Source organism: Leptonychotes weddellii, chromosome 5, assembly GCF_054177405.1.
Source record: "Leptonychotes weddellii isolate Sample4059 chromosome 5, ASM5417740v2, whole genome shotgun sequence".
In the NCBI taxonomy this organism is placed as follows: Eukaryota; Metazoa; Chordata; class Mammalia; order Carnivora; family Phocidae; genus Leptonychotes; species Leptonychotes weddellii.
Genome location: NC_138373.1, coordinates 142,256,212 through 142,378,532, shown reverse-complemented (window position 1 = coordinate 142,378,532; position 122,321 = coordinate 142,256,212). Strand labels below are relative to the sequence as shown.

Genomic DNA, 122,321 nt, shown 5'->3' with positions numbered 1-122,321 from the left:
CATTATATGTTAAAAAAAGAAGGTAGTAGGAAGGGAAAAATGAAGGGGGGAAATCGGAGGGGGAGACAAACCATGAGAGACTATGGACTCTGAGAAACAAACTGAGGGTTCTATAGGGGAGGGGGGTGGGGGGATGGGCTAGCCTGGTGATGGGTATTAAAGAGGGCACATATTGAATGGAGCACTGGGTGTTATACACAAACAATGAATCATGGAACACTACATCAAAAACTAATGATGTAATGTATGGTGATTAACATAACATAATAAAATTTTTTAAAAAGCAAAAAAAATGTATATTACTATAATACTAAAATAATAGCATACCTTGACATTGAAAATTTCTATCTTATAATTTATTACATTTACCTCAAATTGTTTTTCTGAGAGCTTTGAAAATGATTGAAGATGAAAGTTATGTGATACAAAAAGACTTGGGTGGTATTGTAAAAGTAATTGATCTAAAGACCCACATACTTTAGGGTCACGTACTCTTTAAAATAAGAAACAAAACAGTGCAATTAAACACACAAAGTCAGTATAAGTGTGATTCAGAACTTTCTAAATAGCCATTTTCTGTTTCACTCCTATTAAGACAAAATAAGGAATGTCCAGTACTCACTGTGGTCCAATCACTGATTTTTGATCAATCAAATTAATAACCCTCTCTTTACTGGGAATGTAGCACTACAAGAGTAGTCAGAATTGAGTCACTTGTGGAGAAAAGAGCTTAAAATTTCCATCCCCTGTAGTAAAACTCTTGTTATTTGTAAATATGCATGTAATTGACTAGCTGCCCCTGTTTGCATGGCATATTAAAACCTTAAATATTTTAATTTTACCTGACTTGAAGAACAAGGAAATTGAAGGAGGGTTATTTATCATTGATATCTTTCAGGTGCTCAAATGCATGGTACATCATTATCCCAAAGTTCATAATTTCCATTAAGGTTCACTCTCGGTGTTGTACATTCTGTGTGTTTGACAAATGTGTAATTAACTCACCCCTCAACTTTACTGCCCACAAATATTTTACAGTTATTCAAATTTTTCAGATTTATGCTAATTCTATTTAAAAAATTGAAATTTCTCCAGGATTCCTGGTTATAATTTTTAATTCTTATATTTTGTACCTATGTACCTTGAATTTGTACCTATCAAATTCAAGCTTGCTCATTGGCCTTTTGTTATGTCTCTTGCACTCCTTTCTTTCCTAATTTAACACCCTGTTCATAGTTTTTATCAATAACCACCTATATTGTTGCAAGAGACTTTTTGTTGTTACTGATATTGTTCATAAAAATTGTACACCAGTATTAACTAAATTCCAAAATTTATTCAGAAAAAAAAGAAATAACTGAGTAGTTACATTGAAGGTATTTTTTTTCTTTTTGTAAAAGATTATATATGAGTTTTCTCTTCCCTGCCCTGTACAAAAATCATTTTTTATCAGTTATGACTTATTAATTCCAATTATACACACATAGAATACTAAAGAGATTACTAAGATGGCTCCTATAATTACAAAGACATTCCACTTATAAAATCTGCTGTTGACACACAGCTGGAAGAAATAATAAATTGGATAGCAGACTCAAGATTGAAAAGATGTCAGAAAGCTAGAACCATAAGTAGAAAACAATAAGATGCAAATGAGTGAGGGTAAACAAAGTCCCGTATTTAAGTTCAAAATATCAGTTACAGATGAGGGTGAGGAAAACCTGACTTAAAAGCAACATATGAAAAAGACCTAGAGATTTTCATTGATCATGAACCTGACTGCAGCCAACAATGTGATATCTGGCTAAAAAGATCAGCACAAAAAGACAATGATGTGATGGAAAAGGCAGCAGATTTGCAGTTAAAAGACCTGCGTTCTAATACTGGCCTTATCACTTATAAACTAAATGATTTTGGGTAAACCTCTGAACCTCTCTCACTTATCCACACATAAATGGGAATAATATTTATCTCACAGAACTGTTAGAATTAAATAAAGTTAAAAATTTGAAAGGGCTATATATGTTCTAGAGATCCATGTAGATACCATGCAATTAATTAATGTAATAATATCTCTGAAAACAGTTTTTCTGTAGAGTAAGAAATCTGTTAAATTAGATTCCTCAGGACCAGGCCAGCTCTAAAATTATTCTAGGAATGCAACTCAAAAACTGAACTTATAATCAGCATCTTCATTTTAGTTATTAAAACAATACAAGCTACACTGGCTTTTATTTATAACTTAACAGAGATTGCTTTTCCTTTGTTCATAAAAGTTGAATTTTTCGCACAGGATTAGTGGCTACATAGAACCGAGATTACTTCCTGTTGCAAATCTTCCAAATCTCTCTGTGTATTTGATTTGGAATCACAAACAAGCAAAACAATTCCCTCTTGAAAGTGCTTTTGAAGTACTAAACAACTAAGAATAATGTCCAGATTCATACATGACTCTTAAAATCATTTTACGTTCAAGTCACATGAGAGAAAAGGATTGAACATTTTCCTTTGTAGAGTGATTTCCCCCCTTTGGAAAGATTTCTATCCACAGTAAAACTGCAATGAACTTCAAACTTGCCAAGAATTGGAAAAGTCCTTTTGCCACAAGCTCTTTTTAAATTGGAATTATTAGTAGGTTCCCAGTTTGAGGAAAATAGTACTTCACATAGGAAAGCCTGACTCCAGTTAAATTAAAACAAATGAGTCAAAATACTGTAAAGTCACAGTCTTTCCTGGAGTTAGCTACATTAATAAGATAATGAAAGTGCTAAGCCCCATTAGGCTGATAAATATATCAAGTTTGAAAAAGGAGATTATTCTCAACATACTTATTAAATATGGAACTGAAAATAAATATTCTAAATTTATCTTTTCATTCTTACATTATTATCTTTTCAAAAGAACAGATTTGCTACCCTTCATAGTATATGGATTGTAAATACATCAAATAATCCATTTCTTCATCAGTGAAATTTCATTTATTTTGTTAAATAGCAGAAAGATAATTTTTTCAACCTAAATGTAGCATTACTCTTTTTATGACTCTTCACTATAATTACTATGCCTTTATTTACTCTTTGTAAACAGCATAAAGTCTTTGAAGTCTTATACCTGAATACAAATCCTTGCTCTTTTACTTACTAACTATAAGATCTAGAAAATGATGCCTTCTAGAATTGAACAAGGATTAATTGGGATGAAGGATATAAAATGTCTAATATAACACTTGACACTTAGTAGGTACTCAATAAATACCAACTTCATTATTTCAGCCCAATGAATTCAACTTTAGTTCAGTCTAATAAAAACATCCCATATCCACTATAATGAAAAAAGCTGCTCACTCTCTTAAAGTCTTTGCTAAATGTCACCTTCTCAGAGACCTCTACTGAGCATCCTATCTAAAACCAAAACACACACACACAGGAACATACTGTCCTAACTCCCTTCCCCAGCTTTATTTCACTCCACAGCACCTTCTAATGTTCCACATAATTCACTTGTTCATTTTGTTCATTATTTGCCTCTCCCAACTAAAATGTAAGCTCCACGAGCAAAACCCTTAGTTTGGCAACTGGTGGTGACCTGCTCCAGCCTTCCTGTGGCCCTCCCCTCCTTACTGGACTTGCACTGGCCTCTTCCTCTAGGCTCAAGGGCTGACTATTTATGGCGAGGGTTATGGGGAATAGAGTGTGCACACCTCTTGGTGGAGTATCCCTAAGGGTGTGGAACAGAACAAGGGTTGAAAGGGGGTGTAGGGATGGGCCAAGGACTTCTGTTTAAATTCTTGTACCCCAGCCCCACAAATACCTGGGGAAGACTTGTCCAAGAGGGCAGGCGTTTTTGCCTGTTTTGTTCACTGATGTATCTCCAGTGCCTAGGACATAGCCCAGGAGGCATTTGATACATATTTGCTGAATGAATGAATTAAGTAAAATTTTAAGACTATAACAGATATATGCAAGAGGAAGGTATGAGGGAACACAGACATGAGTAAGCAAAGGCTTGGAGGAAGAAAAAGATTTACAGAATGGATTCTACTCTTTAATAGAGAGAAAGAAAACCATATGATACAGAAATGAGAGAAGTAGACTGGCAAAGAACAGCTAAATCACCCCGAGGACAAAAGCTTTGAGACAGAAAAACATGTACAAAGTAAACTCTACTCTGTTCAACAGAGTGGTGAAACCATTTGGTAAAGAACAAGAGAGATGCATATACACAGAGAAAACCTAAATCACATTTACGTACTGAGAATCATGCAGCTGAATCCTTAAGCCCCATTATATCTACTGGCCCTTTAAAGTTCTTAAATAGTCCATCTTTCTCAGGTTCTCATACATATATCCTTACAATAAGCCCTACAAAAAATAAGTGTTCCTTAAAACCACAAAAGCCATATTTTCCTTAAACTTGACCCACACTATTTATTCACTTATTTTGTACAACTACCCAATATATAGTCTATACGAGTGATATAATCTAATACTTTCATCAGGTTATTTGCTCCGCCTGGAAGTCTCTCTTCCATTCTCTCTGCCTATTTAAATCTTATTCTCATCTCACACAGAGCACCATTTCCTCTACTCATTGGTCTCCCATTATTCCTTTTGTAGGTATCTCTAATCTACCAGAACTGCAACTGTTTTAATATGCTAGCCACATGTCGTTCATCAATTAAAATTAAATAAAATTAAAAATCCACTGCCTCAGTTGCAATGGCCACATTTCAAATGCTTGTGTGTTAGCACACAGAACATTTCCATAGAAAGTTCTACTGGAGAGCACTATTCTAGAACAAAGCTTTATCATCTATACCCTGTGGCACTTTTTTTTTTAAAGATTTTATTTATTTGAGATAAAGCAAGAGCACACACACGAGCCGGGGGGTGGGGGGTGTGCAGAGGGAGAGGGAGAAGCAGACTTGCCGCTGAGCAGGGAGCCTGATGTGGGGCTCAATCCCAGGACCCTGGGATCATGACCTGAGTCGAAGGCAGATGCTTAACCAACCGAGCCACCCAGGTGCCCCACACTGTGGCACTTTTATGTGCTGCAAATGGATTCTCAAAGGACTCTGGGACATTTTTTGTTTGCTGGGTCTGTAATATTGGAACGCATATGCAACTTTATATTAGTAAAAAAGACCTCACATCTGTTCCCCATGTCTTCTACCACCTGATGTAAAAGAACCAATTAAGCTTTGGAAAAAAATTACAATCATTATATCCTCTAGAGATACCATTTCTTTCCTATTTTCTCCTCTCATTCTGGGACTCTAATTAGGCACATGTTAGACTTTTTCTAATTTTTCTAATGACCCATCTTCAAGTCCAGGTTTGCCACCTAATGCTCTGTCCAGTTTACTATTAAGCTCATGTAATGAGTTCTTAATTTCAGATAAGTTTTTACAGTTCTGGAATATCTATACAGTTTTACAGATTTTAATTCTCTGCTGGAATTCCCCAATTTTTCATCCATTTTGCCTGTCTTCTCCTATAATTACTTTTACATGTTGAAAAATTTTTAATTCCTCATCAGCTAATTCAAATACCTGGATTTTTGTAAGTCTGCCACTATTATTGGTTTTCTATCTTAATTAAAAGACAAATCTTCCTATCTCTTTTCATGTCCAGTATATTTTATTTCATGCTGGACACTGTGTATAAAGAAACTGTAGAGGCTCCAGATGAAGAACCCTCTTCTATCTAGAAGGGTTTCCTTTGTTTCTATTAAGCAGACAGCAAAGGGCTGATAACCTCAATGCAGTCAGGGACTGAGCTGACTAAGAGCTAGGTTGCACTTGTCATCAATTACATTTTGACTTCTGGTTTTTATCTCTTCCTTGGGAATGACCCTCCCAGGCTTTCAGTCAAGAACTTTGTGGATTTCTATCGTCTCGGACCTAAAAGTCTGGAGGATTCAGTCTGCCCTTCAGAGGTTTTTACATTATGCTCTTTGGCCTCCCATCTTACTTCATTTCCGAATATGACAAATATGTGAAAGGAGACAGCCATGTGTTGAAGGCAGATCCCACTCCTCAAGCAGAGCCTTGTATTCTAGCTATCTCAAGAGCATAGGTGATTTTAGTTTACCAAATTGAAGCTTCTTAGCCTCCCACTCAGTTTCAAAATCCAGCATATGTGCAATAGGTAAAAATAACTGTGAATTCAGGGCTCCTAAAGTTTCCAAATTGTTGCCAGCACCTCAAGATACCCACAATATTTGTTGGTTCCTCTTTCCCTCAGTTAGAGGACTTTCACGTGGGCCAGCATCAATCCTTGGCTCATACCTAAAACTGGTAAATAATCCCAGAGAAGAAAGCAGCCGATAATAAGCTGCTCACCTCAGGACTTTACCCCCCTCCGATTTTTAGTTTACTTAAACTGCTTTGCTTACACAGCTTTCTTATGTCTTTAAAATATATTCTCACCTATTTATCTGCTTTTTATTTTGTTATTATAGCAGAAATGGTATTCTGCCATGACCTACTATATCCTAGTTCAACACAGAAGCCTCCACGTCTGTGAGTGATTTCTTGATTCTGTTCCCTCCTTATCTGAGAGCATTTTATTTTCTCCTCAGTTACATTTTGAAGGCTGCATACTTTCTGTTAGTCCTCATTTTTCAGTAGCCTGAGGAGTGGTGGAGGCAGAAGTAGCGTTCAGCCAAGGAAAGAGTTTGAAAATATTTCTGGGTTCTACACTCTCTCCTAAGAGTTTATTATACATTATATGTACTATAAGAAGGTTTACTCCCGGGGCGCCTGGGTGGCTCAGTTGGTTAAGCGACTGCCTTCGGCTCAGGTCATGATCCTGGAGTCCCTGGATGGAGTCCCGCATCGGGCTCCCTGCTTGGCAAGGAGTCTGCTTCTCCCTCTGACCCTCCCCCCTCTCATGTGCTCTCTCTCATTCTCTCTCTCTCAAATAAATAAATAAAATCTTTAAAAAAAAAAAAAAAGAAGGTTTACTCCCTCTACTTAGCCACTATATCTCATTCAAATGGAAGGGGATCATTTGGATAACTTCCCCATTTCATTATGTGACATTGGAGGCTTCATTTGTGTAAGTGTATAAGTTCCAGGGTTCATTTTTCACATTTAAGCCACATTACTATCTAATTGCCAATTCTACTATTTCTCTGACAAGGGGAAAAAAAAAAAGAATACACACACTTAGGTGGCTCCTCAGTTTGGGAAGTATTAGTGATAATTCTCAGGATTTGTCAACTCACTAGTACAGTATCCAGGGACTGGGGCTATATTAAGTCACTAAGTCATGCTGTGCCTCTTCCCTCCGAAATCTTTTCTTTCCTTGGCCATCATTTTTGAAGTTATTGTATCTAATTGCATTATTCTTCATTGTTTGTTTTTGGTGAATGTTTTTGCTAGTTGTTACTATTTTATAGACATTTTAAGGGGAGAGAAATTCTATGAGTTAAGCTCAATCTACCACTTTAATTTGGATATACTCAGAGTTTTCTAAGACTCTAAACATTAAACTTGGATATCTAATTAAGAATTTTCTAACACCATAAGCATTGGATTGCCTGACTGCTTACAAAGGTACCAGAGTTATAGCCAGTCCATTTTTCACACTACCTGAGCCCTAATTTTCACTGTCCCAGCTACACCATGTTTTAAAGATCCAGTATTTTCCTGATCAGTTCACTTAAGTTACTTAATTAGTTAATCCTGATTATTCTATGTATAATTGTATGTATATGGGCAAAAACATTAGACTCAGAATAAAGAAAAGACCTGTACATGTGACTTTCCAGTTGTGCCCAATGTGCAAACTGAAAGGAATAAACCTAATTAATTTATAGGGATATAAGGAGGTATCTTCTTGAAAATCTTTTAAGAAAGAGGTATGAGACAATAGCCAAACTATGGAAACAGCCTAGATGTCCATCAACAGATGAATGGATAAAGAAGATGTATATATATATATATATATATATATATACACACACACACACACACACACACACACACACACATACAATGGAATATTATGCAGCCATCAAAAAATGAAATCTTGACATTTGCAACGATGTGATGGAGCTAGAGAGTATTATGCTAAGCGAAATAAGTCTATCAGAGAAAGACAAGTATCATATGACCTCACTGATATGAGGAATTTGAGAAACAAGACAGAGGATCATAGGGGAAGGGAGAGAAAAATGAAACAAGATGAACCAGAGAGGGAAACAAACCATAAGAGACTCTTAATCTCAGGAAACAAACTGAGGGTTGCTCAAGTGGAGGGGGGTAGGAGGGATGGGGTGGCTGGGTGATGGACATTGCGGAGGGTATGTGCTATGGTGAGTGCTGTGAATTGTGTAAGCCTGATGAATCACAGACCTGTACCCCTGAAACAAATAATACATTATATGTTAATTTAAAAAAATTAAAAAAAGAAAGAGGTATGAGGATACTTGTATAAACTGCTTGGAATGGGGGGTGTGGGGAATGGGATGTAAACATTCTCTAAAGGTTCCTATCAAAACCATGAAGGTTCCGGAAGAACCTTCTGATTTCTATCACAAGGGAGTTTATTTGACCATCATGGACAAATTTCCTAATAATCAATAGTAGGAAATAAAACTCGAGGACTTAAAATGAATATGGTTTTACAAGATTTTGTGATCAGAGGGGTATCTGTTTTTATTTATAAATGAGAAACTAAAATCTAAGAAAAGTTAATTTGCCCCATATAATAATGACATGGATACTTCACAATTACCATCTACAACATCAAAATTCTAAGTTCCCTAATATTTTCTTTTTTTTTTTTTAAAGATTTTATTTATTTTTTGACAGAGAGAGAGCAAGAGAGGGAACACAAGCAAGGGGAGTGGGAGAGGGAGAAGCAGGCTTCCCGCTGAGCAGGGAGCCCGACGCGGGGCTCGATCCCAGGACCCTGGGATCATGACCTGAGCTGAAGGCAGTCGCTTAACGACTGAGCCACCCAGGTGCCCCTCCCTAATATTTTCTATTTTTGAAGTGCTCTTTCCAAGACACTATTTCAAGTGTAGATCATATAATCTTTCCATGACTAAAAAAAGAACTATATGCAAAAAGAGCAAAAGTAACCAGATAATAAGACAAAAAGCTGTTAAACTACTTTTCCATAGTTATTTAGTAGTAAGTATTAGTAACATTCTTTGTTATTCCAACAAAATACTTTAGCTGACTATGGTTCAGCTGTATACCTGGCTAAACCAATTATTTTCACACTTTGCTTTTATAAAGACCACTATACAGTAAAATACAATCATAAACACAAATTCCTTCCTCTCTCTATTGCCATTTTAGTGTCAGAGCCAAGTAGACTAAGCCAGCTCCACTATTAGGTAACGGAAGCAATGTAATTATAATCTCATTAGTATTTAACCATGGCTTTGCACACTGGCATAAAACATTTCATCGTAGTTATGAGATCTTGGATAAGGTGTTTTCTCAGGATTTTGGTCTCCACATCTATAAATGAGACTGTATTAGACAATCTCTCCTCTACTTCCCAAAACTTTCTAAATTAGTCTATACATTTTACAGTAATTAGCTGACTCTTAGTAGTTTCTAAAAAAAAAAAAACAACCTTCTTATTCTTCAAATAGACTTTTTCATTTTGATTTACTTAATTCTAACAAAATACCCCAATGATCTTTTTAAATTTAAATTCAATTAATTAACATATAATGTATTATTAGTTTCAGAAGGTAGAGTTCAGTGATCCATCAGTTGCATATAACACCCAGTGCTCATTACATCATGTGCCCTCCTTAATGCCCATCACCCCATTACCCTATTCTCCCATCCCCCTCGCCTCCAGCAACCCTCAGTTTATTTCCTATGGTTAAGAGTCTCTTATGTTTGTCTCCCTCTCTGATTACGTCTTGTTTTACTTTTCTCTCCCTTCCTCTATGCTCCTCTGTTTTGTTTCTTAAATTCCACACATGAGTGAAATAATATGATAATTGTCTTTCTCTCATTGATTTATTTCACTTAGCATAAGACCCTCTAGTTCAAACTATGAAAAGATCCCAGATGTCCATCAACAGATGAATGGATAAAGAAGATGTGGTATATATATACGATGGAATATTACTCAGCCATCAAGAAAAAAATGAAATCTTGCCATTTGCAATGACATGGATGGAACTAGAGGGTATTATCCCAATGATCTTTAAATGAAAATATTAAAGTTTGTCAGTATCCATAGCAGGGAAAAAAATTAAAGAATTTACACATTACATTTCTGGTTATAATAAAGTCCAAAGAATGGATTTTTTTTAAAAAGATCTTATGCCTTGACTATAAGTACTTATGTAATATAACAAAGGATTAACAAATTTTACTCATAGAAAAATTGTATAAAACACTTTGATGTATTCCACAGGTATTAAGTACTGACAACTAAAAATAACCAAAAGAAAGACAAGACTTATTAATATAAACTAAATGGGTTTTAGATATAAAACAGATGATAACTAAGAGTTCTGCTAATTGGGACTAACTTTCCAAATGGGAATATAAAGAGCATACAAAATAGAGTTCTCAAAGTTGTATCAAGATGAATAACTGTTTGATAATTTAAGGTAATTGTAAATTTTACATGAAAATTTTGTTGAACAAATGAATGAATTTCCAACCATAGAAGAGTATCTACATCTAGCACATAGTAGATGCTCAATAAATGTATGCCGAATGAGTTAAGACCAAGTTTCTTTTTGAAAAATAAGACCAAGAAAATTTTAAACACTTAAAAAACATATTATTGGCTCCTTACAGGCACAAATGTTTGAAATGAGGACAGGAAAACTTAGTTCAAATCAAGTAAAGATATAAAAATATAAAGAATAGCTCTAGTCAATAAACAATGTGAAATGTTCTTCTTGTCTTAATCTACAATTAATGATATTCTGCCATAATGTTTTCAGACAGGAACAAAATGGAATTTATATAGTCTCTCAAGATTCACTTTAAAATGTGAGAAATGTAAATGTGAAAATCATGTCTTATTTTCCCCTTCATTCACTGAATAGATATTTATTGAACACTTACAATAGCAAGTGCTTATTCCTTTCCTTATTTTAGGTCCAGCAAATGGAATAAGCCAAAGACTAATTAGCCAAGATTGTATAAAAGGAAAGTTTCTATATGTCAGTGTCATAACTCATTTTCCATTTAATTCCTATTGTTCCATGTACAATGTATATTTATAATATCCAGTTCAGGTTTCTATATTTCTTCTATAAATAAAACCATTTTTATCATTTTTATGACAGTACTTTAAACTATACCTTATTTTTTTTCTCTTGCATTGACTTATGGATGCGTTCTCTTAGGGGTTTCACTGATGAATTATTCACTTGTGTGGGAGATCTAAGTCCAAAAAAAGCAAAAATGTATAAACAAGAGTAGCTTCTTAACTTGTTTTTGCCCCTCCCTTACCCAAAAGCAGTAATAAAATAAAAAGACAACTAAATCTAGGTGTTTATAATACTGCATAAAAGTGTCAGAGTTACTACTGAGAGTTCTAAATATTAATAATTTGCTAAGTTAATTAATTCAGTCACTACATATTTGAGTTTCTAATATATGTAAGGCACTGTGCAAGATATTATGAAGGATAGAAAGTAGATTCATTCACTGCCCTGAATTCAGGCATCCTGAAGCCTAAGGAAATAAGATATCCACACAACTAAAATTTAAAATAAAAAAGGACAAGTGCTGTAGCAGGGGAATTCAATACAGTTTAGAAATAGGACGGTCAAAGAAGGTACAATGGAGAAAGACACTGGAGCTTTGGAGCCAGACAAACCTGGATTCCTCAATAAATTCCTTTCTGGTTTAACAGAGCCAGAGTCATAACCTCTTTAACTCAAAAGACTGTTATATAAGAATAAAGGAGAGTCTATTCTAAGAACCACTAGTTTATAACCTTACATTGACTCATATTCATACACTACATTGTCCTTAATTTTATCATTTTAATGCAGACCACGAAAAAAATTCACTTTATCATGAATTGGCACTTGTGTGCACAATGACAATTGCAAATGCTAAGGTAACTGTAAACAATTGAAATATCTTTGGCCACAGGTTGAGAAAAATACTTCTTTAAAATGGATGTAGGGATTGATTTTGTTTAATAAAATTCTATAAACACAAAATAACTTTCTCTTTAAAAAATGGTAGAATTGAATCTGAGAGAAAATTTAACCATTTATGTTTTACCTAAAAAGCAAACTTTGTTAAACAGAAGGTAAAAGAAGAAAAAACAAAGATTCATTTTCTTTCCACTTTTTTCATAAATCATTGATAAAATAAATTTTTGTTGTTAGGAAAATATTTGAACACTTTTGAAGTAGAACATGGGTGAATTACATCATGCCCAAATATAAAAGCATAATCATTGAAAGCTGGTGAAGAGATTTAAATAAATTGGAGGACAACACTGTATGACAAACCATTGCAAAGTTTCGCTTCAAAGAGAAAAATAGAAGAGAGCAACAAGTAGGATGACTTTGTAAAGTTTCTCCACAATGTACTAAATAAGATTTAAAATTGTTGTTCTAAAACTTTACATGTTTCTATAAATGAATGTTTATTAATGCAAAATATCACCAACCTACTCAATGTTTGACCTAGTTGTTGTTAAAACTGGAACGTATCAGTATCTTGCACAGAATACCAAAACTACTTTGGTAAGTATTTTTCTTCATAAAAGGAAGAATCAACAGATGTCAATTCCAATGTAAGTCTGGTGTATATGCTCTCTCCTGTTCTCATGAAGAGCAGCACAATACTTGGAGGACAGACCTGAAGTTTTGGAGCACAACACTTTTGCTACTTGCTAACTGTACTCTCTTAGGCAAATTACTTAATCTCTGTCTCTCAAGTGTCTAATTTTTTACTTATGAAGTGGGGCTATTACTGAAAGATGTTATGAGGGCTGAGATAATATAAGTGAAAGCAGTCACCAAAGTTTTTGACATACACAGCAAAGGAAATAAATATTTCCAAAGCAAAAAACAAGCACAAAAAAAGAAAAACAAAAATACTGGTCATATTCTCACAAAATACTGTTTTTATAAAAAACTTTCCCATATCCAAATGTTCAATCTCCCTTTAACTTTTGTTTTCTCTCTTCACACTTTCTGTAGTCTCCAAGTTTCTTACCATAATGTATTTCTTTTTAATCAATGAGGTGGTTTTTTTTTAATTCCCTTTATAGACTAGAGTTAACATTCACATACATATCACTTCCACATTACTTACCTAAAAAGTGTAAGAATAGAAGTTCCATTATGATGAATTGTGTTTTCATCGTCATATAAAAGCTCTGCTTTGTTTTTGGTAGGCATACTGGCTGCTTCTTCATCCAAAAGAACTAGTAAAGTTTTCACAGCATCTCTGCCACAGTATGCAGTGCCATGGTTTATGGCATAAGATTTTGGCTAGAACAAAAAATACTACTAAGTAAATGTAACAATCACCAAAGTTGGGGCAATCAGCCATTCTTTTCCATTTCTTGTGCTGCTGTTCTCCTCCTCCTGTTTTGTTTAAGTTATAAAAAATCAACCATGCGAAATGGCTTTAAGGCATGAAATATTTCTCCCTCAAGTCATACTAAAATCAATCTTATCACTTTCCCAAAGCACAAAAAAATACATAAAATAGTATCATCACAAAAAGATATTGATTCTGGTCAAGATAACATCTAGCTTTAAGTCAGAAAATTTAGTAACTATTTAACTATGTGACCCTAGCTAGCCTCATGACTTAGCCTCCCTGTGTATTTTTTCTTTCTTATATACCAAAGAGAGATGGGGTTCTGTTGATGTGAATACCAACCCCATAGATGGTTGTAAAAATCTACTCAAATGCAGGCACCTGGGTAGCTGTCGGTTAGGCATCTGCCTTTGGCTCGGGTAATGATCCCAGGGTCCTAGGATTGAGCCCCACATCAGGGTCCCTGCTCGGTGGGGAGTCTGCCTCTCCCTCTCCATCTGCCTCTCCCCCAGCTCATGCTCTCTCTCACTCTCTCTCTAGTAAATAAATAAAATCTTAAAAAAAAAAAGATCTATTCAAATGCAATAATTAAAAATGAGTTGACATTCATTCATTCAGTAATCCATTGATAAGTACACACCAAGTCCTAAGCACAGTGTTTGAAGCTAAGGTTACAAAGGTAAAAACCACTGCCTCAAGGAACCCATAGTCCCCTTGATAAAATAAGTAAGTAACCAACAACTGCATTACAAAGTACTAAGTGTTATTTCTAACAGAATGTATACATGGTACAAGAGGAGCACACAAAGGTAGTGATCAATTTACTCTAGAATCAAGGATGGCTTCATGGAGGAGACACACAGGGGTGGGAGGGAACATGGCACTTTTAAGGACCAGGCTAACATGATATAGCTGAAGAACAGGGTAACAGAGAGGGAGTTATGTGAGATGAACCTGGGAAAGCTCTATAAATCCAGCAAAGAAATTATAAATCAGTCTGTAACGGAGTTAAAGTCTTTTGCTTTATTAATCAAGAACATAAATGATCCTATTTAGATTATTAAAAAATGATGGCAATGCATAAAAATACATTCCAGGGTAAGAATGTTATTAAGTCTGGAGACAGGACCACAAATTAAGAGACTGTAATAGTCCAGCTTGGAAATGAAGAAGGTAGTCGCAGTGAACTAAAATAGTAACTGCAGATAAAGAAAAAGCAGGTTAAAAGAGGAGAGCTAGAAAAACTTAGTGACTAGACAGAATAAGGGAAAATAGATGATAATATAATATTATATGCAGACACATGTAAGCACAAACTCTGAAGATATCTCTAGCTGGGTTTGATACCAACTTACCAGTAGTATGTACTGTATAATTCTGGGAAAGTTCCTTAACCTCACTGTGCTTCAGTTAAGTCACTGGTAAAATAGGGGTAATGATAGAATGATAGTGCCCAACCCATACAGTATGTTAGACATTGCACCTAAATATCGAAGTTTCTGGGACATCTGTTGTAGCTGTGCCACTTTCCTCAGCTTTCATCTGAGGTCTTTCACATGGTCTTAGCCTCCCTTCTCTACTGGACTGACCAAACTACTGTAGCGCTACACCAGAATTTTAACAAACTGCTTATCACAATAATGATTGCTATCACATTATATGCACTTATCACAATAGTAACGGCTTATCACAATATATGTGCTTAACATATACCCTTCATCAGTACCAGAGAAAAAGCCCATATTTTTTAATATTAACTTACTGAGAATTATTGGATAGTATTTTTCAAAGATTTCTGATTTGGTTGATACGTAAAATTAAGAACCAGGTTGCACCTTTATTTCTTGTGACAGGAAATGGCAGAGACTGGGGCTCTTAATTACCTGAGGTATGACAGTTTCTGATTTAGACTTATAGTAACAACCTGGTTGTCATTTGAGCCAAGCTAGTCACAGGAAGCGTTAACACACATGAACACATGGGGCAACAACCCAGAATCTCCCCTATGTCCCACCTTCCAATTAATCTGAAAACATGCATTGTTACAGAAAAATAACTAAAAATCGTTCCCAAGGACCGTGAAAATAGATGAATAATAGATGTATAATGATAAATAAAATAGATGTATAATAATAATAGATGAATAATAAAACATAAGCAAAAGTCTTTCTTCATACACTGATTATCACAATCACACCTAAGGAAAAGGGGCTTTTGTTTGCTTGAATTAAACTGCAACAAATGGATTATATAATACATACTGCCAAATTCTTTTTTAGAGATGAAAAGGTGGTAGATAATTTCTCCTATAATACTATAGTTATTGTACTGTATACAATGTTTGTACAAAAAAAAAAAAAGAAAGAGGTAAACATTCTAGGAATATATAGTTAAAAGATTTCTAAGTATAGGAGAAATTCCTAATGTTTGCAGTAGGCTGGTAATAGAGGTAGAAAACAACAGATTATAAAGATGAAAAAATTCTATTAAAGAAAAATAGGGCGCCTGGGTGGCTCAGTTGGTTAAGCGACTGCCTTCGGCTCAGGTCATGATCCTGGAGTACCAGGATCGAGTCCCGCATCGGGCTCCCTGCTCAGCGGGGAGTCCGCTTCTCCCTCTGACCCTCCCCCCTCTTGTGCTCTCTTTCATTCTCTCTCTCAAATAAATAAATAAAATCTTTAAAAAAAAAAAAAAGAAAAAGAAACTGAATAGAAACCATTTCTGTGGCTGTTCTACAGAGTACCTAGTACTGGGGCCAGAACCAGAGAAACCTTGCTCTTATTTCATATTTGAATAAGTGGCAAAAAATAATGGTTTCATAGGAATAATTATTGAAAAATATTTTAAGACACTTTAATAACCATCAAGAATTATAAATTTCGAGTGCTACAAGGGATGCTGCAGATTATCCAACACGCTACTTTAACAAATACAGACAATTTGGCCCAAAGATGTTATGATTTATTTCAAGTCAAACATAATCCTATATAATCCTATTGAGAAACTTAAATTTTCAATATCTCATAACACAGGAAAAACATTCTTCTGACTTAAGTAGCAATAGTAAAACATTTCTATAACAAGTAGAAGCGATAATGTTTTGTATAGAAGTATAATGAAAAATAAAAAGCTCATTACCCGTGCAGGACTGATGTCAGTGGTACTAACAGCTACTTCTCCTTGTTGAGAATTGATAATATTTTTAATCCTCAAATCCAAATCCTGAGTGACTTCCTCTACTGCTTTACAAAAAGGATCTCTGCTGTTCTGGCCTTTAATCAGTTGCATCTTTATCACTGAGAGTATCCGACCCCCTGCAGTGCTGAAAATAGAAATAAGATCACCTTTATAATAGCATTAGAAATGACAATATGCTTATAAGCTTGAAAATAAACTTCTCAAAGTTAATCAACACTTTTCAAAAAATATGACTTTGATCTTATAAATCAAACTAACACATTTAAGAAAAGAATGAGAACCATGAGCAACAAAATTAAAAAGTTTTTCTTAAAGCAAGTCATTTCAACAAAGTTACTTCTTCCCTGATTTGAAAGCTGAAGGGAAATATTTTAGTTATAGATGATACATAGTAAGTTTCAGGTGCAGTTATACACACATAATATACTTAAAATATGTACCTTTAGATACAAGGTAACAGAAACGCTACCTCTCATTGAATACCTAGAATCCTACATTACTTTAATCTTAAAATCATTTCAATAAGTATTATTATCCTTAAATCACAGATGAGAAAATTTTGTCTCAAAAAGGTTAAATAGCTTGTCCAAGAACACGAGCGTTCTGGGCTAGGAAGGAGGTGGTGAGGACTGACCTGAAACATAACACTGCATTCTAATATGAGAACTGTTATTAGGTGGAAGGGGAGATTAAGCTAGTTAATATTGATCTAAAGCAAACCAAAGACTGGACCAACTATGTCCAACAGACAAGTGTTCTAAAAAATCTGAGATCAATTATTTCTTTATACTAAGCCTGAACCTGAATGAATTTAGGTTGAAGTTCCTGCTCTAGAAGGCTGACCTAAAAAAATGTGAGAAATATATAGGAAGAAGGATTTTGATCTATTGCAAGGAAGAAATTAGAGGTATCCAACAATAGAAGAGGGCTCTTTTTTAAGGTCAGAAGATCTCCATCCCTAGAGGTATCCCTGGAAAGGCTGTGCAGTGCTGAATGAGAAGGTGGTATGGCCTGGCTATAAGGTCAGACTGCCTGAGCACAAAATAACAATTCCCCATCCCTCGCCTCCCCCACCGTCTACCTTGAGTATGCTATTTAACTTTTCTGTGACTTTTATAGTGGCATAAAGGAAATTATGAATTAGAGTTTTTATCCACATTGCCTTATTACCAGGTTTTATGTTTTGGGGAAGAAGCCAGGTTTCCTAACAAACACTGGAAATATGATTGTTCACATTCAAATAGTTGTTCCAAATAGAGAAGGAAAGTTAGAAGAATTGCAGAAACACTTAATGTATGATTAGACCAGTGTCTCCCAAATTTACCTGATTATCAGAATCATATTCAGCATCTGTTTAAAATATCAACTCCAGATCCCACCCTGTTGAATCACAAACGGCAGAGAAGGGTACTGAACAACTGCACTGTTTTAAAAATACCACAGGTGATTCTGACAACTACACAAGCTTGAGAAACATTTCATTAAAAGGAAGGAAGGAAGGAAGGAAGGAAGGAAGGAAGGAAGGAAGGAAGGGAGGGAGGGAGAGAGAGAGAGAGAGAGAGAGAGAAAGAAAGAAAGAAAGAAAGAAAGAAAGAAAGAAAGAAAGAAAGAAAGAAAGAAAGAAAGAAAGAAGAAAGAAAGAAAAAGAAACTTAAGGAGACTCCCATATGTTATCAACTCTAAATACAGCTGCTTTAGCCTTTCCTAACTCTTATTAAATTCTCAACTGACCAACCTTGACCCATAGGTAGGGACATCTCTACGTCCCTATTCAGCAGGAAAAAGCTACAGAAGATGAGACCTTCTGCCTCCAACAACCTTAAAGATTTAAGGGTCAAAGTTGTTCAGGGGGGAAATGATGAGGGAAACAGAGTCAGGAGAAATGTAGCTTAAATTAAATCTCCTTACAGCTTGCAGCCCACTGATACCTGACACATACAGAGTGTGACCTTCCTCAAGGAACTCATGGACACCTTAGTGCCATAATGTTTTATTAAAGACTAAAAGTAACCTTATCTTAACAGCAGCTAGCCCCTCAAAGTCCTAAAAGGCTTGCTTCCAAATTCCTTAGAGATTTGCACTATCCCTAACCACCACTAATTAAAAAATATATAATCAGTCACTCCTCACAATCCCAGGGCAGTTCTTTCTGCCCACGGGTCCTGTCCCCATGCTATAACAAAATCACCTTTTTGCACCAAAACAAAAAAAAAGAGAAGAAAGAAAAAGAAAGAAAGAAAGAAAGAAAGAAAGAAAGAAAGAAAGAAAGAAAGAAAGAAAGAAAGAAAGAAAGAAAGAGCTCCTTGAGAAAGGAACAATATATTTACTAATCTTTATACTACCAGTTTATACTTGGCACACAGAAGAAAGCATTGCTACGTTTGTTGAATAAATGACTACTATCACAGGCAACCATCTAAAGTTTTTAATAGTAAGACAAAAGATATATATTTTACTATGACTATATTCTTATTTGTAATACAAAAGTACTTAGGGGTTTTCCACTTACACTATGGCAGACTAAATAAATACTCTGGGGGAATATCTCACCAAGTTTGGCAGCAATAGGGGGAAATCTCTAATCTCTCCCCAAAAAAGGAAAAAACAAGAGCTGGAGTGGAAAGTTGGGAGCTGTTAAGTGGGAGGCAAGCAGAATGTATGGGTTTTCCTGAAGACAAAAATCTCTGATAGCACTTTGACCAGGACACAAAGCCCCGCGTGGGCGAGGGCAAGCAGAGAATTTCACCTTGAGTCTGAACCTTCTGACGGGGAAGGAACTACTATGGCTTTTATTAGATTTATTTTATGTATTTTATATTCTTGAAGCTTTTTTTTTTTAATTTCTATTTGGTGATGGCATAAAAATACAATTGCTTGTTGTTTATTGACCTTGTGTCCAGCAACACTATTAAACACTACTATTACTATTAAAAATTTGCCTTTACATTCCCGGAGTTTTCTACACATACAATCATATATCATCAAACAGAATTTTATTTTTTCCTTTTCAATTGTTATATCTCCTATTCTTTTTCTTGCCTTACTACACTGAATAGAACATCTGATATTGCACTGAAAAGAAATGATAAGAGCAGGAACTCTTATCTTGTTTTATCTTAAGTAGAATGCTAAAACATTTTACCATTAAGTACAGAAACCCTTTATCAGGTTAAAGCCTTTATTCTTAGTTCATTTTACACAGAGTGGACAGCCCTGTAGAGTGGGAATGTTCCAATAGACTCTTCACCTTAGACAGTCCTTGGGCTTTGTCCTTGCACTCAGACTTAGTGGCCCTAAGAACAGACCTTCCAAATCACCAAATACTCTCAAAATAAAAACTCATTTCCCTTCTTGACTTCCCTCTCTGGCTTTCTTCCCTCCCCTAGTTTTTGGCCTGTATTTTCACTACATATGCCTACTCATCAATGCATTCAAGAAGTATTTTAAAAATATGCTATCCAGCATTATTAACTATTCTCAGTGGAAGGGTCAACCAGGGGACCTAATCTGCCATATATGTGTAATCAGAAGTCTGAGTAAACTCTAAGAATTCTTTTATATATATATAGGCACTTTCTTTTTCAATGTTTTTTTTTCCTTGATTTTCAATCAAAAGCACAGAAAGTAATTGGATGAAATGAAGCCAAAATGAAAACACAACACTGTGTGCTTTTTCTGCAATCTAATGGAAGAGTTTTGGAAAAGATTCAAAAGGATAATAAAATATGAAAGAGTGTTATAATGTCAATTACAAGAACAAAAAAAAATGCTTTCAATGATATTAGGTAAAAGTCACCTTTGCCTCCTTTTCTCATTCCTTCTATAAGAACAAATACACTAAATATTAAAGATGATATGATTCCCTGACTGAATTATATTAGGAAGAAATTTAAAAGATTTGTGTTTCAGATACTTGCCAAGCTCAACATTTTGACCCTTGGCAAAATACCTCAAACACCAGTGCTACGACTAGTCTATTGCTATACATTCTCTACTAGGGGCAAATACTAGCTCTTCAAATATCTGCTCAGCAACATGGTGGCATAATCCAGACTCTTGCTTCTAGAGCCTGGAATCTCTGAAGTTTTAACTCAAATGACACCAGGACATTTGTGCTAGACCCTGGCATACAATGAATAAAATATTTTTAAGAGGTCACAACTGATCATGTGAGAAACTGAGATACTGAAGGTATAGAGGGAGTTTGAGTGGGTGGGTAAGGGAAAAAGAGTTATTCAGGAAGGCATCCCAGAAGATACATTATGAGTACCCTGGATAAACATTTATAGAAGAATTTAAGCGAAAAAGAGGTAAACTGCAGCTCCTGACTACCAAATGTATCACATTAGATCTCTGGGGCAGAAAGAGAAAAATAAAGCTAGTGAGGAAAACATAATTAAATCCCCAAGCCTGGGGGCACCTGGGTGGCTCAGTTAGTTAAGCGTCTGCCTTCAGCTCAGGTCATGATCCCGGGGTCCTGGGATTGAGCCCCCCATCAGGCTCCCACTCAGTGGGGAGTCTGATTATCCCTCTCCCTCTGCATCTCCCCCTGCTTGTGCTCTCTCTCTTTTTTCTCTCTCTCTCTCTGCCAAATAAATAAATAAATCTTTTTTTAAAAAATCCCCAAGCTTGTATTAAAGCATAGTGACTGAAAAAGAGCAATAAGCAATAATACAAATGATTGGTAATACTCTAGTGTAATTATTGAATATCTTTACTATATGGATTGGCTTTCCCCTACCATCTTCAAGAATTAGATAACTATTTGCTAAAACATATCTTTAAAAAATTAAGTATGATTAAAAGTGCTCCATAAGATATATCAAAAATGCTTCTAGAATATTTAAGATTTATTTATTTATTTGAGAGGGAGAGAGAGAGAGCACACATGGAGGAAGAAGGAGAAGCAAACTCCCCGCTGAGCAAGGAGCCTGATGCAGGACTCGATCCCAGGACACTGGGATCATGACCTGAGGCAAAGGCAGACACTTAACCTACTGAGCCACCCAGGCACCCCTGGAATATTTTTAAATGAGAAAAATGTAACAGTAAGATTTTGGACTGGATAATTTCAACTCGATTTAACATTCTATAAATATATAATATTTAGTCCAATAAATATAATTCAAGTGTACATTAAAAAGTTGTTTTCATAAACTTGAAATACATAATTTTAAGCATTTGAACAACAGAGAACTAACTAATTTATGTAACCTGAAACCCCTAATTTAAGATATTTTTCAGGAAACTATAGTATGCATTTTATGGTGGCACCTACTGGCAAAATGTAGAAATACAACCAAATTACAGGTAGGATGGCTTGATGAAAGTTGGCAGTGGGGAGGGAAGTGTGAGAATCAGTTCTTCTTTCATTTCTTCCCTATCTATTCCCCATCTTCCTTTTGATTCAAAGATTATTGTGATTCCCTACCACTTCCACTCTATTATAGTCAGTTTTAAGAGTTAAACACATTTTTATCTCTAAGTTTTAAGGTTGAGAGACAGAGGCCAGAGCAAGATAAAGGCAGGAATTAGAGCACATAGGATTTCTATATCATACTGAGGCTTCTGGAGTCTTATCCTGTACCTAATATGAAATCACTGAAGGATTTTAATCATGGGAGTAACATCTGCTGTTTTAGAAAGACCACCGGCAGCAGTAAGGACAACAGGATGGGGCAACTCAAGATTGGAGGCAGAAAGAACAACTCAAAGAGAAGTGAAGTTCAAGCAAGAAAGGATAAAAGTCTGAAAACAGGCTTTCCATTAAAAAATGGAAACAAGATTGTAGCTATAGGAATAGAGATGAGAACAAAGAACATCAAAAATGTTAAGAAGAATTCATGGATCTTGGTAACTGAAGGGACAGAGAAAGGAGAAAAAGGAGTTTAGGATATGTTCCAAATTTCTGGTTAGGTAGCTGGAGGAAGAGAGGCTTCATCAAGCTGGACACTTCAGGAGGAGAAGCAGATTTACAGGGAAAGATGAAGATTTGGTTTGGAACATATTAAGTTTTAGTTGCTTTGAGATCACAACATATAGTTAAATATGTTTTTGAAACTCAGGAAAGAGGTTTGAATCCCACTGAAATATAGATTTAGAATCTGCATATATGCAGTCCCAGAAGTAGGTGGAAAATAAGAGAACGAAATCTCAGAAGTAGAGGGAAAAGAGTTCTAAGAAAGAAAATGATCAAAATTAAGGACTCAAAAGAGACCAAAAATTCTACACCAACTAGATCACAAGTGATCTTTGGCAGAATAGCTTCAATAGAGTGGAAAAGTGAATTACTGTGAGTCAGTTAAGTACAGACAAGTAAATAAATATTGAGTGTCTACTCTGTGCCAGAAACTGTGCTAGGACTAGGGAATATTAGTGCAGAAAACCAATAAAACCCTCATAGACTTTACAGCCTGGGGAGAAATATATATTAAATAATTAGAAATTCAGAAATGGAATAAAGGATAGCATTTTTTTTTCAAGAATCCTAGCTATAAAAGGAAGAAGGTATTGACAAAAACAGGGAAATTGGTTTTTTGGTTTTTTCTTACAATCTTTATACACTGTGGCAAAAGTACTAATAGAAGTTGAAATTCTAAGACAAAATGAATAACCAATAAAACAATGTCCCAATAGGTTAGCCATATTATCCCCACTGTAGGAAATATCCTCCCTTCCCCCCATCTAGATTTCATTTCACACCCATTCTCCATGTCTGCCTAACTCCTGCAAGTTCATACTTCAAGATTAAGCTGAACTGTAACGCCTCCCCGGTAAGCATTCCTCACATTTTTATCCCTGGCTCCCACAAACTAAGTCAACTGTCCTTTTCTCTGTACATCCTTCTATTGTTGTATAAGTAGCATATATTTTTTTAGCTTTTAATAACTTTTTTAAAATTATGAAATGAATATATACTTAATATATACAGAAATCACCATAAAGATGAAATAAAGAGAAAAAGAAAGAAAGAAAGATTCCTCGGGTGGACTATTCAGACACCCACATGAACATACCCACTATTTAGACACCTACTTCTTTAGTGGTCTTCCCTAAAACATGGTAGCCTTCCCTCGAACATAGAGTAATTACTCATTGTGACAAGATAGGATATCGAAGATAACTCATTGATAAGTTAAAGAATTTAAGTCCATTCTCTCTTCCTAGATGCCTCTAAAATGTACTTCTATCCTGTAGATAATTTATCCCAACCAGAAATTCCTCCATAATTATAACAAACTACATTGGACTGAATATATGCATTTTTATCAGCTCCCTCCTAAAACTGCACTAAAAATGACAAAAAGGCAAGTGTTTTAAAATCCACAAAGAAAGAGAATGTTAGAGGAGACAATAACAGATGACAGCAGAGACATATAATGAAAGCATGGGAAAATGAAAAGCATATGCACATGTGGTAGCTGACTACTCAGAACAGAGAAAGCTAAAACATAAGTAACTGCTAAAAGGGACACCAATACGAAGCAACCCCAGAAATTCTCAGAAATCGAATTCAATACTGAAGGCTACAATAAAGACGGGGTTGCAAATGAGAAAGCTGGTTGACAGTCTACATCAGAAATACTTAGACACAAATCTCCTCTCCTTCTGCGCAGTCAGGCCAGTGCATTTCTCTCCCCTCAGCATGGAAAGCAAGAATACTCTGAAGAAACTAAGCCAGATCGGCTCTGGACCCCGAGGCAACAGGGACTGAAAACAGAGTGATAAAGTAAAAGTCTACATACTGGAACTGGGAGACTCAGCATCAACCCCTACCCTACCTCAAATTCCAGAATATTACTAGCTAGACTTACAGCTTTCTGAAAGGGACTAAAGGATGCCACTCTGGAAATTTTGGGGTAAGTCCCAAAGAAAAGACCTATAGTTACTGACATTTGGAGAATCCCCAACAAAAGAGCCAAATGGCTACCGTGCTATAATGAAATCCACTGTATAGAGCTACTAATCAGCTTTCTATGGTCTCATTCTTAAATATGATAAAAGGACTGTTCAGAATCACCACACATTTTAGAAATACCTCTAACATGAAAGAGGGCAAAACAAACAAAAACATTCAACTTAGATAAAACAAAGACCATCCAGGAAGCAGATAAAAATAATCTTAAATAATTTTAAATAAATGAAACATGATATAAGATCATATACAACCAAATGTGAGAATATGATAAAGATATTTGCCTCCTATTTTTCTCAGAAAGCCATGTGAGTAAAATAAGGGGTTTACCAATTAAAAATAAAGTCACAAGATCCAAAAAACAAGGCAGAGGCAAAGAAAATTCACCATTACCACTGTGAAACAGGCCTAACAAGCAAAAGTACATACTCAATGAAGAAGATAGAGGACTCTCCAGAAGGAATGTCTTCAAGGGCAAAAACCAGAACTGACAGATGATCTAATAATAAGAATATGTATGGTTTTATTGGAAAGCTCAAAAAAGAACCGATGATAAATATATAGGAAGTAAAGGAAAAGAGAAAAGTAGATAATTATTAAATCTAGGGAAAAAACAAAAATTTGTATAAGAAAGGAAGTACAATCACAGCATATCACATAGCTTAGGTGTAGGCAGTATTTACAGAGTCATAATAATATAAATTCTAAAATATAACTTAACCTGAAATTGTGGTATAACCATATTAGAAGGATGAAAGAAGAGAAGTTCCGTGTGTGTAACAAGAGAGGGAAGACAGACAAGGGGGGCTGGGAGGTTGGTGTGTGAGTAGCAAATCACCATCTTCCAGAGTAGGAAGTTAATAATGTCTCAAATGGAAAAAAATCAACAAATATCTGCATTAAAATTTCATTTAAATGAGGTAAATATAAAAACAAACACACAAAAAAATTTAAAGACCATCTGTAGAGGACTTCTTTACTATTTGACTTCAACAAAATATACCTATATTTGCTTTGCTATTAAGGAGGGCGTGTGTTGTGATGTGCCCTGGGTGTTATACGTAACTAATAAATCATTGAACACTACATCAAAAACTAATGATGTACTATACAGTGGCTAACTGAACATAATAAAAATAAATAAAAATAAATAAATAAAAATATTTTTAAAAATTATCTGCTATCTCAGAATAGCCAGCCAATACATTATTTGAAAGTTCAGAAGATGTCACTGATATTGGCTGTAAGACATATTCAAAACCCTCTTCCAAATTTACTTTCTTGTAATGGATATCCATAAAGACAGAGGATGCAATTCAGAATAAAATCCTGAGAAACAAATTCTTCTTGGAATCTTAAAATGAAAAGAGGTTTCATGAAATAAGATATAGTGATTAAGAGAATGGGTTCCAGGGTCAGAACTGAGTTCAGATTCCAGCTCTGCTACTTAAATAACAATGTGACTGGGGCGCCTGGGTGGCTCAGTCGGTTAAGCGACTGCCTTAGGCTCAGGTCATGATCCTGGAGTCCCGGGATCGAGTCCCACATCGGGCTCCCTGCTCGGCAGGGAGTCTGCTTCTCCCTCTGACCCTCCTCCCTCTCATGCTCTCTGTCTCTCATTCTCTCTCTCAAATAAATAAATAAAACCTTTAAAAAAAAAAAGAAAAAAAAAAAATAACAATGTGACTGAGGTAAATCACTTAGTCCCAGAACTTCAGTTTCTTACTCTCTAAATTGTGTATTTATACAGTACCTATAATGTAAGGTTGTTGTAAAAATCAAATGATAATCCCCATAAAGAGCCTGACCCATAAAAAGTGTTCAGTAAATACCAGCTGTTTGGTATGCCCAAACTGACAGTGATCTACCGTGATTGCTAACATATACAGCTCACTTCTGTACCAAAATTAATCACAAAATTACTAATCATCCAATATGCATATATTATAAATGGGAGTCTATCAGATAAGAAAGAATCTCTTACTTCCAATATCATATAAAAACAAATTCCAGATGAACCAAAGATTTACACCCAAGAAAATGGAAAAAAAATAGCAGGAAGTAGAATATAGATTTTATCATATCTTTGTCAATTCCTCATACCTTGGTATAGGTTTCCTGTAGTGCTAAATACAAATTTTAAAGAAATTATCTATTCAGTCATGCCCAGTCCTCCAAAATCTATTTCTTCCAGATAAAGACAAATAGCCCTCTTCTCTAGTCAAATTTCATGTGAACATGCCATTTGACTTTGGCAAAAATTTTAGAATCAAAGATAGGCAGAAATTTAGGGGAAAAAGTCATGAGATTATAATATAGTCATCTAGATATTTTGTTTCTTTTCCCTACTGTTGATGCTTAGTCATTTCAATAGCTCATATATTCACATCTACATTTGATTCTGTAAAGTTTTAAAGACAGGTTAATAACACATATTTGTAATTTATGAAAAGTCATTACCTTGGATTTGGTATTTCTCCAAGAATCTCATCTAATTTGTCAACAAAGTTAATAAAATTAGACAGTCCTTTTACATGTGCCCTTAAAGGATCAGATGGTGATGGTGCATATCCCTTCCCTCCAAGCTCTAGTGTTCTAATAAATGATGTGGCCACCTATGAATTAAAATAAATGACTTAGTTATGTTTAATGATTTAATAAGTTAAAAATAAAACGAAGCTGGGTACGTTTATATTATTTCTGGGTATACAGGTAAAGTAAGCACTTTTTATGATTCATGTCACTTTGATTCAAAAGCAAATAATTAAAGAAAGAAGATGCCATGTAAAATTCATGCCAACAAGGGTGATGGCAATGCAAGTGGAAACTGAGGAGCCAAGTGAGGTGACAAACTAAGGGCATAAGATTATATTCATAAGAGTACATCACTGACTATAAAATATTAGTGTATGGATATATTCTCATATCGATTGAACTGGAATTTTTAATATGAAACAAAGGGGTTTTTCAGTGTCACTGTGTTGATTTATTCAAGGGTGGGCAATAATTCAACTCTTCCAAGGTTTATCGTCTTTATTTATAAGCTCAACATTTAGACTAAATAAGCACAAAGCCCTATCTGGCTTTCACATTTTAGGATTATTTGATCATGTGTAGTTCAAAAGGCCTTGCCTTACAATGATAAAAATACATATAGGATAGCTACACTTAAGAGCATCTCCATCAAAGATGAAATGTTCTGAAGTGTATCCTAAGACAAATTCTATGAAATTTCAGTAATTTGGAAGAAACTTCCAAGATTAAATAACTTAGGAAACAACAGATTAAGTAACAACGTTAATTTAAGCAGATTTCTTAAATTTCTTAAATGGTAGGACTTCTCAGAGCTTTTGATATACAAATATTCATTACCTATATCCAATAAAGGTAGACACTATTTCCAAACTGTTTGCCCTTGGAAACATTTATTCAAGGAGCATTAACAGGGTCTTTTGCCTTTGGAAATATTTATTCAAGGAGAATTTAACAGAGATAGCACTCTATAGAACACATGTGGGAAAACACTGCTTTAGAGAAATTTTCCCTTGTCAAATTTGAAGAATATGGTAATAAATAAAAATACCATAGATTTTCAAATACAAAGGAAGAACATGTATTCATGTTGTTTTATCATAATTACAAGAATTCTATATTAAGGTACATGTATCCACTGTTCATAAGTCTTTAAAACATATTGAAAATGTAACATGTTCATACCAAAAAGATAGACATCTTTTTCTCTTGAGCGGCATGTTTCAAATCAGTGAAGGCTTCTCTTCCAAGTCCTCTATCAGGAATATTGAGAACATGAGCCAGAGCCAGGTCATTCTTTGAATTCACTAGCAGGCTTAAATATGAGTAGATAATTTTTCTTGCTAGTAACTGCACCTGTACAATAAAATATTATTTTCTTTATTGAAGTTGTTCTAAATCAATAATCTTTTCTTCATACACAGTAAAAATACTTATGACCATTCAATAACAATATCTCACTCAAATATATGGGAAAAGAGAGAACTGCCATACAACAAAAGATTGAGTTGGACAATTAACATATCCCTGCTCGTGAAACAAATGTGCCACTAGTAAGTATCTATGAGCAAATAACAACTACCATAATTGTTGAAAAATACCTCTTAGAAAATGATATAAAAGATAAAGTCCAAAGTCTGCATTTCTAATAAGGCTGGATCTCATTCCCTTGCACACATTTGTCACTAAATAACAAGGAGTAATGCAGCCCCCTAAAACTTAGGGAATGGGCCAACTGGCACTATTTGGTCCTATAACTATACAGGGCTGGAGATAAGGGCTAAAGTTAAATAGTTAAATTTGGGGGTAATTATTAGATACTGACTTTGACAATATCAAATAACCAAGTAAGTATTACAATGAAGATATTCAAGCAAATGTTAAGAAAATAATAACAAGTAATTGATGTTGACATTAACTGGACTAAAACAGAGTTATAGACTGTTCAAGCACAAGATAAATAATATTTGTGAGAATTTAATATGGGCATCTGTTCTTTCATATATACCGTACTTGTCTTTTATAGTCAAGGGCATTTTATAAACCAGGGCATTAATGATCTTATTCTTAAAATTACCTACTTACAGCTATTTAAGGTCTTGCAACTTCTAGTACTGGGGAAGTGATAGTGTGAACTCCCACAGGTAACTATAAAATATTAGTAAAATTTCAAAAACGTAACTACACTGGAAAGCATACACAAAGCAGACCCAAGGGGCGCCTGGGTGGCTCAGTTGGTTAAGCGACTGCCTTCGGCTCAGGTCATGATCCCAGAGTCCCGGGATTGAGTCCCACATCGGGCTCCCTGCTCAGTGGGGAGTCTGCTTCTCCCTCTGATCCTACACCCTCCTGTGCCCTCTCTCTCACTCTCTCTCTCAAATAAATAAAATAAAATCTTAAAAAAAAAAAAGCAGGGGCGCCTGGGTGGCTCAGTCAGTTAAGCGGCTGCGTTCGGCTCGGGTCATGATCCCAGGCTCCTGGGATCGAGTCCCACATCAGGCTCCCTGCTCTGCGGGGAGCCTACCTCTCCCTCTCCCTCTGCCTGCTTCTCTGCCTACTTGTGCTCTCTCTCTATCTCTCTGTCAAATAAATAAATAAATTCTTTAAAAAAAAAAAGCAGACCCAAGCTAGAGAAGAATTTAATTTTAAAAGAACTGCAACAAGAAGGGTTAAGAATAGCAAGTTTGTGGTTATTCAAGGTCCTAAACTTCCTGTAACAGTGGAGAAGTGATCATGTGAACCTCACGGATAACAAACATAAAATAGTAAGTAAGAAATTTTAAATACTATTTAAAGACACTCGAAAGTATCCAGAAGGTAGACAGGAGCTGGAGGAATATTTAACTTTAGCAGAACTGCAATAAGAAGGGAATGAATTAGGGGCGCATGGGTGGTTCAGTCAATTGAGCATCCAACTTTTGATTGCAGCTCAGGTCGTGATCTCAGGGTCATGAGTTCAAGCCCCACTTTGGGCTCCATGCTGGGCATGGAGGCTACTTTAAAAAAAAAAAAAAAAAGTATGAATTAAGTTTGTGGTTTACTGACCCAACTTTCATGACTATGAAATAGAAGTGACTATAATGGTGCCCTCAGAATCCAGCGCTGGGAAAGCAGCTAGAAATTTAAAGGGGAAAATCTTGGAAATAATTGAGAACACAAAGAGCCATAATCCATAGCTGACAGTGAAACTACCCAAGCATGGGAGAGACTCCAGGGAGGCCCATAAAAAAACAGGCAGAAATCAGAAAAAAATATATTCAAGAAAGATTGAGCTACGAGGAACCAGAGCTATGAGTTGGAAAGTTTGCTAAAATGAGTGCATTCCATAAATGTGTGTAGCTTAAGTCGCAGAAAGCTGAAGCTGGACAGGCTTGAAGTCTTAAGTGTATAGAGCCAAAACTTGTCAGAACAACTGGAAAATACAGGAAAATCCCTAGGAAAAAAGAATCCACAGAAAGAATGAGCTCCATACTTTCCCAAATCCTTGGCTTACTGCCACATTTGGCAGGCAGAAGAAAGATCTACAAAAGCCAACCTAAAAAAAAACAGCAAAGGGAAACCATAAGAATAGATATTCAAAAAGCTGCATACCAAGGAGACAAAATATGAAGTTGAAATCCAGGCAAGAAAACTGCCTACTAGAAAATTCAACTGTCTTCAGAAGAACATGACAAAACCCAGAATCACTAGAAAATATTATCTTTAATGTCCAGTTTTCGTCTAAAAATTACCAGACAGTTCAAAAAAAAAAAAACAAAAAGAAAATGTGTGACCCCTTTCTCAGGATAAAAAGCAGTGAATAAAAATTAACACCAAGTGGACCTAGATGTTAGATTTAGCAGACAAAACACTGAGGTCGCTGCTATAAATATATTCAAAGAACTCAAACAAAAAATATTCAATGAATTAAAAAAGTGTTATCAATGAATTAACAGGGAAAATGACAACAGAAAAGTAGACACTACAAAGTAAATTCTAAAAATGAAAGTACAATGACCAAAACAAAATTTGCTAGGTGGGCTCAACAACAACTTGGAGAAAGTGGAAGAAAGTATAAGTGAATTTGCACATATATAAATAGAAACTACCAAACCAGAAAAACAAAAGAAGAAAAAAAGAAAGAAAAATAAAACCGAAGAGCTCTATGGGACATGTACTTAGAATCCCTGCAGAAGAGTGAAAGAAGCAGAAAAAAGTATTTCATGAAATTATGGCCAAAAACATCCCAAATTTTGTGGAAGACATTAATTTATAGATCTAAGAAGCTACTCAAATAGGAAAAACACAAAGAATATCATTCCTGTATTATAATTAAACTCTGACAGCCAAAGACGAGAAAAAATCTTGAGAGTAACCAGAACAAAATGACATATTACATACTAAGGAAAAATGATAAAATTAATAATAGATCATCAAAAAATAAGCTAGAAGATCCTGGAACAACATATTAAATATGCTGGAAAATGACCTTAAATATTACTGTACAATCAAAATAATATAGTATTTATAAAGGGACACTCATATCAATGAAACAGAACAGAGACCACAAATATGGCCATTTGATTTTTGACATAGGTGCAAAAGAAACAATGGAGAAAGGACAATCTTTTCAATAGTTGGTATGGGAGCAATTGGTCAGCCATATCGGAAACAAATTAAACTCACCAAAACCTCACACTTTTTTCTTTTTTGAAAGATTTTACTTACTTATTTGAGAGAGAGAGAGAGAGAAAGAGAGCGAGTACGAGTGGGGGTAGGGGCAGAGGGACAAGCAGACTCCCTGCTGAGTGGGGAGCCCAATGTGGGGCTCAATCCCAGAACCCTGAGATTGTGACCCAAGCTAAAGGCAGTCACTTAACTGACTGAGCCACCCAGGTGCCCCAACCTCACACTTTTTATAAAAATTAACTCAAAGCGGATCATAGGTCTAAATGTACAATATATAAAACTGTAAAACTTTAAGAAGAAAACATAAGAAAAAATCTTTATGACTTGGAATTAGGCAGAGTTATTACATGTGACACCAAAAGCACAATCTATAATAGGAAAAAAGTGATAAATTGGATTTCATCAAAATTAAATTATTTTTATGGAATTCTCACCTTCTCAACTACTTCCACCCCATCTTCTTGGTCTGGAATCTTGTTTGTATCTAACTCTTAAATGTCGCTCCCATGCTATTTACCTGAAATCCTCTCCTTGCCTATTCCCTTAGAAAAATGAACACTACACCAAAAACTAATATATGCTGGCTAATTGAATATAATAATAAAAAAAATTAAATTTTAAAAAATTTAAAGGAAAAAAAAGAAAAATGGACTCCACAAATTCTAAACTGAATTCACTCTCAAAACATGAAATTCATTGAGTCCTTCAGTGACTGACAACTTAGCTAAAGACCACATAATTTATCATCTATAAACTCTAAGAAAATATTTTCCTAATTAAAATTAAAATGCTTTCATATTCTGTGTAATCACATTTTAAATAAAAAGCACAAAAGAGAGCTTTAAAAGGTAGCAAGAAAATTATAAATTATTAGGAAGTCTCTGAGACAATTAAGGAAGTCTCAAGTTCATAGACAAAAGTACTTTTAAAGGTAACATGCTTTTGGATTATTTAAATTTCTTATGAAAAACAATTCTTGAAACATGGGAGGCAGTCAGGGTCAATTTAAAAAAATTTTATTGGACAGGAAAAGGTTACCTTAAATACAGACTTGAAATTTAAGCAAAATTGATTTAAAAAAAAAAAAGCTTAAATATTAACCCTCTAAAATTTTTCTTAAATATTAAAAATATGAGACAGATGTTACCTTTGCAGAGAGGCTCCCTGATTTCCCAGTATAGAACAGTAACTCATGTACTCCTTTTCTTATCACCCTGATATACCTATGCATATCAGTCAATTATAATACCCTGCATAGGTCTTAACAGTTTCTAAATGATGTATCCTTAGGGCCTAAAAGACTGACTGGCATTATAGTAGGTAATCAATCCATTTTTGTTAATAGGTTCTCAATTAGTTTTTGTTCAATGATAAATGAAAAAAACTTAATACATGTATTTGGCCCTTTTAGAAATTTCAAAATGAAAACTATTGATAAAAACTTATTGAGATCAAATAAGCATTCACATATTTGTATTACATTGCCTTAAAAAGAAAATTACTTTAAGGTACAACTAAATTAAAATCATCTTTAAGATCCACCCTAAAATTTTATAACATAAGGCATAATATAGTTTTCTGCTTAGATTTCAAGTGTCCTTTTATCTTTACTTTGACTGTAAATCATAACACTTCATGTGAATCTATAATACAAAAGTTTCCATTTTAACTTCACAGTACAATAGTCTAAAACATATGAATCTCCTCTTTATCTTATCCCTTCACATTTCAAAAGAGTAAAACATTTTGTGAAAAATCAAAGGAGAGGAAAAAAAATGACATTCACATTGCAATCAGAAACTTTTTTACTCTTTCTGCATTTAATTTCATTCAATCCCTGTTTCACTGTGCTTCTGCTGTCCAAAAATAATGAGAATTTACCAAATGTATATATCTGATCCTTACTGGGTACAAACCAGGGCTTAAACCCCCACATCTACAACTTGCTCTTTAAGGCTAGCAAATTCTGCCCTTCTGATCTGTGATGCTAGACAAACATCAGGGAAAAACATCTTGGAGTCCTCACAGTTAGAGTGTTTCTTTTAACTCATGGCTGCAATTGGAAATCTATCTCTATCATTATGGTCATATAACATGGCAGTTATGGTTTCCCTGCTCTTGTATTTGCAAGTGTGTTTTAAAGAGGCTCTATGGAAAAGCATTCCACATAAATACAGTTATGATGTCCAGAAGCAAGGACCTAAATTGAAAAAATCCACAAGATTGAAGCTTTTACCAAGATACCAAAAATAAAGATAATGTTCTGTTTATTTATTTAATAAACTGATTCAATCCATACCACAAAGTATTTGCAATGTTTGTTTAGAAGTTGAACAATTTTATTTAAGCTTTCTGGCAATTCCAAGTTCCTTTTCCTATCCCTTAATTATTACTGAAATGCAGATATTCAATCTCAATTTGAAGAAAGTCAGTTTTTCTAGATTGAGATTAAGAATTTATACAGGTATTTTTTTTACTTTATTTGCCAAACACATAAATTCTTACATATAATGACCAAAAAAAAAAAAAAAGTTGGACTAGAACTAATATACCAGTAGAATTTTTTATTTAACTGATGATTTTTTTTTTTAAAGATTTTATTTAGTCATTTGACAGAGAGAGACACAGCGAGAGAGGGAACACAAGCAGGGGGAGTGGGAGAGGGAGAAGCAGGCTTCCCGAGGAGCAGGGAGCCCAACCTGGGGCTTGATCCCAGGACCCCGGGATCATGACCTGAGCCACCCAGGTGCCCCTTAACTGATGATTTTCTTTTAGGGCTTTTATTCCAATTTTCCCTTTTTTACTTCAGAATTTCTAAAGCAGTTTAGTACCTTAGGAAAAATAAAATAAGGAAACAAAAATATTGTTTCTCAAATTCATGCCATTTATCTAATTCATCTACTTGATGACTCTGGTGTGGCATTAGTAAGGTACATTTTGTGATCAAATATATATCTATGCACGACTTCAGCCCAAAAAGTCACTTTGGAATTTTAATAGAAATATATTTCCTTCCAAAAATACTTTGCAAAAAGAAAAATTAGAAGTCTGCAACTAACAGAAAAATAGTTGAGAGGATGGCTGCACTTTAATAGTCCTCATAAAATCTAATCTATTGGCTAACTAATAGGTAGAATACTCTTAGAAAAAGGAGGCAAGAGATAAAAGTAAAGGATTAACACAATGAAACTATCACTTTTTTTTAAATGAAAGAACTATATGCTTGCAATGAAGACCCATTAGTTTCTATATGTTATACTCTTTCTTCATGGATATCCATTTAAGATAACATTTTATATCTGTAAGCCAAAATTATAAACACCTAGGTATTTTACACATACAAATTAGTTCATTTCTCTTAATTAAAAGAAACAGTAACAATTATTGTTTCTTCCCTATAGAGCCTGTAAGATAAATCAGAGAGAAGAGATTTGTAAGTGATCTACTGTCTTGATATATGAATGCACCCCTTAAGTACCAATGAGAAAGACCAGGCATTTGGTAAACATTTTATCAATATTTGGGACAGGAGGGAAAAACAATGCAAGTGAAAAATTAACTTCAAGCAAGAGAAAAATAGTTACAAATCAATGAAAGGAATCATATCTGGGCAGAAAACATTCAAAGATGGACTTGGAATATTTTATTACACCAGAAAAAAGGGAAGTGCTCAGAAGTCTAGTAGGGCATGTAAAAAAGACACAGAAGCCAGCCTGAAGGGAATCTCTCCATTTTAGCATCAAAGATTAATGACGGTAATTAATTTTAAAACTGAACAAATAAAAATTCATGAGTCCATAGCAATAAATACATGCATAAAATAGGAAAGAAATAGAAAAAAAATCTAATTTGCATCCTATCTTATAAATAACTACCATCCTGACTCCTAAACTAGTAATGAAAGGGAAAGAATTAAGTCGTGACTGCCATTCTTAGGGAGCTACTTCCCTAAATAGCTTTATCTTATCAAGCTCCGCTTTACTGAGAAATGGCAGCTAATTAATGTAAAGACATGACAGAGTTAGAAACTCACCATTTTGTAAACACTAAAGAAATAACTGATTCAGACAAGGATCATGAACGTATGTGTAAAACCACTGGGTGAAAGGTTGCTGGGAAACAGGATATTTACACAGTGTCACCCCACAGATTTCTGCTCATAGCAAAGGGAAAACTACATCTTTATCCTAGAGAGATCTGGCAATTTGGGACAACTTGAGTTTGTGTCTCCTAATGTGATATTCACCATCAGTTATGAAGTATTTGTTATGAAACGTTAAATTTCAATCTAAGCAAGGTTTGCATAAAACTTCCAGTTTATTGGAAATAGAGGAACAAGATAAATAATACCAGGAGAAATTAAACAGATAAATAAGAAGAGAAAAAGACTGAGGAGAGTTCTTCTAAGAGATATAAAACCATTTGGGGGACAACTGGAGAAATCTGAATAGGGAAGACAGTAAGTGATATTAGGGAATACTTATATTGATATATATGACATATGTTTTCTTATATATGATAATGATATTATGATCATGCCTCTATTTTCAGGAAATGATATGCTGAAGAACTGTAGGGATTAAATGTCATGATGTCAGAAACTTAACTTTCAAATACAGGAGAAAAAATATTAGATGCAGATGTTCAAGCACGTTAGTAAGTCTAGGAAGTAGATGCACAGGTATTTAATTGAAGGCAGCGACAAATATATTTCTTAAAGTGCAATCTGTATGGCATGAGACTTATGGGAGAATCTGCCTTAGCAGTTTCCTTAAAAATGAAGAAGGTGATTCATCAAACTGAATGAAGAAGATGGATTTAGATATGTTGAATGTAATTTTACTGCTGTTTCTAATACTCCTAAATTTTTATCTTGTCAATAGTGATTTTATTTACCATAGAAACTTCCATAAACATTACCCCTATGGTTAGTAAGGGGTTACTATATTTAATTAGGTACCTAATAGCATAGCATTTAACCAAAGGTAAATTGTATTAGACCAAACCTGTGGTTTGTTTTCTGTGCTTTGTTTGCACAACGAACTCTATTAACACAATTTGTGATGCATCAGTTATCTACTGCAAAGGGTACAGAACAGAATTTTCAATGTACATATCTCCCCAAGAATCATTCATTTAAAACCGTAAGCAAATTCACCAAATACAAAGATTCAAAGAACTCTGGCAACCTAGACCTTCCAACTACTTTTCAGAGACTTAAGAGTGATACCTATTTTTGCACAGTGCCTGTTACCTTGGCCCAAAACCAGGAAGAAACTATCAGGCTCTCAGCAGTCTCTAATGTATTACTCTTTGCAAATATAGCTTTATTTAAACAAATTTAAAACTTCTAAAAATTAAAAAAAATAACTGTAATGTACAAATTAATGGTGATTTGAAGAGAATCATATCCTGCTTTAATTTACTCACAATTTTTCAGTACCTTTTCATTACCCTGGTTGTGTTTACTCATTGGTGATGTCGGTACATAAAGATCAGTTTCATCAGCTGCTACATACTCTCTCCCAGACAGAAAATCCCGTAGTTGACTCTGTAGAAAACATAGGAGGTTACTAATAATTAGGTGCTATGACAACTATAAAAAATATTTCACACCAAGCTGTATATAATGCCACTGATATTCCAGTATACAGTATTATTACCTGATCTTTGTTGGCAGTAAGTGTACATGGAATTAAATTTTCTAACAAAATGCTTGTTTCCAATGGCTGTACTCAAAGAGTTTACAAGTTTAGAGTTAAAAGATAAGCTTGGAAATTTAATCCGAGCCTTTTGTTTTTATAGAAAAAAACGAATGGCAAAGAAAAGGCTTACCTAAGGCATACAATAAATGCTTATCTTGGAATTATATATAAGTAAACTTAGTGTCCTAACAGCATAGTATTTCAAACACATTATTTGTTCTAAGGGATCTAAGGTTATATAGGTATTCACACACCCCATTCCGAATGAGTCAACCTGGAGGGAAGGTACAAATTGAATTAACAAAGCGTAATGAGAATGCAAACCACTTGTCCTCTCAGCCATTGCAAAATTATAACTAAAACAACTCACCAATATATACTTTTTTCTTTTTCTTTTCTTATTTTTTTTAATTTAAATTCAATTAGCCAACACCAATATATACTTCTTAAAAAGCAATAGCGTTTGCCACTATTCTACTAATATGATGAGCTGGAACTCAGAGCTAACAGTAAGAAAGAAAAAAACTAGAAAGACTAGGATTTTGTTGTTCATAACTTGAATATCAAAATTCAAGTTCACTAAAAAAAAGAATTTCCTTTTTTCTTAACAAGTTTTGGCTTTTACTCCTTTATTACAAAGGACAACTTAGATACCTATTTTCTAAATACTAGCCAGAAACATTTAATGACCACCGACTATATTACAGTGCAAATTTTCAATATTTAAAAAATTAATGTTATGAAATAATTCAGGGTCATTATCTTTAAATAGAAAAATCATTTTGGGAGAATTTGTGTTTGACAATCACTGTTTTTTTTTAATTTATTTTAAGTCCAGTAGAGTTAACATATAGTATTATATTAGTTTCAGGTATACTATATAGTGATTCAACACTTCTATACATTACCCTGTGCTCATCACAAGAAATGCACTCAATCCCCATCACCTATTTCACTCATTCCCCCACCTACCTCCCCTTTGGTAACCATCAGTTTGTCCTCCATATTTAAGAGTCTGTTTCTCGGTGTGTCTCTTTTTTAAAAAAATAATTCACTATTTAATTTTGAATAGAGGTAGTCCTCACACTTGTGGTTCTTATGTTTTCAGAAGAGATGTTAAAAGCAAAGATTTATTCTTTCATAAACACGGTGTTATTTTTTTTAATGGGATAATATTACCCTCTGGTTTAAAACTATTTTCAGTCTAATGACATGTAAAGTACAATATTCTGGATCAGTTCAGTGAGTATGGTCCAAGGACTCCTGAGTCCCCAAGGCCCATTCAGGGGACCCAGGAGGTTCTCCCTTTTCCAACGATGTACCAATGTGAATCTAAATTTTCTTGATATACTTCATTCAAAACACATATCAAACAGAATCCAGTTATTTTCTATCACACATGACATCAAGGATATTTCTAAAAATGTAAAACAGTGTCACTATTCTCACAATTTTTTTATTCTTGGAAAATTTATTCATAAAATACTATTCACATTAACATATAATAGGTTTGTTATCAATATTTTAATAACCGATACTTTAAACATATCTCAATTTTAATCTTCAATATAAATATCAACAGATATAACTCATATAAACAAAATCTCCTTGTAGTCCTAAATAATTTTTAAGAGTGCAAAGGGGTTCCTAGAACTAAAAATTTGACAAGGATTCTAGATGATATAGCATAAAGCTTTCTGAAGTAAGCACAAAAATCACAATGGATTTTCTGTGATACACTATTAATTTTACTGACATATCTTTCCTGATTTGGTAAGTTATTCATTCTATTTTTATCCTCTTTTTAACTATATTTTTCCATTCAATTAACGGTTACCTTCACTTTCCTGTACTCACATCAGACCCATTTCTCTATTATTATTTAAAAGTGATAATGCCTGCTACTTACTCCAACAAACTCCAATATTTAGCCATTTTAATTTTGAACTAATATCAGAATCTCCCTTAGTATAAGCCTTCCATTTTAGCACACATATTCCCAGTCCATCCTTATCATTTTAACTAGGCACACATACAGTCCAAGTTTCATTGCTCACTACCATCTTCCCCTGGATAGCCATCTGCTCTCTAGTTCATCTGTTTAATTATTACGGTCTTTGAAAGGCAAATTCTTCACTTGAAGTATGAAGATGACATTCTTCAAATTTTTGCATATCCTCACAAATCCTTCCTTTAACTTAGCTGGTAAGTGATACCTTGTTGAGGATGAGATTCTTAGGTCACTGTCCTCTTTCAGGACATGTTATTTCATTGTTGTACCTTTTAAATAACTTGTTCTTTCCACCAGGAAACTTATAATATTTATCTTTATCCTTAAGAGTTCAGAAGTTTTACCAGGATATGCCTAGGTATGTGTCTTTTGTCTTCAATACAGCCTGGAACTTCATAAACACTCTTAACTAACAGACTCAGGGAAATTTTATTATAACAAATGTGGTTAGAATATTTTTTTAATCATGGCCTCTTCTGTGTCTGTTCCTTTTTCTCCTCTGGAATTCCTATCATTTGTTATGTTAAACCCTCTAGATCCAACCTCCAAGTTTCTTAACTTTTCCTTCATGATTTCTTCATCTTCATATTTTTCTCTGTGCTTTAAATATTTATTTTTAAAAGATTGTTTTTTAAAAGATTTTATTTATTTGAGAGAGAGAAAGAGAGCAAGAGAGATCACAAGCAGTGGGGAGAGGGAGAAGCAGGCTCTCCACTGAGTAGGGAGCCCGAGATGGGGCTCGATCCCAGAACCCTAGGATCTTGACCTGAGCCAAAGGCAGACGCTGAACCGACTAAGCCACCCAGGTGCCTCTGTTTTTTAAATATTTATTGTATTTGACTTTCAGAACTCTAATTTGTGTCTGAATTCATCTGTTGCATTGGGAAGACTTCTCTTTTTTCTTCTTTTTTTTAAATCTAGAAAGTCTTACATTTAGGTGAGTCCTTGAATTTCCTTGAGTACTTACTATTTTTATGGATTCAAGTTGTCATTCACCACTAAGAGCTCTATTCTGTTGGTCACATGTGATCTGAGTTAACTCATCTTTCTGTGGCTGCTGGGACTCCTTAAGTGGCTGTTGCTTTTCTTGGCTCTTTGAAGGCTCAGCCTTGAGACTGTTGAGGTACCTTAAGTGATGACAATTTTACAAGTAATAGAAGTTGAAATAGTCTCTACTCTTTATGAAGCATCAGTGGAAAAATAAACAAGATGCCAGTCACCTGCTTAAGCCAAGGGAGAGTCTTCTTGTGGTCTCTCAAGGATCACCTACAGTATGCCCATCCATTCAGCTACTTCTTGGCTTCCTGAGTCAGAGAGTCCTGGCACACTCACAGAGGGTATTTGTTGACCTTCCCCAGAAAGTACCCAGATTTCTGAGGGCTGCTAAGCTCTTCTTGGAATCTACAATTTCTTCTCCTCAGTCCAGGTCTCCAATATCCTTCAGATAATTGTTAAATTCATGAAAAAGCAAACTCTGTACCAATTGTCTCTATTTGGACTCCATTTAGAATTCAAGGCCTTATATGCTCCCAGATGTCCACAGGCCCTGCGTCCATGTTCCTCAGGAGAGGAATTACAATGTATGAAATACATTTATATGTATTTATACATTTATAATTGTATGAAATACAATTATAATGTATGAAATAACTTGTTCAAGTTACCATGTTCCCAGAACATCCCTGTCTTACCTTTATCTTAATTCCTTGTAACTTCTGCCTTATTTAGGCTACAATAAATAAGAAACAAAGATACATAAGTATATGTATCTTTAAAGACACTTTTAGGGACACCTGGGTGGCTTAGTCGGTTAAGCAGCCCACTCTTGGTTTCAGCTCAGGTTATGATCTCATGGGTTGTGGGATCAAACTCCTCATTGGACTCAGTACTCAGTGGGGGGTCTGCTTGAAGATTCTCTCCCTCCCCTCCCCTCTCTCTCTCTCTCAAATAATCTTTTTTAAAAACACTTTTAGCATAAATTAGGGTTATTTTAGTGCATTTTTGAGGAAATCAATCTAGGGATCTGTTATCCTGCTCACTTTTTCTTCATTGGAAATTTCCCTAGAGCAAACAAGTATCGAAGTTCAAATCTTCCATTTTAAGTGCAGAAAAATTTCAACTTCACATGCTATCATCTCAGCAGCTTCCACCCTACTCCTGATGTTCTGCAGAAGAACATGTTGATATTTGGAGACACAGAACTCCCTCCAATGTAGATCTATATATCTCATACTATAGTTGATGCACTTAAATGAAGAGGCTTATTAGAAGACTTAGACAGGAACAAAGGATAAGATGAAAACAATGTGCCCAAAAACCTCAGGCAGATTATACTCTCATTGGTTTATCAGAAGATTCTCTTTGTTGTTCCTACAATCTAATACTTACGTTTGATTAGCCTCTCTAAATTAACTATATGAAAAGAAGTCAAAAATCATCTCTACAAGCAAATAAAATATAGGTAGGGAGGAATGAAAAAAACTATCTTGCCTCACAAGTATCTTTACCATAGTGTGGGTATGCATGTGTGTCTCAGAAAGTTACAACAGGGGGGCACCTGGGTAGCTCAGTCAGTTAAGCATCTGCCTTTGGCTCAGATCATGATCCCAGGGTCCTGGGACTGAGCCCCAAGTAGAGCCCACATTGAGCCCTGTGTTGGGCTATATGCTCAGCGGGGAGCCTGCTTCTCCCTCTCCCTTTGCCCCTCCCCCCATACTCATGCTCTTTCTCTCTCTCAAATAAATAAATAAAATCTTAAAAAAAAAAAGTTACAACAGGGGAAAAGGTTCCATTATAGCCCAGTGAGGCCAAGACAGCAAACTGCCTGCCAATATCCACTCTCCTCTTCCTCAGTAACAGAGATTTTGTTTTTATTCTGGCATGTTACCCAGGAAAAAAAAAAAAAAGACTATATTCTCCATCTTCCCTAACATCTTGGTGTGGCCATGTGACTAAGCTTTGGGCAAGGACATGGAAGCAAAGGAGTCATGTCTCTTTAAAAGGAAAGGAGAGTGCTGTTCTCCCTTACTACTTCCTGATGCAAGGAATGCTGATATGGAATCTGGAGCTTCAACAGCTACCTTGGACCACAAATGATCTTGAGGGCAGAGGTCAAGAACTAAGATGGGAGAGCAGAATGACAGAAAAATCCTAGGTATCTGATAACCAAAGAGCTATCACATCAGTCCCAGATGCTTACATTAAGACTCCTTTTATAAAAGAGTGAACTAAACTTCCATTTTCTTAAACCACTGTTACTCTGGAGGTTTCTATTACAAGCAGCCAAAACATGATTCCCAAGTATCAGATAGAAATATTTATAAAATATTTTAATATCTTAGAAAATAGACATTTTCTTCTAATTATATCTACAATTACTGTTATTACCACTATTTAATTGCTACTTTAAGTAAATGTTAAGATAAAGAAATATATTTCAACACTTTAAAATAAACTAGATACATCCAAATATATTCTAAAACAGTTTATTAATTCTAATAAAACCAAATTGCAAAGGATGGCATCTCATTAGTTTTAAAATTTATATTCAATAAAAAAATAAAGCAGTGAATATGTGTATGTAAAAAAAAAGGAACAGTATATTACCTCATGTTTATTGCATCATACTATCGTCACAAAATGATACCCCATCTCAGGAAAATAATATTATTAATCCATAGAAAGAGTCATAACAATCATTTATACAACATATGCCAAATGAACAGATGCACATTAAAACAAGAAAGTAAAATAAAAAGCAATCCTTGGCACAAATTCAAAAAGAAATCAAGCATTTGGGACTGATCTCTTTGTTAAAATTTTTTGATCTAGTAAGAAGCTGTTCTTATATTTCAACCAAATAACAGAATTCCACCAAAATTTACCACTGAAATATTTCTTTCCAGTAATAACTAACTTTCAGGTAGATAAATTTTCCATTTCTAACATGATCTGAACAGCAAAAGCATTATCAAGTTACTATAAATGCTGATACCATAGTTTAAAATAAAAATAAATCTAGCCAATTTTCATTTAAGATAGAATTATTTTAAAAAATACTTACAGGGGATATGTTGGCATTATTTTCACAACTTGAAATCAAAACACCACATTTTTTATAAACATCAATCAGATCTAACATATTACTATTCTTTAAGAAATCATCGTAAATCCTCCTAATGTCCTCATAATGGTCAATCACTTCCATATTTTCAACTGGTAAGTTCAACTTCTCATGTAGGAAGTATTTCCAGGTCAATAAGACATCGCTGAGGGAAACTGTAAATTCTCCACTGTGCTGAAAGAGACAATGCCAAAAATAAAAAGATAAAGTTGGGTACCAGAATATTCATTAACTAGTAATTGAGATGGGAAGTACAAATTGAATTTTGTTACAGAAAAGTCTACATTAAATTCTTGTGGATTTGAAGAGAACATCCAAGTTGAGTTACGGAATAATTTTAAAACCAGATAGAAAAAGATTTTGATGGTTTTATAAAATATAAATAACTATGGCAAGTTTGTGCATGACAAAATTAGCAAATATATAGTCATTCTTCACTAAATTTCTTCTACCCAAGTTCAGGGAATGGGTGGGCAGTGATCTGTTCTTAAGTACTACTGATCGGGTAAACATTTGATTCTGTTAATACTTAGTTCCTTTTAGCTCTTCTAGCTAATGTATTTTTAATCTCTTATTCAAAACCTTCAATGCCATAGTGAATTACCACATACCACACTATTCCAACTGTTAGTCTTAAAACATGATCATAAACACTAAATTTTTAAAAATCACGTTTTGTTTCATTATTGTTCCAGGAAAAGCAAAGTATCAGTGCTAAAACCTTGGGTCAGAGAAAAATTTTGATTCTTCCCTGCTCATGGACACACTAAACTATAAACAAGTGCTAAAAAGCCACAGCTTCTTCCTATAAGTTGTTGGATGTTCCTATTGAGGTAAAATTGTTCTTTTTTTCTCTTCTTCAATATCAACATGATGTATTAGTCAGTAGATATGCTGAAGAATTTTTTTTTTAATTGATTGCATTCTGCTCCCACTTAATATCCCAGATATTAACAATGGTGCCCTCCATGGGGCGCCTGGGTGGCTTAGTCATTAAGTGTCTGCCTTCGGCTCAGGTCATGATCCCAGGGTCCTGGGATCGAGCCCCGCATTGGGCTCCCTGCTCGGCCAGGAAGCCTGCTTCTTCCTCTCCCACTCGCCCTGCTTGTGTTCCCTCTCTCACTGTCTCTCTCTGTCAAATAAATAAATAAAATCTTAAAAAAAAAAAAAAATGGTGCCCTCCAAAATATGCCAGGCCTAATTCAGTAAAAAATTCTAACTACTCCTTTCCAATACAGCATGAATAACAAATATTTTTAAGTATCCATATGTAATTTTGTGAAATGTATTATGTTGCTCTCTTCCACAGTTAAGATCCCTTAATATGTTAGTAGTTTCTTTTTTTTTTTTTTTAAAGATTTTTTATTTATTTATTTGAGAGAGAGAGAATGAGAGACAGAGAGCACGAGAGGGAAGAGGGCAGAGGGAAAAGCAGACCCCCTGCTGAGCAGGGAGCCCGATGTGGGACTCGATCCCAGGACTCCAGGATCATGACCTGAGCCGAAGGCAGTCGCTTAACCAACTGAGCCACCCAGGCGCCCAATGTTAGTAGTTTCTGATAACACCAAGATCTTTCCATCATTTGCACTGAAAGATGGGTGGATATTTAAATAAAACTATAATTCACTGGAACTAAAATTGTAACATCATCTTTAGCCAATGAAGAATAATAAAAAGAATCAAATAGAGCCAAATAGGGGCGCCTGGGTGGCTCAGTCAGTTAGGCGTCTGCTTTCGGCTCAGATCTAGGGTCCTGGGATGGAGCCCCATGTCTGGCTCCCTGTTCAGCAGGGAGCCTGCTTCTCCCTCTCTCTCTGCCGCTCCCCCTGCTTGTGCTATCTCACGATCTCAAATAAATAAATAAAATCTTAAAAAAAAAAGAGCCAAATAATACACTATTTTCTACCTGACTCTTTTAAATCTATGTTTCTTTTATAAAACTCAGGCATATTTTCTAGTTATTATCTAAATTTAAGGCAATTATGTTTAAACTGCCTTAAAAATAATTAACTTCTACTCATCCTTATGGAGACAACTAAGAAAATTATCCTTACTGTCTTTGGAGGGACCTGTTATATCAAAATTATAAAAATTAATTATATTTCACAAAACTAATTCAATGAAAAACCAAAAAAAAAAAAAAAAAAACCAGTAACTCTCAAATCTTGAATCCATAACCCAAATGTAAGACAGATTTGTAATTTCTCAGCATTGCATCAAAAATTGTGTACTTTACTTCCCAATCCCACAAAAATTACACAATAAAATTTCCAAATGGTATTAAGTTAAATAAATCTAGCTATTTAGAGTTTGAAACTAAGTTGTTTTATCTCAAAAATTCCTAAAACTGTTTTGATATGACATCCTTCATATGAAAAATAAATTAAAATTTTGCCTAATGTAAATGTACAATTCAGTCTCATTCTGTTGACTGTAACTAGTTTAAGTAAAACCATGCAAGCTCTTGATCTTGTGAGAAAAGGTTTTGACTAGATTAACAGTGTTTATACTGGGATTGTAAAAACATTTTAAATCCAAATAAAAATGTACTCCAGATATCAGTTTTCATGATCAGGTGCCCACCATGACAGCATATTCTATTATTCAAACCAGTAACAACTGATTCAGAGAGCTTGTGGTCAAATCAGAAAATGTTTTGCTAGGAAAACATGCCAGCTGGCTAATAAGGAAGTTCAAGATGGTCAATGCTTTAGGTCTCTGATGGACATAAGAAGGATTATATTTCATAAGAATAAAATGAGAAAACGAAGTTACACTTTTTCAGAGCACTTGTACTTTGTATATTTTGCTGAAGTTATTTTTATAATTATTCAAAAACTTAAACTTTACATTTTTAACTAACTGGAACTTTTGTTGTTATCAAAACAGAAAAGATAGCAGGTCTACTTTAGGGCATTAATAGGCTAGGTGACCATGGGTAAAATACTGAAAATCCTGTGAATACTTTTCCCTGATTATAAAATGAGATTATACAGATTAAATAACACCTGATGAATGGCAGGTGATCAAAAAATGTCATTCTTTCTCTTTTCTTATTCAAACTAAAATAATTGTTTGTTAGGAGGAGTATTGGATAAATGTAATACAATTGTAAAAACTGTTTCTTCTTATTTGTTATGTCAATGTTAGGTCATTTTCAAATCTGACAGTCAACCACAGGCTGTGGCTTTCCATGAAGTTATAAAATTAATATCTTCATTTCACCCCATGGAACATTTGTAACATTCTTAAGGCTATTTAAGTTCGTGAAAAATAGCATTTATAATGTAATTGCCAGACAGAGTCAAACTATGAAGTCAATTCCAAGGAAAGGAAAAGCTAAAACACTATTTGCAACTTAATAATAAAAGTCATATATATTTGCCATGTAGTCCTCAAGGAATCTATAAGTTAAATCTTTAGCAGTATAAAGCTCCTAGAGGTCATCCAATTTAAGCTAAAAAAACTTCCCCTCAGAAAACATGCCCAAAACCTAAAACTCAAATATTATTTTAATTACCTTTTCTTTATCCCCATTAAAGCAGCGAAGAAAAAAACACGCCAATAGACTAACAACTCTACTAGGTATTCACAAGTTTTATTGTAGTCAAATTCAGTTGGATCATACTTTAGAGACTCGTGTTCTCAAACTTCAGAGAATTAAAAACCTAAATAAAGCTCACAGAGTGAAAAATGTAGGTGAAGCATATATACAACCAACCCCAACCTTTTATTACCATCTACTACTTATGAATGCACTTGCAGGCATATGTGTATGTTGTTTCATATTGCTGAGTGACATGGAAGTCTGAGAACAGCTGGGGATGCCTGAGCTAACCCCACATGGAGAGTTGGAGTCAATCAGAACTGCAGCCCACCATCTCCACTGCACATGTGCACACACATACACAAACTGTGGTAAGCGCAGTTGCAATTCACCTTTCCTCTTCTTTCCCACCCAGAGTCTGAACTTTCACAGTAAATTAAGTGAATTAGCAAGTAGAAAATTAAAAAGTAGAAAGAGATCCTGAGTGAGTGCTACACAGACAAGCCCAGAAGAAAAAACTACTTGAATTGAGTATTTCAACATATCAAAATTTTTACAATGAAAACTAAATTTTCTTCAGGGTACATTTCACTTATCTTTTTGATATATTTATGTTTCAAAAATTATTCATAAACAAATAGAAGGTGATTTGAACATGGTCTGCTTAATTCCAAAACAACAGCTCTCAATTACTGTACAATAATGATTCTTAATAATTGCTTCAATTTCTCTCTCTTTTCATTTTCCAGCGAATGGTCACCAAAGTTTAACCTTTAGCTAGTCTATTCCATTTATACAATATCCTCAGATTCTATTAATTACCTTGGCACCATTTCTTCATGTTACTAAAGAAGGAGAGATTTTTTTTTAAAAAATGCTCAGGCAGTAAAATTGGAAAGACTTGAATATGGATTGCAATGGAAAGCAAAAGAAAGAGACTTTACAATGATCTTTGGGTGTCTAGCTTCACTGACTAAGTGAACAATGGTATATAAGATTGAGACTCAGAATATGAAGAAGGTAAGTTGAGGGAGGAAACAATATGGTCTACTTTTAAAAACTGATGTGGAGACTGTACAGGGACATCAAGGTAAAATGTCCAGTAAGTACCTGATCATATCAAGTTAGACCAGTAGAGAAGTTTGGCATATAAATACTGGTGAAACAATGTAAAAGGAAGTATATCCAGTGAAGGTAGGTAAAATGGAGCACATCAGCAGTTTTCAACAAAGTGTGTTACAAAGCGAGTATCCAAAGTACACATAGAACTCTTTTAAAGAGTAAGAAAGAGATAAAAATAACTCAACAGTAAAATAAGCAAAAGATATGTATGAGCAGACAATAAAAAGAGGATACCTAAATAGTCAAATAAGCATTTTTAAAGATGTTTAATTGCTCTAGTTAACAGAAAAATTAAAATGAAATACCCTCTTCTCTCTTTTCTTGTTCTTAGACAACAACATCTAATATGGAGAAAGATAAGAAAATGGTACCCTCCTATTGTTGATATAAATGTAAATTCTAATAACCAAGTTGAAGAGTAATTTGGTAGTATCAAGTCAAATTAAAGATGTATCTATCATATGACCACCTGTGTATGGGGCCTAGAGAAACTCTTGTTCTGTGCACAGACATCTCATTTCAATGAAGAATTGATTATAATATTAAAAAAAATCAAACAACCCAAAGGTCTATCAATGAGTAAAATATACCAGTCATACAAAGGATGATTGTTAAAATGAATAAATTAGATCAACTTTTCTATCAGTACCTAAAGAGGTCTTGAAAACAATGTTGGATAATAAAAACAAGATGCAGAAAGAATGTATACCATCTGTCATAATTTTAAAACAGATACATTAACTAGGCAATCTGCCCGGCTAGATATGCAGAGAAACCCCTCCTGGTATAAAATACCTAAAACTATAAGAGAAAATAGGAAAACTTTTTTAAGCATGACTGAATTGTGCATAAGAAAGGGAAATTATAAAAGGTCAAAAACAATGAGCAAATGCCAATATAAAGGAGTAAGCAAATGGTGGGACCCGTATTTCCCTGGTAACTACCATTCCCTGGCACTAAAGAAGCTGGTTTTTATGAACCCTGAGCACAAAGTTTAGGAGACAAAGCTAAGCATAAGAGGTGGGAAGCTGGATCAGAGACCCCCCCTGCCCACCCTGCCAAAGAAGTCAAAGCCTCTAAACACAACACTCTTACTATGTCCACTAGAAAAAAAATCTGCCCAGCAAAAAGGTGATGACGGAGATTTCTGGAGTAGCCTCGGTACTATGATTACCTCTGGGTAATCTTCATTTAGACTTTTTTTTCATTTCCTTTTTTAATTTAAATTCAATTAATTAGCATATAGTGTATTATTAGTTTCAGAGGTACAATTCAGTGATTCATCAGTCTTATGTAATACCCAGTGCTCATTACATTATGTGCCATCCTTACTGTCCATCACCCAGTTACCCCATCCCCTTCCCCCCCTCCCCTCCAGCAACCCTCAGTTTGTTTCCTATGATTAAGAGTTTCCTATGGTTTGTCTCCCTCGATGATTTCATCTTGTTTTATTTTTCCCTCCCTTCCCCTATGATCCTCTGTTTTGTTAAATCGCACATGAGTGAGATCATATAATTGTCTTTCTCTGATTGACTTATTTCCCTAGCATAATACCCTCTAATTCCCATTGCTGCAAATGGCAAGATTTCAACTTTTTGATGGCTGAGTAGTATTCCAATGTATATATATACCACATCTTCTTTATCCATTCATCTGTCAATGAACATCTGGGCTCTTTCCATAGTTTGGCTATTGTGGACATTGGTGCTATAAACATTGGGGTGCAGGTGCCCCCTTCAGATTACTACAAAGATACATTTGGTGTAAATACCTAGTAGTGCAATTGCTGGGTCGCAGGGTAGCTTTATTTTTAACTACTTGAGGAACCTCCATACTGTTTTCCAGAGTGGCTGCACCAGCTTGCATTCTCACCAACAGTGTATGAGGGTTCCCCTTTCTCCACATCCTTGTCAACATTTGTCATTTCCTGACTTGTTAATTTTAGCCATTCTGACTGGTGTGAGGTGGTATCTCACTGAGGTTTTGATTTGGATTTCCTTGATGCCGAGTGATGTGGAGCACTTTTTCATGTGTCTGTTGGCTATTTGGATGTCTTCTTTGCAGAAATGTCTGTTCATGTCTTCTGCCCATTTCTTGATTGGGTTATTTGTTCTTTGGGTGTTGAGTTTGATAAGTTCTTTATAGATTTAAGGGGTGCCTGGGTGGCTCAGTTGGTTAAGCGACTGCCTTCAGCTCAGGTCATGATCCCAGGGTCCTGGGATCGAGCCCCGCATCGGGCTCCCTGCTCCGCCGGAAGCCTGCTTCTCCCTCTCCCACTCTCCCTGCTTGTGTTCCCTCTCTCGCTCTCTCTGTCAATTAAATAAATAAATAAAATCTTTAAAAAAAATAAATAAAATAAAGAATGTTTAAAAAAAAGTTCTTTATAGATTTTGGATACTAGCCCTTTATCTGATAAGACATTTGCCAATATCTTCTCCCATTCTGTCAGTTGTCTTTTGGTTTTGTTGACTGTTTCCTTTGCTGTGCGTAAGTTTTTTATCTTGATGAAGTCCCAATAGTTCATTTTTGCCTTTGTTTCCCTTGCCTTTGGAGATGTGTCTAGCAAGAAGTTACTGTGACTGAGGTCACAGAGGTTGCTGCCTGTGTCCTCCTCTAGGATTTTGATGGATTCCTGTCTCACATTTAGGTCTTTCATCCATTTTGAGTTTATCTTTGTGTACAGTGTAAGAAAATGGTCCAGTTTCATTCTGCATGTGGCTATCCAATTTTCCCAACACCATTTATTGAAGAGACTTTTTTCCATTGGATATTTTTTCCTGCTTTGTCAAAGATTAGTTGACCATAGAGTTGAGGGTCCATTTCTGGGTTCTCTATTCTGTTCCACTGATCTACGTGTCCGTTTTTGTGCCACTACCATACTTTCTTGATGACTATAGCTTTGTAATAGAGTTTGAAGTCCGGAATTGTGATGCTACCAGCTTTGGTTTTCTTTTCAACATTCCTTTGGCTATTATGGATCTTTTCTGGTCCCGTACAAATTTTAGGATTATTTGTTTCAGCTCTGTGAAAAATGTTGATGGTATTTTGTTAGGGATTGTATTGGATGTATAGATTGCTCTAGGTAGCATAGACATTTTAACAATATTTGTTCTTCCAATCCATGAGCATGGAATGTTTTTCCATTTCTTTGTGTCTTCCTCAATTTCTTTCATAAGTATTCTATAGTTTTCTGAGTACAGATCCTTTGCCTCTTTGTTTAGGTTTATTCCTAGGTATCTTATGGCTTTTGGTGCAATTGTAAATGGGATCAACTCCTTAATTTCTTTCTTCTGTCTCATTGTTAGGGTATATTCATTTAAACTTTTGCCTAATAATTTATTTCTGCTAAGAAAGGGGAGAACAGTCAACCACTTTGGCAAAAAATTGGGGGTTTATTCTCTGGAGAGGGTAAAATAGAGTCTCAACTGAAGAGTGCAGGTGAAAACAACAGGAATCACATGACCATTTATATTATAAATACTCATACTTCTTTCAAGCACCCAACACATTGGCAACTCAACTTTACACCATTTGCGTAAAGATTCTTTTCTGAAGAAACTGTTCTAAAAGGGATGGGCATCAGATGTTTCCCAGCCAAACAGCCCAGTTAGATCAGACTGACAACCCCTAACGCTCCATGCAGAGTCTCCAGTAAGCATTTTAGTGATCCACTTAAATATAAGTGCATGGTCAAGGATCATCATGAATTTTTATTCTTCCTAAGTAAGACTAATAAAACAAAAAACTTGAATACAGATTATGCAATAAAACCTCAAAAAAATATCATTAATAGTCTCAAAGGAGAAATATATGCTTGAGGCAAGAATAGTATGATATTTCAAAAAAAGAGAATAAAAAAGAGCTCTTGGAAATAAAGAGGATAGATGATAACAGGGGCGCGTGGCTGCCTCAGTTAATAGAGCATGCGACTCTTAATCTCAGGGTTGTAAGTACAAGTTGGATGTAGAGATTACTTAAAAATAAAATCTTAAAAAAAAGATAACAGAAAATCCAATTATTATTAAACTAAAAAGCTATTAAATATTGAATATCTTATTGAATATTGTTTGGAAGAAAAGTAAAAGGTAAATGAATAAACTGATACATTCATACAGAGGAATATTATTCACTGCTGAAAACTGAAAAGAAATGAGCTATCAAGCCATGAAAAGACATGGAGGAACTATAAATGCATCTGAAAGAAAATGATAGAAGCCAATCTGAAAAGGCTATATACTTCCCGATTCCAACTACATGACATTCTGAAAAAGGCAAAACAATGCTGACAGTTAAAAGATCAGCAGTTGCTAGGGGTTGGTGAGAGGGAAGGATAAATAGGTGGAGCAGAGAGGATTTTCGTCAGTGAAACAATTCTATAAATACTATAAAGATGCATACACGTCTCGTCAAAACCCACAGAATGTACAATACCAAGAGTGTCTAAGGATAAGACTCAGGATGTCCACTACTTACCATTGAATGGTTCCTACAGAGTAATATGAATAATATGTATGCATGTGTACAATATATACCTGTGTATGTTTATGTATCTATAATATATACACATACAAAATATTAAAAGAACAATGATGAAAAGGTGGCAAAATATTAATTGGTGAATTAAGTGAAGGGCATAAAGGAATTCAGTATACTATTCTTGTGACTTTTCTGGACGTTTAACTTTTTTTTTTAAACACAAGGGCCAAAAAGTGTGACTTCCATTTTTTTTCTTCAACATACCTATGTAAAATTGATTTTTAACAATGACTTTGATTAAAAACAACAGACAAATGGACATGTAACCACAACCACCACCCTTCAGCTACACTGGTTCTTTGGCATTTTCTCAAATCTCTCTGCAGTCTCCTGCCCAGGGCCGCTGCATATGCTGGTCCTTCATCCTCATCATCTTGCCCCTCACTCTGCCTAGTTAACTCTTCTCCTTCCTTTACAGTTCAACTTGATCTCTCCAACCAAGTCTACTCCTTGGTCTCGTGGCATCATATACCTCTTCTCACAGCTATAATTTTGCATTTATTTGTAGTTTTCTCTACTAAATGTCTACCTCACTCACCAGGCAATAAGCTAGGCAGGAGCCATGTCTGGTTTTGCTCACCATTTTAACCCCAACACTTATCACAATGCCTGGCACAAAGGAGCTTAAAAAAAAAAAAAAAAATAGAAAAGGAAAACATCTCCAGAAGGGAGAGAGAAAGGGAAGAAATTAACATTTAACATGTATATAAACAGCTGGATAGGCCTCTTTGCTGTTCCTTGAACATGCCCAGGCATATTCCCACCTTAGGGCCCTTGCATTGGCTGTTCCCTTTGCCTCGTAATCCCTTCCCACAAAAATTCCCATTGCCAAGAACTCTTTCACCCCAAACTCTATACAATCCTTAACTACATCTCTTTTTTATTTTTCTCTGTAGTGCTTATGACCTAAAATACTAAATATCTTATTTATTAGAGTATTATCTGTCTCTCCTCACTAGATTAATGCCATAAAAGCAGAGATTTCCCTCAGAATGTTTAGAATAATGTCCAGTACATAGTAAAATTCCAAATATTTGTTAAAAGAATGACTATGTAAGATAGAATTTTATCAAAATCTGTGTTCAAACTTTATTTTAATATATACTGTTTTAAACACGCAACACTGCCAACTGCCATGTGTAGTAAAGACTAACTCTTATTTTAAGAGTTTACAATTCCTAATTTTTAGGCATTAAAATTCTCTTCCTTTTTCAAAATGATGGTTCTAGTAACTATTTTTTCTCAATGGCCTTATTTGCCAACGTGAGAAATGTTCAAATCTGTCAATGTCTAATATTTTTTTTGGAAATTTTATTGGTGTATGAAATCTAAAAATCTGGGAACGATTCACATATAGGATTAAAATAATTCATCAGAATGTCATTTCCCTATCTAGCCCAATAGACCCACTGAAACTATTCCACACTTCAAATATCTTCTCTGGTCAAGACAATCTCCTTTATTATCTTCAAACCATCAAGACTTTGATCCCCTTGGATGCTTCTTAACTGATTTTTCCCTTCCTTCATCCCTTCTTTAAAACGTTCCCATCCAAAGAGTTCCCTCCTTTAAGTATACTACCTGAAATCCAATATGTTTAAGTAATTTTCTTACCACTCCAGCCTATATTCATCCTTCTCTCATCTGAACACCCCAAGCCCTTTATGTATAGCTCATTCCAAAAACTAGTTTGGTCCAAGCCAACTACATAAGGATCAGATTAAGAAAAGATTTTAAAAAGAAAATTTCCAGAGTCTCAGTGCAGATTAGGAGAATCAGAATTTCCAAGACCGAAGCACAGAAGCCAGTATTGTTTAAAAAAACCCTCCCAAGAGATTCTGATTCATAGCCTGGCTTAGGAATAATCAATCTATACCAGAGTCTGAAATTAGTCATAAAATACTTTGATTATATTAAAATAAACATTATTTATGTGTGCCTTCTAGAACTTTTTAAAGAAATCATAAATAAAAATATTTTTAACCTTAATAACAGTTGCATGTTTATCTTAAGACTTCAAATTAAACATGGAATGTGTATGTCCTACATTATATTATCCATATGAAGGCCTTAATTTTGAAGCAAATCATTTCAAATCAAATTGTAATATTCTGACATAAACATGCAGAGGCATTTTTGAAAATGGTGTATTGATATTATCATAGGAGGGCATATATTGCAAAAAAATTAATATAATTAAAGTAAGCAGCTACCAAAATTCACTCAAAAAAAGTAAACCTAAATATAGTCTACTAACCTGTTTGTTGTTCTCTGCCATGGAAAGCTGCAATGCCAGGAGCATGGAGTCTGCACCACATACAGTAGTTCTCTCAGAGTTACAAAGAGTGTGCCAATTCCTCCTGAACTCTTTAATCATATCCAAGATAGACTTCTGATTAAGCTCAGCCATTCTCTGAAAGTAGGACAAAATGCAATGTTAAAAACCTATTTTAATTGGAAACTAATATTTAACATGTGTAAGGGAGCAGAGTTAGAGAAAAATAAGTAGTGAACGAAAGGTCATTTCATATTTACTAAGATTGCTTTTAATTAAATTTAGGAAAACAGAACAATACAATTTCTGCCTAATCATATATTCCTCTCCTTTAGTTTTCTTAAGCCAAATCTTTTGAAATAACAAAATCCAACCTTCAATCTGAAAATGCATACAAAACAGATATGCAAATTCTATAAACTATAGACACAGACATAGCTAATTAAAGCTGTATTTTCAAAATATTTGTTTTGAGATAGACAGTAATATGTGTGGTAGACTGCCAAAAAGAGGGGGGGGGGCAATTTCCTCCCATCTCTATATTGTCTCAAAAGAAGTGGTTCATTTTTCCACCCTTTAAATATGGATCAGTCTGGTAACTTGATTTGAACAACTGATATGGAAGAATGACATCATGGGGGTTCCAAGCCTAGAGCTCATAGGCTCATAAGAAGAGTTAAAGCAGCAGGCCTGAGGTCTATCTTTTGAAAGGACTGCTTACAAGGTTGGCCCTTGGCTGCACCCGGAAACTTAGAATTCAGGAGATTTTCCAGTAAGAGTGGCTCACTGTGCCTAAACTGTTTATACAAATAATATAGTTTATGCTGAACACATGCTTTTCTTCTGAGTCTGGAATTTTGGAACATAGACTGAGGATGCCTACATCAGCACCCTGGACACTGAGTCTCTAAAGAGCTTCCCTGACAGACAACATTTCATATAAGTTGTCACAATTTGTTGTTGGAGGATTTAGGCATGTCCTGTGTGACTCCACTAAGAGAGGACTTTTGGAAGTTTATGCCTGATCTCCCCAGGACTTTACCCCATGCACCTTCTCCCCATATAGCTTGTCTCTTTGCTGATTTTGTTCAGCATCTTTTTGCTGTAATAAATTACAGGTGTGGGCACAACTATATGCTGAGTCCTCTGAGTCGTCTTAGCAAACATCCAACCTGGGGGTGGTTTGGGGGGCCTCTTGATATAAGGCTTTGCAGCTTTAGTCCTTACTCTCTTGCTACTCTAGACTACCATATGAAAAAGTCCAAGTTCACCTACTGGAGAGGCCATATAAAAGAGAACTAAGACACTCCAGCTGACTACCAATACCAACTTAAAGACATGAGAGACTATGTTAGACTTTCCAGCCCCAATCAACCTGCCAGATGAACTGCAGCCACATTAGTGATCCCAAGCAAGACCAGCAGAACCACCTAACTGAGTCCAACCAAAACTGCTGGTCCACAGAATCAAAAGCAAATAAAATGGTTGCTGTTTTAAATCCACTAAGTTTTGGGGTGATCTGTTACACAGCAATAGATAACCAATACCATATCTAATATTTAGGAGTTTTCTTGGTGCCAGGAACTTTTCAAAAGCTTAATATTTATTACTTCATTCAATCTTTGAAAGAGTCCTATGAGGAAGGTCCATTATTATCCTCATTTTACATCTGAAGAATGTGACACCCCATGTCACTCAGCTAGCAAACAGCAAAACAGATTTAAACCCAAGATGCTTAACTCCATAAGCTGTGCTCTTAAATCACTATATTACATAACTTCTCCTGATAGACAAAAGTCTTTCAAAATAATTGGATGTTGTTCCAATGTTTTACATATTCAAGTCTATATAAGGAAGCAATTCCTTTCTCTGAGTTTACACACATGGCTGCTAAAAGGTTTTTTTCCCCACTTTCTTTTAAGTATGCTAGTCTCCAAAATATTCATATGCCATTATCTTATTTGGGGGATATTTTACTGTACACATCCCATTTATTAACCCTTTCTGTTATCTTTTTTTCATGTGGCATTAATAGAATGCCAAATGTTTACTATGTATTTAAGTTTATACAATCAAGAAAATGGGCATATAACATTTACAAAGCAATAATTCATAGTTGCATCAGTGATGCAACTTAAAGATACAAGTAAAAAACTATATCCACATATATACAATCTAGTAAATAGCTAAAAGTTATATTTCTTTTCAAAATATCACCCTCATTTCTTAAAAGAAAAAAAAAGTGAAGAAGTAATGCTTCAGTGATATGATCAGTTTGCCTGAAATAAATCTTTAGTACTAAATTATTTAGGGTACTCTTTACAAGTATTAAGAGTTCTGGAGTGCGTGGGTGGCTCAGTTAAGCGACCCACTCTTGATTTCAGCTCAGGTCATGATCTCAGGGTCCTAAGATCCAGCCCCATCCAGAGCTCCAAATCACATAGTCTGACTTTAGATTCTCCCTCTCCCTTCCCCTCTGCCCCTCTTCCATGCTCACATGTGCACCCACCCTCTCTCTCTCTCTAAATAATAAATAAAATCTTTAAAAAAATTAAAAGTATTATGAGTTCAGATTGCTAAGAATGAAAACTAGTCAAGAAGTAGACTGTTCTGAATCCTGGCTGCAACACTTACTAGCTGTGAGATCTATACCAAGTTTTATCACCTCCCCTGTATCAGCTTCCTTGTACTGAAAACGAACTAATAATAGTTCCTATCTCACAGGGTTTTGTGAAAAGTAAATGACATAAATACAAGTTTAGCTTTTAGCACAGTGTCTGACACATATAAAAGCCAACAGTCTCGGGGCACCTGGGTGGCTCAGGTCCTAATCTCAGGGTCCTGGGATTAAGCCCCGCATCATCGGGCTTCCTGCTCAGCGGGAAGTCTGCTTCTCTCTCTCTCTCCCTCTGCCCCTCCCCACTGCTCGTTCTCTCTCTCTCTCATATAAATAAATGAAATCTTTAAAAAATAAATAAAGCCAACAGTCTCATCCAAGGGCCAGGACACTTGTTGGGAAGGGCCAAATAGTAAATATTTAAGGAGTGCAAGGCATACAGTCTCTGTCACAACTATTCAACTTGACCTTGCTGTGTGAAAATAGCCACAGACAATACATAAACATATGAGCATAGCTGTGCTTCAACAAAACTTTATGGAAACTGAAATTAACTTTTATATAATTTTCACATGTCACAAAATATTATCCTTTTGTTTTTGTTTCAACTATTCAAACATGTAAAATCTATTCTTAGCTCAGGAACTGGCTACACAAAAGCAACTGGTGTCCTAGTTTGCCAACTCTGGTCTAGTCTCAGCTCTTTCAGCAGCTAGCTGGCTGTATAAGCCTAGGCAATAACCATTACAACTGACTGCCTAGGTGAAAGTATCATCATACAGAAAACAGGAATAATATCTTTCAGCCAGTTATGAGAAATCAATGAGATAATGAATATGCAAGCACTCTGAATGTCAGGCTGCCCTATACAAAAATAGTCGAAGGTGGCAATGATAATAAATACTTGTTAAAAAAAAAAAATTGGATTCCAAACTGCACTGGAGCAAAAATTGTGAGACAGAAAATTATCACTGGAGAGACAGTGTGAGATGGTAAAAGAATTTTTGAGCCAGATATTTAGGGCCCACACCCTGGCACCCAATTTATAAGATGTATGCTCTTCAGTATTTAAAATCTCTGATGAACATAAATTTCCTCAAATATAAAAGATATCTTACCTCATAAAACTATCAGACACCAGTAAAAATCCACCTAGTGCCATTCACTTAATAGGTGCTCAATTAAAAAAAAAAAAAAAGGCAGTCGTTGGTGCTATCATCGTCAGAGTGCAGATCCTAAATATTCTTTGGGAGAATATAACAGGGAGAGGGCGAAAGTAGTGGAACTGGAGTCTGCGCGTCTTGGAAGTAGAACCCTGGTCTCCTGCCAACCTAATGAACCTAAGTAGGTCTCTACGGGCTCCAGGCTTCCAGTGTGCAGATGATCCCTCAGAACCTTCTAGCTCTATTCATCACTAGATATTGTGAATTCTTCAACACCCCCAAACCCAACCAGGCTGCAGAGCAAAGCCACTAGACAGTCACTTAGTTGTCACCGAAAATCTCTCACCAACCCCGGCCTGAATCACAAATTAAAGTGTAACAGGCGGGCAAGCAAGAGATGAGACTCACCTCACTTGGAATAGACCTGGTAGGTGCAGACTGGACTGAAGAATCGTCCTCCCGGGCTGCAGTCTAGAAGCTGTAAGAGTCCGCCGTGAGTTATATTTTAAATCTCGCGGGAAGGCTCGGGAGCCAATCGCCTCTTCCGCCCTCTGACCCGGAAGGAGAGTCGGCGCGCGCCGCGGTCGGCCTCCGCGGAGACCTGCTTCTTTCTGGCCACTTCCCGACGCCCCCGGTGCGTATCGCGCGGGAACCTAAGGGTTCGCACTGCTTTGCTGCTGGCCGCCCAGCGATCCTTTACTATTCGTGCGAGTTCCTTCTCTCCTGAGCGGTACCCACCTCTTTTCCCCCCTGACCTCGGGCTTCAGGAGGTGGTAGCGGGGTCTCGCGGGACTTGCCTGTCTGGGAGAGGCGTTGGGGCTCTTTGCGGGCATTTCAGTTGTTTCCTCCCTGTTCTGCCCTTCTAGTTTTGGAGGGCAAGTCCAGCCCGCCGTGTGCAGTGAAACCCTGAAAATGTAGTGAGACTGGGCAGTTTAACAAGCAATAAGGGGACCGAGTTTCCTGACCTTGCATCTTTTCCATTTCCCACACCACTGTGCCTCTAAGGGCATCCACCTGCTGGTCACCTTTAACAGATGTCCAGTCCTGGATTTCCACTCGTATGGCTACTAGTTTATAGGCTCCCTCAGGTGGGATTCATCTGATTCTCCGTAAATACTTATCAGGACTTTATGTGTTCGTTAACTGTGCCCAACTATTCTCAGGACAACTGCATCCAATTAAGCCGGGGGGGAGGGGGAGAGAAGACCTCTTTAGATCCCTAAGTCTCATCTGAGAATGCTACTTCCAGAGTGCACACCAGGCCATAACAGGTTGGTTGAAGATTTGTGCCTGGTTTTATGAATATCATTTTTATATCACGCATTTTGGCACTCCTTTCTCCAGATCTTATATTTTGGATCTGCTTATGTTATTGTGTTTTTCACACTGAATCATAACTGTTACCGGATATTGTGATCTTCAAGGCGGAGGGCTGTTTTTCTTCTCTAGCACTGGTGTCCAACACATAGTAAAGTATTTCAAATGCTGTCTCGTCTTACGAGCTTGACAGCTAACTAACCTATTAAAGCTTCGATTTCTTCTTCTGTAAAATGGGAACCGTTTGCCTCCGCTTAGGTTTGCAAATATTAGGTGTCGTAATGTCAGTAAAATCCTTAACATGGCACCTGCAAACAATGCTCTGTAAATGTTAACTATCATTAATTTTTTATGAGTATATTTACTACTAAAGTAATTACATCTTCAAGTACTCTTTTAGTTAATCTAAACAAGATATTATGATTTATTCTACAGGTATTATTCATAAAGTATTTAAAGAAGTACTTGATTTTTTTTTTTTTAGCTGTCTCTGGCATCTGAAATACCATGTCCTTATTTTCATTCATTTGCTGAAAGTGACTAACACTTTGATGGTTTCTGTCTAACTATGTCTGTGCTGTAATCCACAGTTTCGTGAACTTGTCCAGTAGAAGGCTATTTTATTTTTACAACTGCTCAAGCATTGACATACAAGATGAAGCAAGATGCCTCCAGAAACGCTGCCTACACTGTGGATTGTGAAGATTATGTGCATGTGGTAGAATTTAATCCCTTTGACAGTGGGGATTCAGGAAACCTAATTGCCTATGGTGGCAGTAATTATGTGGTGGTTGGCATGTGTACATTTCAGGTTAGTGTACAAAACTCAGTGAATGACAATGAAGCTATTTCACTGGTTAAAAAGACAAACCTTGGTAAACTGGCTAAACCTGGAAAGCATATTGAGTTTGAATGTTAGAAAAAAAATGATATGAAGAACTACAGAGGAAGATATTTCCAGTAATATATGCCTGAGATTTGTGCAAACATTAAATAGGTAGTGAAAAAAAAAAAGACTATGAGGCTTCTCTTTTGCCTCATGATTAGAAATGGAATATTCTGGTAATTGAAGGTTGTGACTAACTGAACATTTGGTATGTACAGAGAAAACAATTAAATGAGACCTAAGTAATTACTTAATCCAGTTTTTCTACATTCCACTGTGATATAGGAAACAAGCCTAAAAAATAATCCTCCAGGAGATTTTACAGCTGTCATGATATTCAGGTTTTGTATTAGTATGCTCTCATACTTTTTATACATCTAAAGCATACATACATCCAGAGTATACAAAGTATGGGACCCTATTAACTGAACAGCAATTAAGCATAGTCATTAAAACTCTGGAGCCAGGGCGCCTGGGTGGCTCAGTTGGTTAAGTGACTGCCTTCGGCTCAGGTCATGATCCCAGGGTCCTGGGATCGAGTCCCACATCGGGCTCCCGGCTCAGCAGGAAGCCTGCTTCTCCCTCTCCCACTCCCCCTGCTTGTGTTCCTGCTCTCGCTGTCTCTGTCTCTGTCAAATAAATAAATAAATAAAATCTTTAAAAAAATAAAATAAAAAAATAAAACTCTGGAGCCAAAATGCCAAGGTTTTTACTCCTGCCTGGCTTTACCTGTTAATAGCTATATGACCTCGAACAGGTACTTAACCTCTCTTCTATAAAAATGAGGAAAATAATACTTAATAGGATCCTATGAGAATGTAATTAGTACATCATGTTAAGTTCCTGGAAGGCATCTGGCACGTTTTATATATATATAAGTATATATAAATACATGTTTTAACTGTCATTAATTTGGTCAGTGTTTCCCCCCAGCACCGGCCCATATTTAATCACCAAAGCAAGATTACACACCATGTTTTCTCACAGGAAAGCTAGTTCCACGTGTGAAAGAGTGTAAACAGTGCAGAAATCTTGGCTAATCCTTTGTTTACCAGAATATTATTCATAAAACAGTATTTCTCAAGATTAATCAGTGAGGTAATTTGGCAGTGATCAGTTTTCAAAGATTTAAAGTAACTTTATCACTAAAGTGGTACTATTATAAACATTATTATTTCCTCTTTTACTCAGGAGGCAGTTCAGTATTTTATCTCAGTGTTTTGACATCATAAATGCAGTTTAGCATTTTACAGTGCATTAAATAAAGTTATGCAAAATTAGACTGCATGCATATTTATCCTAAGGAGAAAATATGAATTAAAGGCTTCAGTTTTTTGGTGTCTGAGTAGAATACAAGAGCTCTTACATTGTCCCACATTGTCTCTTAGGGTTGGGGTAAGAATTGCTAGCTTTCAGGCTAAGTGACCAACAGCCTGACGTTAGCTGGACTACTTGGTTAGGATCATAAAAAGTCCACATGATTAGGAGAAATAATCTAACACACTCTTGAAAAAGACTGAGAGAAAACTTTTTTCTGGTGCAGGCTACTAACCCACAAAAGAGTAAAGCAACTCCCTACAGGTGACACTAACTCTTTACTTCATTACTTTTAAAATTAGTAACTGAACACAGAATTGTGTTAAAAAATACTGAAAAAATATGTTTTATCTCTAATTTATGTTCAACTAAGAAATGAGAAAGTCAAGAAGGGAGAAAAAAATCAGGAAAAAAGAAAGGCAGAGGTGATGAGTGGCAGAGAGAAAAAGAATGAGAAGAAAGAACTAGCAAAAAATGTTTGTATTGCTCTGTCATGTCATGCACATTGTCCTTGTTGATCCTCAGACCTGTCAGATTGGCAATCTAGGTCTTAACAGCCAAACTACATAAAGAATTGGATTTTATTAACTTGGCACGTTCTTGTGCCAAGTACTGGCAATAAAATTAAGCAACTGTCCCCATCCTCATAGAGTTTGCATTGTACTTCAAGGAAGTTCAGGGATTTGTATGACTAGTAAATGAAAAAACAAGCTGTAAACCCCGTTTCTAAACCCCTGTTCTTTTCCTTTGATGCTGCTATTCAGATAGGTTGAAACAGTTCTGGAGGAGAATCAAGTCATAATAATGGGGATTCATGATAAATTAATTTGCCCTTGGGGATTCATAATAAATTATCACTTCCCTTTAAAATGATTTTGTTATCTAATTAAATACTATTAAACATTGTTTCTCTTCTCATGTTAGAATCTTCAAGTTCCATAGCATCCAATTTCATGCTTCTCTCTTGTCTGAGAGAAAACAAAGTAAAGGTAAATTGAATTGAAAGTTTTCCACATTCCTATTGGAAAGGCAATCCTCATTCTAAGACTCTTAGGAAAACACTGTCAATACAGAAGATTTAAATTTCACCAAAGCATTTTTCAGAATAATTCTATGGTGTTCTTTTGAATATGATGGAAATTTGAGCTGAATGATAGTACTATTAATTAGTATCATGTATTTGTCAAGTATTAAGTGCAAATCAGGTGCTGGGAATTGGTAATACCTATGTTAAAAAAGCAAAGATCCTGACCTTTAGATGTTTAAGTGTAAAACAATGCAGTAAGAAAACTGCTATAAGAAGTCCTATGTGCAAAGAGTAGAGGGAACATGAAAGTTTCTAAGTCTATTCAAAGGATCACCAATAATGAATTGGGGACTTGAATTTCGAGAACATTTGATTTAAGCAAGCACATTGAATTTATATAGAACATGAAGCTGAGAAGGATACCTAATGCTTTGGATGATAAACTTCACGTAACAAGTATTTATTGAGCACCTGTTGTATGTCAGACACTGCTTAGAATTCAGGTATTTAATAGATTGGATTAATGTGCCAAGTTGAACAAGCTAAAATTTAATAAAGTCTTAAAATGCTACACTGCTGAAGCTAGAAGAGACAATTGTGACTTACAGTTTTTAGTCACCTGGATGTTCACCATGAATCAGTGTAATGATTAAACTGCCAAAAGGAGTTAATTCAATGCTGTCTGATAGAAATACAGTGTGAGCCCAAATATAAATTCAAGTGTTATAGTAACCACACTATGAGAAGTAAAAACTAGATGAAATTAATTTTAATGTATTATTTTACCCAGTGTATCCAAAATATTTCATGTGTAACCAACATAAAAAATGAATGAGATTTTTATATACTTTTATACTAAGTCTGAAATCTGGTGTGGATTTTGCACTTTATAAAGTATACACAGTTGGAACTAGCCGTATTTCAAGTGCTTAATCATCCCATGTGGCTAGTGGCTACCATATTGGACAGCATAGCTCTGTATCCTTTAATCTTCATTTCTCAGCAGTGTATGTTATGATGCAAATGAGATAATGTATTTGAAGACATTTCAGAATGGTATTAAAATGTTTAAAACTGTCATGTGAAAGAGGAAAGACTCAGAATGGTAAATATATTTTGTGTTATTTGTCAAGTCTTTCTGAGTGAAGTTGTGGCTTGTAGTGCTTTACCACTGACGCTGAATCTTCTTTGAGTGTGTTCACCTAAGATCAGCTGAAGTAGACTTCATCTATGTGGTTCCAGGGAGCAGAATTTGGAGCAATGAGTAGAATTTACATGAAAACAGGTTTGGGTTTAATGTTAAAGAGAGCTCTTCAAATTAGAACTACCCCTCCCCCCAGAGTTGAATAAGCTCCCCCAAGTAGTAGCTAGTTTCCTGTCACTGAGAGTGTTCAGAGAAGAGTTATGCAAACTTTCTCCAGATGTTATATAAATTCAAGTGTGAGGTGAAAGAAGCGGACTAGGTAAACTTTACAGTCTCATCTGACTAAAATTTGGCCTTAACTGGGTGTGATGAGAGGGCCTGCCGATTTCAAACCCTTAGAAGAGCCCTTGCATCAACCTGGCATTGCCCCAACCTCAAATACGCCAGAGCCTTCTATAATGATTTATATTGTAGCAAGTTTTCCAAAGTATCTTAATTTCCTGCCTATACAATACTGCCTACACCCCAAAATAAACCCAAAATAGCGTTTGTCTCTGCCTATACCACACACACACACCCTGGCCTTTGAGTTGGCTCAGTGGCAGACATTGCTGCCAGGAAAAAAGGTTTCACTGGGAATACATAAAGCTCAAGCTATACAGTCCCTGGGATTTCTTGATCTCCATGGCCACCCAATAACTCCATATATACTTTGGGTAACAAATTACAGGACCTAATTGTCAACACTGTTGTTACAGTAGCAAAGTAATGGTTGTTTTGGTGGTAAAAACTTCATTTTTAGAAGATTGATTTGTCCAGTGTGGAAAAATAGATGTAACCCAAACTATGAAGTCAGCTATGAGTAGGCTCTTAACCTTATTTTAAAATTGCTTAGTGGTTGCTGCCTTGGCATATCTGGCTGTTAGCTGTACAGTTATACACACAGATTATGAAGTAATAAAATTTGACAGTGTTTTTCTTTCCTTGATAAGTACATTTCTATTTCCTGTTTTCATTTATGGAAAAACTTTTTGCTGTTAACTCTAAGTTTGAAATTTAAAGTTATTTTTCAAGGGGCATCTGAATTATGTAGAGAAAACCCATGTGCAATGTATTTGTGAAATGGCTTTGCTAGGATCCCAAAGACTAAAATTTTATCCTTGAAAAATCAACACATTCAATAGGATTCAATTAAGGTACAGATAAAACTGCATTTAGATTCAGGATGAATGGAATTCTTAGAACAGGCCTTCAGATAATATTCCTATCTATGTAGACATATGTATTCCATTAAATAAGTTTCACCTGCTCTGGATTTTTTTTCCCTGGTGATATTTTATAATTCTATAAACTTACAAAAGATAATTATAGTCACTTAATACAGAGGATTCCTTGGGAAAATTTGTCATGAAAAATTTTGCTGTAGTCTCTAGACCCAGTTAGGGTATTGACTTAAATAACAAACAATTTTTAAATTATAATATTTTAAGTTTATAAAAAGTATTTTAAAATATATGTTATCTATATAAGGTATAAAGAACAATAAAATAGATTCCTGGATGCCTGCTACCCAGCTTAAGAAATGGAACATTAGCAATTCCTTTGAATCCCTCTGGGTGTTCTTCCCTTACTGCCTTTCCTTCTCACCCCCAAGTGGTAACCATGTCTGAAATTTTGTGTTGTTGAGTTACCATATATGTAGGTGTTGCAAATGAGTATATTTTTCATGTCTCAAACTTTGTATTAATGAAATTATTCTGTATTATGTTCTTCTACAGTGTGTTGCTGTTAACATTGTATTTGTTAGATTCCTGCATGTCAGAATTCATTTGTTTTCGTTGTTGAATGGTATATTATGCAAATATACCATAATTAATCTGTCTATTCTTCCATTGGCTATTTGGGTTATTTTTAGTTTTTTATTCTTGAAAACATTGCCAATATGCATATTCTTATGTCTTCTGTTTGTGTTTTGTTACCTCCTTTCATTGTTTTCCTCCCTGATAATTTGGAGGTTGTGCATGCTGTTTCTCTTCTTTTAGTTGTTACCAAAGACACTTTAACATGCATACTTAATTAGACAAAGTCAAAATTAGTATCTTTAACTTCTTCATGAACAAAATAAGGATTTTTGGCTCTTGAACTACCATCACCCCCTTCAGACTTATATTAATGTCATATTTTAGTTCTCAGTTGTTTTTCTTTTCATTTTAACCCCAAACTGTTTTATAGGGCTAATATTTGTTTAGATTAACCCATCTGCTTGCCTTTGATTTTTTTACTCACTGTTCTTACATCTCAGGCCTTCCTTCTGGGGTCATTTTTCTTCACCTGAAAGCACATCCTTTACTACAAGAAAAAGTTCACTACTAAATTTTTTATATAAAGGGACAAATGGCCTAAATATTTTAGGTTTTTCCAGCCACTTACGGTACCTGTTGCAAATTATTCTTTGTTTTTTACAACTCCTTAAAAATATAAAAATGAGGGGGCACCTGGGTGGCTGAGTCAGTTAAGCGCCTGCCTTCGGCTCAGGTCATGATCCCAGGGTCCTGGGATCCAGCCCCACATAGGACTCCCTGCTCAGTGGGGAGCCTGCTTCCACCTCTCCTGCTCCCCCTGCTTGAGATCGCTCTCTCTCTCAAATAAATAAATCTTAAATATATATATATATTACATATGTATATATATATAAATGATTCTCAGTTCATGGGCTGTACAAAACCAAGCCATAGGCCAAATTTGGCCCAGTCGTAGTTTGCCACCCTCTGCTTTAGATCGTTTAGTGAGAATTTATTGATGCTTCAGTTTTGGTTTTTGTTTTTCTGAAAATATCTTTAATACAGCTTCATTCTTGAAAAACAGTTTTGTTGTGTTTATAGTCCTAAAGTTTTTTCTGTCATTGTTTTGAAGATCTTATTCCACTATCTTTATGCATTTGTTGTTTTGAGAAGTTTAGTGCCAAGAAGTCTATGGTGGTTCTAATTCTTTTATAGGAAATCTCTTGTATAGGAAACCTCTTTTTTTTCTGGCAGCTGTTGCTGAAATCCCCACCCTCGCCCTGCTTTCTTCTCCCTCCCTCCCTCCCTCTCTCCCTCAATATGTATATACACATACACACTATTATGTATCATGAGAGTTTGTGTGTGTATTCTGAAGTTGCACTATGTTATATCTGCCTGCAGATTTCTTTTTATTTAAGCTGCCTGGGGTGTATTGTTCTTTCTAAATACATATATTGGTGTCCATCATCAAGTATGGAGGATCCTTTGCCATTATCTCTTCAAATACTGCCTTTTTTCTCATTCCCTCTATTCTCTCCTCTACAACCCAAATAAGATACATGGTGGAACTTCTCACTGAATCCCTTTTAACTTTTTTTTTTTTTTTGGTCTTCTCTTTGCTCCATTCTGAGTAATTTTTTCAAATCTGTATCCCAGCTGCTCTAAGCGTTGATTTTTTTTTTCCATTGTGATATTTTAATCTAAAAGTTTTGTTTGGTTCTTTTTAAAATCTGCCTAATCATTTTTGGTAATCTCTTGTTGCTTACTCATACTTGTTGTGTTTGTGGTTCTTTGTTTTCACGTTTGAGTGCATGTGTGTAAGATCATATTTGATTGAACTATATCTGTGGGAACTTTTTGAGACCTGGGTAGGGGTAGTTCATCCAAAGAGAATTTGCCTTTGTCAGGTGCTCTGGGCCACTACCATACATATGACCATTTTGAAATCAGTTGTCATTTTCTGGAGCACATAATGTGAATTCAATCCCCAGACTCATGTTACGGCCAGCTAATGGTAGAGATTTCTCATAAGTGGCTTTTCTCTCTTAGCCTTCACCTAAGGTAGATATTTTGCGTGGCACTTTTGGTTTGGGTTTTTTTTTTTTTCCTACTTCCCCCTTAGAAGGATCTATGCAGAAGTCTCCAATCATCCTTCCTTGTGCAGGCACTAAACTTTGTCTTTTTGCCCTGCAAACTGAAGCTGTTAGTTTTAGGATGTGGACAGCTAGCTGCATTATATTATTTTTATAATGGGAAAGTTTTTCAGGTGATTATCCCTGTTTCCAGACCTAAATGACTCTTCAAAATTCATTTTTTTTCCTCATCTTCCCATGAAGATAAACTGAAATCATTTTAGTAGTACCAAAGCAGGTAAATAAACTGGCTTTAATTAAATATCTAAACCAGAATCCTATATCTAAAAGACTAAATTAACCAGATTGTATTAACATATTCATTATTCATAGTCCATAACAGATGAACAATTTGTAACATCTTACACATGTATAGTGCCATATATAATACTATGTGAAAATATGTTTACTGTTTGTTTTTAGTTGCCCTAGAGAGTTTTCCATGAGGCTTAGACAGTTTTAGCTATTTTTGTTGTCATTGTTAAGCGAACCAGTTAAATCTCAGTATCTAATCTGTTTTTGAACTTCTCAAAAGAATATATATGGCCTCCTGATAAAATCTTCATTATGGTAAAATCAGAGTATTATAGTGTTTGTTCTCATAACTTCTTAAAACATTTACTGTGTATGCTTAGGAGGAAGAAGCAGATATTGAAGGAATTCAATATAAAACACTACGAACGTTTCAGCATGGAGTCAGGGTCGATGGTATAGCTTGGAGCCCAGAAACTAGACTTGATTCATTGCCTCCAGTAATCAAGTAAGTTTAAAAATATTAAGTGCAGTATTTATTAATGTTCTTTGTTTTAAGTGATCTGAAGCCTTTGATCATAAGGACTTTTTTTTCCTCCACTTCCATTTTCCCCAATTTCAGTATTAGATATTTTAACATCGGCCATTATTTCATAACTTAGACTTATTATCTGAATTTGTGATTTAAATACGCAACATGGCAGTGATGCCTTGAGTATATGTTGGGGCCTGACTACAAAGCTCTTTACTTGAGTTTCACCTGAATCGTTTGAAGTCTACACAGATTCTTCACTGAGTTCACCACTTACTGAAAGTACAACTCTGTTGAAGTAAGTAAATTTGATTGAGTCATTAATGAACCTTACTGCTGCACACACAGGCCAATATCACATTTTCATGTTTGACAGTACATAAAACTGCAATTCTAATCCTTGGGCTTCAGTTTTTATGAAAACATTTGAAAAGAACAATTCCTTTTTGAGAAAAATCTTGACAATACCTGCTGAGGCCTTCTTCACAAAGGCAATATGTGTCAGGTTGTTTAATGTTTGTTCAAAACACTAACCTCGCTTCCACAGATACCAAATCTAAAAGATATGCCTTCTTTTAGTAAACAATATAGTAGCCTTACTGAGCTAACCTAATTTTTTTTAATTAAGGGATAATTCACGTATAGTGAAATTCTCAACTTCTGAGGGTACCATTTAACCAGTGTTGACATGCATACACGTGTATAACCCATATGCTGGTAATACATAACATTTCTGTCACTTCAGAAGGTTCTTTGTGCTCCTTCCCGGTCAATCCTTATACCCCATCTTCTGCTAAAGCAACCATTAATCTAATTTTCAGAAATTAGTTTTGCCTATTCAAGAACTTCATATAAGTGGAATCATACAGAATGTATTTTTTGTGCCTCATTTGTTGTTGTTGAGATTTATTCATGTTATAACTACTGGTGATTTCTTTTTATTTTTGAAAGGTATTCCATTACATGGAATAAATACCACTATTTGTTTATCCATTCTCCTCTAAATAGACACCAGGGCAGTTTCCAGTTTTTAGCTATTATGACTAAAGTTGCTGTGAGCACCCCTGTATACGGCTCTTAGTAGATACATGGTTTCATTTCTCTTAGGAGTAGAACTGCTGAATCAGAGGGTGGTTGAATGTTTTTTAACATTTTAAGAAAGTACCAGTTTCCGTGGTGGTTCTACCATTTTATATCCCCACCAATAATCTAGATATGTTCAACTTGCTCTACCAACTCTTCAATATTGTCAGTCTTTATTTTAGCCATTATGGTTGGGACCTCAGTGACATTTCCCTGATGATTCATGATTTTGAGCACTTTTTCATATGCATTCTATTTCCTATCTAAAGAATATTTGCCTACAACAAGATTGAAGATGTTCTCTTTTCTTCTAGAAGCTGTACAGGTTTTAGCTAACTGAATTTTGAATAACCCACACAACAGCACTTGTTAACATACGTATATCATTGTCAACAGCCAGTTTGCTGTTCATTTCCTTTTATATTAAAAAAAAGGTGTTCACAGAATCTGGAGCTAAACGAGTCAGTCTCTGCATTCTCTAGCAGATGTTGAAAGCTATATAGTCTTCCATGGTTCTGCTTGGTGCCTGTTTTCCTGTCCTCCTTTTAATGGATATGCTGTATTGTTTCATCTTTTTTGTTGTTGTTGCTTTTTGATAAGTGGTCTCAAATTTTCTTTAATTCTGCAAATATATATGATAAATTCAGAATATTAACCAGCCATCAATTTTAAAGACAGTATTTTTAGAACAAGCTGACAGCACAGTTTTGTTTTTAAATAAATTATATATTTTTGTTATAAAACTATATATTTACTATATCAAATTTGGACTATACAAAAATGTTTTTAAAAGCCGTCTCTACATTCAGTATCCTATTTTTTTCATAAATAACTTTACACAATTGTGACTAAACTATATTTGTATTTCTTATTTTACTTTACTTTTATATATATATATATATTACAAAGTAAATACTGTTTTTTTCATGACTAAAGATTGATCTATCAAGATGACTGAAGTATAACTTGGTGTCTATCTTATCATCATTAACTTTTAACTTACAGCTAGAAAGAATTCATTCCTAGTGTTTTATCTTTAGCATTTAGTTGTCTCAGTTCTACTCTCTCTCTGTTCATCCCCACTTGCTTTTCTTTACACTTGCTGGAAAGTAACTCTTCACCTTACTTATGTTCTCTGAGGCTTTATGGTTTAATTAAGGGATGGTGTAAATACACTTACCACATATAAACTCAAGCAGCAAAGTTTGGAGAAAAGTGGAACAACACAAGGTTTGCCATAAAGTTGTGTGTGTCTGTGTGTTTTTTTCTTTTAATAAGATTCTTTCATTATTTATTTATTTTTTTTAGTAAGTAATCTTTAACCCCTGTAAGTCCTTTGTTCTCTGATGTTTTTACTGAACTTGGCCTTACTTTTCTACTAATACTTTATAAACCTTTTTGCTTGAGATATTTCTTTTAAAAACCTTCTAAAGTAGCCTTTTTCTATTTTAGAAATGATATTTTGGAGAGAGATTTTTAAATGATTTCTTATGACGTAAGTATGAGGAGATCTACAGTAGGAGACCTCACATTAGTAATGTTCTTGTAGCAAGTCTGTTCTAAAGTTTCCTCTGAATGGGAAATATGAATACCCAAAACAGTAATGGGACAGATTCAAAGGAGAAGAATTAGGTAGATAAGCTTTGCTTTTTAGTTTTTCTTACCTTTTATTTGTATGTTATGAAATAGAGCATACATGCCAAAAAGTGCAAAAAAAGTACATGCGCAGTTTAACATGACTGTTGTAAAACAAACACCCATGTAATATCACCCAGATCAAGAAATCGAACATGCCCAGCACCCAAGGTCCCCCCTGTGCCCCTCTCTAATCAACCTTCTCCCTTCCTCTTAAAGATAATTAATCTCATGATTATTATGACAGTCATTTTCTTGCTTTTTAAATAGTTTTATTAGCTATGTATGCATCCCTAAAACAATATAATTTTTCCTACTTAAGAACTTTCATATAAGTGGAATAATATCCTTTTTTTGTCCTGCTTTGTTCACTTAACATTATGTATGTGAGATTCATCCTTCTTTCTGCTTGTAGCTCTGGTTATTGATTTGTGTTGATTTTGTTTTTTTACTTCCAGATTTTGTACTTCAGCTGCTGATATGAAAATAAGATTGTTTACTTCAGATCTTCAAGATAAAAATGAATACAAGGTATGTTCACAAATATAATTCATAACTCTTTATTTTAAAACATTATTTTTGCCTTTTTAATTGGATTTATCTCAATTTAAAATGACGTTTAATTAAAATATATAATTCGGGGCGCCTGGGTGGCTCAGTTGGTTAAGTGACTGCCTTCGGCCCAGGTCATGATCCTGGAGTCCCAAGATCAAGTGCCGCATCGGGCTCCCTGCTCAGCAGAGAGTCTGCTCCTCCCTCAGACCCTCCCCCCTCTCATGCTTTCTCTCTCTCTCATTCTCTCTCTCAAATAAATAAATAAAACCTAAAAAATAAAGTATATAAAGGACTACAGATTATAAATCTGATATCATTTAAATATTAGGTAGGCACAGCAAATGAGGGAGATTTAGAAATTCACATTCGGGTATAGTAGGAGTGTAATAGACATGAACACACATAGAGTTGAGAGTCAAACTTCAAGAGAACCAACGATCAGCGCAGCATATAAGGTAGGGTGGGGTTATAAAGCACTTAAGAGCACAGACACAGGAGCCAGACTGCCCAATTCTATCACGTTAAGAACAGTGTGACCGGTCAAGTTCCCAATTTCTTTGTGCTCTGTTCCTTATATGGGGATAATCATAGCATCTGTCTCATAGGGTTATGAGCATTGACTGAGGTAATTCCTATAAAATAGGTAGAACAATGTTTTGTACATAGTAAGTCCTATATATATGTTTTCTATTAGTATAATAAATAACCCTGTAAAATAAGAGAAAGACAAATACTATATGATCTCACTTACAGGTGGGATTTTAAAAAGCCAAACTCATAGAAACAGAGAGTAAAATGGTAGTTGCTGGGGGAAATGGGGAGATGTTGGTCAAAGAGTACCAAACTTCCAGTTATAAGATAAATAAGTTCTGGGAACCTAATGTGTAGCATAATGTGCATAGTTAGGGTTAGGGTTAGTATGGGTTATATATTTGAAAGTTGCTAAGAGAGTAGATCTTAAATGTTCTCACCACAAAACAAAAATGGATTTCTGGGTTGTTGTGATTATGGGCTTCTAATACTAACTTGTCTTCAGTGCTGGCAGTCACATTGAGGAAGTGATTAAAGACCTCATAAGGTGAAATCCATACTATATTTATTAGGCAGTGAGTGTGCAGAGCAGTAGGTATGAGTTAAAAATTTGAAGGGGCTCTGTTTCAGTGCAGTGCCCCTAGAAAGTTCTTCAAGCTTTAATTTTTATTTAAGCTTTATGTAATAAGAGAGGAGGTGAGATGAGGACAGGTACAGTAAAAAAGTATGTGTGTGTTTTTATAAGAAATGCATACTAGAAAAGAAAGATCAAGCTAATAGCAATGTGTTGAATGATCAGCTTCTTTCCAAGATAAACCTTCCAGAAAAGTGGGTGTATAAATCATGCTTTAAAAATAGCAGATTGCTTAAGAAATATTTATAGAAAAGGGAAGCATGCAGTGAAAGCTTTTAAGGCAGTGAAGTAAAAATATTAGGTGGAAATATTGTAGATTATTTTCCTGTATTCTTACGACCTTTTCCCCTTATGTCAGGTTTTAGAGGGCCATTCAGATTTCATTAATGGTTTGGTGTTTGATCCCAAAGAAGGCCAAGAAATTGCAAGTGTGAGTGATGATCATACCTGCAGGTATGTTGCTTATGTTAAAACCACATTTTTCAATTTTCATCCTATTTTAATGAGAATTACATTATAAAAATCACAAAAAATTTAACTTCTGTATATATTCCATAAAATGTTGTAAAAGATGCATACTTTATGTAAATTGTAAGCGTAGCACAAACGTGAGTTTCAAAACTGGTGACTTGAGTTCTCATCCCAGTTAATGGAAACTTCCCTCTCTGCCTCTTATTGTAGAGTTGTACATTTATCAAATGTAAATATATATTGTGTCAAATTCTCCAATATTGTGTAAGATCAATAAGATGATAAAAGGCAATTGCCGTATTGTCAAGTTATTTCACAGATCCTGTCTGATAAGTTAATGTTTAAAAATCAATTGCAAATCTCATTTGCTAAAGTAAGACTCAAAGGAAATTTCCTGTTTTGACAAATTTGGAAGTCTCTATATAAGGTTTTCTGTAGATGTAATGCACTTCAATATCCTGTTCTTCAACCCCACCCCTAGTTTGGAATGGATGAGATAGCTATGACATTTTTAATAGTGCCTAAAGCTCGAGAATATCACAAGTAAAGAGCAAGATAAAGAGCAAGAGTAGGAGGTAGAAATAAGCTGAGGAGTCAGGAGTGAAATGAGGGAATTCTATAGGAGTGCCAATTGCTTCATTTGCTTTAACAGTACTGTGAGGAAAAAAAAAAAAAAAACCACGGCTCTGCTATTTTACATAATTTTAATGTTTGATAAGACTATGACAAAATCATTAGTATTCATAAATACTTGTATACATATAAAACCATTAAATATGTGTCCTTTCACACTGGAAGTAAAGCCACTGGCTACTTTTTAAATTTTAATCATAATAGCTCATCTTTCTAAAGTTATAGAGTCATAGGCCATTATTCTTTATGTACTGCCTGTTAAAATTTTCATGTCAAGGACATGAAAGATTTACATGCCATTAAGATTTTAGGGCCTCGAGTGTTACAAAACCAAGTTGTATAGAGAACTGAAGAGTGAATGGGACCATTTTTAAGGTAAAAGTTAGGTTAGATCACTAGATATAAATAATGACATTTTAGTTCTCTAACTCATGGACTTTCCTAATCACAAGCATTTGGAATAATGAAACCTGAGAAGAGGGAAAATGAGTGTCTTTGCAAGCCAAGGAATAGCCTGTGAATAGTGAACAATAGCCAGAGACCTGGGATTACATTCAGTGGTCTGATTACTTTTTTCTTGTAGTAGAATTTTGGGTTTTTGTAGACTAGTAAAATTGTCCTAAAATTTTAGGATTGACAAAGGGTTGCCAACTTTTTATTTTGTCAAGTAATAAGAATTTTAAAAGGTCTCCTGCCTTCTATTATTACCATCATTTTATGAAAGTAAGAACTTTATTACTCTAAAAAGGAGAAAGGCTTAGCTTCAAAGTAAGTCCTTTAAATAAATACAACTTTTTTAAAAAACTTACTGTGTTGTCCCTGATTGCCTTATTTTGCTATGTGGTTGATGATGTTATTGTTCAGCAAATACTTACTCTCCCTCGCCCTTCCTATGGAAGGAGGAGATTTTCCTCACACCATTGGGCTTAGCCATGTGACTTGTTTAGGCCAACACAATGTTAGCAGTTATGTTGCAAACAGGTATTTAAACGATTTACCTGGTTTGTCTTAACCTACTGTCCTCTGTCTTCTATAAGATGAGCATGTCTAGATAGCTACTGGTCCCACAATGAGAAACGCATGGAACAAATATGGACCCATCTGGCATTAAGAAATAGAGCTTCCCACAGACTCATGAGCAAGAAATTTATGCTTATTTTTGTAAGCCACTGAGGTATAGGGGTTGATAACATTTTAGCAATAGCTGGGGAGCTAAATTTAGAATTCATCAGCTTAGTTCGCCAAACAGAGGTAAAGGACAGTTCTGATTGCCATTAAAGTCAAACCTCTTGGGCCAAAAGCAATATAGATAAGACTTTTAAAAGAAATAGCATAAATCGAGAAGTTTAAGGAAGAATAGTGGGTATCATACACTTTCATAGTAACAAAGGAAAGAAGGAATTCTGAGAAGACTACAAGAGAAAAACATTTCAGTATAACTGTCTTCATTAATTCAAAGTATAGAATTGCCAAGTTACTAATAACTTTGACCACAGTGGAATAAACTAGAAGTCAGTAACAGAAGAAAAATTGAAAAATCTACAAATATGTGGAAATTAAATATCAACCTATAAACAAAGAAGAAGAAATCATAGGGAAATTAGAAAATACTCTGAGATAAGTAAAAACGAATACACAACAAAATTTATAGGATGCAGCAAAACAATGCTCAGAGGGAAATTATGTCTGTAAACACCTACATTAAAAAAGAAGGGGAAAAAAAAGAATAACTTGAATCAGTAACCTCAGTTTACACCTTAAAGGAGCTAGAAAAAGAACAAAAGAAACCCAAAGGTAGCAGAAGAAGGAAAATAAAGATTACAGAAGAGATAAACAAAACAGAAATAGAAAATTATAGAGAATCGATGACACCAAAAGTTGGTTCATATAACAAAATTGGCAAACCTTTGACTAGACAGAATGCTCCAGTTTAGTAAAATCAGAAAAAGTGGGACATTACTACCAACCTTACAGAAATAAAAAAGATTTTAAGAGTGTATTATAAACAGTTACACACCAACAAATTCACCTAGATGAAATGGTAAATTCCCAGAAACACAAAAGTCCCAAAACTCAAGAAAAAGCAAGAAAATCTGAATAGACCTATAACAAAGAGATTGAGTCAGTAACCAAAAACTTCCCGACAAAGAAAGCCCAGGACAAAATGCTTCACTTGTGAATTCTACCAAATATTTAAAGAAGAATCAATACCAATCTCTCAAATGCTTCTGGATAATAGAAGAGGGAACATTTTCTAAGTCATTCTATGATGCCAGCATTATCTTGATACCAAAGGCATCACAAGAGAACTGCAAACCAACATCCCTTACAAATATCGATGAAAAAAATACTGAACAATATCTATTTAAAACTAGAAAGCTCTTAGAAGATAACATAGGGGCAAATCTTTATGACCTTGGATCTGGCAGTGGTTTCTTAGATATGACACCAAAGGTGAATATAACAACAACAAAATAGATATAAATTGGACTTCATCAAAATTTAAAGCTTTGAGCATCAGAGGACACTGTCAAAGAGTAAAAGGAACTCAAAGAATGGGAGAAGATATTTGCAAATCATAACTGATAAGGGTCTCGTCCAAAATATATGAAGAACTCTTAAAATGAACATTAAAAAGACAAAAGACAACCCAGATAGAATTGCTGGGTCATTATATTGTACACTTAAAATTAATATAACACTATATGCTAATTTTGCTTCAATAAAATAAAGACAAAATGGACAAAGGACTTGAATAGACAGTTCTCCAGAAAAGATAGAACCAACGAGTACATGAAAAGATGCTGAATGTCATTAGTCATTAAGGAGATGCAAATCACAAGCATAATGAAATATTGCTTCACACTCACAAGGATAGATAAAAACAAAAGTAGAAAGTAACAAGTGCTGGGAAAAGTGTGAAGAAATTGGAACCTTCATGCTCTGCTGGTGGGAATGTAAAATGGTATAGACACTGTGGAAACATTTTGGCAATTTCCTCAAACAGTTAAACATGTGACCCAGCAATTCTACTCTGAGGTGTATATTCAAAAGAATTAAAAACAGGTGTTCTGGGGCGCCTGCGTGGCCCAGCCGTTAAGTGTCTGCCTTCAGCTCAGGTCACGATCCCAGAGCCCCGCATCGGGCTCCCTGCTCGGCGGGAAGCCTGCTTCTCCCTCTCCCACTCCCCCTGCTTGTGTTCCCTCTCTCGCGGTCTCTCTCTGTGTCAAATAAAATCTTTAAAAAAAAAAAAGGTGCTCAAAGAAAAATTTACAAAGGAATATTCCTAGCAGCACTCTTCACAATAGCCAAAAGGTAGAAACAACCCAAATGTCCATCAACAAATGGGTAGATTAACAAAATGTGGTATATCCATATTTTGAAATACTATTCAGCTATAAAAAGGAATGAAGTACAGATACATGCTACAAAATGGATGAAACTTAAAAAACATTAGGCTAAGCAAAAGAAGGTAAATGTAAAATATTCTCTGATTCCATTTATATAAAATCTCCAGAATAAGCAAATCCATAGAGACAGGACACACATTAGTAATGTTCAAAAGCAAACATTAGTGGCCAGCAATAGTGGGGGTGGGAGGGAATAGGAGTGACTGCTCAATGGGTATAGTGTTCCCCTTTGGGATAATCAGAATGTTCTAGAACTAGAGAGTGGTGATGGTTCCATAGCATTGTGAATGTACTAAGTGGCCCTGAATTGTGCCGTGTAAAGTGGTTAAAATGGTGAGTAAAATAAAATAAGTGAATAAAATGTCAATAAAATTTTTTAAATACTAAGCTTTATTATGTAAAATATTATAGTCTGTACAAAGGAATATTACATTACATACATAACAAAAGAGACTATATAATAGCAGCAGGATTATAATATGGATTCTTAAAATTTTGTACTAGAAAGAACAGAAGAAATATTTCTCTGACTCAGTGCCAACTTAAAATAATTTTTAAAATAAATATATTTTGATCTATACATATTTTCTACTGTTTGACTTTGTCATTTCCAAGAGAGACACAATATTATAATTAGCTAGATTTATGGCCTTAGGGACATCTTTTCAAAACAATCTATCCCCTGAACAGGTTCATAAGAGTTATGTATTTTATTTAAATTGCTAAACTCTAAATCAGGATGAAGATAGTTCTTACTTATACTAGTATGTTAATCTATGGATTAAAAAATTGTCACTTGTTTATCTCGTTATAAAGAACAAATAAATGGGGCACCTGGGTGACTCAGTTGGTTAAGCGACTGCCTTTGGCTCAGGTCATGATCCTGGAGTCCCGGGATCGAGTCCCACATTGGACTCCCTGCTCAGCGGGGAGTCTGCTTCTCCCTCTGACCCTCCCCCCTCTCATGCTCTCTCTCTCATTCTCTCTCTCAAATAAATAAATAAAAAATCTTAAAAAAAAAAAAAGAACAAATAAATGTATTGAGAATAAATTAATCTATAGACTAGTTCGTTCAGTCAGCAAATAATCAAACATCTCCTGTGTACCAGGCACTGTGCTAGGTACTCAGTCATCACTGACTTATTTTTTTTTTCTTTCTTTCTTTGGAGTGTTGGGACGGTAGGGGAAAGAGGAGAGGAAGGGCAGGGAGAATCACTGACTTAGTTTTAAACCTGTGAATAATCATTTCAGAACAATTTCAGGCTTCTCCAAGACTGACAAAGGTATTTTATTTTGTATAAATGAATTACAATATTGTTTTTAATATTTATTTATTTATTTGAGTGAAATAGAGATAGTGAGAGAGAGCACAAGCAGGAAGGAGGGAGAGAAGCAGACTCCCCGCTGAGCAGGGAGCCTGATGCGGGGCTCAATCCCAGGACCCTGGGATCATGACCTGAGCCGAAGGCAGACGCTTAACCAACTGAGCCACCCAGGTGCCCAAATGAATTACAATATTAATAAGCAAAGTATTACTAAACATTTTATTGAGTGCTTTACTGTATGTTAACCATCACTCTAATTACCTTACCTATGTAAATTTAATTAATTTTTACAACAACTCTGAGATAAGTACTGTTTTATGCTCATTTTACATGATAGGGATACTGAGAGGCTAAGTAATTTGTGGAAAGGGATAGAGCTGCTGTTAAGTAGAGGAACAGGCATATCAGGCAGTCTGGCCCTAGTACCTGCATTCACCTGCCTGAGTGACTATTTTCAAGTTTATTCTGAGAAGATGGTATTCATATCTAAAAATATTTTAGATCTTTCTTACTTCTCTATATTCTGTAATATAACTTCATTAATTCAAACTGTGAATCAGGGTGTTACTCATAGTCTGAAATGTTATAGAAGATGATAAATTTTATCTAAGCTTCCATGTAGTTTTAGTATTCTGTGATCTATGCAAGTTTATAAGAAAATCAAGTTCTCATTTAAGTTAGCAGTTCCTTATCAGGCCTAATATCCCCCTTTTAAAATATTTTATAATGCCAGCTGTACAGTCTTAAACTCACGAAAATATAAGCTATCAAAGTATAAAACCATCAGAAATAATTTTAGTACCTTAATTGTACTATACGTTTCTATAAAAAGAAAACAATGTTATAGAATAACATTGCAGTGTGTGTATACTCAGTATACTTACGTATACTACATTAATAAGACATAGTGAGATAGTCTTTGTCCCTCTTTACAATGAATAAAGTTGAATATGAGAAATATAAGATGACAGGAAAATGGAAGGCAGAGGCAAGGCTGCCAGTGCAGTTTCAGGGATATGGTTTGCATAAGGTACAATGTCAATAGTGCCATCTGGAGTTCTGCAGTGTCATAGCCCTGAGTAAAGCTATGGTTATTAGAATAAAACTCATGTCAGTAGTAATAGAAAAAAATGAAAGAGGGATATAACGTTTCAAAGTAGAAATAACACAAGACAAATTATAGAATGTCAAGTTGAAAAACTAAGGAAGGGTAACATTCTTGCAAATCAGTCAGTTTTTATATGGATAATATCAGAATAATTCACTGTTATGCCATGTGATGGAATACTAACAAAGGTTGCAAAAAGTATATCTTCTATCTTGAAACACCCCCACCTTTTGACGTATTTCTAAATTTCATTCTCATTTAATGAATCAATCCATTTAATCTTCAAAAACCTTATGTGGTAGGTTTTCTTGTTATTCCTTTTACGTAGAGGGGAATTCCAATTCCAATCTAGCTTACTCATTATGCTGTTTCTACTTTAACACTCTTAAGTTTTAGTCTTTTTATATTATTGAAAAGGCAGATATTCAGATTACCTGTGTGTTCTGATCAAAAGCAAACATTATGTAGGGCTTAATAAAATGGATAGAAATGTAGTTAGAGTCATGTCTACAGAAGTGTTATCTTTTGCTTGTGAAGAATTTATAATTTTTGAGATACCTTTGCTAAAACATTCTAGTACCAGTTCTTGAAATGAAGATGTCATGTTCCTTCTTCATCCTTCATTAGCCCAGTTTATAGATGAGGAAGAAGAGTAAAGAGAAACAGACTTCTGTAGAGGATAAGGAAAATTATTCTAGAGGAGACCGCTCTGGCCTGTGCACTAATAAAGTATTTTACAGGGTCAGCCTTGTTTTACCGCCTTAGCGTCATTACAGCATCTAGAAGGATGCCCTTGTGGCAGGTACTCAGTGAGTGGGCAAAGGAACGAATACCAGTCTGTACCTGTCACAGCATCTTGCCACCACCAAACAAAGCATCTGACAGGAGATGTGTTTAAGAAAAATCCGCAGGTAAATCATGGCACTGCTAGCCATTCAGCCTTATGTTTGATACCATTTCTTTTGTGGTCCCTCATCGTGTCCACCATATTCAAATACATATGCATACGTACATAGACATGTATGTATATGCATATGCACAGGGAGATGTCAGTACCGGTGTTCATAATTATGACCCAGCATTATCGAAAGAAGGTTAAAATTATTATAATATTTGAGAAGTAAATAAGTGCATATTCATTTAGAAAAACTAACTATCCCATACCTCCAAAAGAAGGTAAAAATGGTATTTAAGTATTTGATAGGTTAAGCTTATTATTTTAAAAACTCACTAACACAGAACATCTTATTCCCAGTCAGTGCCAAATAACAGATGTTCTTGTATATTAAAAACAGTACCGTTCTGTAAGAACAAGTCAGATCAACAAGTATTTATTAAACATGTTTAGTATAGCCAACATTTAGTACTTTGGGAGATATAAAAGAAATAGAAGACCCAGTACTCACTGTAACTACAAAGAATGTCAGAAGTAAATCCCTTTCCTCTTCCCCCCCCAATAGTCTTTTTAAATATTAGATAAAATTTATGGTGAAGGAAAATTGGCTTCTAGAAACCAAGGAATTCTTAGTTTAAGACTGAAATAATAGAAACATGTAATGTGCTATTCATTTTGTCTATAAAACATGGGATATTAGTAGCTGTCATGTTCTAGCTGTCATCATTTTTAAAAAGAATGGGAGAGGGGTAGCATATAAAAAATAAGATTTTTTTTTTTTAGGAATATAATCAAATCATTGGATAAGGGTATACTAAATTACCTAAGATATTCACCAAGCCAGTTGTACTGTTTTTTGAAAAATTGTACAAGAGGAAAAAGAATGTTTATCAAATGTCTTCTGTGTACCCCATGCTAGCCAAGTTCTTTCCATATTACCATTGTTCATGTACATTTGATAGTCTTCAAAATCCATAGCTAAGATGGAGTGCTCCGACACCACCCCCACCCCAACGGGGATCACAAAATATGTGATTTATTTTAAAAATAGTCCTTGCAGGAAACAGAGAGAAGGGGACTGAGAACCAAGCGTTCCTTGGGAGGTTAATCCCTCTTCAGGAGCAAATAAACTGTGCCTAAATAATTCCAGGTACAAAGTGAAATCAGGAGAGTTTATATTCTTTATTATAATGTTATGGTTAAATAATTGCAGAAATAAAATTCTCTGCTTATCATCTAAAATTCTGTGTAATTTTTGTAACATTTTGAATCAAGATCAATTATTGCAGTTATAACAAGAGCTTTAAGAATGGGATAAATAAAGTTTGTGTTGGGTTTGGTAGTAGTTTACCTCCAATGAATGGAATGTAAGGATTCTGTGTCTTTATAAGTACTATCCAAAACTTATACTAAAATCTGTTGATCACATTTGCAGACCTTTTTTAATTCAATGCAGTGAAATAGTCTGTTAATGCAAGATTATAATAGAGTAAAAGTTTTAAAGTGATGCAAGATTTTTCTAAATTTTTATATGATTGTGTACTAGTCACACTATGTAATATTCAACTCTTTGTTCTCTCTCATGTCCCCTCGTAGATGAAATACAAAACCAGTATTTCATAAAGTGTATTACCGTATCAGTGATTGCAGTAATTTAAGCTTGTTTTATGTGGCCCTCGTGTGGTTGCAGTAAGTGAATTGTATAAATGAGAATCAGATCCATAAACATCTTTCAGGTTTATTTTGAAAGCTCGTTTATGTCACTAATAAGGACTACTTTCCCTCATTTACAACATAAGAGTCAAATTTTAGGTTATAAAATATATCAAAATTTTTCTTGGAAATAATGAAATGCTAATATTTCCTGGATAATATTACTGGTGTTTATGTTAGTTAAAGGGAAGGTCCTTTTACTCTGAATTCCTTGAAGATGAAATCATTATATATGATCTGTTTGAAAACTACCATATGGTATTTCTTTGCAGTTGAGAGTTTAATTTTGAGGTTTATTTTTAAATATGACAAAATTTCTCACAACTCCTATCCTTCAAAAATCTATCTATGTAAGTTGTTAATTATCCCCTGGGGCAACCTCAGCTAGTTTTTCACCTCTGTGATGATAAACTTGTAGTCTCTGCTGAATTTGTTTATAATTTCAAGGAAACAAAATGAAGCAACAACATGTGAGCTTGTAAGATTTTTTTTTTTAAAGATTTTATTTATTTATTTGAGAGAGAGAGAATGAGAGAGAGCACATGAGAAGGGGGAGGGTCAGAGGGAGAAGCAGACTCCCTGCCGAGCAGGGAGCCCGATGCGGGACTCGATCCAGGGACTCCAGGATCATGACCTGAGCCGAAAGCAGTTGCTCAACCAACTGAGCCACCCAAGCGCCTTGAGCTTGTAAGACTTTTTTAACTCTTCTAAGGCTTTGTGAAGATTTACAATAGTAGATTATTTTATGTATGGTATAGTTGGTTTATTAGTGTTATGTTTGAAACAGGCCTCCTTTGTCTCCCCTCTAAAACACCCACAGCCTTTGATTATTGACTCTATTTTTGACTCATTATTTTTTGTTATTGAAGGATCAAATAATAAGCAAATGCAATTATCTCTCATTTTCCTCCTTATAATTCTTACACTCAAGTCAATAAAATTTCTGGTAATCCATTTCTTTTATCATTAATAGTAGTACATTAATACCACTTGGTTAGTAGTCTCTAGCATTTAAAAAGACAAAGCAAAATTAGGCTAATGTTATTTCTCAATATATGTGAAATACTGACACATACTGAAAGTACCCTATACAAAATTCTTATTTTATACTATTATGCCATTTTGTGAAAAGCTTTTGCCCAGCTGACAAAGTTTATTTATTCACCACACTAACCTATCATACCCACTGTCAAGATTTGCCCATCTAATCCCTAGATTTGTGCCTTCAATAATGTGGTTTCCCACCTCTGAACTCCTTTTGCACCTAAAACCAGACATTTTAGCCCTAAATTACTTTGTGATTTGTTTCACTTCTTCCTAATTCTACATTCACTTACTAAGGAAATATACTGTTTTCCCTTTTTTTTTTTTAATTATCCAGAACGTAACGAGTGACTTAGCGATCGATTATTTGGAAATGGGAAGGGAAGATCTTCATTTTATTATCACAAAACTCAATGAAGAAAGTGTTTGTTGTCTAAGAATATTGGAAGACCCTTTCTTGCACCCAGTAACATTGTAAAATACCTCCCGTTCCTTTTTTTTCTTGCTTTCATATTTAATTAATCAGTAGTGATTCATGTGATCCAGTCAAGTCTCTTAGAAAGATTACAGTTAGTATTTTTTGCTTTACTGGTTAGAGAAGGCCAAATGGATACAGATGTGTCATTTAATGTCATCCATTCCTTCTTTTTTCTGTGTTGTCAGAAACATTTGGTAGCAGAAATTTCCTTCTACAGTGAACTCCTTAACAGACAATGAGATGCCAATAAAAAATGGAGAACAAATAAAAAGAGCAGAGTATTACCCAGGAAATTTCCTTTCAAATCCTTAAAGGGAACATCTCCCTCTATTAATTGTCAATTTAAAAGACCCTTGAGAATATCTAGGATATCTCCAGTATGCCAACACCCAATTTATGGGACCTTTTTATTGATTGAATAGGACAATTACATTTAAATACCATATGGTAGGGATACTTAATGTTCTGAAGAGCACTCAGCCTGAAATGAGGCAATAATTTTAACAATTAACTACCAAAAGTAAAGTGTAATTCATAATCTTAGATCTGGACAGCTCTCCATCTGTACATTTTACAGCTAAAATCTAAGAGTTCAACTTAGGACCACAGAGTTGGGAGGGCTGGAGGTGTTTGTTATAATTATAGTCAAACTGGGTCAAAACTGTCATTTATTTTATTTTACTTCAAGTACTATCTGTACTTTAGTGCTCTTTGATTTAATCTATAGTATTGACTTAATATGTCAGTAAATTAATTTTACCTTAAATCTTTTTATTTGAAATTTCCCTTGCAAACATTTAAATAGGTATATGGTGTATTTCATATAGCTCCTGATTTTTGGTCAAGATAATTTAATTTGGGGGCGCCTGGGTGACTCAGTCATTAAGCATCTGCCTTCGGCTCAGGTCATGATCCCAGGGTCCTGGGATCGAGCCCTGCATCAGGCTCCCCACTCCACAGGAAGCCTGTTTCTCCCTTTCCCACTCCCCCTGCTTGTGTTCCCTCTCTCTCTGTGTCTCTCTCTGTCAAATAAATAAAATCTTTAAAAAAAAAACATAATTTAATTTGACGTTATACTTCTATAATCTATTATCTTTCCATGTGCTTGATTATGTCTATTAAGAAGGCTATGAATCGAGCACCTGGGTGGCTCAGATGGTTAAGCTTCTGCCTTCGGCTCAGGTCATGAACCCAGGATCCTGGGATCGAGCCCCACATTGGACTCTGCTCAGCGGGGAGCCTGCTTCTCCTTCTGCCTCTCTCTCTCTCTCTCTATCTCTATCTCTTATGAATAAATAAATAAAATCTTTAAAAAAAAAAAAGAAGGCTATGAATCCTTACAGCTTTTCTTTTTTTGTGACATACCACTTCCCTGAAAAGTATGCTTCTGTGGTTGTAATTAACTTTAAGTAGTTTTATTCATTATAAACAAATTAATTAGCAATAAATTTGAAAATATTAATTTGAATTTTCAAATTTATTATTTTTTTTTCCTGTTACAGTAGAAACTCTCTTATCTGACATGGTCTAAACCTATAGTTCGTTAAATAATCAAAAAGTCAGTAAACTCAACCAACAAAACTAAAAGACAACCTACCAAATGGGAGAAGATATTTGCAAATGACACATCTGATAAAGGGATCATATCCAAAATATATAAAGAACTTATACAGCTCAGCAGCAAAAAAAACAATCCAGTTAAAAATGGGCAGTAGACATGAAGAGACATTTCTCCAAAGAAGACATTCAGGTGGCCAACGGACACATGAAAAGATACTCAGCATTACTCAGCATCAAGGAAATGTAAATCAGAACCACAATGAGATAACACCTTACACCTGTCAGAATAGCTAAAATCAAAAACTCAAGAAACAAGAAGTGTTGGCAAGGATGTGGGGGAAAAAGAACCCTCATGCACTGTGGGTAGGAATGCAAACTGCTACAGCCACTGTGGAAGACAGTATGGAGGTTCCTCAAAAAATTAGAAATAAAACTGTCCTACAATCCAGGAATCACACTACTGGGTATTTACCCAAAGAATATAAAAGCACTAATTTGAAAAGATATATGCACCCCTTTGTTTATTGCAGCATTTTTTACAATAGCCAAACTATGGAAGCAGGCCAAGTGTCCGTCAATAAATGAATGGATAAAGAAGATGTGTGTGTACATGTGTATATGTATAATATATATATTGTACATGGAGCTGGAGAATATAGTACTAAGCAAAATAAGTCAGAGAAAGACGAATACCATATGATTTCACTTATATATGGAATTTAAGAAGCAAAACAAATAGGGCGCCTGGGTGGCTCAGTTGGTTAAGCAACTGCCTTCCGCTCAGGTCATGATCCTGGAGTCCCGGGATTGAGTCCCGCATCGGGCTCCCTGCTCAGCAAGGAGTCTGCTTCTCCCTCTCCCGCTCCCCCCTCTTGTGCTCTCTCTCTCACTCTCTCTCTCAAATAAATAAATAAAATCTTAAAAAAAAAAAAAAAGGCAAAACAATTAAACGAAGTGGGTAAAAAGTGAGAGAGAGACAAACCAAGAATCAGATCCTTAACTACAGAGAACAAACTGATAGTTACCAGAGGGGAGGTGGGTGGGGGATGGATGAAATAGGTAAGGGAGATTAAGAGTATACTTATCTTGATGAGCACTGAGTAATATATGAACTATTGAATCACTATTGTATACCTGAAACTAATATAACACTGTATATTAACTACATTGGAATTAAAATTTAATTAATTAAACTGATCTAGTCTAAAAATGTGAGTTAACTCAGGAAATCATTTTAAGAGACTGTCTATCCACCTTATTTTAATATACAACATATGGATGAAAATTTACCAATGTGCTAATTGCCGATTTTTTAATTTTAGACCAAGACCTTTATTTTTCTGTAATTTATGAGTCTGTTGACGAGCACTGGACCTTTTTTTGCATGAACCACACCCATAATAGTGTCTATAGTGAAAACATTTGCTAAGTATTCTTAATTCAAATATATCTAGACTTTTTACTTTGATTGCTTAATCTTTTGTAACTGACACACCTTCCTAATTTAAGAGCAATTTTAAGTTAGAAATTTACCTTTAGTTAGTTGCCATCAACTTAGTTTCATTGAAATAGCTCTTTCACATTCATATTCTATCAGCTTACATAATACTTATTGTGTAATTATACTAATAAATAGGCATGGGTTTTACACCCCTTACAGTGGTTTACTAAGCAAAAAAAAAAAAAAACAACATATTCCCTCTTGGTAAGTCTACAACAAATGTACATGTGAGCTTATTAGAAAACAGCCTTCCTATTCCTGTCAATTCTATAGAGGGAAAAAGGAAGAATCTGTCAGAAGGAAGTCAGTTAAGAGCTTTGACTACACATTGTATTCCCAACATTTTAAAATTTGTGCAAATTAATCCATACATAGATACGTGAAAATAACATAATATGCAAGAAAAAGGGGAGGATTTGAAAAATCTGCCTTACAAGTAAGACCAACTGAAAAGTTGAACATTTTGCCAGTCAAGTAATTGTTTTTGTCATAAATTTGTCAGAGAAAGTGTAGGTTTTTTTCTGTTGGTAATTAAAAGAAATATGAGAGGAAAAAAAGAAAAATAAGGTACGACCAGTCTGGAAAACTATTTGACAATACCTGCTAGAGTTTAACATATTTGTAAGCTATAATCCATCAATTCCATGCTCAGGTATATACTCTGCAGGGGTGGGTGTGTGTGTGTTTGTGTGTGTGTAGGGGGAGTGGGTATGTGTCTGTATTCACTAAAAAACATACAAGAAGATTTATAGTAGCATTATTAACAATGACTATAACTGGAAACAGCCTAAGTGTCAACAGTATAAGTAAATACATTACAGTGTACTTAATTAATGGAATACTATCTATATAGCAATGTGAGTGAACAAAGTACAATAACATGCAACAATGTTAGTAAATCTCACAAAATCTAATGATAAGTGAAAGGTGCCAGACCAAGAAAACACATACTATGTGATTCCATTTTATGATGTTCAAATCAGGCAAAAGTACACTATGGTGTTAGAAGTCAGGATAGTAGGTGCTTTTTGTGAGAAAGCAAAGAAGTATGATCAAAAGGAAGCCCGGGATGACTTTTGGAGTTCTGGAAATACTGTTTCTTAATTTGGATGCTATTCTCTCTGAGCTCTATGCTTAAAATTTGTGTGTTTTTATGATGTATGGTGAACTGCAAAAAATTTATCCAAAAAATAAAAGAATGTGATTTTATCTGATGGAAGTAATATTAACTAGATGAGCCATGAAGTAAAGACAGAAAAATGAGTTGAGCTCTACAAAGGGATTTGAGAAGAACTTAATTATGGAATCTATCAAAAAGGGAAATAAGACTTAACAACTTAAAGTGTACCATCTGTAGCTTATTTAGTTATGATAACTCATTTCAGCCCAATTTGTTGTATTTTGCGTACTTAGTACTTAGATTATGCAACCACTGAGAATTATTTAATAAGCATATAAATATAAACCATAAATCACTTTATCCTAGTCCTGTAAAGTAATCTGGATCACCCTCCTCATTTTTAAGTCAGTTTTGTTTTGTTTTTTAAGCATCAAGTTCTGTCAGGATAAAATACTGTTTAAAAATTAGACTAAAATTTGGTTCATTGGACCAAATTAAAATACACTTCATTAACTGACCTGTTTTTGTAGAATATCCTTATTCATAATTTCTACCTCTTTGGTTTTCTTCATTTGAAAGAAAAAAAATCATGAAAATATTCTGATACATATTTATTCAATTTATATAATAGCAAACAAAAATACATATTAGAATAAGTTCAAAAGAATGGAGCCTTTAAACCATTCTCTCATGAGACTCACTGAATTTGCAAGACATTCCTACTATTTCAGTAGTGGTAAAATATATGCTGTCCCAACACTTCATTATGCAAGAGGAATAGAGAAGAAAGAAATAATCAGTTGCCATAATTAATAATCTTAGTCACTGAGGGGAGTGAAACACAATTGCACAATTGTGATTCCCCTCTTCAATGAAATTTTAATTGTTTCCCTTGTATAGTAAATATAGATGAAAAGTTGATTTGGCAAGAGAAAAGAGTATGCTTCTAAATTATTTAATCAAGTAGATAATCATTTTGAAAAACACTTGTGTTAGTTTATATGTAACTGATATTTCATGATTGGAGACCCTATAATTTCTACATGGGAGAAAAAATATTTGCAATAATGTGCTTTGGCACAGAATAGTAGCATTGTTCAATACATGTGTCTACTGTTTTTGAAGTAAATCTTTCCCTATACTTTAAACGTACATTCCTTAAGTTTGTTGAAATTGTTTTATAGTCCCTACTGAGATATGAACTATAAACCCTAGAAGAAAAGGTCTAAGCATTCTAATGAGCTGTCTTAATTCTTAATTTAAATTTTTAAAGACCAGAATTCTGTGGGTGCTTTGCCAACCACTCACCACTTCTGCCTCCTGCCATGCTAACTCTGCCATACTCTGGACCAGTGAGATATAACTGGCTGAGTGTGAAGGATGAACTGGACAACTAGCAGTCTGGGTGGGGGAGTAGCACTGCTCACAGTAGAGTGCCATTATTGAGATTTCTAAGTCTTGATCTCTACTAGGAGGTTGGGAAAGAAATTGAGATAGAAAGCCATGTCAGTGAGTAGCTTGGTCCTTGTTACTATGGATTTGTAGTATTAAGGAGAGGAAGAATAGGAGGAACCAGGTATCTGTTCCTTCAACCAACATTTAATCTGGTTTAATCTGGTAGCTTTCAATCAAGGCCACCTTTGATAAGGAGAATTGGGGAAGTGAGCCAGATCAGAGAAGAATAGGATAAGAAGTAGCCCCTGGCATGGAAAGCCAAAAGCAGAAGGAATAAACAAGTATGGAAATTATCTCCCTAAATTCAGATCACATCACCTCATACTAGCTTCTTTATGTGTTATTTTGAAAAATGGGAGTATTGGGGTGTGCGCGCGTGTGTGTGTGTGTGTGTGTGTGTGTGTGTTAAGCACCCCTGGCAGCAATTGTTATTGAAATGACTACTAAAGTAGGAATGCAACCTATTTAGTGAACTGGAAACTTGAAGATTCTGCCCACAAAATAAAGATTATATGAATAATTTAATTTGGTTACTGTGTTACAGTGTTGCAGTGTTAAATTAGAAAATGTGACTGTTTTTCCATGACTGAGTATGGTAAAACTTAAATTATTCATACTACTTTCACATTTTCTAAAATAATTATGTTAGTTTTTTTTTAAACATATACTTTAGGTATAAATGTCTATATATTATAATCTCTAGTTAATAGCTTTGAATAAATTCATGAAGTGTCATTTTTTTAGTAGTGATATAGCAAAAATATTTAACATTGTATTCCTATTCTTTTATTAGGATTTGGAACTTGGAAGGAATTCAGACAGCTCATTTTGTTCTTCATTCCCCTGGAATGAGTGTTTGCTGGCATCCTGAAGAAACTTTTAAGGTTGTTATTTATAACTTAGCTTTCTTTTATTAAGCTGAAAAGACATATACGTGTGTAATACATGCATATATAGAGGAGAAAAATCTATTACTTTTTCCACCTCAGAGACTCTAATTGTCAGAAATGCATTTGGACTAGTCTAGAATTCTGTAAGTTAAAAACTCTCTATAATTAAGCTTTTATTTTACAGCCATCAACCATAAATGACATTTTTCAGAGCACATTTTTCCTGCCCTTTGGTAGATTGCAATCTAAAAACAGATGCCCAGACTGTCTAGTAGCAGTATTCATTAAAAAAAAAAAAAAGATTAAAATCCATGCTTGAAGCCATAATATGTAAACAGAAAGCATCTGTGGCATAAGGCAAATTTGAGCTAGCTGCAGTGGTATTCAACTCCTATTCAGAGTAGAGCTTTCTAAAATTCTAAAAATACACTGCAAGTTATTATCAATTGACCTTAATTCTTATTTCATTGAGAAGATAGGACTCATTCAACAAGTGTTCTGTCATTTGCCAGTATCTGCTCTTGTGCATCACTCTATTTTATCTTTCCCCAGAAGCTAAGAAGTTACTGTGTTCATCTTGTTAAAGTTAATTCTGTAGCTGTGTAGATCTCATGCCAGTTCCCTAGGCATCTTGCTTTTATAGCTGTCTAACGTCTTCATGTTTCTCCATTGACTCTTTTCTGTCCTCATACTTGCACAAAAAGATAAGCTTGATTAATTATAGCAAACACATAGTACTAAATATACTTGGCCCATTGTCAGCATTTCATGTTAGCTCACTTAATCCTCACGGCAACCTTATGAGATAGCAACTGTGATGACCCTCATTTAACAGATAAGGAAACCATTTCTGTCACTTCTATCTTGAAACCCTGCTCACTTGATCTTTGAAGATGCATTATTCTAGTCCTCTTGAGCATCTCTGCGTGTATCTTCCCTTTTTCCTTCTCTTCCAACTTTTCTTTCACCATGTATTTGTGAATTGTTGGCAGAGGTAGTTCTCGCCTACACTGTGCCCTTTAGGTGTAAGAGAGGATAAAAGAATGAATAAAGCCCCTGCCCTTAAGTTATACAATTACTGGCTTATAAGGAAGAAAAACATGTAAATACAGCAACACAGATTTTAAATGTTGGAATTAAAAAATCTAGTAAGTAGATCCATGACATAAAAAAGGATTAATCAGGGCGCCGGGGTGGCTCAGTTGTTAGGCGTCTGCCTTCGGCTCGGGTCATGATTCTGGGGTCCTGGGATCAAGTCCCACAAAAAGGATTAATCAGATCTGCTGATAGCCTTCACAGAGGAGGTAATCCTGAGCTGAGATGTCCCAGACTACGTAAGTATGTTCTCTGAGCCTTGGGATACCATGAAACCTTGTTTCAGGCATATTGGATCTTTCATCAGTAGAACTGTACACCCTGTATATATGCATGAGTAAAATTTTCCTATTTATTCATATTAAATATGTAGGGATTGTTCCACGTATAAGTATTGTTTTTGAAGGCAGGTCCTATATTTTATTTTATGCAAGATTTCTCCCCTGTAGCAGTGAGTCTACGTGAAGTATAACAGGGATTCTACCTAAATGTTAATATCACCATGTATAAATACAATAGGCTACCTTTTTTTTTTTTTCTAGAGAGAACAAACGAAGGCAGGGCAGTAGGAGAGGGAGAGAGAGAATTTTTTTTTTTTTATTATTTGAGAGAGAGTGAGAGAGCAGAAAACAAGCAGAGTGAGAGAGAGAAAACAAGCAGAGTGAGGGGCAGAGGGAGAAGACGACTCCCCCACTGAGCAGGGAGACCTATCTGGGGCTTGATCCTGGGACTCCAGGATCATGACCTGAGCCGAAGGCAGACGCTTAACTGACTGAGCCACCCAGGTACCCCAGAGAGAGAGAATCTTAAGCAGGCTCCATGCCCAGCACGGAGCCTGACACGGGGCTCAAAAATCTCCCAACGCTGAGATCATGACCTGAGCTGAAATCAAGAGTTGGACGCTTAACCAACTGGAGCCACCCAGATGCCCCAAATAGGCTACTTTTTTAAATCTGTGACCTAGATGAGAAATGAGAACTTTTCTTATAACTTCTATCCCAAAACTTGTATCTTAATGCTTGTGATTCAGGTCCCTTTCCTTTATATGCTTTAAGTTAATTTCTGTTTTACTTCTGTATATCATTAAAACTCCATCCCACCCCACCTCCTTTTTTTATTGTTTCCATGACTTCAGAATGTTTGGAAGTCCCTGCTGTAGATCACATACACTCAAAATCTGAAATTACTTTTGATGTCTTCCTTCTATATATACAAACTTTTCCAGGTTTTTAATTTTTCCTTCCCTAGGAACACATTACTAGAACACATTCCTCTGTCATTAAGGTGCATTCTTCACCTTTCTTTTCCCACAAGTAACTCCTCCCAAGGCTTAGCTGTTTCAAAGGTTTTGGCTCTCCACTCTTTGATTTTTCTTGCCTACTTTAGTTAAACTAATCTTAAAATACCCATTTCATCATGTCACCCCTAAACACAAAAACCTAAAATACAGAAAGGCGACACAGAAGTGATCTCGAGCAATTAAGATCTTAAATCCAATTAACCACAATTGGAGCTAGGATTTTACCAGGTAGTCATAACAGAACCAAGAATTTAGGATGTCATAGAATCAGAGAATTGGGACTGAGGACATCTGAGTCTCTGACTCTAAGAGAGTAGATTGCTGCTAAATCAAATGAGTTATAACAACCGACACTTGTTGAATGCTTTCTGAGCTCCGGGGACTGTGCTCAGTATTTTACATGTGTTCTCTCATGTAATTCTCACAAAACACTCTGAGGTTGGTGACATTTTTCTATCCATTTTATAGATAAGAAAACTGAAGCACCAAAAGGTTAATAAGTAATTTGCCCAAGGCCACACAGTCACAGATTTGACCTTATTCTGGTTCAAGTACTAGTGTTCTGTGCTACAAAAGCTATATTCCCTCTTAATTCAGTGCATTTTCTGTTTATGGTTTTGGGAAGTCCTAAAGGAAAAATTCCCCTGTAAACTTTTTAGCCCCAGCAGTTCCCAAACTTTTTTACTCTATCTGCTTTCAACCAAAAAAATAAAAAAAACATCTATCATCACAATTGAGCACAGTTTAAAAAAGATAAATAACAGAACTGAGTTTTCAGTCTGACTTCAACCTATAATAATAGCGAATGTTTTGTGCTATGACCATTCTAAGTGCTTTACGTGTATTAATTCATACCATACTATGAAATAGGTACTGTTATTAGCTCCATTTTTACTGATGAGAACTTAATGCACAGAGAGGTCATTTGCTCGAGGTCATACAGCAGAGCTAAGACCCACTCAAGCAGTCTGGCTAACAACAGCTGCATTCTAAACCCACCTGCTTTATTGCGCCTCCTAATTTAGGACCTAGGACCCAGATGGACCTTGCCTGTCCCCAATCCATAATTTATACCTGAAATCCTTAAGATTTTTTGAGTCAGGCTTAAAATCTCAAATATTTTTATTAGTTCCTAGTGACGCTTCCTTGGTCTCCTCTCCTCAACTATGTATTAGCACACCAAACCATTCACCGGTCTTCACAGTCTAGCTTGTAGTAAGAAATACATGTGCTCTGTAGTCAGACAGACCTAGGTTCAAGACCTGAGTGCAGATGCAGGCTCTGCCACAGGCTAGCAGTGAGACTTCCAACAAGTTACTTTTGTCATTCCACACCTCAGTCTCTTCTTCTGAAAAATGGGATTAATGATAGTAATATTTTCATACAGTGGTTATGAGGATTCAGTAAGGCAGGGCATGTAAAGCTCAGTGTTGCATTTGTTTTTGTTGTATAACATGTAACTGACCTGATGTTATTCTTAGTAGAATTAGTATTATTTTAACATTCTGCCTGTTAGAGAAAAGTTCTAAATTCTACCTTTTCTATTAAGAATCCCAAAACTGGAAAGACTACCAATATTCTACTTATATTCTAGGGTCATTTTCTTTTTTTTTTCATAATTCTCTTCTCTAGATGGGAAATTTCTTGGTATCAAGGATCATCTTTTACTTTTGACTTCTGTGGAAATTAGCATAGTATTTTGCATAAACATGTGTATATAGTTGATCTTCATTATTCGCGGATTCTATATCTGCAAGTTTGTCTACTCACTGAAATTTATTTATAACCCCAAAATCAGTACTCATGGCATTTCACAGTTGCAGACATGCACAGAGCAACAAGAAATTCGAGTCGGCTAAGATGCACATTTACAGCTAAGGCTGAATGAGGCCAGTGCTCTGCCTTCTTGTTTTAGCTCTCATACTCTAAGCAAGTGTCCTCTTTGTGGTCTATTTAGTGCCACATTTTTGTGCTTTTTGTTGGTGATTTCACCATGTAAAATGGCCTCCAAGCATAAAGCATTTAAGTGCTAAAGTGCAGTCTAGGGTTCCTAAGTGCCATAAGGCTGTGATGTGCTTTATGGAGAAAATAATATGGTATTAGATAAGCTTTATTCAAGCATGAGCTATAGTGCTGTTGGCTCTGAGGCTTGTTTTTTGTTTTGTTTTGTTTTTAAGATTTATTTATTTTATTTTAGAGGGGGCAGGGAGGGGCAGAGGGAGAAAAAGAGGAACTTAAGCAGAGTCCACACTGAGTGCAGAGCCTGATGCAGGGCTCAATCTCAAAAACCTGAGATCAGACCTGAGCCAAAACCAAGAGTCAGGTGCTTAACCGACTGCTCCACCCGGGCACCCCAGCTGTGAGTTCTATGTTAATGAATCAGTATATATGAAACACGGTATCTTTAAAAATACATAATACCAGATTATGCATTGGTCAGTTGACAAAAATGTTATGCCCAGAGACTCACAAGAACCCAACCCTTTATTTCCTCTAGGATCAGTGTTCAATATTTACTAATTCCTTGTTTGCAGCAATTTAATAGACTCTAACTACTATGAATAATAAGACTCAACTGTGTGTGGGGGCAATGGGGGAAGGTGGAGGTAGATGCTCAGTAAATGTCTCTTAGATAATGAATAATAGAATGACTGCCAGTAGTCCTAAGCCAGACATGATCTGTCTAATTAGAAGTAGTAACAATACTTTAATGGTGTTTTATGGGTTTAGGAAAATACAGTTATGTACAATATCACATTATAGCCATATGGTAACATTTTGAGTCTGATGTAATTATCCCACATTTCACAGATAGGAAAAAAGCAAACTCCAGGTCATTCAACAGATTAGTAGAACGCAGGATTATTGACACTGTCTCTCATTCTTTCCAGGCTACCACTGTTACTTCACACCTTCAAGAATGTTTTCATATAACCAGAATTAGGAAGTAAGAACTTTACAGAAAATGTAGAGAGTTTTTAAACCATTTTATTTGGGCAACAACTACTTATCTATTCATAGCAATCTCTTTACCTTAACTCTCACAAATGGGTATCCTAATGCCTTGCTTCTTTGATTCTAAGAAATAAATTTTTTCACATGTTAATATTTTATAAAATTGAAATTTATCTTATGATTATTTTTGCATTGATAAGATATTTCTTAGAAAGGAAGGGAAGGAAGAAGAGAGGGATCAGGGAAGGAAGGAAGGAGCAAGCTCATTATTCAACATCTTAAATCAGTAGTATTTTAGAATAAAGGAAATATTGAAGTAAGAGTAACTACTATATATTGAGTGGCTGCTTTGTGACAAGCATAGTACTGGGTGCTTTACATGTATTACCTTTTTAAGATTTTATTTTTTTTTAAGTGATCTCTACACCGAACATATGGGCTCAAACTCAAAACTCTTGAGATCAAGAATCACATGCTCTACCAACTGAGCCAGCCAGGCACCCCCCTATAATACTCATTTAATCAACACAACAATGCTGTAGCTATTCTTATCCTTATATATACATTTTAGAAAGAAGAAAGCTGCCAATCAAGGACTTGTAATTTGACCAGTCATTTAGCTTTTAAGTGGAGGAAGCAGCCTTGCTCCCCAGGCCAGTCTGTGCTCCTTACACCATGCTGCCTTCCATTCTGGAAACAATCTCACGACAAATAAGGATGTGTAACACATAATATAGCTCTGTTGAGAAATACATACTTAGCTATCCTTTCTAGACACATAACTTAAAGCTGTAACTTTTCCCAGAATGATTCTTTGGACTTACTATTTCCTAGTAACCATATATCATCATTTAAAATTGTACTCAACTTTCCTGAGTCTTTCTTCCACCAGTTTTCTGTAAGTTTTTTAATATTTGACAGAGATTTTTACATAGGCTTCACCTATTTCATTTGTGTTTGATGTCCCATTTGTAATATATGCAAATGTTTACATGTTATATATAATAGTGAATTACTGCCTCAGATTTGGCTAGTGAATTAGGTGAATTTTTTTTTCTGTCTTACAGCTGATGGTTGCAGAGAAGAATGGAACAATCCGGTTTTATGATCTTTTGACTCAACAGGCTATTTTATCTCTGGAATCAGAACAGATGCCATTAATGTCAGCCCACTGGTGCTTAAAAAATACCTTCAAAGTTGGAGCTGTTGCAGGAAGTGATTGGTTAATTTGGGATATTACTCGATCCAGGTATTTCCTTAGCAACTATCTGTTGCATACCCAAAAAGTCAGTCACTATTGCTAAATGATCCACAGAGCCTCTCTTGTATACCTGAGCCTCACTATAGAGCAGAAACAAGTCTCTCTTGAAAAGGACCAGAGCTGTGGGTTTTTACATAACAGAGATAGGTGCCCATGCTTTGCAGATTTACTTTGAGAGTAACCCAGGAAGAACAATGCAAAGTAAAAAATCTTTGATCTAAGCAGTGTTTATTTATGTTAAAAAAAGAGAAAAACATTGACTCTGTTGAATGATGGTGTTCTGTAACGGTTCTAAATCATGTCTGTGTCTCTATCTTATTTCATCTATGTTAATCCAGTGCTTATTTGGAATTTTGTCACAGTTTAAGTACATTGGGCATTGTGTCCTTTAAAGAAAAAATACCGTTTAAACCTTAATTTAAGTTCCTCTACTTGAGACCAGCACATAAATTCATAAAATACAAAATGTTACCTTTTAGTTATCCTCAAGATAAGAGGCCTGTCCACATGGATCAAGCCTGCTTATTCAGGTAATGTACCATTTTTGTTGGAGTTATATTTAATTTTTTGAATTTGGTTATTTCGTCACATGCTGTGCCACTATCTCGAATACTTTCCCAGTCCTCTCCTTTCCACGGAGGTGTTGGGGGTGTTTTGGCGTTTGTTTACTGATTGTTTGATAAATGGTTATTTTGCTTTCCTAACTAAGTCTTTGCTTTTGTCTTTTTGTCTGGGTGAGGGAGTGATTCATTTTCTTTGAAAAATTTTATAAAATACAAAACATATTGCCATTCCACTAATACCTCTCCAACAATTTGTAATATATGCTTCCTTATATTTTGTTCTGATAGATGTAAAATGTAGGTGGGCCCATGTTTATGCATATAAACTTCATTGTTGTGCTTTAAATGAGAACACACTATATTATGTATCTGACTTTTTTTCTACTTAATATACATGTCTACCTTGTTCTTATTGATTTTTGTGTAATATTCCATTGTATAATGTAGTCATTAGGGTGCTTTTAGCTTCAAGTAACATGAAAACTTACTAAGACTAAAACAAGTAGTACATTTCTTATATGCTGTATTTCATCAAATCTAAAATACCCCCAATAAACTTATAGGACTTGGGGACACCATCATTTTTTGTACAACTTAGAAAAAAATATATTCAGGGGCACCTGGGTGGCTTAGTCATTAAGCGTCTGCCTTCAGCTCAGGTCATGACTCTGGGGTCCTGGGATCAAGCCCCTCATCGGGCTCCCTGCTCCGCGGGAAGCCTGCTTCTCCCTCTCCCACATCCCCCTGCTTGTGTTCTCTTTCTCACTGTGTCTTTCTCTGTCGAATAAATAAATAAAATCTTTAAAAAAAAAAAAAAAGAAAAAATATATTCAACAAAATGTAAGATGCCATAGATTGTAAGATGCACTCTGATTTCAGAAATGTGAGCGCATCATAGAGACGTGATGGCTTCTGAAGGAGGCAGTCTTAGGATTGGCTCAGTAGCTCACCAGTGCCAACAGGAGTTCAGCCCTTTCCCTCTGCTGTCCACAGTGCCGGGGCTTCGGTTCTATAGCTTCACAGTTACAAAATGACTACCAGAGTTCCAGGCGTCATAGCCTCATACGAGCTTGTCCAAAGTAAGAGGAGGAGAAGGAGCACTCCTCTTTTATTAGGGATTGCTATCATTGCCTATCATCTGTTCTGGTCAGTCACACTGTCAGAATGCAGTTGGGGTTCAGTTAGCATGGAAAAAGGGCAGAAAGGCTGTTGGACAGCAACTAATAATGTCTGCCCATATTAACCAGACTTTAGCCTTTTCTTTCTTTTTTTTTTTAATCAACAAATCCTTTCTTTTTTTCATATATCTTCCCCACTGTACTTATCATAGTGCTAGGCATGTCGCTGGAGCTATATTAACACTTTTTGTTTCATTAACGGTATTTCAATGTCTAGGATATCTTGAAACTTAAATATTCAAATATCTAAATATTCTAGGTGTTTAAATGCATGAATTTATCACTAATCTTCTAACAAATGTCAATAAGAACATTAATTTTTTTAATGTATTGCACTGTGAAATATTTTATATTTGTCTGATGCCATGTTTATATCCCCTACCACACTGTCAGCCCTTTGGTTATAAGAAAGGAACTGCTAACTTTGGAACTTAACAAAGTGGCACATTGCAAGCATTTAATAAATATTCACAAAATGAGAAAATATTTATAGCTAACTTCCCTGAAATATCCAGTCCAGTTGTAAAGCTGTATTAACAAATTTAGACTTATAAAATTATTGGTTTTGTGCAAAAAGAAATAAATTGTTTTAGAAAAGTTTGTAGTTATCTCTAGGATACTATGGGTATTTTTGTCTTTTCTTAGGTGGTCCACAATTAATGAGAACTTGTTTGCAACCACTGGTTATCCTGGCAAAATTGCAAGCCAGTTTCAGATTCATCATTTAGGACACCCTCAGGTAATTTGGAGTTGTTTTATGGCATATGTGTTTTTAAATTTGTGTTTTCTACTTTTCTACTCATAGCCCCCAAATCTGTAATGTAACTAAAGACATTTGTGAATGTCTTATCTGCTTAAATTGGAAAGAGAAAGCATTTTTTGGTGTTTAAATCACCAGTGGTAACAGACCTTTTTGCCAGTATTCATGTAAGAAGCATTTTATTTCTTTTTTATTTCCTTCTTCATTTAAACATAATAATTTTACTCGCTTGCTTGGTTTAGGCTACAAAAATGTTTGAGTCTAAGCTAAACCAGTTACTCATAGAGTATTTGTATCCTTCATTCTAGCCAGCTGCAGACAAATAATGTGTATTTCACCTATGAGGGAGCATATTTTCATTCTGTTTCCTCTGTGTTAGCCAAAGACAATTTATCAATGCATTTCTTATTTTTGTAGGGTAGTTTTTACTTATTAACTTTGGTGATTTATTAAGTTTCTTTAATTCTTCACGTATTTTGTAGCCTGTCCTCATTGGTTCTGTAGCCGTCGGATCTGGCCTCTCCTGGCATAGAACTCTCCCACTGTGTGCAATTGGAGGAGACCACAAGCTATTGTTTTGGGTAACTGAAATGTAAAACAAATTTTCTGTGTACCTTAGATCCATAAACTTTGTATTTTTAATACATATTTTGGAGAATTCCTTATTTTTATATCAAATATACTGTAAGCTCTAGAAATGTCCCATTTGTTGCTTCTGTTAAATAAAATGTTAATGGTTTGAAAAATCATTTTCCTGCTCTGTTCTATATGTGTGTATATATTCATACATAACACATACATATATTTTTCTAAATCATCTTTTAAGGCTATAATTGACTCAGCAGCTCTATAAAAGAGATGACTAGAGAAACATATATATTTGTGATTTTATCACAGGATTATCCAAAGTATATCCTGTCCTCTATACTTCAAATATATGCTGTTTTCCTAATTCTCAGAGACACAAACATTTACAAAAGGAAGACAAGGTATTTCCTTTCAGTGTTACTCTGGAAGTGGTTCAAGGTATATGTGTGGGTGTATCCATTTTTGTTAGCATTCTGTATGTGTAAGGGTCTTACAACTTCCTCAGTAATAATAAAAAATTATTATTCAGTTTAATATAAAGAATGATTTTCAGGGGTGCCTGCGTGGCTCAGTCAGTTAAGCATCTGCCTTCGGCTCAGGTCATGATCCCAGGGTCCTGGGATTGAGTCCCGCATTGGGCTCCCTGCTCAGCGGGAAGCCTGCTTCTCCCTTTGCCTGCCACTCCCCCTGCTTGTACTCTCTCTCTCTCTCAAATAAATAAATAAAATCTTGTAAAAAAAATGATTTTCAGTTTCTTAAAAATGTGACTGATTTACTCAATCCTGTTTACTATATGCCAATTTTTTTTTTGGGGGGGGGTTGTTTTTGTTTTGTTTTTAAAATTTTTTTTTTTTTTAAGATTTTATTTATTTGACACAGAGAGAGAGCGCACAAGTAGGCAGAGCCACAGGCAGAGGGAGAAGCAGGTTCCCACTGAGCAGAGAGCCTGACGTGGGCCTTGATCCCAGGACTCTGGGATCATAACCCGAGCCGAAGGCAGACGCTTAACCCACTGAGCCACCCAGGTGCCCCTGCCAATTTCTTTTTTTTTTTTTTAAGATTTTATTTATTTATTTGAGAGAGAGAGAATGAGAGACAGAGAGCATGAGAGGGAGGAGGGTCAGAGGGGGAAGCAGACTCCCCGCTGAGCAGGGAGCCCGATGCGGGACTCGATCCAGGGACTCCAGGATCATGACCTGAGCCGAAGGCAGTCGCTTAACCAACTGAGCCACCCAGGCGCCCTGCCAATTTCTTTTGACTAGACATCTCAGCATTCTTAGAAGTTCTTTCTGGTGTATGCGATAAAGCTTACCTTGAAAAAAGGAATCATAATTTAATCTTGACAGCCTCTGCCTTTTATGAATCTTCACCATTTTTACCAAGAAACTGAAATGTTTTTGTGATGGCCCCTAGTGGCAGTAGAACTATATTCACCTGACTCTCAAGATCACTGAAATTATCATTATGCAAGGCAGCCATATCATGTTTTTGTGACACATCGTGATGTAATCAGAAAAGTATAAGATTATGGTTCTGTTTATCTGTAAAGTTTAGAGGAAAATTAATTCCTACAAACTCTGTGTCCCTGTGAATTAATGCCCTCTGCAACTGCATTTCCTCTTACAGAATGGAAATAGGAATTACTGTCTCATGGAGTTATTGTGAGTATTAAGGTGAATAAAAATACCTAACATGGGTCTGCCTCACAGTTCGGGGATTTGTAGGTATTATTAATTTATTTCAGAGATGTACAGTTCTTATTTTTGAGGAATTTAAGTGTTATTTTTAATTAGAATGCCAATGAATATTTTTTAATTGTGTTTTATTCATAAGCTGTCTTATAATACATATCTAATGGAATCAAGAAAATTAGCTTTAAGAGAGTGAAATGTTGCAGGTAGGTTTTTTTTAATGCAATGAAATTTTATAATCATGTAGATGTTTGTATAAACTGTTACATGCTTATAGTACAGATAAAAAATTGCGTAGCATAAGCAATTTCCAAGTCAACTATTTGATACAATAAAATATTATTACCAAATAGTAGAAATAGTTTCCTTTACCCCTTCATAAGCAGATTGGAACTTAAAAAGGCAAAGGGCAGGGAATTTGGACTTACTTCCTTTTAACAATTTCTGTGATGGGACAGAGAACCCTAAAAGCATCAGGATAGACAAAAGAATTTGTAAAAATTTATCATTTCAGGATGTGTCCCAAAAGTAAGGAATACATATTGAGATGACAGATTGAGCCAGTGCATTTGAAAATTGTCTTATACTTAGGAAAGTTGACTTAGGAATTGAGTGGGTTATGATTAAGGATGGAGATTAAAAAGGTATGTTAGCCTTGGGTATTTGGGTGTTTAGGAAATGGGTTCTCTGGAATGAGGCCTTATCCAAATATAAGTTATCTGAAGAAATTACCCAGTAGGACTACTGTCTGTTAAGGGAAGCTGTCCTGGGAAAAGGTAACCCATGGTGGTCATGTAAGTACTAAATTTGTGGATTTATGCCAACAAGAGGCAGGAAGTGTTGTCCTTAGAAAAAATGGTTGTTTCATTTGTAAATTAATATGGTGACCATAGTGACACTAAAGTCTCAAGAAATGAGAGGGATATCTTTACCTCTTAGCTTCAGGAGCGGTATTCACGCTATCCTGAGTAAGCATTTGTTAAACTTTACTATGTTCAATTACTTTAAATGGTGTAATGATACTCTTTTTCATTAGAAAACTTTGTTCTTAGTAAACTGTTTAAATTAGACTAACACAGGAGGCAGTGTTTAGTGGGGAGTTTTTATTGGTCATGACTTCTAATTCCTGATAAATGAGTTCTGCTTTTGTGTATGTATATGTATCCTAGTTAGTTTTAGTTTTTCCATGTTTGTGTATGGCTAAGAGGGTTTTTCTTCTGTTGAAAATAAGTTTCTCTGAGGATTGCTTCACATACAGACATTGTGGAAAGGAAAAAAAAGTTATGTCCTAAAACTCATATTATTTAGGATTGTTGAAGCAAAAGTCAGGATATCACAAATCTGCAAGATGTCAGAACTAAATCCTACTCTTTCAAAATGATGGGATCATAAGTCCCATTTTATTTTTATGATTTGGCTTGTACACTGAATATTTCAATGTCTCTCCCATGCCAAAACACAAAATCGCACACCCATGCACTCCAATTTGTTTCTTTGGTAATTTGTGACTACATATTGACACTGACCTAGAAATGTTCCTGTTGCTGTTTTAAATCTCGTGTCAGTGAAGAAGAAATTGAAATCTGGTTTGCACATTTGTGTCTGGTTTTTTGTAATTGTCCAAAATCTGACACTATCCCAGAAATGCTGATTGGGAAGTTATGAGACAGTATTGTGCCCAAGACTGATTTCTGAGGAGAGGACAAGTATTTGCTCCAGATTATTCCCCATGTTTTTCTGTAGCTCGAAAAGTTAAACTCAACCCAACTTTATATGATACCAGTAATAGGCTTAGTTTTGAGCCCAAATAAAATGTGCAAAGTAAAAATCATCATTATGATGGTCCATTTTCACATATTCCTCATGAGAGCATAGTCAAGTCCTCAGAAGCAACATTCTGTTCCAATAGATCTTTATGGACTAGTGGAATAGATCTTTATCAAGCTGTCGGTGTGCTCAGTAACAGGGACAGGAGAGAACACTCTGTTTCTTTAACACCTTGCTGATTCAAAAACATTTATTTTAACAGGCATTGGGAAAGAATTTCAAAACAGCTAACATTTATTTCTAATTATACATTTAAAGAAATATGCCTTTTAAAACATAGGTAGGAGTTTTCTTTTGTTGTTGTTATTAACATGACTTTAATTATAGCAACCATTGTTAACTAAGCACAGTAACAACAAAATAATTAGGATATCAGCTTTGAAGATCTCATTTCACAAAAGGAAAAACAAATACACATTTGATGACATATCCATTACTCAGATTCAACATAACCAATTTCTTTTGCATGCATGGATACAGACTTCATGGGAAATCAAAAGCACTGAATCTCCTTTCTGACTTTTTCAGCTGTTCTTTGAACTACCTTAGTAAAAACAATTGTTGCCCGTATGTAGGATCAAGTTACATTTGCCTGGAAATTTCTTTGGATCGGCTTATTTCTGTTTATGTGTTTGTTATATTGCTGTTTGCCTTCTCAACTAATTTTTAACAGAATACTCTTACCTTGGGACTTGTAACACTTATGTAAGCTTATAAAATCCATATGAACAATGGTAAGTAAAAGGAGAGGACACCAGGTTTCTCAGCCTTTGCAAACACTTTGAGTAACCCAATAGATTTAAAGATGTATGAAATAAGCATTTCTGCCAACTGCATTTTTAGTGCTAGATTGAGTTGAATGCCTGTTTCCTTTCTTTATAGTAAAAGACAATAAATGCTGCTGGTATCTTTGCTTCTAATGGTTAAACAAAAAACTTTGATCTTGCTCATAAACACAGCTGTTGTCCTATTACTGAGCCAAATCCAGACAAGATTAGACTCTGGCCAAAATTACGGTTAATCTCTGCAACCATCTCAAGAGCTTTCTAATGCTGTTTTAGGAAATCTCTATTTTTGAGACAGGGTATAAAGGAAATAAGCCCCAACTAACCTCTAAGCCAGAAGCAACTAGTCATAAATTATGCCACAGTGATAAAGAAGGTGGAGGCTGTCTAAACAAATTAGTTCATTTTGGTTCATTTTCACTTAGAATATAACTGTTAAGAAATGACTTTGTTAGTGGACATTAGTTTAAACCAGACCAATAGAAGTTATTTTTTAAAGAACTTCTTTCTACCATCTTTTCTTAGTTAATGTTTCTTTGGTTAATTGCTAGTACTTTCTTCCACTAGTCCTAATGAAATCTAGGTGTTCATTACAGATAAAATAACTCAGGTATACTTTATAGTAATTATTGTATAATAGCTCATTTGGTTTTCAGACCACCAAAAAAATGTGGGTTTTTTTCATTAAGGTTTAGACTCTGGAATTTAAAATACTTTGCCAAATATTATGTAGAGCTGATTCTCACGATAGTTGCACACTAGTGCCTCAAGCTATTGTGAACAGCTAATATGGCATTTCTCTCCCAATTGCCTGTACCCTAGGAGAAATCTGTGGGAGTATCCCTCACTTGAAATGTACAGAACTCTAGTAAGACTTCCCTGGCACTTTATTTTGAGCAAGTACGGACATGGTCATATATATATAGCTGCTTAGAGGTCTCACCCCACCCTGGACTTACCCACAAATACATATAGACCCCAAGTCCATGGAGTAATTCTAGATTTTGTCAGTGTTTTTGACGTAGTCTTTTCCCCATCATTCCACCCACCTGCCACAATAATTGAGATATGTTCATAAGTGTATATAATCTTTACAAAACCCTGGGTCATTGCTTCCCAACGTGTTGATGGCAAATGGAAGAGTATGGAATTATTGCAAGGGTTTCTCAATATTATATTCATATAACCACTATCAGAATCCTATTTTACCTTTGAAGCCATAACCTCCTGGGTTCTTGAGATAATATAAACAGCCCCAAAAATCAAACTTGCCCACACAATTCTAGCAGGCGTTGATTTCAGGTGTTTTGCCAGCAGCCTCTTCCTCCCCCAAAACACCGTTAACAGGTAGTGGGAAGAATGCGCCTGCCAATGAACCCTTCTCCAATTCAGCAAGAATGGCTTTTGAAGATTTCATTCAGAAATTTTGAGAGGGTTAAAAAGGTCCCAGGTACATCAAGGTGTGCTTGTCATCTTGATATCTATTATGTGACTCTCAGGTTTGGCCCTGGAGTGCAAATGAAATCAGAATAACAATTCCTGCCTATATGATACATAAGAGGCAAGACTTTCTAAGGTAGGGTGTATTAATAGGAAAACTAATAGAACCTAGCCTGGAAAATAAAAGGGAGTGAAATGCTATTTTGAATGGAAATCTGGGATTTTAAAATGGATTCCCCAATATAGTTCACCCATTTCCATTTAATATTCCTATTTTAAATCCTCAACAGTGTGTATATATTCACTCAATGTATATTAAATATCCAGCCACAATCATCTGGGGTTCCTCAAAATTTTTTTCTATTAAAAAGGGCTTCTCATACTGGAAACTATTGTGAACCACTTTCCTAGACTGACTGGCTCATACCTTCTGGCACATTTTTTAAAGAATAATAGCAAAGGTTCTAACATGATCATTTTGGACTCTAGAAACAAGGCAACAGGAAGAAATGTTGATGTTGAACTTCCAGAGTAGTGTTAAGTGATTTTATGTGGTTGTGATTCAAAATAACCTGACCGCTTTAAGAAGTCCAGGTGCTGAGTCATTTACTGAAACAGCCGGGGGAGGTTAATTAGAAGCAGCTGATAGTGGCATCATCTGCTTTTTTTTTTTTAAATAAATGGAGAGGGTTGTTCTACGAAGAGGACAGAGTGCTATAAAAGGTGTACAAATCTAAGCAAAGACTCATGACTGAGGCCTACTCATTTATACCCCCACCAATGAGGAAAAAAATTTGACTTAGTAAATTCAAGATGAAAGACCTTGGCAATACAAAACTGTAATGGTTACTTCTAAAAAGAGTGACTGTGGGTGACATTTTTCCCTCCTATGCTTTTTTCTTTTAAGTTTTTATGATAAATATTTCACTTATATAATAAATTTTTTTTAAGATTTTTTTATTTATTTATTTGACAGAGACACAGAGAGAGAGGGAACACAAGCAGGGGGAGTGGGAGAAGGAGAAGCAGGCTTCCTGCCGAGCAGGGAGCCCAATGTGGGCTCCATCCCAGGACCCCGGGATCATGACCTGAGCCGAAGGCAGACGCTTAACAACTGAGCCACCCAGGCACCCTTTATATAATAAGTTCTTAACTTAAAAATAAGCAGATGTTAGCTAACATGTGCATGACTCTTAGATTAAGTAAGGCAATATAAAGAAATGGAAACTGGCCTCTGATCTCAAAGAAATTACAGAGGTTGGCAATATTACATTGTCACAAAAAGATAATGGTAGCATGTGCTAGGTATCAATGAGTAATGAAAGCAAGGAGTGTTGTAAGGATTGAAAGAAGAGAAGTGGCATCATCTTCTAAAGCAGGAAAGTTAAGACACTTCGAATTCTTGGGGCATTAGTTCCTCGGAAGGGGGAATGCAGTGCTTCAGGGATTACTAAAATAGGAGGTTTGATTGAGAGTGTAGATGAGTAGTAGTTAGACATGCCCCCTTCCAAATACCCTCCCCCTAGTTTGCGTAGCCAGACAGCTGCTCCTTCCCCTCTGATCACTTCAGATATTGTATGAGACTCTAGACTCAGGAGTGAGGTGCCTTGCTGAAACTATTACCTGAAATCCACATACTGAAAAGTGAGTATTCTCACTGTTTTCTTAGATTCTGTATTTGTCTTTTTAGCATCCATTCATCACAGGGCCAATTATATATATATATATATATATTTTTGTTTTTCTGTATTCTTGAAGCTCTGGTATTCATGGCCTTATAGATCTTAAGAGAAACCACCTCTTCCATGACTAGCTAATTCCTAAAAATAGTGAAACAACTTACTTGGAAGTACATTATTTCATTCGCAAACCAACCAATCTGGAGCCCAGTAACCCCAACTACTTCTTTATCTAACTTTCATACACCAAGCCAATATTTCCCCTGTCCTATGTCAACTCAAGGCTAGGTACAGACAGCTAGGGACAGCTCCTGTGTCTCAAAGCTCACCAGAATCATTCACACCAGCCAGTCTTTAAACTGTTTCCCCTGCCCTGCCTTGCTTTTCCCACAGACACCTGAATAAAGACTCTGGCCTGTGCCTTCCCCCAGCTCCTGCTTCTGTCTGCCTCCTTACCCAAATCTGGTGTTTTCCCTGTGGCCCTGTGTGGCATGGTGTGCCCCCTTCTCTTGGGAAATGTGTAATAAACTCTCAATAGCATTATACTCTGTCATCAATTAGTCACCTCCATAAATTAAAACTGGTGGGTACAAATGCAACAGTGAGAGCTTCCTGCCCACCCAAGTCCCCTCAAAGAAAGCAGGATCATCATTAGGCTATGTGCTGTTTTACTGAGGACCCCCTAACTAAATATCTTTAGATCTCTTAAGGTAGTAAGCTTTCCAGAGAAGAATCCAATGTCCTGCATATAGGATATAAGCCTACAACCCAACTTTCTGAGTCTGAAAGTTTGAAAAGGCAGAACAATTAAAAGCAGTAGCTGAGACATTAAATTCTTAACACAAATGAAATCTGTAGGCTAGAATTCCTTCACTTAGCCAAGTCCCAATAGACAATTTGTATCACTCATAAGGGATAGGGCAGAGGGGACGGATAGGGAACATTTAATTTTATTTTCCCACTCTTATGAAGAAACACCACACCCCTCTATTCATCCTGAAGCAGAGCAGGAAGAAATAAAAAGAAAAATAGGAACCCAATTCTCATTGTTTTGCTTACCTAAGAACTTACCCATGATAAAATTAAATATTTTCTAGTAATCTGCAATGAAAACAAAGTTAACTGTTGAAACATTCTTAAGATTTTTTATTGAATGGATATATGTGGGTGATATATATAATCTCTGCCCTTTGAAATCAGTATTCATTACAATCTATTTGTTTTGCCTTCAAAATTCACTACAGTAAATGAAATCTGTTAATCATTTCCAATGAAAGCCTGGAGGAAGGAGTACATACTTCAGAGGCTTCTGGCAGTTGGCCAAAACTTCTAGATATAGATTGTTTTTAGTAGTCCTGGAAATTCAGTTATTAAACTGTGAATGGCACTGCTGTCAGGAGCTATGGATGACTGATGAACAGTAATCATCAAAGGTCCCAGGAGGCAGAGAGAAACTGCCACTCTTCTTTCTGTTAACTAGAAATCACATCTAGCATTTTGTCTTTTTTTAAGAAACCAAACCACTTTGAAAAAAATTTGTCAACTGGGCAACTGAGAAGTTCATGTTTCTTTAATTCTATATCTATGCATGCCTGCTACTTACAGATAACCATACATAACCATGAAGCGACTGTCTGGTTTTTTATTTTTTCCTCTCACTGGGAGCCTCTCCTGGCTCTGAAGAGAAAGGCTAAGCTGGCCAGTTGGGGACTCTGCTCAAGTGTAGCTCTATATATACATATATCCTAAGGAAAAGAAGGGTACAGGGAATTTTAGGAGAAAAATAGAAACTCCTGGGGCACCTGGGTGGCTCAGTTGTTAAGCGTCTGCCTTCGGCTCAGGTCATGATCCCAGGGTCCTGGGATCGAGCCCCACATCGGGCTCCCTGCTCCGCGGGAAGCCTGCTTCTCCCTCTCCCACTCCCCCTGCTTGTGTTCCCTCTCTTGCTCTGTCTCTCTGTGTCAAATAAAATAAAATCTTAAAAAAAAAAATAGAAACTCCTAAAAATGGACATTTTAGAACTGAAAAGTCTAAAATCAAAATTCATTGGATGAGTAGTTTCATAATAAATTGAACGCTAGAAAACAAAGTATCAGTGAGCTTAAGATAGGTTGATAAGAATTATCTACTCAGAAACACAGGGAGAAAAAAATGAGCAGAGCATCAGTGAACTGTGGACAGTATCAAGCGATCAAACATACATGTATCTTGGAGTCCCAGAAAAAAAAATGTGACAAAATTTTTTTTGAAAACTAATGGCCAAGAAATCTTTCAAAACTTGATTTAAAACATCAAACCACGGATCTGAGAAGCTCAGCAAACTTCAAGAAGGATAAATACAAAGAAAATTACATCCAAATACACTGTATTCAAACTTTGAAAACTATGGATAAAGGAGATGAGCGTAAGTAGGAGTTAGGCAGGGGTGGTCAGGGAAAAAAGGAGACTGTTCCAGGCAAAGGACACAGTATGTTTAAGCCCCACAGCAATTCCCGGTTTCAGGAATTTAAAGACATTTGGGGGGTGTTAAATGGAGAGGATAGTGAGAAGTGAGGTTAGAGAAGTGAGCAAGAGCCATACAGAGGGACTTGTGAGCACATTAAACTGAGGGAAATGAGAAACGATTATATCCTGGGTAACAATCAGATTTGTCTTTGTAAACAGTCACTATATGGATACAATGTGGTTAGGCTGGAGGGACACAAGATGGAAGCAGGAAGAGGTTATTACAGTAATATTGGAGAATGTTAGAACTTGAGATGTGGCCATAAAGATGAAGAGTTACAGACAGATTCAAAAGCTATGTAGGAGCTAGAAGACATACAACTTGATGTATGTTTAAATGTAAAGGAGAATGGAGTAAAAGGTGACTGTTATAGCTGTGTAATTCCAGGCTTGCCTGCCACCCTCATGTCACTCTTACACCTTGTGCCAAATAGAATGTCCTCAAATACAATTCTGATCATGCCACTCCCCTGCTTAAAGCTCTTCGGTGGCTCCCATCATGCTTCTGCTTGAAATCTTTCCATGACTTCCCATCTTACCCAGAAAGCCAAAGTCCTTACAATAGCCTACAAAGCTCTCCATGATCTGTCCCCCACATAACTTTCATCTCCTTGAATTCCCCTACCTTGCTCACTCTGCTTCAGCTACACTGGCTTCTAATGTGAGATCTGGCTTAGATATATAAATATGGGAAACTCCAGAGGTTGGGAAAATGAGAAGGGACAAAGAAAAGATGAATGGCCAGAGAGATAAAAGGAAAGTCATGAAAGAGTGAATCATGTCACTCTCCTGCTCAGAATTTTTAATGGCTCTCATCACCTACAGAACAAACTTCCTAACCTTTCAGTTTAGAATAATGGGGGGGGAGGGGTAAAGTGCAGATTTCTAGGCTTACCCCCAGAGGTCCTGTTTAAGATTAATCTCTGGAATGCACATTTTAGGAAGTACTGCCCACTCCCAAATAATTGATACAGGTGGTTCATGGATCACACTTTAGAGAAACATGAACTATAGTATCAAATGTGGCACAAAAGGTCCTCAATGAGCTGTTCTGTCTACTTCTGACTCCTTTCCTACTATTCTCCACTTCTGGGATTTTTTAGCTTCAACAGAATCAAGCAGCTTTCCATTTCCCCTACATACCATACACCCATGCCTCTGTGCCTTTGTAGAAGAGTCCACCCCAAATTGCCTGCATAACTCCACTCAAGCACCTGCTACAAAGCTACCTTCTCTGGTTTTCTCGGAGGATTTAGGAGCACCTTTTATCTGTGGTATATTTGCATTTATGTGGGCATACACACCCACGTGTGTGCAAGTGCACAACTTTCTCAGTATTGTTAGCACCTCGGTCTAGATGCGACACTTCTATATCTGCCCTAAACTATAAGCTTTCCGAAGGCAGAGACTATTCTCCATCTTTTCAATACTAAGCATCTTGGTTGGTACATAGAAGGGGTTCAGATTTTGGTTTGGTGGCTGTCCTAGATCCTATAGGTATTAAGCTGCACAGTCAAAATCTGAGCAAAGATCTTCAAATCCCTGATGCAAAGTTCTGTCAGGTGTCTGTCTGTTGTACCTTTTTGATGATCTAAGTGGATGTCATTTCCATCGGCGTTTGCCTCACTTGTAGCATTTGACATTTTATTTCAAAATTTTAAAGTCCTTAGGAAACAAGTTTTGTCTCCTCTTTCAGGGCATAAAACTCTTCAGTGCAGCAAGTTCAGTCTTTGTATTGCCACAGGATCTAGGAGCGTATCCGGCACTTGGGATTTTAAAAATGCATATTTTTTAAATTAACGAATGACTTAGCTATTTAGATAACAGAGAGGGGTAAGCAGGGATAACTTCAACCGGACTCAGTGTTTCCTTTTTTTTTTTTTTTTTTTTTTTGCCCCCTTTTTAAGACTTTATTGCTAAAACCGCAGCCTTGCCCCACCCCGCGCCTCTGCGTCTGACATCACAATCCAGACGAACTACCAATCCCAGAATGCCGTGCAAAGAGGCGGGTTCTACGGGAGCAGCCGAGTGATTGGCGAGCGGAGGCGTTTCCTTCCGGTGGGAAGGGCGTCGGAGGCGGGGACTAGGGGAGGTGTTTGTACATTATTACCGGGTTGGGCGGGCCCCGTCTGGGAGGGGTTTGTGGGTGAGCCCCGGGTACCCCGCCCGCTGAGGAGATGGATGAGGACGGGCTTCCTCTCATGGGGTCAGGCATAGACCTGACCAAGGTTTGTAAAAGACCTAGTTGAAATTAGGCGACCTGGGAGTAGGATGGGGAAGGGACGCTCGGTTCCCAGGGACACCCCATCTCTCCATATCCAACTCTGTCCCTAGCGCCGGGCGTCTCTGGTCCCGGTCTCGGGGGGTAAAGTCCCACAGTTTAAAAAGGGGTCCCTCCTGATCCGTCTAAGAGGGTGGTGTGCTTTTTCCAGGCTTCGCTTCCCGTGTTAGGAGTCGCTCTACGCACGGGTTACACGATGGCGACACGGGCAGGTTACGACTTCTAACCCCACCTCTTTTATTTAGTCCCCAAGTTTTTTGTGTGTTTATGTGTGTTGCCTTTACCTGCTAAAGTTCACACTTGTGAGTCCAGAGTCCTTTCTCAAACTTTGTAACTTATGTCATCATCGGACACCCCACCCCCACAGTTTAGGAGAACAAGTTAGTGACTATTTGTAGTACTTCGAGTAACTCCTATAACATAGCAAAATGCCCTGTTATATGTCAAAGGGATATATAGATATATATAGAGAGAGCGATATGTATGTGCATATATAAAACTGATGTCAAAGGGTTTGCACGGGGTACTTTGTCCTGTACAAATCATGTTTGTTTTTACATAACACAGGTGCCAGCTATTCAACAGAAAAGAACGGTGGCATTTCTAAACCAGTTTGTGGTGCACACTGTACAGTTCCTCAACCGCTTTTCTACAGTTTGTGAGGAGGTAGGTCTGGATACTGGCTTAATGAGTAGCCTAGAAATCATCTTGCACTTTTAAAGGTGGCAAATGAGTAAAACAAGAATTACAATCTCCCTAATTCGTACCATCACCTCTTGTCATCCAATTATTGTGTTAACATACCTTATATCCTTCTCGATTCTATACCATCAATCTTGCATCCCACCTCTGCTGAATTAGTTTTTAGAGAACTTTGTGAGATAGTTCACTAAGGCTTATGTGACAAAAGAGAGCAAAAGGAATTCCAAGATTTCACAGTTGAAAACATTACTTTGAAATTTGTTTCTCTTACCCCAAAGATTTACATTTTTCCCCCAAAGACTTACATTTTTAAGTACACATTGTTTTCAGTTTATATTGAAATTATTGGGGTGTCTAGGTGGCTCAGTCAGTTAAGTGTCTGCCTTTGGCTCAGGTCATGATCCTGGGGTTCTGGGATCAAGCCCCACATTGGGCTCCCTGCTCAGTGGGGAGTCTGCTTCTCCCTCTGCGGAAGGAAGGAAGGAAGGAAGGAAAGGAGGGAGGGAGGGAAGGAGGGAGGAAGGAAGGAAGGAAGGAAGGAAATCTGTAAAAAAAAAAAAAAAGTATTTAACATTCCTTGATCCATAAGGTGGTTGGGGTAGCCTTGAAACATAACGTTAGTATCAAATATCATTATGAAAATAATAAAAATACTTTGAGCAAATGACTAGTTAAGGATTAGGTACCAGATTCAGAGACCCCTATTTTTTTCTTAAAAAGCTGAAAAAGAGAATGGGAAAGAAATAGAATAATGGGTTGAAATTGGGTTTAAGAAAGGAGAAAGAGGAATAAAATAAGATCATTCACAGGTGAGTCAATAAAAACAGTATTTAATTCATTCTGTTTTATTTTTAAGGTATAGTTTTTTTTGGTTTTTTTTTTAAAGATTTTATTTATTTGAGAGAGAGAGAATGAGAGAGAGCATGAGAGGGGAGAGGGTCAGAGGGAGAAGCAGACTCCCCACTGAGTGGGGAGCCCAATGTGGGATTCGATCCTGGGACTCCAGGATCATGACCTGAGCTGAAGGCAGTCGCTTAACCAACTGAGCCACCCAGGCGCCCGATTTTTAAGGTATAGTTTTAGCAAGCAGTTTTTGTGAGATGTATTAACAAAAATTGCATGGAGACAGGAAAACTGTTTTCATTTGTGTAACATCTGTTATTTTTTCTAATTAGCAGTCTCTAGTCCAAATCTCTTCTGCCTTCTCAATAAAACAAAAGAAAGTGAAATATATGATAATTGATAAAGGAATTCAGTTCAATATATTTCATCTAAGAGGCCCAGAGGCTAGGTGCTTGCTCCCATGAGTTTTATCTCATACCACTGCCTCTCTAAATGGGATATAGAAATGACTGACTAGCAGTAAACCAAAGATTACTGGAATTATTCCTTCACTTTTTATACCAGGGTAGGTAGTGTGGAGAGAGTCAATTCAAGGATTGTTAGCAGAGAGGAGCAAATACTCCATCTCCGTACTCTTCATCACCAGGTTAAAAAAATAAAATAACCAGCAAACACACCTATGAAAGCAGCTCCATTAAGCTGCCCTGAGGCAGGGGTAGCCCCTCACCTTTGTGGAGCTTAATAATTTTCACTGCCTTGGAAGTGAGTGCTGAAGACTAGATCAAATACAATAATAATCCTCTCTTGTTTATTGATTGCTTATGCATTATCAGAGCCACCTGATTCACTCTTTAACCGCCTTCTGTTTCTCTCTCAACTTTCCCTCAACTGTTTTGAGTGTATCACTATTCTCTAGCTCTTCCTTGAACCCTAGAGAAAAGTTTGTTGACCAAAAACCCCATGAAGTTTAAAGGTAGTTTATTGCCTTATTCTCCTTAATGGATGATAGTCTAGGGTTGACTGTAACTCATTATCTCCTTAATGGATGGTAGTCTGGGGTTGACTCTAACTCATTATTTACAATTCATATTTTAGCAGTTCGGATATTTATGTCAGTTGTAGACTGTTTGCTTGCTGTGATGACAGTAATATTTATTGTGTGCTTATTCTATGCTAGGCGTTGTGCTAAGTGCTCTACATGTATGCAGTCATCACAGCCCAGCCCTTTGAGAGAGGTCCAATTCTATTTTTTAGAAATACAGAAATTAAGATGTAGGGATATTTAAATTATTTGCTTAGTCCTTAGTCAATCAACATATATTTGTGCGCATAGTATTTATAGCTGCAATCACTATTCTTACTTGCCCACACTCACACACAAAGTAACAGAGTTGGGGTTCCAACTCTGATCTAGTAACTGGAAAAACCAGAAAGGTTTCACTCTTCTGTTAATATCGCACCTTCTGATCTGGGCAAGAGGCATGTTTACATCATTTTCAAGTGAGAGACTGCAATGAGCTATTTCAAAATTTATTTTTTAGATTTGTATTCTCTTCTTTGGTATGCCATATCCATGTGATGTCTTCTTTATACGATAAATTCCAAAGATATAATATATGTATTCAAACATCAAGTGCCTTTTTTTTCTCTTTAAGATCAATGTGATTTTTCAAAATGGGTTGTTGTTTGTTAATAGCACCTATTAGACCTGTGGTCTTTGTTTAGCTAAAGCCTTAAACGAGCCAAAATGACTATGTATCCCTCAGCAAAAAAGGAAACTCAGATGTTATTTTTTAAATTGGACGTGAACTGGGGGAAAAGAAAAAACCTGGGGTTTTTTGTTTTGTTTTGTTTTTTTGTTTTTCACATCATCTGCTTCCAACCAAACCCAAACTGTAACAACTTCAGTCACAGCTAAACTCAACCTGGAAGTAAATTTGAAACAAATGGTTGGGGCTCTTTCTTCATCACTAATACTAGTTTTAGAGTTCTCTAATAAAAAGAAAAGTGAAGAACTTAACTTTTTAAAAAACTTTCTGGATACCAGGGTACTTTGTAACTCTTCTAATGACTGGAACCAGGATAAGAAGAAAGATTGGAAGACAGAGAAAAGAAAGTAGTTGAGGGCGCCTGGGTGGCTCAGTTGGTTAAGCGACTGCCTTCGGCTCAGGTTGGGCTCCCTGCTCAGCAGGGGGTCTGCTTCTCCCTCTGACCCTCTTCCCTCTCTTGCTATCTGTCTCTCATTCTCTCTCTCTCAAATAAATAAATAAAATCTTTAAAAAAAAAAAAAAAGAAAGAAAGTAGTTGAATCAGACCCAAGTTACAAAGTTCTTCCTTCAGAAATCCCCAGTAAGCATTTCTGTTCTGGCCCTAATCAGAAAAATCTTATGGTGGTCCATTGGGTCTGCAAATTTAAAACGGGATGGGGTGAGGAGTGTAATGCAAGTTCTATGCATATTACAGATAAAACTGAGCAGAAATTAAACCTTATAATGAATTTTAAAGTCAGAGGTATTCTATAAATGGGGCAATCACATGTGTTATTTTGACTCAGACTTGTGACATGCCTAGAATAGGGAGTTTTTAATAATTTTTTAAATATTCCAAACTGTTTCTTTTTTCTAAATTTTTTAAGAATAGGAAAAAATACTGAGAATTCTCATATAACCTAAAAAATTTTATAGTGCTTATCTTCTGCATCGAATTTTTAAGCCCACCATTGGGCTTAACCTTCAACCAAATAATCTTGCTTAAAACTATATTTACTGCTACAACTTTTACAGCTGCTTTTACGACTTTTACAACTGCTGGGCTTAAGTGTCAGATGAAGATTAATAAAACCATTGATTGCTTCCCTTTCTGGCTTATAAGACATATTCAACCCAGTGTGATATACCAAGGGATCCATTATTTTAAAATGTTGTTTCTCTTTTAGAGAATTGGATATGCAAACTGGATATTTAACACACCTGAAAAGCGTTTTATTTTTGTTTCCATGTTCAACTATTAACTCCATACTTCTTCCTTTCATCTTCTTTTTCACTTTAATAAAATGCACTGCCTTAGAAATAGGTGGGTGATAAATCAAGAAATTTTCAGCTTATCTGGCAAACTTCAGGTACCTTGCAAATTCCCTTATTCTCCCAAACCAAGATATTTCAGGTTTGCTTTAAATCCTTACAAAGAGGGTGCCTGGGTGGCTCAGTCAGTTAAGTGTCTGCCTTCAGCTCAGATCATGATCCCAGGGGTCCTGGGATCGAGCCCCGCGTCGGGCTCCCTGCTCAGTGGGGAGCCTGCTTCTCCTTCTCTTCCCTACTTGTGCTCTCTCTCATTATCTCTGTCTCTCTCTCTCAAATAAATAAATAAAATCTACAAAGAAAAAAATTTAAATCCTTACAAAGATAAGAGGATGGTTAAGTAGATGGGAAAGACTGTTATCTTTCAATTTCCTCTTTCTGCTAGAACTTTCTGAGGTGGGGACAGTTACTGTCATTGATCATGTTACTTGTATCCATAGTCATCTACACTTTAAGCAGTGGTTCTCAACCAGGGAAGATTTGGCGATATCTAGAGGTGTTTTTAGTGGGGTAGATGTCAGAGATTCTACTAAATATCCTACAGTGCACAGGAAGCCCCTTACAACAAAGAATTATCCAGCCCAAAATGTCAATAAAGCCAAGGTTGAGTGGTTTGGAGTTGTAGAGGGAAAACGCAGGAGGCATAAAAATCTTAGAAATGAACTTCAACAGCCCAAAAATGAAGCCAGGTATACTTTTGTCAAGTTAACAATGGCTTTCTAAAAAATGTGTATTTATGTATGTTATAGCAATAATTACATGGGAACAGACCCAAAAATATTCATTATGCTGAATTATCTTTGAAAAGCAGAGGTTCTTGGGGCACCTGGGTGGCTCAGTCAGTTAAGTGTCTACCTTCAGCTTGGGTCGTGATCTCCAGGTCCTGGGATCGGGTCCCACATCAGGCTCCTTGCTCAGCACAGAGTCTGAGTTTCTCTCCTTCTGCCCCTCCCTGGATGCTCTCTCTCTCTTTCCCAAATAAATAAAAAAAAATAAATCTTAAAAATAAACAAGAAGAAAAGAGAGGTTCTTAATTTTGCCATGGAACCTTTGGCAGTCCAGTGAAATGAAATTAATATTTTTAAATGCATAAAATGTGTAGGATTGCAAAAGATACCAATTACGTACTTTAAAGATCTCAAAATTGTGATATAGTAATATGTCCTATATTAAAGTGTTAAATTAGGGGCACCTGGGTGGCTCAGTTAAGCAGCTGCCTTCGGCTCAGGTCATGATCCCAGGGTCCTGGGATCGAGCCCCACATCTGGCTCCCTGCTCGGCGGGAAGCCTGCTTCTCCCTCTCCCACTCCCCCAGCTTGTATTCCCTCTCTCGCTGAGCCTCTCTCTGTCAAATAAATAAAATATTTTTTTTAAAAAGTGTTAAATTATATAATCCAGATAATATATTTAACATGTTTAATATTTTAGACTCAAAATCCAGCCTTAGAGAAGATGGATAATACCTTTATGGATAATAAAATAATACAATTTATCCACAACAAAAATCTTCCCTAGCCAGGAGGAAAAGCCTTTTGTTGATCTGATTTCGAGAAAATCAATTATATCCTGGTTCTAAGCTTGGGGTACATGAACTTGGATAGGGAAAAAAACCTCTATTTTTATTTTTATTTACCTCTAACTTCAATTTCACATTTTCTTTAAATTTAGTCAGCAAAGGGGCACCTGGGTGGCTCAGTCAGTTAAGTGTCTGACTCTTGCTTTTTGCTTAGGTCATGATCTCAGGGTGGTGGGATGGAGCCCCATGTCGGACTCCATGCTCATTGTGGAGTCTGCTTGAGATTCTCTCCCTCCCTCTCCCTCTGTGCCTACCCTCACTCACATGCTATAAATAAATAAATAAATAAATAAATAAATAAATAAATAAATAAATAAATAAAATCTTTAAAAAATTTAGTCAACAAAAATCACTTATATTGGGCGCCTGGGTGGCTCAGTTGGTTAAGCGACTGCCTTCGGCTCAGGTCATGATCCCAGGGTCCTGGGATCGAGTCCCACATCGGGCTCCCAGCTCAGCGGGGAGCCTGCTTCTCCCTCTGACCCTCTCCTCTCTCATGCTGTTTCTCTCTCACTCGCTCTCCAATAAATAAATAAATAAAATCTTTAAAAAAAAAACACTTATTTCACTGTTTCCTTATATTTCACTATTACAGTTCTTAGTTTAGATATCAAAGATATTGAAATAAATTATTATAAATTAAAATATATTGACATTTAGATCAGTGTTAATGTCTTGCATGAATAAATCATTCATGTAATCTTAAAAAAAAACAGGTCATTTCATTTTGGTGAGATTTTGATAATCATAGATGAAAATGGGTAAAATGAGTGCCAAAGCAAAAGGGTGATATACTAGAAAAATCTGTATCCAAAAAAATTGAGGATTACTGCTCTAGAAAGTATAACCTTTTTTCCAAGCCTCTTTAGTCTTCCTTATGAACAAGCAGTTTTCCAAATAAACATTTTCATCATTATTTGCTTATTTGCCAAGTCTTGTGTTAAAATCCTTAACCTATCCTGTGTGAATATTTGAGTACCCATTTAAGGACAATTTAGTTTTATGATCTAACCCTGAAAATTTTTTAAAAATAATTCCAGATAAGCAACATCTATTTTAGAAAATTAGATCAGAATAATTTGATTCCTTTTTTTAGCACAGTAGCATCTTAGTCTTTGTGAGAAGTGGATTGATTACTTATTAGCTTTGAATAACAAAAATTCTATCTATGCAATGCCTAGGAATTTTCCATCTTGGTGTCTTTTTAATTACGTTTTGAGATTTTTTTGTTTGGTTTTGGTTTGGGGGGCGGTTTTTTAGTTAATAAACTTTATCTTTTTTGGAAAAGTTTTAGGTTCACAACGAAATTGAGCAGAAGGGGTTGAGTTCCCATATACTCCTTGCATCCCTGAGTTCACAGAGCACAACCTCCCCCATTATCAACATCCCCCACCAGTGTGGTACATTTGTTACAATCTACATTGACACATTGTCATCACCCAGAGTCTATGGCATCATGTTCTAACAATGTGTAATTCTTTCAAACAATGTAAAATTCTTTCAAAAATAGTATCTGGAGTTGGAGTGTTTGAATTCAGATTATTTTACTTGTATGAAAACTGAGTTTTCCCTTCTTTAAAATTGGCATGATAACAGTTCCTGCTTTATACATTTGGTGTGAGATTTCAAATGATATGTTGCATACACAGTGTAGCATAGTAAGGTAACTGCTCAGATGTTTACAATGATGGTGATTATTGCTTAAAAGTACATTTATATAGGAGCGGCTGGGTGGCTCAGTCAGTTAAGCATCTGACTCTTGATTTTGGCTCAGGTCATGACCTCAGGGTCACGTGTTGGGCTCCTTGCTGGGCGTGGAGCCTTCTTAAGGTTTTCACTTCCTCTCCCTTTGCCCCTCCCCCTTCACCCCCTTTAAGGGTGCATGCTGTCTAAATAAATAATAGTACATTTATATAAATATATCTAAACAAAAATTAATTTTTTTAAGGATTTTATTCATGTATTTGACAGAGAGAGATAGCAAGAGCAGGAACACAAGCAGGGGGAGTGGGAGAGGGAGAAGCAGGCTTCCCACTGAGCAGGGAGCAGGATGTGGGGCTCGATCCTAGGACCCTGGGATCATGACCTGAGCCGAAGGCAGACGCCTAACGCCTGAGCCACCCAGGTGCCCCAACAAATATTAATTTTTAATTCATCTTTTTCTGTGTTTATTTTAATCAAACCAATATAAGTATTTTTAGATAAGCTAGAAATTATCTCACTTTACAAATTAATTTGTTGTAGGAATTCTGCAGTTGCTAAGCTTCTCTGATGAATTAAAAGACTGATGAAATTTGCAAAAATTTAATTTTCATGATTTCCAGGAAAACACTTATAATTTGGAGAGGAATTCATTCATATGATGTTTTATAAACCTGTATTTATGTTTACATTAAAGCCTTATGTGAACAAATGCTAGAAATCAAAGTTAAACTTAGCTTTGAGTGCCATTTAAGACTAGATTCTAGGGGTTCTGAGTGGCACAGTCGGTTGAGCCTCTGACTTTCGGTTTTGGTCAAGGTTGTGATATCAGGGTTGTGGGATCTGGCCCCAAGTTGGGCTCTGTAATGGGCATGGAGTCTGCCTGAGATTCTCTCTCCCTCCTTCCCTGCCCCTCCCACTTGTACTCTCTCTTTCTCTCTCGAAAATAAATAAAATGTTTTTAAAAAACTAGAGTCTAATGTTTCATTTCTGAATTATAGCTTTATAGATACCAGGTTGCTCATCTTTAAAGTGTCTGTGAAGAAACTCTAACTCTACTGTGGCTGCTTTCATTTTTTTCCCCCTCTAAATGTGGGCAAAATGACCATTTCTTGGGGTGTTAAAATTCTGCTTAGGAGTTAGTCAGGATC

General features: G+C 35.7%; 3 protein-coding genes and 1 long non-coding RNA gene across 10 annotated transcripts in view; 3 read left to right on the top strand and 1 right to left on the bottom strand.

Annotated features, from left to right (window-relative positions):
• Positions 1 to 874: 874 nt before the first annotated feature.
• Positions 875 to 59,476, bottom strand: PARPBP (PARP1 binding protein). Of its 3 annotated transcripts, XM_081822296.1 has the most exons (10): positions 59,340 to 59,476; positions 55,134 to 55,289; positions 43,612 to 43,845; positions 37,276 to 37,383; positions 28,350 to 28,520; positions 27,093 to 27,247; positions 16,658 to 16,841; positions 13,286 to 13,464; positions 11,305 to 11,386; positions 890 to 973 (listed from the first exon to the last, which is right to left on the bottom strand). In XM_081822296.1, exons 2-10 carry the CDS (start codon positions 55,284 to 55,286, stop codon positions 953 to 955), a joined length of 1,287 nt encoding a protein of 428 aa, XP_081678422.1. In that variant the 5' UTR covers positions 55,287 to 55,289; positions 59,340 to 59,476; the 3' UTR covers positions 890 to 952. The 3 variants fall into 3 exon arrangements, with proteins under 3 accessions (XP_081678424.1, XP_081678423.1, XP_081678422.1); XM_081822298.1 differs by lacking the exon at positions 59,340 to 59,476 and having other exon boundaries at positions 875 to 973; positions 43,612 to 43,840; positions 55,134 to 55,264; XM_081822297.1 differs by lacking the exon at positions 43,612 to 43,845 and having other exon boundaries at positions 883 to 973.
• NUP37 (nucleoporin 37) lies at positions 59,471 to 101,224 on the top strand. 3 transcript variants are annotated; one of them, XM_031025914.2, is made up of 10 exons: positions 59,471 to 59,565; positions 60,839 to 61,059; positions 69,174 to 69,298; positions 72,499 to 72,571; positions 74,119 to 74,213; positions 91,267 to 91,357; positions 97,781 to 97,962; positions 98,454 to 98,504; positions 100,361 to 100,454; positions 100,958 to 101,224. In XM_031025914.2, exons 2-10 carry the CDS (start codon positions 60,904 to 60,906, stop codon positions 101,069 to 101,071), a joined length of 981 nt encoding a protein of 326 aa, XP_030881774.1. In that variant the 5' UTR covers positions 59,471 to 59,565; positions 60,839 to 60,903; the 3' UTR covers positions 101,072 to 101,224. The 3 variants fall into 3 exon arrangements, with proteins under 3 accessions (XP_030881774.1, XP_006731366.1, XP_081678425.1); XM_006731303.3 differs by lacking the exon at positions 59,471 to 59,565 and adding an exon at positions 59,582 to 60,202; XM_081822299.1 differs by lacking the exon at positions 59,471 to 59,565 and adding an exon at positions 63,376 to 63,440 and having other exon boundaries at positions 60,940 to 61,059.
• Positions 81,633 to 86,510, top strand: LOC145721889 (uncharacterized). The gene is made up of 2 exons (XR_014145884.1): positions 81,633 to 84,833; positions 86,340 to 86,510. It is a non-coding gene; the product is annotated as an uncharacterized LOC145721889 (long non-coding RNA).
• Positions 101,225 to 113,065: 11,841 nt separating the features above from the next.
• WASHC3 (WASH complex subunit 3) overlaps positions 113,066 to 122,321 on the top strand; it is a 51,838-nt gene continuing 42,582 nt past the window's right edge. For all 3 annotated transcript variants that reach the window (XM_031025913.2, XM_031025912.2, XM_006731302.3), the window contains exons 1-2: positions 113,066 to 113,218; positions 113,839 to 113,937. In XM_031025913.2, coding sequence (XP_030881773.1) covers positions 113,168 to 113,218; positions 113,839 to 113,937 — 150 coding nt within the window. In that variant the 5' untranslated portion in view covers positions 113,066 to 113,167. The remainder of the gene's footprint in view (positions 113,219 to 113,838; positions 113,938 to 122,321) is intronic.

Excerpts from the sequence above, each read along its gene's own strand:
- PARPBP (XM_081822296.1), bottom strand. The coding sequence starts at position 55,286 with ATGGCTGAGCTTAATCAGAAGTCTATCTTGGATATGATTAAAGAGTTC. Across the intron at positions 28,521-37,275 it reads ACAACCAGGGTAATGAAAAG|GTGCAGTTACTAGCAAGAAA; the intron begins GTACTGAAAAAT and ends TTTATTGTACAG. Across the intron at positions 27,248-28,349 it reads AAAAGATGTCTATCTTTTTG|GTGGCCACATCATTTATTAG; the intron begins GTATGAACATGT and ends TTTAATTCATAG.
- NUP37 (XM_031025914.2), top strand. The coding sequence starts at position 60,904 with ATGAAGCAAGATGCCTCCAGAAACGCTGCCTACACTGTGGATTGTGAA. Across the intron at positions 61,060-69,173 it reads TTGGCATGTGTACATTTCAG|GAGGAAGAAGCAGATATTGA; the intron begins GTTAGTGTACAA and ends GTGTATGCTTAG. Across the intron at positions 91,358-97,780 it reads ATCCTGAAGAAACTTTTAAG|CTGATGGTTGCAGAGAAGAA; the intron begins GTTGTTATTTAT and ends TCTGTCTTACAG.